This window comes from Schistocerca nitens, chromosome 2 (assembly GCF_023898315.1).
Source record: "Schistocerca nitens isolate TAMUIC-IGC-003100 chromosome 2, iqSchNite1.1, whole genome shotgun sequence".
Taxonomy (NCBI): domain Eukaryota; kingdom Metazoa; phylum Arthropoda; class Insecta; order Orthoptera; family Acrididae; genus Schistocerca; species Schistocerca nitens.
In genome coordinates, this window is record NC_064615.1 from 430,425,728 (window position 1) to 430,569,906 (window position 144,179).

General features: G+C 43.3%; 2 protein-coding genes and 1 non-coding gene across 3 annotated transcripts; 2 read left to right on the forward strand and 1 right to left on the reverse strand.

Annotated features, from left to right (window-relative positions):
• The first annotated feature begins 8,186 nt into the window (after positions 1-8,186).
• LOC126234432 (uncharacterized) lies at positions 8,187-67,504 on the forward strand. The gene is made up of 7 exons (XM_049943127.1): positions 8,187-8,293; positions 24,824-24,952; positions 27,444-27,480; positions 34,179-34,454; positions 36,450-36,656; positions 56,539-56,742; positions 67,158-67,504. The coding sequence occupies exons 1-7, from the start codon at positions 8,288-8,290 to the stop codon at positions 67,313-67,315; spliced, it is 1,017 nt and encodes a 338-aa protein (XP_049799084.1). The 5' UTR covers positions 8,187-8,287; the 3' UTR covers positions 67,316-67,504.
• Trnas-cga (transfer RNA serine (anticodon CGA)) lies at positions 33,678-33,752 on the reverse strand. The gene has a single exon. It is a non-coding gene; the product is annotated as a tRNA-Ser (tRNA).
• Positions 67,505-89,452: 21,948 nt separating the features above from the next.
• On the forward strand, positions 89,453-139,103 carry LOC126234433 (C-type mannose receptor 2-like). The gene is made up of 6 exons (XM_049943128.1): positions 89,453-89,526; positions 101,738-101,883; positions 107,294-107,324; positions 117,284-117,535; positions 124,326-124,715; positions 138,775-139,103. Exons 2-6 carry the CDS (start codon positions 101,746-101,748, stop codon positions 138,939-138,941), a joined length of 978 nt encoding a protein of 325 aa, XP_049799085.1. The 5' UTR covers positions 89,453-89,526; positions 101,738-101,745; the 3' UTR covers positions 138,942-139,103.
• The last annotated feature ends 5,076 nt before the right edge of the window (positions 139,104-144,179 follow it).

The following is a 144,179-nucleotide window of genomic DNA, read 5'->3' on the forward strand; positions in this document are numbered from 1 at the left end:
AGCAGTAACTTAGGTCGTACATATGTTTGTATTTCCTGTCACAATGCAGATACATTTGAGTGCACAAGGAAATGTAACAGTCTTTGACTATGTAAGATAAAGTTCACGTCACAGTTTGCATATCTAAGAACACTAACAACATCAAACTGAATCTTCCTGCATGTCTATCTGCTTGAGTATAAGTTGCCCGTTCAATTCAACTATAATCCTGTAAGATAATGTGCATATTGATAACGTATGCAGTAACTCTATGTGCAACAGCTACATTAACCGAATGTTATGTACAGAAGCTTGAGGTGGCTGTAGACTGGTTACACTGCACCAACACACTTACATTTCATAACTAAGAGGTGGAATACTGCCAGTACATGCTGCCAATCAGGAACGGGATAGACAATCATAGCGAAGTTGATACCTCCATTAGTTTCTTGCACGTGCGCTCAGTTATTAACTATAGACAGAAGAAGTGAACCACTCATTCGGTGATAACTATGAACACATAGGTAGCATTTCACATATACAATTGTGGCAGTGATGGTGCAGTTGCGAATGTAATCAATTATATAATACCCCAGTCATATGGGCGTTCAAGAAAGAGACGATAAATTTCCACATGTAGATGGACTGTACAACTTAGTGTGTAGACATCATTCCACGACAAGGTAAGATAATTATTTAAGCACAGAAGTTACCCAATGGCTGTTTAAATACGATACATTTGGTCAATATTTACACAAAACACAGAAAAAACTGGTGAAAGTTACGGTGTGAAAAAGTACATTGCGGCCTGAAAAATGTGGCTTTCGAAGTTTATAATTACCTCAGAACTAGTTCAGGAGGGATGTTTAAGAAAGCGACTATCGCATCCCGAACGTATTACTCGGATAAGATCAGCCAAGTGCACGACCTACAAAAGGCAAACTACGAAATTTGAACAGCATCATCATAAGTAAAATCTCAATAAACGCAAGAAACAGCCCTCCATAATTAAACATGAAAACCATTTGCCAACTCTATCGATGCGAAAAATCTAAAACTCAACATTATTATAATATCTTATACACAGACATGGAGAGATTCCACCAATACACAGTGACCTGCTTTGCTGGAATCTATGCGCGAGTTACATGCACCACACCTCCCACTTATTTTACTGAATCGCGTTTCTTTGGGAATCGCAGAGGTACTACCACACTGTGAAAACATAACTATAGTGCATCCCGTTCATGCTTGATTATATTAGAGAGTTCATTGTTTTGAGTGTAAATTCCTTTTCATACTTATTGACCTACATCTGTTCATACAGACGTTATTTATTTATGAATGCATTTCATTGTGCAAAACTTCTTTGTGAAAACTTTCCTGTCATGGAAATTTCTAAAATTCGATAATTGTAAATTAACTTTTAGAAGCAATGGCCAGTTAAGATTAAATCTAATCTGCGTTTAAGCGAAATAGGGAAACAAAAGAGAGCTGAGCAGCGAGTGGGACATTTAAATTGAAGCATGACAGAGTTCGCAGTTTTTGTGAATGCCAGTGAAGTGAAAGCGTGGAGGAGCAGTAATTTAGAATGAGTCCAAAACAAGGAGTATGATACAAAGTGAATGTACATGTACAAACTGAAGTAGCCTCTAAGAGAAACTGTAATAACGATGCAGAACTGTTTGATGACCACTACGTGGAGAATTCGGTTATTTTGTTGTGCACAAGGACAGTGATTGTATTAGAGGAAGGCAGACTACAGGAACAAGAACTGAGGACAAAAATATCCTAGTGAAGATTCATGATCAAAAAAGAAGAAAACTTCTCTCTTCCATACTTTAAACCCTGAAAACTAAGCCGAAATTCTACAACACAATCATCAGGCCAGTATCGCCTTATGGAGCGTGAACATGGAGCATGACCAAAAGAGATGAGCACCACCTCTCATTTTTCGAAAGAAAACTGTACTGAAACATCTTTGGGCCAACATTTGACCAAACAACACATAGGTGGGTTAGGCGAGAAAATGAAGAAATAGCTTAGCTACCCGACCAACACTCAGTAGTAATCGCCAAAGCCATACGTTTTCAATCGACAGACTAGGTTCTTGGAATGGATTCTGGTAGATTAGTCTGTTAGATTTATGACAAAAAGATCGAAGGCTCAAGCTAGCAGGAGATGACAGGATGATTATCAGCGAATGGAAGAAGGCGGAGCAAGACAGAAAGAAATAGAGGTTGAGAATGAGCAGAGCGGGATCGTCACGTCGCAAAGAATATGGTGAGTGAATGAAAAAAATAATACAAAATTATCTGAAAAAACAGTAATAGCGGATGGCAACTACAGGAAATTCGTGAAGGTCCATAGCTGATGGACATTGTAGCAAAACATGCGAATGGAAGAACTGAGAAAAGACACTTGACGTGAAGTTAGTAATCTTGTGGGAAAAGGAAGTAGAGAGTGAACGGACTTTAGCAATCATATCAATTGTATATGTGGCTGTTTATTACACTACATGAACATTAAAATTAAAATTGAATCAGAACGATGAGATAAATTGTGAGACCATAATAAGAGATTTTAAGTGAACTATCTTTCCAAATATACGTGCACATCCCCATGCAAATAAATAAATTCAGGCAGGTGTGCACTCTCCGTTACAACAACGTATTTTTTATGTGCCTGTGGGGTGCCATTTGCAGTACAATGCTATCAGGTACTCGGATGAGAGAGGAGCAGAGATCACGCATCATCTCACCGCACCAACTGGTAACGTCAACAAGGTAAGAACATACATTGCTGCTCACTGAATCAAAATAACGGAAAGTTTGCAGGTGAACTGAAAAATTCGTGGTACGGACACACTTTTCCGTTACTTATCACAGTGAGAATTACTATTTAAATTATCAAAAACTTAGAATTACCATAAATACATGCTGAGAGAAATACTTTAACGCAATAGAAAAATTGTAAAGAGTTTTAGCAAAGTAAGATATAGCAAGTCCAAGACGCTAACACATGTAGCATGATAGAACCAGGGCGTGGCTCTACGTTCTCCTTTTACTGGCGGGTTGGTCAGCGCCTTCTTGATGCCGTTTCGCGGCGTTGCATTGGTCGGTGTGCAGTCGATGCTTTAGGACTGCCCGAAAGGCACTCACCTGAAGTGAACGTTTTTTGTGTCATTTCTCGTGAACTAGTTTACGGCCCCTTCTTTTTTTTTTGCAGAAAACACAGTGCCTAGAATGAGCCATCACCTAATGCTGCAGAATTGGCTTTTACTACAACTTTAGGAGCACTCCGATGACTTCATTTTAGGCCAGAATGAAGCTTCACCACATTGGCACAAGAACCTTCGTCTGTTTCTCAGTGATAATCTGCCTCAACGCTGGATAGGGCGCACAGGACCGCGAGACACTGCCCTGCATTTTTGGTTTCCAAGATCGCCAGGCATGAGTCTATGCGATTTTTTCTTGCGGCAATATTTACAGAAAAGTCAATTCATCTCCCATTTACCTCGTGACACAGAAGGAGTGAAGAACAGAATAACAGCCGCCATAACTTCTGTAAAAGCAGATACTTTGTCTAAGGTTTATGACGAATTTAGCTGTCGACCAGATGTAGTTTGTGCTGCTACAGGTGGACACACAGAGTACTTATAATAGCATAGCTGAAACATTAAGGTTTTGTGTGCACTTTGCAATTTTTCACGTGGTTATCGTATGTTTTTATCAATAAATATGGAGTTCTGAAATCAGATCACTCTTTTGGAATCACCCTTTGGATCCCACGAGGCCCGTTAACAACACTAAACACGAAAACTACTAATTCACTCTGGCAGCCGTCACAGAGAATTACAACTCTAAATCAGTTTCGTACCCACCGCTGGTGTGTACCTGTACGATGTGACACTAGCATACGACCATGTCTTCTGAGTGCTTCACCTTTTTTTTTTTTTTGTCAGGCAGTGTATTTGACACGAAACAACCAAAAACAGTAAATTTTGGCAAAATTAACATCTAATAAAGAGAAGACACTTGATTGGTAGTATGAGGAAAAATGTATTAAGCATTGTCTCGAGTGATTCTGCATGACGCTTTTCTTTCTGTCCCGCAATTCGTGATTTCACTAAAGCATTTCCTGCACTTTCTTGCTTCAGTGTTCATTTGAACTACTGTTGACCTGCAGCTCCCACTGGAGGCTCTAAGATGAAAGGACACGCCTGTGGTATATTTCGAGGTACGTGGAAGGGTGTTATTCGTAAGAGTCAGCAATGTTGTAGGTTTTATAAAATATCTGGTTTTCTTTCAATGATCCCAATTTTTAAGTCAAAACGTTTCAGCTTACCTTTCATAGCAATTGCTCAGTTGTTTAAGTCGATTGGGTGGCTAACGTATAAGAATTTAATTGAAACTTAAGTTGCGGCTTCTGCAGTTATCTCTTTTGCTTACTCAACTGGGGCCTCCACGAGATCAACATAGTGTTGGCACTGTACGAAGTGCAATTGTACGTGTCCAGAGTACATTTAGGGCTCTCACAGTACGTAAGTCCGCAGCTCGTGGTCTCACGATCGGGTTCTCGCTTCCCGAGCACGGGGTCCCGGTTTCGATTCCCGGCGGGGTCAGGGATTTTCAGCTGCCTCGAAATGACTGGACGTATGTGTTGTCCTCATCATTTCATCATCATTCATGAAAGTGGGGAGTTTGGTTTGAGCAAAGGTTGGGAATTTGTACGAGCGCTGATAACCGCACATCCGAAGCACATCAGAGGATTAACCCGTTGACGGATTACGCTACAGAATTAGTAGTCCACAGAAAAGGAATACTTTTTATTGTAGTGTTGGCAGAAGAGCCAACACCGTGTTGCTAACGGATGCCGAAATGCACGCGTTTAAGCTCACGCAGGATGGCGAGAGGTCTGGAACAGGACAAGGTTTTTATAGTAGCAAAAATAGTACGTAGCTTCTGGAATACTTAACTTTCATCCATAATTGGTGAACATCGGTCGGACGGTACATGCATCACAATATAAATTGTATTACAATCAATAGTCACTGGTAATGGCGCCTTGCTAGGTCGTAGCAAATGACGTAGCTGAAGGCTATGCTAACTATCGTCTCGGCAATTGAGAGCGTATTTGTCAGTGAACCATCGCTAGCAAAGTCGGCTGTACAACTGGGTCGAGTGCTAGGAAGTCTCTCTAGACCTGCCGTGATGCTGCGCTCGGTCTGCAATCACTGACAGTGGCGACACGCGGGTCCGACGTGTACTAACGGACCGCGGCCGATTTAAAGGCTACCACCTAGCAAGTGTGGTGTCTGGCGGTGACACCACATTTATCTACAGGATCTTACTTCTAATAACCGTTTTCATACACATCGGAGTGCGATTCGTAAACTGCGACTATCTGTGATACAAAAGACAAATTGCAAAATTTACCTGCGTCTTTTGCGGAGTATCGCGCTAAAAGTGAAGGGTTTTAAATTTTCCCCAGTTTGTTCAACTCTCTCTTAATTCATCATTCGCCTTAGTTAGGTTTAAGTAGTTCTAAGTTCTAGGGGACTTATGACCACGGATGTTGAGTCCCATAGTGCTCAGAGCCATTTGAACCATTTTTTAAATTAATTTCAAACGAATCAGTAGCGCTGATGAGAAACTTTATAGATATTATTGGACAGTTTTATTATCGCTTTTCAGTGACTACAGAGTCATTAAACATACTTCAATTTCCGATTTTCATGAAGTGAGGGCGCTTTCTGACTTCGAAATCGAGCGCCACGTGTGATGGTTGCTCTTGGTACAGGGGCCCATTGAAGAGGATTGTGACGAAAGAGAAGAAGACGACAGATCCAAAGTCACTGCAGAGCTCAATGTCGCACTCGCGAACCCTGTCGGCACCAAAACACCACGAAGGGATGTCTGTAAGCATTGCGGGCTGGTTTGGAGTCCCAAAGCTAATCGTCAGTGATGCAAACGCATGTAACAGGAAAACGTGGTGACACGGCCATAGAACCTCGACTAAGGAGCAATGAAAGGGAGGCATTTGGTAGGAAGATACTCTTTTCAAACTGTTTCGAACTTCTGGCCTACTTTACCTTCAAAGAGCGGAACATGGTAGCGGTTAAGTGATGATCCGGACAGCCATATCGTGATATTCTATGGGCCCCATGAGCACCTGCAAGGTCGCATTACTGACAAGCATTATGTGACTATTTTGGATGATTTCAAAACATTTTGGAAAATAGGAGAAAGAGCAGTGTCAAGGGACCATAGGTCACGAAATCTGACTATTCACTTTGCGAACAACATATGAGAAAGCATCACAAAATCAAAACCATGAGAAGTTGTAGATTTGTAACAGAATAGCTACCAAAATAAATGTCCAGTAGTATCATGTAAGTTAGAAAATAGCCCACTAAAGATCTGCATCTACATCTACATGGATACTCTGCAAATCACATTCAAGTGCCTGGCAGAGGGTTCATCGTACCACCTTCATAATTCTCTATTATTCCAATCTCGTATAGCGCGTGTAAAGGATGAACACCTATATCTTTCTGTACGAGCTCTGATATCCCTTATTTTATCGTGGTGATCGTTCCACCCTATGTAGGTCGGTGTCAACAAAATATTTTCACATTCGGAAGAGGAGTTTGGTGATTGGAATTTCGCGAGAAGATTCCGTCGCAACGAAAAACGCCTTTCTTTTAATGATTTCCAGCCCAAATCCTGTATCAATGCCGGCCAGAGTGGCCGAGCGGTTCTGGGCGCTACAGTCTGGAACCGCGCGACCGCTACGGTCGCAGGTTCGAATCTTGCCTCGGGCATGGGTGTGTGTGATGTCCTTAGGATAGTTAGGTTTAAGTAGTTCTAAGTTTTAGGGGACTGATGACCTCAGAAGTTAAGTCCCATAGTGCTCAGAGCCATTTGAACCTGTATCAATTCTGTGACACTCTCTCCCATATTTCGCGATAATACAAAACGTGATGCATTTCTTTGAACTTTTTCGATGTACTCCGTCAGTCCTACCTCGTAAGGATCCCAAACCGCGCAGCAGTATTCTAAAAGAGTACGGACAAGCGTAGTGTAGGCAATCTCTTTAGTAGGTCTCTTACATTTTCTAAGTGTCCTTTCAGAGAAACGAAGTCTTTGGTTAGCCTTCCCCAGAACATTTTCTATGTGTTGCTTTCAATTTAAGTTGTTTGTAATTGTAATACCTAGGTATTTAGTTGAATTTACGGTTTTTAGCACAAAAAGTGCTGAAACATGTCTCGGTGAAATATAACAGAAGAAAGGTGTCTTCCATGAGGTGGAATTCCTCTTCCCATACGTATCGATATGCAGGGAAAAACTGGTGTAAGACATCTGAAAATCTCTCATCAATTCTCCATGGTGTCAAATTTTTTTACCTCTTACATACTGAGGAATAAAGATAGTAGATGATGATTTATCGCATGTAATGTCTCTCAAGATAATGTTCGGTCATTATTAATCAACGAAATACACTCTTATGTCGGAGTGACAGGTTCGTCTTCATGGCAGAAAGTTACTTTTAAGAGTTCATTTGTGTTCTGAACGATTAGTCGATTCTTTTGTGGTAGTGTAACATTTGTTTCTCAGTCGGTTCACGATTCTGGCACAGTGCTTGTCTTCCGTGAGAAATGTTGGCCACCAAATGACAGAAGACAATACTTCCATTGGAGTCGTGTGCCTTCCTCGGAAGACTGAACGGTCGAGCCACACATGCTCTGGACAGTAGCTCGTAATAGCTGTATAAGAGATGTATTTCCTTAACCGCATAATAAGAAATGTTGTGCCATACTTCGAAAGTACAACCCAGCGAGCTGGCGCAGTGGATACCACACTGGACTCACATTCGGGAGAATGACGGTTCAAACCCGTGTCCGGCCATTCAGATTTAACTTTTCCGAGATTTCCTTACATCGCTCCAGGAAAATGCCGGGATGGTTCCTTTGAAAGGACACGGCCGATTTCCTTCCCCATCCTTGACACAACCCGAGCTTGCGCTCCAGTGACCTCGATATCGATGAGACGTTAAACCCGATTTTCCTTCCTTCCTTCTTTCTTCCTTCCTTCGAAAGCACGCTGTCGGCCAGCTCTGGAACGACAGACACAGCCTGAGGAACTGGAGTCAGGTGGGGAGGGAAGTCACGTGGCCTCGCGGCTCGCTGCGGGCGCAGGATTGCGGCATCTCAGTGCACGTGCCGTCGCCACGGCCGGCTACGGAACAGCAAGGCCCGGCCTCGAAACCTCCAAACACAGCTGCCGTGGGTGCGCGTGCTGCCATCATGTCGGTGAGTAGCGGCGCATTCTTCAGCACTTACGTATAGCCGTATACTGCAACAGCTGTTCGTATCCTGCACACTCACTAGGCCACACGTAGCCGTTAACGGTAACACGTGGTGACTTTAGACTAAATAGGTACAGTGGTGACTAAGGAAAACGGATCGCACTGACAACGCTTTCAGGTCAGTTGTGCATATACTGCCGAGAGGTTTAGCGTGTACTCGTGAAATGTAGTGTAGCGTGGTGTTATCCATAACCATGAAAATCCCTGAAAGTCGATAACTGGGAAACTATCACCAAACTGGTCGCATGCACCTGAAAGAGATCTGATATTCAAAGCAGTACTATTTTTCTAGGAATAAAAGAGATCAGAATGGTTCAAAAAATGGTTCAAATGGCTCTGAGCACTATGGGTCTTAACATCTGAGGTCATCAGTCCCCTAGAACTTAGAACTACTTAAACCTCACTAACCTAAGGACAGCACACACATCCATGCCCGAGGCAGGATTCGAACCTGCCACCGTAGCGGTCGCGCGGTTCCAGACTGAAGCGCCTAGAACCGCTCGGCCACACCGGCCAGCCGATCAGAATGGAAAAGTAATCTTGTGGATGGCAAAAATGATTGGCAAGTCCGAAATAACAGTAAAACACATTCTGAAAAACTTTAACAAAGCGGAATTAACCGGCTCCTAGAAAAAAAGTAGTTGCTGCAGATGACTTCGATAAAGCACTTATCCGAAGAAAATGTTTGGAGTATTATCCGCAGAAGAAGGAACTTCCAGCGTTCAGAAAGATATTTATATTTAAAAACCAATGAGATAAATTTTTAGGGGCAGGGTATCATTTCGAAACATTTGAAAGATATGGGTTTACGTTCAGAATATGTCAAAATGACAAAACCATCCAAACTGAATTTTCCCAAATTGTTGGAAATATAATGAAAAGGAGCCAAATACGCCAGTGGTATTAACGGAAGAAACGTGGGTGAATACGCATTTTACCCTGAAAAAGTGCTGGCAGGATGAAGACGTTCATGATGTAATAACTATAGCAGGGCATGCCAAAGAACTACTGTCCACGTTGGAAAACCTATGGCTTTTATGGAGATATCAGAGTTAATTTACAATTCGATACCTAAATCCCTAAATTATCACGATGATAGCAATGGAGAGACTGATTCCTAACATCCTAGTTGTTAGTAGCCTACTGTTGTTCTTGATAATGCACCGTATCATTCTGTTCAAAGAAATCAAGCCCCGAATACTGCAACTTTCAAAAGCGTCATAACTGAATCCCTCATGCAGAGAAAACGCGTTTTTAACCAACTTTGATTCCAAAAGGAACAGTTGCGCGCAGCGACCGTAGATCAATTTAAGGAACGATAGGAACACAGCAGTCAGTCGCAATCTCATTGGTCTTTTATTACTCTTGCACATCCAGATTTGAGCTATAAATAGCCATCTTTATTGCTAAAATACAAGAAAATTACGGAACCATAACTGATTTACATATAACAATAAGTAAAATACCACATTATCCAACAGCGATGACGCATTCTAGTCAATATACCATTTGATTGAGATACCATCCTACAAAGTTGGAACAGAAATAACTAAAACAGTTTTTTAATATTAAAAATCGCCAAGTATATAAGCATATCCCCAGTATACGATGTATTTGGTGTAGAAAGTGTTTTATCATGTATTAGTGGTGATGGTGACTACCAAATCTTACGCTAAAATCATTCTATACGGAGTTAATCCATAACATTAGAAATAAGAAACTAGAAACTTTTTAGAATTCGTCTTGTTTAAGAATAGTTCCATACCAAGTCGAAATTCGTCAGAAGCTAAAATTAAGACTAATCGGTCAAATCATAGTACTTAAGTAGTAATTAAGCTACATAATTAGTACAAAAGAAACTCTTGGTCATCAGTCTTCTGACTGGTTTGATGCGGCCCGCCACGAAGTCCTCTCCTGTGCTGACATCTTCAGCTTAGAGTAGCACTTGCAACCTACGTCCTCATTTATTTGCTGCATGTATTCCAATCTCTGTCTACCAATACAGTTTTTGTCCTCTACAGCTCCCTCTAGTGCCATGCCTTAACAGATGTCCTACCATTCTGTCGCTTTTCCTTATTAGTGTTTTCCACATGTTCCTTTTCTCTCCGAGTCTGCGTAGAACCTCCTCATTCCTTACCCCATCAGTCCAACTAATTTTCAACATTCGTCTATAGCACCACATCTCAAACACTTTGATTCTCTTCTATTCCGGTTTTCCCACAGTCCATGTTACAAATTCAAATGGCTCAAATGGCTCAAAGCACTACGGGACTTTACTGCTGAGGTCATGAGTCCCCTAGAACTTAGAACTACTTAAACCTAACTAATCTAAGGACACCACACCCATCCATGCCCGAGGCAGGATTCGAACCTGCGACCGTAGCGGTCGCGTGGTTCCAGAGTGTAGCGCCTAGAACCGCACGGCCACACCGGCCTGCCCATGTTTCACTACCATACAATGTACTCCAGACGTACATTCTCAGAAATTTCTTTCTCAAGTTAAGGCCGATATTCGACATTAATAGACTTCTCTCGGCCAGGAATACCTTTTTGGCCATTGCTAGTCTGCTTTTGATGTCCTCCTTGCTCCATCCGTCATTGGTTATTTTACTGGCTAGTTAACAGAATTCCTTCCTTAACTTCATCTACTTCGTGACCATCAATCTTGATGTTAAATTTCTCGCTGTTCCCATTTCTACTACTTCTGATTACCTTCGTCTCTCGTCGATTTACTCTCATTCCATACTCTGTACATCATTGGACTATTCATTCCGATCAGCAGACCATGTAATTCTTCTTCACTTTCACTCAAGATACCAATGTCATCAGCACATCGTATCATTGATATCCTTTCAACGTGAATTTTATTCCACTCATGAACCTTTCTTTTAATTCCATCATCGCTTCCTCGATGTACAGATTGAACAGTAGTGGCGAAAGGCTACATACTTGTCTTACTCCCTTTTTAATACGAGCATTTCGTTCTTTGTCGTCCACTCCTATTATTCTTTCTTGGCAGTTGTACATGACCCGTCTCTCCCTATAACTTACCCCTACCTTTATCAGAATTCGGAACATCTTGCACCATTTTATATCGTCGAGCGCTTTTTCCAGGTCGACAAATCCTATGAACGTGTCTTCATTTTTCTTTAGTCTCGCTTCCATTATTAACCTCAACGTCAGAATTGTCCCTCTCGTGCCTTTACTTTTCCTAAAGCCAAACTGATCGTCATCTCGCGGATCCTCAGTTTCCGTTTCCATTCTTCCGTATATTATTCTTGTAAGCAACTTGGATGCATGAGCTGTTAAGCTTATTGTGCGATAATTCTTGCACTTGTCAGCTCTTACCGTCTTCGGAAATGTGTGGATGATGCTTTTCCAAAAGCCAGATGGTATGTCGCTAGACTCATACATTCTACACACCAACGTGAATAGTCGTTTTGTTGCCACTGCCCCAAATGAGTTTAGATATTCTGATGGAATGTTATCTATCCCTTCGGCCTTATTTAATCCTAAGTCCTCCAAAGCTCTTTTAAATTCTGATTCTAACATTGGTTCCCCTATCTCTTCTAAATCGACTCGTGTTTCTATCACATCTGACAAATCTTTCCCATAATAGAGGCTACCAATGTATTCTTACCACCTATCCGTTCTCTCCTCTGCATTTAACAGTAGAATTCTTGTTTCACTCTTAATGTTATCACCCTTTTAATGTCACCGGAAGTTGTATTGACTTTCCAGTATGCTGAGTCTGTCCTTCTGACAATAGTTTCTTTTTCGATGTATTCTATTTTTCCTGCAGCCATTTCGTCTTAGCTTCCCTGCACTTTCTACTTACTTCATTCCTCAGCGACTTGTAATTTTGTGTTCCTGAGTTTCCCGGAACATTTTTGTACTTCCTCCTTTCATCGATCAATTGAAGTATTTCTTCACTTATCCATGGTTTTTTCGAAGTTACCTTCTTTTAACCTATGTTTTTCTTTCCACCTTCTATGATTGCCCTGTTTAGAGGTGTCAATTCGTCTTCAACAGTACTGGCTACTGAGCTGTTTCTTATTGCTGTATCTATAGCCTTAGAGAACTTCAACCGTGTCTCGTCATTCCTTAGTACTTCCATATCCCACTTCTTTGCCTATTGATTCATCATGATTAATGTCTTAAACTTCAGCCTAATCTTCATCACTACTATATTGTGATCTGAGTCTACATCTGCTCCTGGGTACATCTTACAATCCAGTATCTAATTTCGGAATCTCTGTCTGACCATGATATAATATAACTGAAATCTTCGGGTATCGCCCAGCTTTTGCCAAGCATACCTCCTCCTCTTGTGATTCTTGAACAGTGTATTCGCTGTTACTAGCTGAAACTTGTTACAAAACTCAATTAGTCTTTCTCCTCTCTACAACGGCACTCCAGTCCCCCAAGACTATTAGATTTTCATCCCCCTCCAATATCCTCATACACTTCCTCTATTTCTTCATCTTCTGCTTGCGGCGTCGGCATGTATACCAGAATTATCGTTGTCGGTATTGGTTTGCTGTCGATTCTGGTAAGTACAACCCTGTCACTGAACCGTTCGCAGTAACGCAGTCTCTGCCCTACCTTCCTATTCATAACGAATCCTACACCTGTTATACCATTTTCTGCTGCTGTTGATATTACCCTACACTCATCTGACCAGAAATCCTCGTCTTCTTTCCACTTCACTTCACTGACCCCTACTATATCTAGATTGAGGCTTTGAATTTCCCTTTTCAGATTTTCTAGTTTCCCTACCACGTTAAAGCTTCTGACATTCCACGCCCCGACTCGTAGAACGTTATCCTTTCGTTGATTATTCAATCTTTTACTCATGGTAACCTCCCCTTTGGCAGTCCCCTCCCGGAGATCCGAATGGGGGACTGTTCCGGAATCTTTTGCCAATGGAGAGATCGTCATGATACTTCTTCAATTACAGGCCACATGTTCTGTGGATACACGTTACGTGTCTTTAACGCAGTGATTTACATTACCTTAGGCAATCCTCACGTCGTTGATAATTGCTGATTTTTCAACCTTTAGGGGCAGTTTCCCACCCCTAGGACAAGAGAGTGCCCTGAACCTCTGTCCGATCCTCCGCCATCTTTGACAAGGCCGTTGGCAGATGAAGGTGACTTCTTGTGCCGGAAGTCTTTGGCCACCAATGCTGATTATTAATCAAAATTTAAGCAAAAGCGAGACTCGAACCCGGGGTCAAAGACGTTTTGATTATTCATTAAAGACGTTACCCCTAGACCAAACGTTTATACAAACCGTTTTTATGAAGATCTGTTAACATCATTTAATAAACATATACAAACGTACTCCACTGACGTATATTTCTTGCGTAACGAATGATGGAGTTCCAAACGCGGTACGCTGCTTGCACAGAGCAGTATACCAAATTATCACTTAAGGCTAATTCACTTTTCATGGTGAAATCGGGAAAACACTGTATATTACCAACAAAATGGAAGATAAAGCGATCCACCGATAATAATAACTTATGTTCGCACACAGTATCACGCCTAGTGTTCTTATCTTGACGGCAAGTTAATTACCTCCTAGGGCGTAGCGTCTCCTACCTCAAAGCAGAAGACCATCGAAGAGCTAAAAAAAATAGAATATTTACACCAAAGCTTGCTCATTGTGCGGATGAAAATTAGATTACCTCAGTCGGCAGTGTATGTCCGTCTCCTCCAGAAGGTCCATGAATCTGCCCTCAGCTTTATGAAACAACATTACACCAGACCTCAGAGAAGAAGCGGTGTGTCGACTCTCAACCACCTGGGCACCAAAGCTGCATCTCTCATTTGCATCCCGCCTGTCCAAAGCTACATTCTCACCAAACTTGAACTCAAGTCTTCTACCTGTCTCTCCCACGTAACAGGTATCACATTCTGGACATTTCATCCTGTACACACCTGATTTGTGGTGCACATTTCTTTGATCAACACCATTAGCCAGAATATGCCCAAGGTTGTTTGTAGTTGAAAAGGAAACTTTTCTGTTTTTTCTTTGCTTTTCCTTTTTTTTTTAAACCGATGCTATTTTTGTGCTAAATGTGTCACAGTATGACAGGCAAATGTATTTGATATTTGTATCTTCATTTTCATTGTTACCTACATGTTCTTTCACATTCCGATATTTTACTTATGTAATGAAGGGGTGATGGAGGGGGGGGGCGAGATTCTAGCAGTGCTTTGAATGATGCCTAACTCTTTCTTATTCAGCTGGAGAAAAATACCTACTTTATTGTTATTGGCTACCATTCAAATCACCCAAACTAGCATAAGAATGCCTTTTTTATTTTTCTGTAAGCTCTCTTCGTAAGCTCCCACTGTAATCGTATGCAGGTGAACAAGAAATATTGTTGGCCACCATTTAACACATTGCCAGGCCAAACAACTGCCCCCACTCCCATTAAGTAGGAAAAATTTACAAAAAGTATCAGAATGTAAAGGAACTTTTAGGTAATAATAAAATGGTAGATAGATATAATTGATGCGTTTACTTGCCATATTATGACACCTTTCGCACAAAAACAGCATCGGTTTTCAAAAAATATAACAGAAAGTTTTCCTATTCAATTGCAGACAACCTTGAGCATTTTTGGCTAATAATGCTGATAAAAGGAATGTGCACTATGAGTTAGATGTGTGCAGGCTGGAATATCCAGACTGTGAAGCCTGTTACGTGGGACAGACAGAAGATTTGAGACCGGGTTTGATGAGCATGTAGCTTTGAGTAGACGGGATGTAGCTGAGAGATCCAACTTCACTATCCATCGGATTCAGAATGGTTACACTCTCCCTTCTCTGAAGTCGTGCGTCTGGCTATTGCATTGCACAGAACCGAGAAGTGCAGATTCATGGACATCCTGGAGAAGATGGAAATTTACTGCCGTCTGAGGTAACCTGGTGTTCACCTGCCCAGTGAGCAGACGTTAGTAAAGACCCGCCAGTTTTGGGAGCTCTTCGGCGGTCTCGTGCTTCAAGGCAAAAGAGCTCACGACACAGAAATGAACTAACATGGCGTGCCTTTAAAATGAGAACACTAGGCAATGTAGTATGTGGGAGCATAACATGTTGTTAATAGTCATCGTTTTGTCTTCCACTTTGTTGCTGCTGTTCCACATTATATCGGTTTAGCCATCGAACATGTGAAACACTATTCAACCGTTAGCCTTAAGTGCTAGATAAAAGGCAATTTGTTGTACTGGCCTTCGCAAGCGGCATCTGTTATGTAAGAAATTTACGTCAGTAGAGGACCTTTGAATGTTTTATTACGTTTTTGAAGTTAGCCTTGTTATGTTAATCTTAAGTATTTCTTTATGATGTTAATAGGTCTTCATGAAAACGATTCGTATTAAACTTCTTTTATTTGGTGGATCACTTAACCATTATGATACGAGCGACTGAAGCAGATTTTAGCTTTTGATGTATTTCGCGTTGGTATGGAACTATATTTTATGAGGTGCTTTAAACTACTATATTGGAATGAAATTGGGCGAGTTATTATTCTAACATAATGGGCTTACTTATATTACATGACGCACACTGAGACTGCTGTACCTGTTGTAAACAACACCTCAGTTGAAAATATTCTTCTCGGGTATGCAGCCGGATCATGACGTCTTCAAGACACAATATTTCTGCGGTCCAACTGGCCGCCATCATCAGGTGAGAGCGCTGGTGCACAATCTCGCCGGAGAGATTGTGCACCAGCGCTCTCACCTGATGATGGCGGCCAGTTGGACCGCAGAAATATTGTGTCTTGAAGACGTCATGATCCGGCTGCATACCCGAGAAGAATATTTTCAATTATTACGCCGGGAAAGCCTTCGTAGTCAACACCTCAGCTTCTTTCTACTCGTACGTAAGTAAACTTACATGGTGACGTGTACTGTAGCAACTTTGTTGGGTGGTAACTCACTCAAATGGTATGTTGACTAGAATGGGCCATTGCTTGTGGATAACGTGGCGTTTTACTTTTTGTTTTATGTAAATCAATTCTGGTGCTGTAATTTTCTTGTATTTCAGCACTGAAGACGTCTATTTGTGACTGAAATCTGGATATGCAAGAACAATAAGAAACCAATGGAACTGCGACTGATCGCTGTGTACCCTTCCTTCGTTGAAAATCGGTTATGAACCGAGTTTGGCAGGAAACGAGATTTTACAGGTTGTGTTTTATAATAACGCAAAGCTTATTTCCAAGGCAGGTAACATTTTAAAGCGTACGGGATGTACTGTTCTGAGACTCCCGCTATACCACTTAGATTTGAATGATACAGAGCTAATCTTGAATACAAGATATAAAACGAATTGAAAATGAATATTGTCGCAGAGGTAGTTTAATTGGAAACGAAATAGAGAGTATAATATTCAAGATTGGTCTAGAGACTGTAAATGAATATGCAGCACATGACGACGAGAGTGATATTGAAACAGACATGGTGGATGAAACTGGAGAAAATTCCAGTGAAACACATACTGCAGATGAGTAATTTGGCGTCGACGCCTAGTGTGACTGACCATCCACTTGGTAACTGTAATCACTGTGGGTAGAGTAGTTTTCATCTTATTATTGTAGCTTTATCGTCTTCCCTTCCCTCCAAAAACCCGGTTATGCGCGAACTCAAGATAAGCTGAACGAAGCGCGTTCACTCACACGAGCTATAATACTGTGGTCGACTAATAGCTTGGCATGCAGTTAACCACATCCATGTTGCTGACATCTGTCCGTAGGTTAATTTGATGAAGTTCTTCACACTTCTCTATACTCAATGTAATTACGGTAGCGAACGTGCATTTTAACACGCTAGTATAGCTAAGTCTTGGATTCCCTAGCTTATGATGTCCTGTTTACCGCCACATTTCAGACGCAGTTCTTTGCTTGTCTCTGCTATCGTCCACGTTTCACTACTACGTCCATACACTCCAGCCACGTATGTTCAGAAAAGACTTATTGACTCTTATTTGATATACTACTAACGATCCAAACAATGTTTCGCAATTGCTAAATATGTATGGCAAGTGGATATATGTCCTGATCTCCCTCCTCTTCTGTCCAGCTCCTCTTCCCCCTTCTCCTTGTCCATGTCCTTTTTCTTCCCCTCTCTCTGACTATTACCTCCTCTCCCCTCTTGATGTCCACCTCCCCCTCCTATTTCCCTCCACTTCCTCCTCCAGCCTCGGTCCATCTCTTCTTTGCCCCCCCCCCCTTCCTGTCCATCATTCTTTCCCTCTCTCTCTTATCTGGGGCCTTCTTCATTGTTGTTGCCAACGGATCCATGATTGGGAATTGAAGTCGCTTAAAATGAATGAAGAGACCTCTCTTACCGCTGGATCTGTGACGAGATTTCGCATAGTTTTAAAGTGCAAATGGGTAGTTTCGGACGATTCAAATGGCGTAATACTCTAATCATAAGCCGGTAAGACATAAAAACAACTTTCCTGTTTTCTTTTAAAAACGGCTGCGAGAAATAAAACAAAACAGCAGATAGTTTTACAGAGACACATCAACTTATGCAGGAAGGCTACTATGGTAGTGCCTAAGCCGTACTCGGTATTACGAATGGTTCGCACGGCTTAAATGTGGTCAGACGGAATTTAAAGATGATACTCGTTCAAGACGCCCTTCGACATCTAACGACGACGCTCAAGTCAAGAACGTCAACGAAACTGTGTGTGCCAATAGAAGACTGACTCTCCGAGAGATTGCAGAAGAATGCATCGTGTTACCGCCAAGTTTGTCCCACGGTTCATGAGTTGAGACTAGAGAGACCTTCGCCTCGCAAGGGCTTTTGGATGGCGCAAACGAGAACGAGATGTTCCTTAATGGAATTATAATTGGTGATGAGACGTGGGTCTATCGTTATGATGTTGAGACCAAGGTTCAGTCTTCACAATGGGTCGGGAATTTGACTTGCAATCTGAAATAAACTGTTCAATAACATTTCGAGATTTTTGGTAAATATCGTAGCCAACGACTTGTGTTTAAATAGTAGTATAGATGTTATTCTATTTCCCTTATTCAGACGGGCTTTTATTACTATTGTAAGTCATAATTTTCTGGATTTTACGTCTGCCACTGTCAGTTATCTTGCTGCCAAAAGTAGTCTAACGCGTATGTGACACTCGGTTACGAGACCAAGAAGGAGCACTAGCTAGTTGAAATAAGACAGTGAAAAATATCAGCGGGGCCCTCGCTCAAAAAACTTCATAGAATTCTACTTAACTAATTTGGAGGAGTGAAGGCTTGATAATTGATTTTAAATTTTCCTCGAAAAAAGTCTGTTTCTCATAGCACCACCTAGCTTTGTATTTCCAGGATGACAGGAAAGACACTAGTTGTACAAAGCATAAATGTATGTGCCTAATCTGGTGGCAGTTATGAATATTGTAGTTGGGCCTCTAATTTTCTTGTTTATTCTTACTTGTAGCTTGAAACTAAAATAGGCGTAATAAAGGATATCCGCGCAATGAACTACTAATAAGAGTGTTGTGTTATGGGGAACAATGGTTATTCTCTTTCTAGGTTTCTTTCATCCAGCTTTGTTTATTGCTTTATTGTTATCCCTTTAGAAGCAACTACGACTTCATCTTGAATAACATGATCGACGTGATTTACCACCGCAGGTATAGCGTGTTAACTAATCGCTGCAGCCTATAGCGTGGCATATAGTTAACCTTATAGTGTCCAATTTCCAGCGCCATGGAAGCATCGAGACTACCAATCGTAAAAATTCCAATCACGAGCCTAGCGAAGACTAAGTGTGCTCGTTTCCCTTCCCTTTCATAATCTCCTGTAGCCAGTTCTTTTGGTGTACACGCAGGGACAGGAAGCCACAACTTCCACTGTTGTGTAAGGATTTTGTGGTTACCTCCACACCACTTGGCGACTGGAACTTCCTTCCTGTCGTCTACGCGGAGACTGAAGAGGTTAGAAGTCAGACGACAAATTTTATAGTTTTTTCCATTATCGTTACCGTGATCGGCATTAACGAAATATCGATTTTGAGCGAGAAAGAGAGAAATAGATTCAAAATTTTTTTACGTTCCACAATATTTAACACCGTGGTGAGGAAGACTATACCGTTTGATTATATTCTTGCATGACTGATCCTTAAAGTCTGTCATAGATAAGAAACGCTGATATTGTAGGAAGCCGAAGTTTTAATGATTTCACAAGATGTGGATCTTGTTCGATAAGGCAAAACCAGTTGATATGGAGCAGGATATTTTCCAACGGTATACATCATATCCACTTACAACTCATCGGTGTCCGGTACCAAAGTCCATATGAAAGCCACACGATCATTTTCGTAAAATTCAAGTACACTCAAGAATTTGAAACACAACTTACTGCATTATAATATGTAGGTCACAGTGAGACTATAAAGCCAAGCCTGGTTTGACTACAGTTACTAATTTTAAGCAAACGTGAGGTCATAAACTCATTTGATGAGTACCCAATCAATAAAGAATGGGAACTGTGTAGGTATGTATTTGTGCTGAAGACCTTGTAACTATTATTCTGGGGAATAATAAATGTGTATTCAGATAATATTTCCCTTGGACACTGTTACTGTGAGTTACTGTCACGTCCAACTGCTTCACTTCATTGAGAACGGAAGTGTTAAATCCATCATGGTATTTATCCAAAAACCTTTTTCCCGTGAAGTTATGCCGTATGGTAGCACCGTAATGTTCTTTTGCGGTTTGTATACTAAAACCTGTGCATAAAGTGTCGGTTAAAAGTGAAGTAGGCGTTAATGTGTTAAACGTGGACATTTTGAGGCGTAAAGTACAAATTGTAAATGACCCCTTCGAGAAGACAGTATGATGAGGAACGAGAAACAATGTACAGGAACAAAAATTACTTACCGCTTATCTTCCAAAAGAAACAAACAGCGAACGACTGCTGCATGTGTGCACCGAATTTTAATGGGTGATATAAACATATTTGGCTTGTTGATCCTGTAACACATGGCCGAGAGAGATGAGAGAGATGATCCGAATTGTGGAAGTGGAGATTTGCGTTGTTGTGTACTATCTCGGGACTGTCAGTGTTGCAGTATGTAGTTCAGTATCGCGTTTGTCAGGTGACTGTATGTAGTATATTTACTAAAAGCCCCTCAAAACCAAAGCTAACGCAGACAACGGGTTATGATGAACAACACGACTAAATTACGATGTGGATTACGCTGGAAGTCCTCGAAACGCGATGTAGAAATTGGAATACAGTTTTGAGTGAAACTTGACGTAAACATTATTCCGTACTATAAACAGTAGCGGAAGTCCAATTAAGAGCTCAAAGTGGACGAAACAAGATTACATAATCCGTGTTCATAAAGTGTTGTCTTTCAGGTAGATGCTTCGTGTGGTAATGTGGGCTTTCCTCGTTAATTTTACTGATTGGATCTTAAGACGTTTTCTTCACACTATCAGTATCATGTGGAGTCCCAGCGAATACTCTGTCCTTCATCTTCATATACGAAGTGTTATGATTATGTATCGCATCCGCCTTTCCGGGAGAGAATCTACGCGGCAGTTGCATGCGTCTTGCATTATGTGTTTAGGCTGGTTTTTGTATGAAACTGGGGATGCAGAAAGAAATGGAATTCATGACTTCCAGCCGCGCAGGGCATTGTGATATCGCAGTGGCGAAACTTAAAAATTTAAGCCAGACCTGAATTGGAACCCGGACTCACCACTTCTCATGAGACTTGCCTCAACCGCTTCGGCCATTCGGTCACAGTCCATAACAGACAACAATTTCCAAATTATCGCACGCTGCAATGCGGCGTCCCACATCCATTAAGCCCCTGCTCGCAAGTTATTGATTCCCGTAGGAGTTCGGACAGTATTAATGCATCCACACCAAAACAAACGTCAAAGAGCCACCACGCATTTACAAAAATGGGTGATTCAATCGGACATGTCTGACTCAAAAATATACAAGGCTAGTGTTGGTAGACTTGGTGGTGTAACGTCAGTGCGAGCATTAGTCTGCCTTTCCGTTATGTCTTCTGTCTTGACGAACCTGGGATCCCAATTAGAGCAATGTTGGAAATTTCTTTCCCAGTTCACATCTTCATCGTTCACGTTTTTACAGAGTCAAAGACATCTGGAGTCGTGTCTTCGCACAACATGTTGCGCTACCCTTTGTCAAGATTTCAGGATACCGAAAAAAAATGGGACGTAAATATCACCTGAGAGCGGCATAAGCGGAGGACAAAATGGGAGACAGCACGAAGACCGCCATTTTCTCCACTTCCTGCCGATGTACATCTTTCAGACCTGCGTGATCCGCCTGCCAAAAGCTCCTTTGGGTTAGGGGAGTAGAAGTTCTAGGTCATCGTTGCCGATTAAAAACTTTTTGTGACGTTGCTTTCACTAGGCCGGTAATCGAAGTAATTGAATTCATGAAAGTGTGATTCATTTTCCTAAAGAACAAACTGCTTATGTAACATGTGCCTAGATGGGTGTCTAGCGTTGAGTATTAACGCAACGGGCCGACCGAAGTGGCCGAGCTGTTCTAGGCGCTACAGTATGGAGCCGCGCGACCGCTACGGTCGCAGGTTCGAATCCTCCGTCGAGCATGGATGTGTGTGTTGTCCTTAGGTTAGTTAGGTTTAAGAAGTTCTAAGTTCTAGGGGACTGATGACCACAGCAGTTAAGTCCCATAGAGTTCAGAGCCATTTGAACAATTAAGGCAAGGGCAGAAAGAGTTTTATTCGTAAAATTAACAATTTAAAAACCGAACTTGCAAGTCATTTTATTTATTTTTTCTCGAAAACGTTTCTGCACTGCATAGATATGCTGTTCAGCCACACCATTATGACCACCGACCTACTATCGGTATAAACCCGTCCAGGCGACAGGGTGTCGATAGCAGCGTCACTTGGCGAGGAATGACTGCTGCTCAGAAACACGCACGGTGCATATACACTCCTGGAAATGGAAAAAAGAACACATTGACACCGGTGTGTCAGACCCACCATACTTGCTCCGGACACTGCGAGAGGGCTGTACAAGCAATGATCACACGCACGGCACAGCGGACACACCAGGAACCGCGGTGTTGGCCGTCGAATGGCGCTACCTGCGCAGCATTTGTGCACTGCCGCCGTCAGTGTCAGCCAGTTTGCCGTGGCATACGGAGCTCCATCGCAGTCTTTAACACTGGTAGCATGCCGCGACAGCGTGGACGTGAACCGTATGTGCAGTTGACGGACTTTGAGCGAGGGCGTATAGTGGGTATGCGGGAGGCCGGGTGGACGTACCGCCGAATTGCTCAACACGTGGGGCGTGAGGTCTCCACAGTACATCGATGTTGTCGCCAGTGGTCGGCGGAAGGTGCACGTGCCCGTCGACCTGGGACCGGACCGCAGCGACGCACGGATGCACGCCAAGATCGTAGGATCCTACTCAGTGCCGTAGGGGACCGCACCGCCACTTCCCAGCAAATTAGGGACACTGTTGCTCCTGGGGTATCGGCGAGGACCATTCGCAACCGTCTCCATGAAGCTGGGCTACGGTCCCGCACACCGTTAGGCCGTCTTCCGCTCACACCCCAACATCGTGCAGCCCGCCTCCAGTGGTGTCGCGACAGGCGTGAATGGAGGGACGAATGGAGACGTGTCGTCTTCAGCGATGAGAGTCGCTTCTGCCTTGGTGCCAATGATGGTCGTATGCGTGTTTGGCGCCGTGCAGGTGAGCGCCACAATCAGGACTGCATACGACCGAGGCACACAGGGCCAACACCCGGCATCATGGTGTGGGGAGCGATCTCTTACACTGGCCGTACACCAATGGTGATCGTCGAGAGGACACTGAATAGTGCACGGTACATCCAAACCGTCATCGAACCCATCGTTCTACCATTCCTAGACCGGCAAGGGAACTTGCTGTTCCAACAGGACAATGCACGTCCGCATGTATCCCGTGCCACCCAACGTGCTCTAGAAGGTGTAAGTCAACTACCCTGGCCAGCAAGATCTCCGGATCTGTCCCCCATTGAGCATGTTTGGGACTGGATGAGGCGTCGTCTCACGCGGTCTGCACGTCCAGCACGAACGCTGGTCCAACTGAGGCGCCAGGTGGAAATGGCATGGCAAGCCGTTCCACAGGACTACATCCAGCATCTCTACGATCGTCTCCATGGGAGAATAGCAGCCTGCATTGCTGCGAAAGGTGGATATACACTGTACTAGTGCCGACATTGTGCATGCTCTGTTGCCTGTGTCTATGTGCCTGTGGTTCTGTCAGTGTGATCATGTGATGTATCTAACCCCAGGAATGTGTCAATAAAGTTTCCCCTTCCTGGGACAATGAATTCACGGTGTTCTTATTTCAATTTCCAGGAGTGTAGTATCAATGACCGTGGTGTCCGTGTTCAGAATGGGGAAGACGCGCGATCTGTCTGAGTTTGACTGACGGCAGACTTCGGTGGCCCGGAGGCCCAGCTCCAGCATTTCGGAAACAGCACACACTTGTCGGCAGTTCGACGAGTGCTGTGGTGAGCACATGAGACCTCAGCGTCGTAGGCTGGGTAGACTGGCAAAACAGGACAGGCGAAACTAACATCAGAATTTAATGCTGGGCAGAGTTCTAGTGTGTGCGAACAAACAGTGCACCGACCACTCCTGACAACGAGACTGCGCAGTCGACGGCCCTTACATTTGCCAATGTTAGCACCACCACATCGGAAACTACGACTGAAATGGGCACGTGACCATCGGCACAGGACGTTGGCGCAGTGGCATAGCTTTGCATAGTCTAACCAATCCCGATACTTTCTTCATCATGCCGATGGGAGGGCGCGAATCCGTCGACTTCCAGGGGAAAACCTGTTTGACATCCGTACTGTGGGACGGAGACAAACTGGCGGTGACTCCATTACGCTCTGGGGAACATTCACGCTGGCATCCGTGAGTCCATTTGATCTCGTGCAAGGAATCATTACGGCCAGGGCGTATGATACAGTGGTTAAGGACCACGTACACCCCTTCCTGACGATCATGTATCCCCCATCTCGCCAGATCTGAACCCCATCGCCCACATCTGGGATGTGATTGAACATGGCATCATAGCTGGTTGCCCCGCTCCCCGCAATTAACGGGAACTAGATGACTTGTGCATGCATATGTGGTGCAGCGACCTACCAAACCTCAACGCTTCCATGCCACGACGCGTCGCCGCTGTATACATCCAGAAGATTGACATGCCGGCTATTTGGTAGGTGGTCATAATGTTCTGGCTGACCATTGTATATAGGTAACTTATTTCCTGAACAATGCATATTTCAGAGTTGTATCAAAAACGTTTCCTCAGCAACAGTTGTCCAGAATATGGACGGTATTTATCTGAGGTCTAAGCTGCAATATCGCACCTCTTTCGTATTAGTTGTAAAGTATATACCTGTAAGCATATTTTGTCTGCAGGCGATCTGCTACGTACTATGGACTCTGTTCGTAGTGGCGCCCCTGGCTGATGCGGGCATCAGATGCGACTGCTCCATAAATGGTGTCACCTACAGCCTCGTAGGTATCAACTGTGCCAGACCTAACACGGTGAGTTTCGTTTCGTTTCTTTCAGTAACTGTAGTTGCTCTCACTATGTAGGGACAACAGAAAATGATACAATTTTTGTATGTTACTTCCAATTACAAACATCACTGGATAAAATAAATTCAGACTTGTCTATCAGCCGTATGAATAACAGTGATACAAATAATTTCATGGGGTTTCAATTTGAGCTTTCCGAAACCTAAAGGAGTAAAAAATAGAAATAATTGTTAAGTTCATAAATTCGTCAAACACGACTCACGCACCTCTCATTCTGGGAACATCCCCCAGGCTGTGGCTAAGCCATGTCTCCGCAATATTCCTTCTTTCAGGAGAGCTAGTTCTGCAAGGTTCGCAGGAGAGCTTCTGTAAAGGTTGGAAGGTAGGAGACGAGGTACTGGCTGAAGTAAAGCTGTGAGGATGGGGTGTGAGTCGTGCTTGGGTAGCTCAGTTGGTAGAGCACTTGCCCGCGAAAGGCAAAGGTCCCGAGTTGGTGTCTCGGTCCGGCACACAGTTTTAATCCGCCAGGAAGTTTCATATCAGCGCACACACCGCTGCAGAGTGAAAATCTCATTCTGGTTAAATTGCTTTGTTTCTCTGGCCTTCTTACTGCAAAACTGTTTTCTTAAGTTTAGATAGAATTATAAACATAATTAGCTTTTACGTAGCGTTTAAAAAGGCCGTTTTTCTTTCATTATGCTCATGAGAAAGTTTAAATTAACTTTGCTATCGAAATAGCCGACTAAGTCGATGCCGTAGGATAGCGAGAGACTAATCAAAATCTCGGACAGAGCGCATGCGCAGTAGCGTAGGTGACTTTCGTAGGCGAATTTGAGGGTGTTTCCTGGGCTTGACTGGCAACAAGTACCCTGTATAAAATTGTTCGCCTCCACAATTGTACATTGTTAACATTGACCGTTTACGCCCTGCGTATCACTAGGATCGGCTAGACGCCAACGGTGATGGAGTTTTTACTGCCATAAAGAAACAGTTAATGTGATTATCACATAATATGAATGCGAATAACCTCGGTAAAGATAAGCAGTAAAGATGAATCAAATCGGATGTTTTTATAGAATATCTGTCATAGGAGCCATGGTAGCTCTTTTATCAGCTATGGAATGGAATACTATCAAAACTATGGTTCGTTTGAGACTGTTTTGCATCTATTATTTGAAGTTAACTCGAACAGAGAGAGAACTGGCTCGTGAGGGAAACGCCCTAGATCTCCCACTAACTACGAGGGTAATCCCAAAAGTAAGGTCTCCTATTTTTTATAAGTACATAGACCTGTCTATTTCTACAATGGTTTACATCAGTTTACAGCTTGAACATTTAGCAATTTTTCGACATAATCACCGTTTCTGTCGATCGATTTTTGTAGACGTTGATTCAGTTTTTGTATGCCCGTGTCATACCAGCTTGCCGCCATGCTGTTCAGAACGTTATGAACCTCTTCCTTCACCTCGTCGTCGGAGCTGAATCGCTTTCCGGCCAAATGTTCTTTTAACGTAGGGAACAGGTGATAGTCACTGGGCGCCAAGTCAGGACTTTAGGGTGGGTGGGTGGTTATGTTCCACTGAAACTGTTGCAGGAAATTTGCCGAGCGATGTATGGGCGAATGCATGACAGATGTTTTCAAGCTCATACTGAGGCTGCGCACTGTCATTAATTCCGTGAACCACTAGCAAATGAACAATGAGAGGGGCTAATGATAAATAGCGCATGAAATACATTTTGTCATATTCCACAATGTGTGTTATGGAGTCAGTCATATTTTTGTGGGATTCGTAGCTTCCTTAGTTTGGAGACATCGACATTTTTTGATAATAACAGACTAAAACAACTATTGTTGCCTACTGCAGCTCGACGGTCTAGTAGCATGCATGATAAAAATCACAATAAAAATGTATTTGTAATCGTCACTACTGTAAGACGTCTTCTAGTGATGATATTATTCAAATTTATGTAAAGGGCAATGTAATTATTATAGCTTAAGAGGGTCCGGAGAGTACCAGTTCGTTTCTCTTCCAGTAGAGCATGGCCTTCGACACAGAAATTAAATCGATTTATCCCTAATATTTAAATTTAATCGGTATCTCTATCGATTAAATTTCTATATGACGGTCTTTCTAAACTGGTTGTTCAGTATCTGAAAACCTCTGGACCCTTCGTAGGTACGGTAACTGCACTGTTCTCCACAGAGGAAAGAAAAACCTGTTATAGCGGTAGGGTTTCTCAAACCAACCTGTAAGCTCGGTAGAGCTTCATTCTTTTCAGAGCGAAATATATAGACGTTCAGAGGTGATAATCTCAAACATTTACTGTATCTATTAGTTTATCATGAAAAAGAATGTGTTGTCGACAGTAAATTATTGGTGCTTCTTAGCTTATCAATTTCCCATTGTTGTAAGAGTTCCTTCAGTGCACTGTTCGTCTAGGGCAGGAAAATTGATGTTCCACAAGTCGACTAACCATGTGTGTTTCCTCTTTTCAGACCGAGAGTGTTAATAAAGCAGTGCAGTGTGAGAAAGGTAATTCATTACGTTGACTACTTCACTCTTTTCGGATATAGTATCCTCATGTAAACATTGTCCAGCGGGAATTTACAAATAATGGTGTTAATATGTAGACATGGCACTTGCAGTCGTTTAAAACGTACAGCGGATCCAAATACTAATGCTGCATGAAGCTATCATTCCACACTATTTTTCAGTTAGGAAAAGGAGAGAGAGAGAGATTCATATGATGCTCGCCTCAATACTTGCTTCTGGTTTAAAATAGACCGGAAAACCCAACAATGTCCTACTCAGTGCGGGCATGTTTTCATCAGTCTGTCGGAAGTGTATGTAATTAATGTCAGTAGCCTTGTTAACTGTCCGAGAGGAAGGGGCTGTGAGGTGACAGAACCCTGTCTCTCCTTCTCCGTTCTGCCTTTCATGCTCATCATAAGACTACAAATACAACTCAATGCGTTGCTAACCCACACTACGCAAGTATACAACTGATCCTTCAAAAAGGTTTATAACGATCCGGTCATCCTCTTCCCTGGTCCCAAGTATTGCGTTCTCTTGACGTGTGTTTTTACGAGAGTCTGATCTCGTCGGTGAATCAGAGTGACCTCGGTATCGGTTTGTCTGTCCTCCGTAACGTCCAAATTCGGACTCGCGAACCCAGCAACGATATCTACAGTTTGAAAGTAAACCCAAGCAACATTATTTACAGTTGATTCATTTTGAACTAGCAAATTTACCTGAATGAATTTTAATTTGGCTATCGAACTCTTCTGAAGCGTTTAGTAGACAAACTATTGGCTCGTCAGATTTAGCAACAAGGTATTCACTGCTCTTCACAGCGTACCTTGAATTATGGTTTTGATAATTACGTTTTCCACAAAACGTAGTGATTGCACTCACCACTGGTACAGAAACCTTGACTAAATTCATTGAGAAATTCCTCCTGAAATTAAACTCTACTATTAGGTACGTACTGTCGCACTCGTTAACGAGCGAAATTTGCCATTTAGACCAGTTCATTCAACTAGGAACAGTTATTTAAGCTATGTTTGAATAAAGTTAAAACTTGCTTCTAGGAAGCAGAATGAATTTGACAAGTTATTCATCGACTTCGTTTCTTTAATTCAAGTCTTTTCAAAAAACCTTTAAAGTTAATATTTGTCATTTCAGTAAAATTAATATATTCTTGAACCTTTAAAGAACTGTCTTCAGGAGCAAAGCGATAAATCAAAAATGTGTAACATTTATTCTCATTAAATTCACTACAATATTGCAACTGCAGATTTGAATGCAGGAAGTAGTTATTCAATTTTGCGTATAATTAAACATCACAAGCTTTGCATATAAATGCCAATTTATTGACTAAAGACACATTTTATCACAGTATGTGTTGAATTTACTCTGGTCCTCCTTTTGGAGGAATAAAATATAAATAGTCTGAAGCTTGCCTTGTTATGAACAGTGCAGTTGAGGATGTAATGCTACAAACACTTCTGCAAATTCTTCACGTCTCTAGTTAAAATGATATGATGATGGGGTCGTTATGACTGCCCTTAGTACGTCTGCTTGAAGCGAAGTGGTGCAATCGTTGCAACACTGTAAGTTAGCCTGTTAAGCTAATATTCATATTAGGGATTCGTAGCGCTTGTATTTTTTCCCTGTTTGAAGTTAAAATAATTGGCTATAGTTTCCGACTTTTATGCAAAACACTGTTTTTTTCTTGTTACCCACTTATGTTTCGGCATCTCTGCGTCGTTATCAACGGGTTTTGTTTATTGAAAGATTGAAAAGAATGAACATAGTTTGGGTTGTAACTGATCTAACAACATGAGGCTTATAGACAGCTGCCTATATAGGCCAGACAGTGGGTACAGTGGAGGAGCGTTGTACAGAACATCAACGTTGCACTCGCCTAATGCAACCCAGTAAGTATGCAGTTGCGGAACATTGTATTTCTAACGGACATTCAATGGAGTACGGCAAAACTTGATTTTGGCCACCGCAACAAGTTTTTGGGAGTCCATTATCTAAGAATCGGTTGAAATACGCATTGCGGTAAATCTAATGAACCGTGACAGTGGTTACCAATTGAATAACGCATGGAATCCCGTCTTCTTCTAAATTTGCTCGAGACGAAGACGCCAGAAGACTTAGATAGCTGCGGTCAGTGACAATACCGACGGCAGCTGAGTATTGCAGTTCCACCAGCGAAGGCGCTGTTTCTATGCTGTGTGACCCTTCTGTCTCCGCTACTGCAACGCATGCGCGGCAGTACTATCAGCGCACTATGCAAGACGGGGCGGAGAACGTCTTCGTCAGTCCTCGTTCGGTTCGCCTGAAGATGGCTGGCAGTTGTCTAGCCGAAATGTCGTGCAATGAAGTTTACGACGACTGTCTGCAAGCCCAAAATCTTTTTGTACAGCTGATAATTGTCTGAGACTACTTAACGCAGAAAAATTAATAAACGTATTCTTCCAATAATATGTGCATATGTTAGGTAGCAGAAATAGTAATGTTCTGCCGAGTGCACCAGAAACGCCCTCTCATTATCACTGCTGATAGGATACTGTCACTGCTCAGTCTCTCTGCAGTAAACTGTTTTCCACATCAACGCTGCAAGTTCACCTGTTACCCTATCTCAACACTGTCCTTCGTCTCTGTATTCTGCGCCTGTTCGCTTTAGCCTGGTCGTTATAATTAAATTTCTGCTGCTGACAGAGATCCAGTGTGGACCGTAATTATCGTACGACAGCGAAATTTATCAGATACTCTAAGGCGTTAAAGCGGAACCAATTTACGCTGGTACAAAGAAACTGGTTCCAAATTTAGCCACCAGGTGCGAATCTGGCGCGATCAATTCAAGAAAAACGTATAGAAATGTTTCCATATGTAGTAGATTAGAAACTGGACGTGGGCAGAAAAGATCAAACAAGTCAGGAAGGCATGATGTTGATTTTATCATTAACCGCCGCTTACAAAATTTATCCAATATGGAAACCTGTGAGGTCGACGAGAAGCTGCATCCTTAAAATGACGTGGTCAACAGTTGCTTACTGCAGTTACGGTGAATCTGGGAAATGTGTTCCTTCAGATCAGGTAGCAACCAAACATGTCCCTGGTAAACGAGTTCTTTTAGATATCTCCAGAGCCAAAAGTCACATGAATTCACATCAGCTGATATTGCATGCCATGGATCCGGGAAACTTATACAGATAACACGTTTGTGAAAGGTTGCATTAAGCAGATGTTTCACTGAGCGAGCTACATGAGGTGTTGCCCCTTCTCGCATGTAAACAGTGGTTTCCAGACAGATGCGCTCTTCCAAAGCAGAAGTCGCATGCTATACAAGGGTGGTCTCGATAACGTGCAGACATCTCGGTGTACCTGCAGATCCTCTAGATATACTGTCTACAAAGAAGAATGGACCGAGAATAATGATGCTTGTGAATCCACGCCAAACAGCCACATACGGCGAATGCAATGGCTCTTCGTGGAGAACACGCGGTTTCACACACAGAATTCGGCAGTTCTGTGTATTCACTGCACCCTGTAGTGTAAAATTTGCGTCGTCACTACGTAGAATATTGCCTGGACACATGTCATCAGTTTCGAACCGTGCTAGAAATGGAAAGGAAATCCAGAATGTTGCTGAGGATCATGATGTTTCACAGTTTCTGCCCGGCTGGATCTTGTATGAGTACCAGTGTAAAATAGATCGCAAAACGTTCAGTACTGTTGACCATGGGATAAACAATTATCGTGGCACTAGATGAGCACCAGCAATACCTGGGGCAAGTACTGCATAATCAGTAACAGCAACAGCAACCTCGTCAATAACTTCCAACAGGATTGGACGCCTTCCTCTTCCAGGAAGCTCACCCATGTTTTCAAAATCCATTATAAGTTTTCTTAAACCAATTAATAACATCCAGCCCCTCCTCAGACCTTTCAGTTGCGATACTCTCCCAATACAGCACTGTAATTGCTGTCGTTCACGTAAAACAGTTTCAATAACTGCGCACGGTCTGTCTTCTCGATAGCTATACTATTCACTAAATGGTTCTAATGGCTCTGAGCACTATGGGACTTAAATTCTGAGGTTATCAGTCCCCTAGAACTTAGAACTACTTAAACCTAACTAACCTAAGGACATCACACACATCCATGCCCGAGGCAGGATTCGAACCTGCGACCGTAGTGGTCGCACAGTTCCAGACTGCAGCGCCTAGAACCACTCTGTCACCCAGGCCGGCCTATTCACTAAAGTTATGGGTTATTAAATGACCACGAGGACGTCATGCCGCCTCACAAACAGTGTAAAGAGACAGATTTGCACTTGATGTCCGCAACTGGAACTACATTTTTTCACCACATATTAGTTCATAATTAACGCGTTAGCATATCTACCAAGTTTCGTTGCCATACGATAATTACAACCCACACTGGACTTTCATGATTAGCTGCACTTTAATTGTAACCACCAGGTAGAAAAAGTGTTCAACAGTCGGAATCAAGAAGGACGTAATCTTGACATTTCCTATGCCTAATGGCTACCTTCTTCTGTATGATTACGTACTTCTCGCAACAATTACTAAATAAGCAAGTCAGATCTGCACTACACATTACTTACATACACATTAATTTTGTTCCGTTACAAGTTCGTATACAGATGCTGGCACTTTAACAGGAACAAGTGTTTCTCTGTTAAAGAGGTTTAATCTCGCGTTTTTGTAAGCGTAAATTCATTCAGTCTGCAGCACAGTAGTTGCTCATTTGTTTTGTTTTGAAAGCAACGGCCCGTTCGTTTAGTAAGGCAGTGAGTCAGGCTCCAGCTTTTGTCTAATATACAACTACAGCGGGGCAAGTTAAGTGTATATCTTATTCTGTGTTTTCCTCATAGTATATTTACTAAATGTCTTGCGTGTTTCTCAATTTAAGAGGTTTAACCTCGCCTATTTGAAAGTGTAAATTCATTCAGTCATTATCGCACTATTTCCTCGCTGGACAGCTCGTTAACCCAAAAGCATCCATTGGTGACACATCTGGAGGGTAGCAAGTTGCATATCTAGGATTAACTGCTTTCACTTCTTCAGTTAGTATAGCTAGGATGTGTGCACGCTGTGTGCGTACGCAGGAGAAGCTGGCCGCAGTTCGCGAGCAGCTGAACGTGCGGTTAGCCAAAGTCAGTCACCTCCAGGCTGCTGCCTCGGAGTGTAGCAGTGGCGGAGAATCTGGCGCGGCGCATGGGACACCTCAGGTGATGCTTGCGTTGCCCGCTGGCTCTGCTTCAGAAGCACCTCCTAGTGTACCCGACGCGGTGGATCCTCCGTCACAGCAAGGTGGGTGGGGGATGGTAACACGATCGCGTCGCTCGAGGCCGAAGGCTAACGTGGAGACTGACCGCCTGGTTTTGCCCATTCACCTTATGAGGGAACAGGTGCCCGCTCTTTCAGCATGATGCGGGCAGGCAAGGGGAGGAGGGGGTTTGCTAGTTATTGGGAGCTTTAATGTTAGGCGCGTTGTGGAGCCACTCAAGCAGATAGCATTCAGGGTTGGAAAGAAAGACATTGTTCACTCAGTATGTCTGCCTGGGGGCCTCATCCGAGACGTGGAGGCGGCCTGGCCTGTGGCTATCGAGCGTGCAGGGTTCAATCGTCTGCGTATTGTGGCTCATGTCGGCACCAACGACCCCTGTCACATGGGTTCTGAGCCCATCCTCAGTTCACACAGGCGGCTGGCTGAGGTGGTGAGGACTGCTGGCCTCAGGCGGGGGGTGCAAGCAGAGCTCGCAATTTGCAGTATTGTTACCAGAGTTTATTCGGGGCCTTTTGGTTTGGCGCAGAGTTGAGGCTTCATCGATTCTGTAACGGTGTAGGCTGCAGATTTCTAGACCTGCGTTATCGTGTGGGTATTTGTAGGATTCCCAACGATATTTCAGGGGTGCACTATACAAAGAAAACAGCTATTCGGGCAGCAGAGAACTTGTGGAGTTCACATGAGGGTTTTTTAGGCTATGCAGTAGTTTGAAGGGTTCTGATCAACACTCGCCAGTCGATATGCACCAAGGGAAGTCAAACAGCGTTCGTAATAAAGACACTTCGACTATTATAACTTCATTAATAAACTTTCGAAGTATTCATAATAAAGAATGAGATTTTTTTCGCTCTGAAGCGGAGTGTGCGCTGATATGAAACTTCCTCGCAGATTAAAACTGTCTGCCGGACCGAGACTCGAACTCGGGACCTTTGCCTTTCGCGGGCAAGTGCTCTACCAACTGAGCTACCCAAGCACGACTCACGCCCCGTCCTCACAGCTGTACTTCTACCAGTACCTCGTCTCCTACCTTCCAAACTTTACAGAAGCTCTCCTGCGAACCTGGAACCTAATATACGTGTCCTAATTACTTACGTCTGCATGACCTGAATAATGAAACTAAAAGAAATGCCAGTCCAAAGCACTTTCCGTCCTCCAACCTTACTGCCATTACCCTTCAAATTTTGTCGAAATGAAGCTACACTGCGCTGCAGTGAATCCCCATTCCTATCATGTTTGCAAAATCTTTATTTATATGTGGTCGAAAATAAGTCGGTCGCACGACTCACTCAAAGGGCAATGGTACACTCTAGTTTTGTTGCGGTAACTGCTCTTTCATATTAAAAATGCCAGCCGCTCTTGTAGGTAATACAGCAAGTGACGAGGGCTCTGTCTGTCAACAGCGCGGTACGGCTCTGTGGAGGCCGGGTACGTCGTGAACCCCGGCGAGAAGACGAGCGGCTACAGGTCGCTGTACCGGCTGTACCGCACCAGCCGCCACTGGCTGGACGCCGCAGAGTCCTGCTGGAGGGACGGCGGCCACCTGGCCGTGCCGGGCAGCCAGGCTGAGCTGGCCTTCCTGGCGGACCAGCTGGGGCTGCACGGCGGCGGCCGCACCACCAGCGCCATGCTGGGGGTGCGCAGGGCTGCCGACGAGGAGCCCTTCCTCTCCGTCACAGGTCTGCACTACGTCCCAGAAACCAAGAAAAACACCGTACAAACAACAGCTTCACAAACTGTTACCGTTGAAACACACGGTTGTAGACTGCAGGTCGTACGAAATCTGGCAGGAGGAAAATTTCGTATTTCCCTGTTTCCCGGTCGATATCTTGAAGAAGGAACTTCAAGATATTTCGCCAGTAAGGTGTCGAGGGGGGTCGATGTTTCTGCGCCATACCAAGATATCATCATCACATACTCTCGTACAGTCCCGTAGTTCACTTTAGAAAAGCAACTCCCTCCATTGCTATACTTGAAACATTGCTATACTTGAAACTTGTATTGATGGTGAATCCTGAAATTATAGCTAAAAGGGAGACCAAATAACCCATTAGAGTAAATGAAACGGTGAATTTGCATTGATGGCGACACAGAGTAAAAGTAATCTGTCGCAGACAACTAATGAGAAACTCTCAATTGGAAACAGGATTTAAGCAGAAAATGATGCACAGTAAGAGACAAACAGATACAACAGGATGGTAATGGACAAACAGCCTTAGAAGTATTGAAATAAAAATAGTTTAACGGTATGAGGTGATGTGGAACTTTTACAGTAGTCAGGAGTCGCATTTCTCAATAACACAAATAAGCCTTTGACAGAACAATGATGTCTAAATCCCATGCAGCTTCAACACGATACCACAGTTCATCACAAGTAGTGACTGGCGTATTGTAACGAGCCAGTTGCTCGACCACCATTGACCAGACGTTTTCAATTGGTGAGAGATCTGGAGATGTGCTGGCCAGGGCAGCAGTCCAACATCTTCTGTATGCAGAAATGACCGTACAGGACCTGCAACATGCGGCCGTGCAGTGTCCTGCTGAAATGTAGGGTTTCGCAGGGATAGAATAAAGGGTAGAGCCACGGGTCGTAACACATCTGAAATTAACGTCCACTGTTCAAAGTGAGGTCAATGCGAACAAGAGGTGACCGAGATGTGTAACCAATGGCACCCCATACTATCACGCCGGGTGATATGCCAGTATGGCGATGGCGAATACACGCTTCCAATGTGCGTTCACCGCGATGTCGCCAAACACGGATGCGACCATCACGATGCTGTAAACAGAACCTGGATTCATCCGAAAAAATGACGTTTTGCCATTCGTGCACCCAGGTTCGTCGTTGAGTACACCATCGCAGGCGCTCCTGTCTGTGATGCAGCGCCAAGGGTAACCGCAGCCATGGTCTCTTAGCTGATAGTTCATGCTGCTGCAAACGTTGTCGAACTGTTCGTGCAGATGGTTGTTGTTTTGCAATCGTCCCCATCTGTTGACTCAGGGATCGAGACGTGGCTGCACGGTCCGTTACAGCCATGCGGATAAGATGCCTGTCATCTCGACTGCTAGTGATACGAAGCCGTTGGAATCCAGCACGGCGTTCCGTTTTACCCTCCTGAACCCACCGATTCCATATTCTGCTAACAGTCATTGGATCTCGACCAAGTGAGCAGCAATGTCGCGATACGATGAACTGCAATCACGATAGGCTACAATCCGACATTTATCAAAGTGGGAAACGTGATGGTGTGCATGTCTCCGCCTTACACGAGGCATCACAACAACGTTTCACGATGCAACGCCGGTCAACTGCTGTTTGTGTATGAGAAATCGGTTGGAAACGTTCCTCATGTCAGCACGTTGTAGGTGTCGCCACCGGCGCCAACCTTGTGTGAATGCTGTGGAAAGCTAATCATTTGCATATCACAGCATCTTCTTCCTGTCGGTTAAATTTCGCGTCTGTAGTACGTCATCTTCGTGGTGTAGCAATTTTAATGGCCAGTAGTGTATATACTGTGGGAGACGCTGAGCTGACACCAAATTTAGGGACAGATAAACTTTAAAGTTTGTCGCGTTACCAGTAATATGCTAGATGATGTAAGAGCTCAAAAATTATTTAGTCCATTTGTAAGGAGACTACGTTTCAACAGTTTGATAAATGTGTGTCCCGACAGGGGAAGATGTTGAAACGGTGTTGTCTGGGAACCGGCCGCCTGGGGCGCCACAGTCGGTGCCACGTCAGCAGTGTCTGGAGCTGCAGACCACGGGAGCAAAGGTGGCCGCTCTCCGGAGCCGCGACTGCGGGCAACCGGCCGCCTACTTCTGCGAGCGTCCCCTTAGCGCGCCCGTCAACTCCAAATACAGTTTCGTCGCCGGTCTCGGTAAGCAGTCGAGTCTTACTTCACTCTCACTATCTCCACTTCGTTTACTGCTAAACCTGTGTATCTTTATAGTACGGCTGATTTGTGCTTTGTTGATGTAGAATACCAGAAGTAATCAGAGAAGTGATTTTTGCAACAAGCATATGGTAAGACAAGTTGTAGAATAGGCATTACACGCTTGTCTTCATTTGGAGATAGCCACCACCACTCAACATAATCAACATGATGATGATGATGATGATGATGATGATAATCATCTTCATCATCATCATCATCGTCGTCAGTTTCTGCTACATCCATCGTATTTTATTATTACTATTACTATTGTTACGAACTGAAAAAGACCTTCTTCAGTGGGTCTTTCCTACTTTTGTTTTCTGAATCGGAAGAAGAAATGTAACCATCTCGAATGTACTGCATGTAACTTCTTCAAAGTACATTGTTGTAACCTGTCTTTTATTTGTTGTTTCAGGATGAAAAGACAAAAAAAAACGTTTTGAGTTTGTCCAATAGACGAACACGCTACATATCGTTCTTTCTGTGAGTAACAAGATTCTTTTAAATTCATTCTCCGAAAGTGAACTGTTTGGCCCTGTGATTTATTGATTGTGATACTGTACGAACACACTGTAACAGAAATTAGAGCCTTTTAGTGTTGAATAGTAAGCTAGCTCAAATGAGCCGAATTCTTGGTATGAATACTGACTTGCGTTTTTATTTTCCACTTCTATAGTGTTTTTTAGAAACTGATTTGCGACGTCATACCGGGAAAATTGAGCGAATTTAGGAATTATATTGAGAAAAGTACGCATTCTTCTAGGTTTAACATAGTTGTCTTCTCGTTGCTAAATCAGTTCATCCACAAATCGTCTGTTTAAACAGTTTGTATGTGGATACGTCTTATTGATGAGTTGTAGCTCTGTCTTTTCTACATCGCACAACTGATTGGTTAAGACTCCCCAATTAGGATCAACGCGGTGTACACCGTTTCCTAGCTGTATTCTACACTGAAGAGCCAAAGAAAATGGTGCACCTGCCTATTATCGTGTAAGCCGGCAGCGAGCACGCAGAAATGCCGCAACACGACGTGCCATGGACTCGACTAATGTCTGATCTAATGCTGGAAGGAATTGGCACCATAAATCTTGCACAGCTCTCCAAAAAATCCGTAAGAGTACAAAGGGGTGGAGATATCTTCCTAACATCATGTTACATGGCATCCCAGATATGCTCAATAATGTTCATGTCGTGGGAGTTTAGTAGCCAGCGGAAGTGTTGAAACTCAGGGGAGTGTTCCTGGAGACACTGTGTAGCAGTTCTGGGCATGTGGGGTGTCGCATTGTCTTGCTGGAATTGCTTAAGTCCGTCGGAATTCACAGTGAACATGAATGGGTGCAGGTGATCAGGCAGTACGCTTACGCACACGTCACCTGTCAGAGTTGTATCTAGACGTATCAGGGGCCCCCATATCACCCCAACTGCACAAGCCCCACACCATTACAGAGATTCCACCAGCTTGAACAGTCCCCTGCTGACATGCAGGGTCCATAGATTCATGAAGTTTTCTTCATACCCGTACAATCTGAAACGATACTCGTCCTAGCAGGTAACATGTTTACAGTCATCAGTAGTCCAATGTCGGTGTTGACGGCCCCCGGCGAGGCGCAATGCTTTATGTGGTGTAGTCATGAAGGGTACATGAGTGAGCCTTCGCCACCAAAAGCCCATATCAATGATGTTTCGTTGAATGGTACGCAAGCTGACGTTGATGCGCCAGCATTGAAATCTGAAGCAATTTGCTGAAGGGCTGCACTTCTGTCACTTTAAACGTTTTTCTTCAGTCGTCGTTGGTCCCGTTCTTGCTGGATCTTATCCAGGCCTTAGAGATGTAGGAGGTTTGATGTTTTACCGGATTCCTGATATTCGCGGAACACTCGTGAAATGGTCGTAAGCGAAAATCCTCACTTCATCACTACCTCGGAGATGCTGTATCCCATCGCTCGTTCGCTGACTGTAACTGCACATACAAACTCACTTATAACTTGATAACCTGCCATTGTAGCGACAGCAACCGATCTGACAACTGGCCCAGACACTTGTTGTCTTATATAGGCGTTGCCGAACGCAGTGCCGTATTCTGCTTGTTTTCACATCCCTGTATTTGGATACGCATGCCTATACCAGTTACTTTGGCGCTTCAGTGTGGTGGTGGTGGTGGTGGTGGTAGGTTCCTACGGGACTAAACTGCTGACGTCATCGGTCCGTAGGCTTACACACTCTTAATCTGACTTAAACTAACTTACGCTGGGGACAACACACACCAAGAGTAACCAGTACTCCAGCAGTGACAGCACCGCCCCTGCACGCGATGTCGTGCAGCAGCACTGCTCAGTCGCTGCCACAGTACTGGTTACTCTTCATATTTTGCTTTCCCTGTCAGTACATCGATGAGACGAATATCACACTGATTGTTGTATCGAATGAGCACGTAGAACCTCGCCTTTAAGTCGCTTTGTTTTTAGTAGGAAACAAACCGACGTATGAGGAAAGTGCGTATACTGTAAAATTCATCCTAAAGTTCAGGGAAGAAATACAACTTGTCATTACAGCCCAAGACCTACTGCTGACTAGACCCTACTCCAACGTCGTGAGTTGAATGTTGAACCTGTATCTGATGACGTGTTGCGACGTTATGCTGTTAATGCTGATTTATCCATCAGATGGTGTTATTGGAGAGCAGTAAACTATGTGCCGGCATCTTGTTCTGCCCTCTCATTTTGTTTCATCATCATCTAAGACAGTGTTCCCAATCTTCGTTAGACCGTTACCCCTGAGTGCAATCACACGTTAGTTCCCCCACTCCATCCCCCGCCATTTTTGCCCTCCCCCTCCACTATCATAAAATTACCGCGGACTGTGCTGTAGAATGAAAGACTGGTCTTCGAACACTTTTATTCTTAAACTGATTGTAAATCAATAATATTTTGTGTGCGTGTGCGTGCGTGCGTGTGTGTGTGTGTGTGTGTGTGTGTGTGTGTGTGTGTGTGTGTGTGTGTGTTACAGTGAATGATGAAGCACACGTACTACCACAACTCCTTTTGTCCACAACCTGTACTCGTACATGTATATTCCCGTATAGGGGAGGCAATTTACCTGCAAAGCTTCTATGGACAAGCATCAATATATATATTGAAGCGCGTGACTGCGTGTGAGATCGCTCTCTAAGTTTTTATCTATTTTTAGGTTTCAGATATATATTTTAACTGTTTTTGTGATAATATTTACTATATAAGTGACTTATTAGTGGTTTCTTCATTCACCTCTGCATTTCTTGTGTTGTGGCCTGATATTTGTGAGTGTTTCGTATCGAGCAACTTAACCTCTTACCCGTGTTTACATTCCGGGCTGACCAGTTGCAGCTGTAGCGGTGCATCGAAAGCTAAGTACTAATTAATTGTTTGTGTATAGTAGTTTATTTAGGAACTTTAGTAGTCTTCAACCGGTGTTCTTGGTGTTTTCCGGTGAAATAACTTCAGAAGAAATTTTTGCGAACTACTTTCAGTTTCGTTACTGTCATTAGACGTTTGATTTTCTTTCTGTGTTAGTATTTTGTTATATTCTCATTTGTTGTTGATTAATACTGTCAATAATAGTAGTTACTTCCCTTGTAGAGCAAGTTTGTGATTATTGTAGTCAGTTTTTAACATCTTCTTATTGTAGTAGCGGAACTTAGATAAAGTTGTTTTCTTGTTTCAATAATTGTAAAATTCTACCATGAGTGAGAAGTGTGGGCTTTGCCGTAGGTTCGTGAGCAGTGGATTGCGGTGTGAGACTTGTTCGAAGTATTTTCACTGGGGGGAATGCAGTGGGGAAGCCAGTGGGCATTCTGGTGAGATCCTCTCCTGGAACTGCAGGTTATGTAGCAAGAGTAAGTTGATAGTGGAGCAGGAGCGTAAGATCTGTGCCCTTCAGGTGCAGTTGAAAAACGCACAGGAGGAGCTAGATAGGATGAGGAGGGAGAAGGGGGTTGGGGAATGGGAGCTGGCTGTTGGCAAGAGATCTGCTAGGAGAAGGAGATTTTCAGATAGTTTTACTATTGGTGTTTGTAATAGATATGACCAACTGTCAGAGTCTAGTGGAGAGGAATCTCTAGTAGCTGTAGATGTAGGAAGTATGCAGCAGACCTCAGCAGTTACGGTGGCTAGGACAGTTGCAAAGTCTAAGAGAAAGAAGAAGGTTCTGCTGTTAGGTAGTTCTCATGGTAGAGGTGTAGGCCAGCAGTTGCAGGAAGTTTTGGGGAGTGAGTACCAGGTCACCAGCATTGTGAAGCCTAATGCAGGATTGGCTCAGGTGACTTTTAACATAGAGGGGTTATGTAGGGATTTTACTAAAGAGGATCAGGTAGTGATTGTGGGTGGGGCTGGTAATAGTATTGATAGGGATGGGGAGTATGACATAGATGGTGACCTGGAAAAGATAGCCACTCAGACTGGCAACACGAATGTGCATTTCGTGGAACTGTTTCAGCGTCACGATCGGCCTCATCTTAATACAGCCGTCAGGCGTAATAACATGAGACATGGGGGTGCGCTGATGACAGAAGGCATGAGTCACATTTCGGTGGTGTCGGTGGAGTCTATCGGCAGGACGGGTTTCACTAGACATGGCCTACACCTCAACAGGTATGGGAAGGGGAGGTTGGCAAAACTTATAGGTGACAGCATAGGTGGGGGTGGTGGGATCACTCATGGGAAAATTCCGGTAGTTGTGGGTGTTAGAGCTGTACCATTTTTAGATTGAAGTCAGCTGATAGGTATTCCTGCTTAAGGGAAGTCTCTCTAACAAAGAAACCACTTTCTACAAAGCTTGGGTATCCGATTAATGAGGGAATTAGTATATTTCATCAAAATATACAAGGTATTAGAGATAAAGTTAGTGAACTGCTTATAGATGTTGACTCTGAAATTATTGGTATATCTGAACACTTCTTAAATAAGGAGATAATTCAGAGGCTTCCTTTACCAGGATACAGGTTGGCTGGCAGCTTTTCTAGGAGCTCTTTGCGGTGTGGGGGAGTAGCCATGTATGTGAAAAACGGTATCCCATTTGATTCAATTGATGTTTCAAAGTACTGCACTGAAAAGGTGTTTGAATGTTGTGCAGGTGTGGTTAAATTTAGTGGAGCTAAGCTTCTTACTGTTGTTATTTATAGATCCCCAGACTCCGATTTCACAACATTTTTGCTAAAGCTAGAGGAGGTTCTTGGTTCACTTTATAGGAAATACAAAAAGTTAGTTATATGTGGTGACTTCAATATTAATTGTATAAGTGATTGTGCAAGGAAAAGGATGCTGGTAGACCTCCTTAATTCATATAATCTTATGCAAACCGTATTCTTTCCAACGAGAGTGCAAGGGAACAGTAGAACAACCATAGACAATATTTTTGTTCATTCCTCATTATTAGAAGGGCATTCTGTTAGCAAAAAGGTGAATGGCCTTTCAGATCATGATGCACAAATTTTAAGTCTAAAAGATTTTTGTGCTACAACACATGTTAAATATAGTTACCAACTTTTTAGGAAAGCTGATTCAGTTGCTGTACAGACTTTTGTAAACCTTATCAAGGAACAAGAGTGGCAAGATGTTTATAGTGCTGATACAGTAGACGATAAATATAATGCTTTCCTCAAGACTTTTCTCGTGCTCTTTGAAAGCTGCTTTCCGTTAGAACGTTCAAAACAGGGTACTAGCACAAACAGGCAGCCTGGGTGGCTGACTAAAGGGATAAGAATATCTTGTAGAACAAAGTGGCAATTATATCAAAACGTTAGAAACAGTCACAATCTAAATGCAGCAGCCCATTACAAACAGTATTGTAAGGTGCTTAAAAAAGTTATTAGGAAGGCAAAAAGTATGTGTTATGCAGATAGAATAGCTAAGTCTCAGGATAAAATTAAAACCATATGGTCAGTCGTAAAGGAAGTGGCTGGTCTGCAGAGACAGGTCGAGAATATAGAATCAGTGCGTAGTGGGGATGTCCGTGTTACTGATAAGTCGCATATATGTACAGTACTTAATAATCACTTTCTGAATATAGCAGGTGAACTAAATAGAAACCTAGTCCCAACAGGGAATCATATAGCGCTCTTAGAAAAAAGTGTTCCGAGACTGTTACCTGAAATGCTCCTCCATGATACTGACAAGAGGGAGATTGAGTTAATAATTAAATCACTAAAGACCAAGAACTCTCATGGATATGACGGGGTATCTAGCAGAATACTAAAGTATTGTTCCACGTATTTTAGCCCAGTACTTAGCCATATCTGTAACTTTTCCTTTGGGAGTGGTCGGTTTCCTGACCGATTAAAGTACTCTGTAGTGAAGCCACTTTATAAAAAGGGAGACAGGGATAATGTTGACAATTATAGACCTATTTCTATGCCATCGGTGTTTGCTAAAGTTATCGAGAAGGTTGTATATACAAGGTTACTGCAGCATTTAAATTCACATAATTTGCTGTCAAATGTACAGTTTGGTTTTAGAAATGGCTTAACAACTGAAAATGCTATAGTCTCTTTTCTCTGTGAGGTTTTGGACGGATTAAATAAAAGGTTGCGAACGTTAGGTGTTTTCTTTGATTTAACGAAGGCTTTTGACTGTGTTGACCACAAAATATTACTGCAGAAGTTGGAACATTATGGAGTAAGGGGAGTAGCTTACAATTGGTTCGCCTCCTACTTTAAGAACAGAAAGCAGAAGGTAATCCTCCGCAATATTGAGAGTGGTAATGATGTTCAGTCCCAATGGGGCACTGTTAAATGGGGCGTTCCCCAAGGGTCGGTGCTGGGGCCACTGCTGTTTCTTATTTATATAAATGATATGCCTTCTAGTATTACAGGTGATTCAAAAATATTTCTGTTTGCTGATGACACCACCTTGGTAATGAAGGATCTTGTGTGTAATATTGAAACATTATCAAATAATGTAGTTCATGATATAAGTTCGTGGCTTGTGGAAAATAATTTGATGCTAAATCACAGTAAGACTCAGTTTTTACAGTTTCTAACTCACAATTCAACAAGAACTGACATTTTAATCAGACAGAATGGGCATGTTATAAGCGAGATGGAACAGTTCAAGTTCCTAGGCGTATGGATAGATAGTAAGTTATTGTGGAAAGCCAATGTTCAGGATCTTGTTCAGAAACTAAATGCCGCTTTATTTACCATTAGAACAGTATCTGAAATAAGTGACATTTCAACACGAAAAGTAGTATACTTCGCATATTTTCATACGCTTATATCATATGGTATTATTTTTTGGGGTAATTCTTCTGATTCAAAAAGGGTATTTTTGGCTCAAAAACGGGCTGTTCGAGCTATGTATGGTGTAAGTTCGAAAACCTCTTGTCGACCCCTATTCAATAGTCTGGGAATTTTGACATTGCCTTCACAGTATGTATTTTCTTTAATGTCGTTTGTTGTTAGCAATATTAGCTTATTCCCAAGAGTTAGCAGCTTTCACTCAGTTAATACTAGGCAGAAATCAAATCTGCATGTGGAATGCACTTCCTTGACTCTTGTGCAGAAAGGAGTGCAGTATTCTGCTGCATCCATTTTCAATAAGCTACCACAAGAACTCAAAAACCTTAGCAGTAGCCCAAACACTTTTAAGTCTAAACTGAAGAGTTTCCTCATGGCTCACTCCTTCTATTCTGTCGAGGAGCTCCTGGAAGAGCTAAATAATTAAGCAAATTCCAGTGTTACATTCAGGATTATCTTTATTTAAACTAACGACTTGTCGCCTGAATATGTTTCTTATATTTCATTTCATTCTGTTTCTACAATCGTGTTATAATTTCATGTATTGACTCGTTCCATGACCATGGAGACTTCTCCTAAATGTGGTCCCACGGAACAATAAATAATATAATATATATATATATATATATATATATATATATATATATATATATATATACTCCTGGAAATGGAAAAAAGAACACATTGACACCGGTGTGTCAGACCCACCATACTTGCTCCGGACACTGCGAGAGGGCTGTACAAGCAATGATCACACGCACGGCACAGCGGACACACCAGGAACCGCGGTGTTGGCCGTCGAATGGCGCTAGCTGCGCAGCATTTGTGCACCGCCGCCGTCAGTGTCAGCCAGTTTGCCGTGGCATACGGAGCTCCATCGCAGTCTTTAACACTGGTAGCATGCCGCGACAGCGTGGACGTGAACCGTATGTGCAGTTGACGGACTTTGAGCGAGGGCGTATAGTGGGCATGCGGGAGGCCGGGTGGACGTACCGCCGAATTGCTCAACACGTGGGGCGTGAGGTCTCCACAGTACATCGATGTTGTCGCCAGTGGTCGGCGGAAGGTGCACGTGCCCGTCGACCTGGGACCGGACCGCAGCGACGCACGGATGCACGCCAAGACCGTAGGATCCTACGCAGTGCCGTAGGGGACCACACCGCCACTTCCCAGCAAATTAGGGACACTGTTGCTCCTGGGGTATCGGCGAGGACCATTCGCAACCGTCTCCATGAAGCTGGGCTACGGTCCCGCACACCGTTAGGCCGTCTTCCGCTCACGCCCCAACATCGTGCAGCCCGCCTCCAGTGGTGTCGCGACAGGCGTGAATGGAGGGACGAATGGAGACGTGTCGTCTTCAGCGATGAGAGTCGCTTCTGCCTTGGTGCCAATGATGGTCGTATGCGTGTTTGGCGCCGTGCAGGTGAGCGCCACAATCAGGACTGCATACGACCGAGGCACACAGGGCCAACACCCGGCATCATGGTGTGGGGAGTGATCTCCTACACTGGCCGTACACCACTGGTGAACGTCGAGGGGACACTGAATAGTGCACGGTACATCCAAACCGTCATCGAACCCATCGTTCTACCATTCCTAGACCGGCAAGGGAACTTGCTGTTCCAACAGGACAATGCACGTCCGCATGTATCCCGTGCCACCCAACGTGCTCTAGAAGGTGTAAGTCAACTACGCTGGCCAGCAAGATCTCCGGATCTGTCCCACATTGAGCATGTTTGGGACTGGATGAAGCGTCGTCTCACGCGGTCTGCACGTCCAGCACGAACGCTGGTCCAACTGAGGCGCCAGGTGGAAATGGCATGGCAAGACGTTCCACAGGACTACATCCAGCATCTCTACGATCGTCTCCATGGGAGAATAGCAGCCTGCATTGCTGCGAAAGGTGGATATACACTGTACTAGTGCCGACATTGTGCATGCTCTGTTGCCTGTGTCTATGTGCCTGTGGTTCTGTCAGTGTGATCATGTGATGTATCTGACCCCAGGAATGTGTCAATAAAGTTTCCCCTTCCTGGGACAATGAATTCACGGTGTTCTTATTTCAATTTCCAGGAGTATATATATACACACACATATATATATATATATATATATATATATATATATATATATATATATATATATATATATAGATGCTTGTCCATAGAAGCTTTGCAGGTAAATTGCTTCCCCTATAAGGGAATCTATATATACATATATATATGGTGTTACAAAAAGGTACGGCCAATCTTTCAGGAAACATTCCTCACACACAAAGAAAGAAAATATGTTATGTGGACTTGTGTCCGGAAACGCTTACTTTCCATGTTAGAGCTCATTTTATTACTTCTCTTCAAATCACATTAATCATGGAATGGAAACACACAGCAACAGAACGTACCAGCGTGACTTCAAACACTTGGTTACAGGAAATGTTCAAAATGTCCTCTGTTAGCGAGGATACAAGCATCCACCCTCCGTCGCATGGAATCCCTGATGCGCTGACGCAGTCCTGGAGAATGGCGTATTGTATCACAGCCGTCTACAATACGAGCACGAAGAGTCTCTACATTTGGTACCGGGGTTGTTAGACAAGAGCTTTCCAATGCCCCCATAAATGAAAGTCAAGAGGGTTGAGGTCAGGAGGGCGTGGAGGCCATAGAATTGGTCCGCGTCTACCAATCCATCGCTCACCGAATCTGTTGTTGAGAAGCGCACGAACACTTCGACTGAAATGTGCAGGAGCTCCATCGTGCATGAACCACATGTTGTGTCGTACTTGTAAAGGCACATGTTCTAGCAGCACAGGTAGAATATCCCGTATGAAATCATGATAACGTGCTCCATTGAGCGTAGGTGGAAGAAACTAATATGAGCTCTAACATGGAAATTAAGCGTTTCCGGACACATGTCCACATAACATCTTTTCTTTATTTGTGTGTGAGGAATGTTTCCTGAAAGTTTGGCCGTACCTTTTTGTAACACGCTGTATATAAAATATCTCCCATGTACGGATGTAGATGACAGGTTGTGGACTCGTGGTTGACGACATACGGGGAAGTTAGTGTCTACCTGTGAGTCGTGCTCGGATAGCGAAATGGTAAGGTGACCACTCGCATAAAATGGGAAAATCCGGGTCTGAGTCCTGGTCCTGTTCAAATTTTCTGTTCATTCTGTTATGCAGCAGATGCTAGTCCATGTTCTCAACTAATAATACGTTTCATGTTTGTCATTTATTTGCTGCCGTGCACCACGGTTGCCTCAGCACCGGTTTTGAGTAATTGCCACTTGGCGACGCAGCGTATACTTCAACCACGCCGGCATGTGAATAGTTTACACACTTAACCGTTTTGAAAATACTTCCATCCTTGGCCCGAAAGCCAATGATTATTCCCTTCTGAACGTGAGATAAATCGCTCCGTTTTGACTTCACTCTTTTCCACGCCAGATACGCTTTATGTACCCTCCACTGCTAGTGCTACTGAACTAACCATTTTGTACTATAAATCCGTTCCAAACTGTAGAATAAGTAATAAATAAAAATAAAATAGTTTTAAACTATGTCGTAAAAGATATGTAGACGAATTAATCTGAGAGACACAGACAAATGTGTACTTTTCCAGCTGATGTAATTAAGTTTTCGGATACATATGACAATATGCAGGACATGCCTATTCTCGTAGAAGTCCTTGCTCTAACTGGTCGTCGAACTACCAACTCGTTTTAAATTTTATGTAACACTTCATACAACTTACAGGTCAGTACATTACACTAGTATAGCAAAGCTGACGGTGTTTGCATGACCACGGATGGACCACAACGCAGATTATATAGAAAAAGCTGACTGCGCAAGACTAACTTACACAATACACTTTTCAACACTGAATTACTACTTGAAGTGATTTTGCTGAAGTAAATTTCATTTTTAGAGAGTTTTGTCACAACATAGTTCGATGATCTGCATAAATATACTCAAAAGTTTCCTGGGTAATTTATTTTTCAAATTAGAAAACTGCCGATCATGGTGATGAAATTTGTTTCTATAAATGAAACAACTGGGAGCAGACAATAACTTCAAATTTATTAGCAACGTCAGGGAAAGGCTTAACGGAATACTGGCTCACAAAAGTACATATCTCTTTTGAGTACACGTGTGCTCCTAGTGACGACATGCGTCCTACGCAGGAGATTGGGTGGCGTGTGCCGGCGGTTCGCAGGTATCTGTTCGGACACGCGAGTGATGAGCGTGTGCTGGTCACCTGAGATCTCGCAACCCCCCACCCCATGGACCAACACAGCGCTGCGTAGCCACGCAGCTAGCGACCTCATTGAGGTCGGTTGGCCCACTCCCCTCCCCACCCCCCCTCCCACTCTCACTGGCAGATCCTACTGAATCCATTGTGAATCACAAAAAATACCAGTTCCACGTGTAGCTTTAACTTTCATGTTTTGCCAACTCTCCTTACAAAATAAAAGAAACAATTTGTTTATAACATTTCGTACGGCTAAAGCACAAATATTATCTCAGCGAATTTAAATTTATTAAATGAGAACAAGGAAAAGAATTATCAGTCGATGTAGTTTGATTCAGTGATATAACTAGAGTGACATGTGGTCCAGCTGGCACCTTACTTCTTACCAGTTATTTTTCTTTTTTAGCAGTCTTAGGAGAGCCATCCATGAGAAAATCATGCCATCTGGTCAACAAGATGTATGAGACAGGCGAAGTAGCCTCAGACTGCAAGAAGAATGTAATCATTACACTTTCAAAGAAAGTAGGTGCTTGTACGTGTGAATATTACAAAACTTTCTGTTTAATAAGCCGTGCTTGCAAAATACTAACACGAATTCTTTACAAAAGAATAGAAAACTGGGAGAAGCCGACTTAGGAGAAGATCAGTTTGAATTCGAGAGAAACTTAGAAACACGCCCGAGGCATCTCAGACGATAGGTTAAGGAAGGGCAAACCTACTTTTTCACCATTCGTAGACTTAGAGAATGTTTTGATAATGTTAACCGGTATACACTCTTTGAAATTCTGAAGGTAATAGGCAGGGAACAAAGGCCTATTTACAACCTGTACAGAAACCAGACAGCAATTATAAGGAGTCGAGGGGCATGAAAGGACGCTGTGGTTGAGAAGGGACTGAGATAGGGTTTTGTCCCATCCCCAATGTTATTCAATCCGTACTTTGAGCAAGCAGTAAAGGACACTAAAGAAAAGTTTGGCGATGACATTGTACTTCTGTCAGAAACAGCAAAGGACGTAGAGGAGCAGCTCAGCGGGGTGGATAGTGTCTTCAAACGAGGATTTTTTTATTTTTTTATTTTTTGCGTCATCAGTCTTCTGACTGATATGATGCGGCCCGCCACGAATTCCTCTCCTATGCCAACCTCTTCATCACAGATGTGTGATGTCCTTAGGTTAGTTAGGTTTAAGTAGTTCTAAGTTCTAGGGGACTTATGACCTAAGATGTTGAGTCCCATAGTGCTCAGAGCCATTTGAACCATTTTTTTGTGTTCCAGACGTACATTCTCAGAAGTTTCTTCCTCATATTAGGGCCTATTTTTGATAATAATAGATTTCTCTTGGCCAGTAACGCCGATTTTGCCAGTGCTAGTCTGCTTTTGATGTCCTCCTTGCTCCATTCGCCACTCGTTATTTTGCTGCCTAGAGAGTAGAATTCCAACCAGTACTTAAAATCTGTCGTCGTTCTCATTTTTGCTATTTCTGATTACTTTCGTCTTTCTTCGATTTAGTGTAGAGGATGTAAGATCAATAACAATAAAACCAAAATAAGGATAATTGAATGCAGTGAAATTTAATTCTATGGTGTTGAGAGAATTAGATTAGGAAACGAGACACTTAAAGAAGTAGATGAGTTTTGCTATTTGGGTAGTAAAATAACTGATGATGCCCGAAGAAGGGAGGATATAAAATGTTGACACGCAATGTCAAGAAAAGCGTTTCTAAAGAAGAGAAATTTGTTAACACTGAATATGGATTTAAGTGTTAGGAATTTGCACAGGATTGAATAGCATCTAGAACTGCAATAACCGCGTCTTCAACTGAAGACCGCAACAACAGTAATATGTTTATAATCATATTGAGATCAATATGAAGTAACAGAGACACAATGCAATAATTGTTTCTGCACAATTAAATTCAGTACGCAGAACATCACATAATCCAATGCTACATTACTCCCTGGAAAAATATGTAACGTGAATCCTCTTTCATTGTTTCCTTGTCGATCAATCCAAGACAAAAAGAACTTGAAATACAGTCTTTTCACTTTTGCTGCTTTCGCTGACTTCGCAAAACAAGAACGTATCCGTCAAGTAGACGAAAACAGCAATCAGCCCTCTCTCTGTCAGGGACAGGTACGTCTTATAGAAATGATTTTTAACGTAGTCTATTCCGAATCTCCTCATATACATCCGTCCCTTCCCGTTTTAGTCCCCTCCAGTACTTTTTCTTCTTCTCCTTCCTTTCCTTTCTTTTTCTTATTGTTCTCTTCCTTTGTCGCTCTCACTCTGCACTTTTCTTTTGCAATTGGTCATTTATTTCGCCTGCAACACGAATGCTACATCAGGGATGTAGCATTCAGGAAACGCGCCCCCAACTGCCGTAGTATAGTTACGCCGCTGGTTAATGTAGCTCCTGTGGGGTGTTGCAGACAGAGTACCGAATCTCAGAGACCCCAACCATGATAACACGGATTCACTCTGCTCTTGTAGTCATCTCATACAGAAAGAAAGTTGATCTTATATATTCGTATATAATGGAACTCACAAGTTAACGGTCGGACGCAGCGTATTCAGTGCACGGTTCAGTGTGTTTCCAGAACTAAATTTACCTGAGTTTGCACCCTTGGAGCGTACAATCTATATAAATTGACTGAACTATTTAATCGTCATCATACCGATATTATGATAAGGGTGGCTCTTACTATATCTCCAGTTTTAACCTTGAAAATCACAATCTCTTCTGTAATTATACGTACAGTTCACGTTCCATATGGACGGCGGTTGCTCAGATTCCACGCATTTTGTTTGTCGTTACACTTTCCAAGCCTAGCGGCAGTAAGGCTGGCTGAAGCTGCGTCACACGTCACTAAATGAGAGCTGCATAAGTCGTAATCGCACAACTGTGGAAAGGCGAAAGAAACTTCATGTTACAACTGTTCACTGACAATGTGTCAGAGGCATAAAACACGGAGTTGAACATAAAACCTAGAATACATCTGGAGATTTGGTATTAACAAATATTCAATCAAAAGTGGTAATAAGTCTTTTTCGCTTTAGAAGCAATAATTCCCTCTGAAAGGATGAGGAAAATCAAAGCTCCATACGAGTGCAGTCACTCAGTTGCTTCTAGCATTTATAAGTAGTAAATTGTGTACTAAATGAAGCAAAGAAGCTGTCTATCTCTTAGGGAATAAATGAGAAAATGTGGTTTCGTAAGATGATAGTTTTAAAGTTTGTCCACCAAATGACTGACTGATGCTCTTCTCCTTAACTCCGTAGAAAACAACTTATAGGTTCATAGTATGATTGTGTGAGAGATTTGCTGTTATATTTTGTTTTAGAGCACCTTGCAAGCACAATGATAGCACTAGATTTTGCAGAATTATTATGAATTGTATTTCGTCATCTCTCTTTATTTAATTGAACTTTAGTCCGTGTAGCACCCGAAAGTGGAGAAATGACAGTGCTGCCATTTAGGAATATGTGATTAGAGCTCAAGTAAACCAAAAGCTTTTAAGAGAATCAAACGTCAACATGCATATCTGGAGAAAACTGACGAAAACGGTTGGAGTACAGAACTATTGCCGGAACACACAGAACTCCTTCTCACACCCAGACAATGAATGTTATAGTATGTATATGTAAGTATCCAAGAGAAACGCTTTTATTTTCCATACAGCTTACTCGCATTTTGTACGGTTATATTTTCCCAAACAAGGGTACAGTGCATATATAGTATTACAAGCTCAGACGTAAATGAGCATTTCCAGATTGTAGAGGATACCTTACATTTTTTATTAATATTTTCTACTTTACTTTATAGTCAGTGCCGGAAAATATGTACATTGACTTATTTTGCCGGCCGGAGTGGCCAAGCGGTTCTAGGCGCTACAGTCTGGAACCTCGCGACCGCTACGGTCGCAGTTTCGAATCCTGCCTCGGGCATGGATGTGTGTGATGTCCTTAGGTTAGTTAGGTTTAAGTAGTTCTAAGTTCTAGGGGACTGATGACCTCAGAAGTTAAGTCCCATAGTGCGCTCAGAGCCATTTGAAACATTTTTTTGACTTATTTTCAGTTCTTTGATTCTCCAAAAGCCATGAATTGATTTTGCAATGCGCTAAATATTGCTGATAATATTCATTGTTATTTCCATTCTAGAAAAGACAAAAATCCCTAGCGCGTAATTGCAACTGCCGGAAGTTCGCATTTTAAATAATAAGCTTAGATTGAGGAAAAGAAAACAGGGACACTGCTTAAACCGTACTGCCATTAAATATATGTATTTCAACTATCTTAATATTATGTCTTTATATATACGAAATTTTTTAGAAAAGTGTCAGATAATCCTAATGGAAGTGTCACTGGTGGAAACTACAAGAAGTGTCGTATGTCTACGTGTACCGAAAAACTCACTGAAATGTAGCCAATTTTATTCGTGTTCAGAACGGTCAGTTTTCCATGGTGTATCTTTCCTTCTTGCTGCTCGATCTTCGTTCGTTTTAAGGGGATGGAATCTTAGTTCACCTTATTACATGAATGAATAAGAATATTTACTTAACTAGCGACTGTTCTTTGGAACAGGAGATCGTCGAATATTTATAACTGTCATTGACTACGAAAGTATCACTTGATGCACACGATCACAAACTGTTCTCTTGAAGTATAATGTTCGTCTTTAACTAAAGTAGCCTACATGTTCATCTGAAAATTCACAATCACTGTCCCTTCACTATATTGTTGACTACTGGAGCAGAGGCTACGAACTTCGGGGTAAACTCTTGCTTGCTCGACTCTATACTGATCTTAGCGCGAGGGCACTGTTGCGCTGAGGGGAAAGGTGCGTGCTCTTCAGGAGCGTCTTCCACACGTCGTTCCGGACTGCAGCCAGCACCTGCTAATGTGACTTTGATGAGGCACGACGATCTCTGGATGATACAGCAGGTTGTTCAAGCCGCTTCCAGACATAGGACCATGCGCAAGAAGGACAAGGACCTAGCATCGTCCCCATGCCCGATATGGAAAGGTGAGTGTTGTGATGCGTCGGTGATGAACATGGCATAAGTGTGCAAGTAATTGATTTTGCTGACGGTATATACCATGTCCTTATGCAATCAGTTCTCGTCGAGGGGCTACTTTATCCATATCCATTACAGCACATGCCGGCTCTGAGGACAGATTACCGTTCTTCCAATGCATTCTAAGACGAAGTGCTGAAGAATCACAGTCCATAGCTCGAATTTTATTTACGGATAAGGCGAGAAAAATGAAGTCTCACTGTAGCTACGAGTGGACAAATGAAAACCCACAAGAGGTCTCGGGAACAAGGTACATGTTTGAAACTTCCTGACAGATTAAAACTGTGTGCCGGACCACGACTCGAACTCAGGAGGTCCCGACTTCGAGTCTCGGTCCGACACACAGTTTTAACCCGTCAGGAAGTTTCATACCAGCGCACACTGCGCTGCAGAGTGAGACTCTCATTCTTAGGATACATGTTTGATTATCAATGTGAGGGTTGACCTGTGGGTGACACACGCATATGGCCGCACACTTCACCAATTTCAGCTCGATAGATTATCCACGCTTGACAAACTGTAATGGGTTGTTCAATTAGATCCAGTAGCATGGCGTCTCTGTTCATCTGGCCTCACACCCTTACATTTATGGTTACGCAGACATTTATACGAACTGCTGCGCTCTACACCAATCGACATCGTCCACACGTTATTCGAACATGTGCCCCTTGCCACGTTACTATCTCCGAGAGGTGCCACGTGTGTGCACAAGATTGCGTGGTTCTTTTAGAACGAGAGCTCAAGGATGTATAAGAGTGTGGGATAGTCACGTATAAATATTAACAGACGGACTGCAGTCAGAAAACAAAGTGACATATGTCCAAACTAATGTTTATGGGACTTTGTTTCTAGTTTCAAGCAGTATTATCTCGAGTAAGAACTTGGCACTGTTTGTAGAAAACCAGTGTAATGTGGACTTGCACACTGTTCTGATATTCTCTTTGAGGAGTGCCTTTCCAACCTACAAAGTGTAAACTGTATCTTACACGTGTCTCATAATATAGACTTATTTTATCAGTAACAAATGAGTAGTTTTAGAATAGGCAAACTCCGAAAATATATAACGTGTGTTGCTGGACTACTGACATCTCTTAGATGCTGTGAGGTCATAAATCTTCTACGCGATACGAAAAAAAATATTTTTGCTTGATATATACACTACTGGCTATTAAAATTGCTACACCACGAAGATGACGTGCTACAAATGCGAAATTTAACCGACAGGAAGAAGATGCTCTGATATACAAATGATTAGCATTGCAGAGCATTCACACAAGGTTGGCGGCGGTGGCGACAGCTACAACGTGCTGGCATGAGGAATGTTTCCAACCGATTTTCTTATACACAAACAGCAGTTGACCGGCGTTGCCTGGTGAAACGTTGTTGTGATGCCTCGTGTAAGGAGGAGAAATGCGTACCATCAAGTTTCAGAATTTGATAAGGGTCGGATTGTAACCTATCGCGATTGCGGTTTATCGTATCGCGACATTGCTGCTCGCGTTGGTCGAGATCCAATGACAGTTAGCAGAATATGGAATCAGTGGGTTCAGGAGAGTAATACGGAACGCCGTGCTGGATCCCAACGGCCTCGTATCACTATCAATCGAGATGACAGGCATCTTATCCGCATGGCTGTAACGGGTCATGCAGCCACCTCTCGATCTCTGAGTCAACAGATGGGGACGTTTGCACGACAACAACCATCTGCACGAACACTTCGACGATGTTTGCAGCAGCATGGACTATCAGCTGGGAGACCATGGCTGCGGTAACCCCTGACGCTGCATCACAGACAGGATCGCCTGCGATGGTGTACTCAAACGTCGAACCTGGGTGCACGAATGGCAAACCGTCATTTTTTCGGATGAATCCAGGTTCTGTTTACAGTATTACAGTGGTCATCGCGGTGAACGCACATTGGAAGCGTGTATTCGTCATCGCCATACTGGCGTATCACCCGGCATGATGATATGGGATGCCATTGGTTACACGTCTCGGTCATCTCTTGTTGGCATTGACGGCACTTTGAGCAGTGTACATTACATTTCAGATGTGTTGCCACTCGTGGCTCTACCCTTCATTCGATCCCTGCGAAACCCTACATTTCAGCAGGATAATGCACTACCGCATATTTCAGGTCCTGTACGGGCCTTTCTGGATACAGAAAATGTTCGACTGCTGCCCTCGCCATTACATTCTCCAGATCTCTCACCAATTGAAAACGTCTGGTCAATGGTGGCCGAGCAACTGGCTCGTCATAATTCGCCAGTCATTACTCTTGATGAACTGTGGTATCGTGTTCAAGTTGCATGTGCAGCTGTACCTGTATACGCCATCCAAGCTCTGCTTGACTCAATGCCCAGGCGTATCAAGGCCGTTATTACTGCCAGATGTGGTTGTTCTGGGTACTTATATCTCTGGATCTATGCAGTCAAATTGCGTGAAAATGTAATCGCATGTCACTTCTAGTATAATATATTTGTCCAATGAATACCCGTTTATCATCTGCACTTCTTCTTGGTGTAGCAATTTTAATGGCCAGTAGTGTAGCTTCCTGTACTCGCTTCCACATCCGATGTCGCTAATGCAGATCTGTGCGATGGCGTTCGACTTAGAGGTAAACCTGTTCGAATCCAGGTGGTGGATGAAATCTTAATTGCCAGTATTCGGCCAACCGGCGTAACAGAGACAGTGGCCTAAAGTTTCTCATCACCTGTCTTGGCGCGAATGTCTTGCATTAAATTCCAAATCTCTACACAATGTCTCCTGAAGTGAGGGCATGTGACACTGTTGATGGTGATAAGCCATCAGATAGGGAGGTTAAGCTCGGCGGCCAACTTCGTACTTATCAAGGGGAGTGGGCTATGCGCCATCACCAGGTTTCACCACCTTCCATTTACCCACAACAACACAAACTCAACACTACACTGTACAGATATTCATCGCAGTGACTCACACGACTCAGTACCCACTTGACGTTTCATAAGAGGCCGGAGGAAGACAACGGCAAATCACATCCACTAGGACCTTACCATGAGCGGTGGTGCAGGATTCCTGCATTTGCTCCCCCGACACTCATTCCCTGTTTGAGGGACTAATTACATAAACAGTTTCTTACAGCCATTTGAACTGTACAGAAAGGACGCCTTAGGCCTTTTTCTTTCTGGAGGAAACGCAAAAAAATAGTCACCAACTCGACATTGGCGGCTTGCATACGCATGTGTGTTTTCAGGTTTCTACATGCCGCTGGCACAGCTCCTGCCGTACTCCGGAGCGGAGCAGCAGTGCCAGGCGACGGGGGGCCACCTCGTGGTGCCCGACACGCAGCAGGAGGCAGACGCGCTGGTGCAAGCCTTCGACATGTACCCACAGGTGGAGCAGATCTACGTCGGCATCGATGACCGCCGACAAGCTGGTGTCTTCGAAACTGTACATGGTGAGTAGAACAAATACTTGGTTGACAAATTACGCAATAAAGGTAGCCACGTTATTTTAGTGATAGACTATAATTACACTAATGGCGATTAAAATTGCTACACCAAGAGGATGACGTGCTACAGACGAGAAATATAACCAACAGGAAGAAGATTCTGTGATATGCAAATGATTAGCTTTTCAGAGCATTCACACAAGGTTGGCGCCGGTGGCGACACGTACAACGTGCTGACATGAGGAAAGTTTCCAACCGATTTCTCATTCACAAACAGGAGTTGACCGGCGTTGCCTGGTAAAACGTTGTTGTGATGCCTCATGTAAGGAGGAGAAATGCGTACCATCCCGTTTGCGACTTTGATAATGGTCGGATTGTAGCCTATAGCGTTTGCGGTTTATCGTATCGCGACATTGCTGCTCGCGTTGGTCGAAATCCAATGACTGTTAGCAGAATATGGAATCGGTGGGTTCAGGAGAGTAATACGGAACGCCGTGCTGGATCCCAACGGCCTGGTATCACTAGCAATCGAGATGACAGGCATCTTATCCGCATGGCTGTAACGGGTCGTGCAGCCACCTCTCGATCTCTGAGTCAACAGATGGGGACGTTTGCAAGACAACAACCATCTGCACGAACACTTCGACGATGTTTGCAGCAGCATGGACTATCAGCTCGGAGACCATGGCTGCGGTTACCCTTGACGCTGCATCGCAGACAGGAGCGCCTGCGATGATGTACTCAACGACGAACCTGGGTGCACAAATGGCAAAACGTAATTTTTTCGGATGTATCCAGGTTCTGTTTACAGTATGATGATGGTCGCGTCCGTGTTTGGCGACATCGCGGTGAACGCACATTGGAAGCGGGTATTCGTCATCGCCATACTGACGTATCACCCGGCATGGTGGTATGGGGTGCCATTGGTTACACGTCTCGGTCACCTCTTGTTGGCATTGACAGCACTTTGAACAGTGGACGTTACATTTCAGTTGTGTTACGACCCGTGGCTCTACCCTTCATTCGATCCCTGCGAAACCCTACATTTCAGCAGGATAATGCACGACTGCATGTTGCAGGTCCTGTACTGGCCTTTCTGGATACAGAAAATATTCGACTGCTGCCCTGACCAGCACATTCTCCAGATCTCTCACCAATTGAAAACGACTGGTCAGTGGTGACCGAGCAATTGGCTCGTCACAATACGCCAGTCACTACTCTTGATGAACTGTGGTATCGTGTTGAAGCTTCATGGGGAGCTGTACCTGTACATGCCATCCACGCTCTGTTTAACTCAATGCACAGGCGTATCAAGGCCGTTATTATGGCTAGAGGTGGTTGTTCTGGGTACTGATTTCTCAGAATCTATGCAGTCAAATTGCGTGAAAATGTAATCGCATGTCATTTCTAGTATAATATATTTGTCCAATGAATACCCGTTTATCATCTGCATTTCTTCTTGGTGTAGCAGTTTTGAAGTGTATGATACAGCTTGTGGATAAAAACAACTTCGCTTACTATTCATTGGAGGCGATGTGTTCGCCGACCACGAGTGTTAAGCCGTGTGTAGGTCTTCTCCAGAAACAAATACAGCGCTCCTTCCTTTGCTCTCATGTTCACCTGTCAAGTCACCCATCAAAGACGTCTCTGAATTGGTGAGACCGTAAAGAGTTCATCACTGTCCACCTGCAACGACTGTTAATATTTTGTGCATTCACATTCAAACTGTATAGAGGAACACTTCCCAGGAACAAGGCCAGTCTCTCTTTATTTTCCTGTTAACGGAAGTCTCTGGTCATCAGTCTACTGACTGGTTTGATGCGGCCCGCCACGAATTCCTTTCCTGTGCTAACCTCTTCATCTCAGAGTAGCACTTGCAACCTACGTCCACAATTATTTGCTTGACGTATTCCAATCTCTGTCTTCCTCTACAGTTTTTGACCTCTACAGCTCCCTCTAGTGCCATGGAAGTCATTCCCTCATGTCTTAGCAGATGACCTATCATCCTGTCCCTTCTCCTTATCAGTGTTTTCCACATATTCCTTTTCTCTCCGATTCTGCGTAGAACCTCCTCATTCCTTACCTTATCGGTCCACCTAATTTTCAACATTCGTCTATAGCACCACATCTCAAATGCTTCGATTCTCTTCTGTTCCGGTTTTCCCACAGTCCATGTTTCACTACCATACAATGCTGTACTCCAGACGTACATCCTCAGAAATTTCTTCCTCAAATTAAGGCAGGTATTTGATATTAGTAGAATTCTCTTGGCCAGAAATGCCTTTTTTGCCATAGCGAGTCTGCTTTTGATGTCCTCCTTGCTACGTCCGTCATTGGTTATTTTACTGCCTAGGTAGCAGAATTCCTTAACTTCATTGACTTCGTGACCATCAATCCTGATGTTAAGTTTCTCGCTGTTCTCATTTCTACTACTTCTAATTACCTTCGTCTTTCTCCGATTTACTCTCAAACCATACTGTGTACTGTACACAGTCTACATACTGTAGACTGTTCATTCCGTTTAGCAGATCATTTAATTCTTCTTCACTTTCACTCAGGATAGCAATGTCATCAGCGAATCGTATCATTGATATCCTTTCACCTCGTATTTTAATTCCACTCCTGAACCTTTCTTTTATTTCCATCATTGCTTCCTCGATGTACAGATTGAAGAGTAGGGGCGAAAGGCTACAGCCTTGTCTTACACCCTTCTTAATACGAGCACTTCGTTCTTGATCGTCCACTCTTATTATTATTCCCTCTTGGTTGTTGTACATATTGTATATGACCCGTCTCTCCCTATAGCTTACCCCTACTTTTTTCAGAATCTCGAACAGCTTGCACCATTTTATATTGTCGAACGCTTTTTCCAGGTCGACAAATCCTATGAAAGTGTCTTGATTTTTCTTTAGCCTTGCTTCCATTATTAGCCGTAACGTCAGAATTGCCTCTCTCGTCCCTTTACTTTTCCTAAAGCCAAACTGATCGTCACCTAGCGCATTCTCAATTTTCCTTTCCATTCTTCTGTATATTATTCTTGTAAGCAGCTTCGATGCATGAGCTGTTAAGCCGATTGTGCGATAATTCTCGCACTTGTCAGCTCTTGCCGTCTTCGGAATTGTGTGGATGATGCTTTTCCGAAAGTGAGATGGTATATCGCCAGACTCATATATTCTACACACCAACGTGAATAGTCGGTTTGTTGCCACTTCCCCCAATAATTTTAGAAATTCTGATGGAATGTTATCTATCCCTTCTGCCTTATTTGACCGTAAGTCCTCCAAAGCTCTTTTAAATTCCGATTCTAATACTGCATCCCCTATCTCTTCTAAATCGACTCCTGTTTCTTCTTCCATCACATCAGACAAATTCTTCACCCTCATAGAGGCTTTCAATGTATTCTTTCCACCTATCTGCTCTGTCCTCTGCATTTAACAGTGGAATTCCCGTTGCACTCTTAATGTTACCACCGTTGCTATTAATGTCACCAAATGTTGTTTTGACTTTCCTGCATGCTGAGTCTGTCCTTCCGACAACCATATCTTTTTCGATGTCTTCACATTTTTCCTGCAGCCATTTCGTCTTAGCTTCCCTGCACATCCTATTTGTTTCATTCCTCAGCGACTTGTATTTCTGTATTCCTGATTTTCCCGGAACATGTTTGTACTTCCTCCTTTCATCAATCAACTGAAGTATTTCTTCTGTTACCCATGGTTTCTTCGCAGCTACCTTCTTTGTACCTATGTTTTCCTTCCCAACTTCTGTGATGGCCCTTTTTAGAGATGTCCATTCCTCTTCAACTGTACTGCCTACTGCGCTATTCCTTATTGCTGTATCTATAGCGATCTATCTATAACGATAGTTCAGGTATACATGCCGACGTCGAAAGCTGAAGATGAATAGATGGAGCAAGTGTATGAGGATATTGAAAGAGTAATGCCGTATGTAAAGGGGGATTAAAATCTAATAGTCATGGGCGACTGGAATGCAGTTGTAGGGGAAGGAGTAGAAGAAAAGTTACAGGAGAATATGGGCTTGGGACAAGGAACGAAAGAGGAGAAAGGCTAATTGAGTTCTGTAACAAGTTTAAGCTAGTAGTAGCGAATACCCTGTTCAAGAATCACAAGAGGAGGAGATATACTCGGAAAAGGCCGGGAGATACGGGAACATTTCAATTAGATTACATCATGGTCAGACAGAGATTCCGAAATCAGATACTGGATTGTAAGGCGTACCCAGGAGCAGATATAGACTCAGATCACAATATAGTAGTGATGAAGAGTAGGCTCAAGTTCAAGACATTAATCAGGAAGAATCAATACGCAAAGAAGTGGGATACGGAAGTACTAAGGAATAACGAGCTACGTTTGAAGTTCTCTAACGCTATAGATATTCAGCTATGGAATGCTAATGATATACGTATTGTTGTGTGCCTAATCTGTGGCATCTATCTCGCTATAGTCATAGGTATCGTCCTTTCAGATTTTCACAAACGTTCATGTGTATGAATTGTACCTGTCTCAGAAGTTGGCCATTACTGAGCTAACACATTATTTCCCTCGTACTTCAATATTTTCACAAATAAAATGCACAGCTCATATAAGCAAGTGTTACACCCTGTAAGCAGGTGTCTGGGTTGAGCTGTAGCCTGTCATCACGGAGAAAGTTTTAGAGCAGTTGTTTCCAATCTGGCAATAATTACCTCTTGAGCGGTAAAATGAAATTTTCTGTGTCAGTCATGAATTTTCAGAACATCATTACTATTATCACAATTTTGTAAGACTCTACTACTGATTATATAAGTTATCAATAAATACTTTTTCTCAGTCATTACTATTAATGTAATAGAGGTTACAGATACTTCACATAGTCCATCCACTAGACATATGTTATGCTTTGACCCGTGCACCGCTGATGATAAAAGTGAGACATTCTCGTGTACATAACAAATGGTAAATATCTCAAGAAAACGTTTTCTCTAAGTTGTAGACAGTACCTGCAGTAGCAAATAAATTGCTTAATTACTCGCTTCGAAACAGGCAAGTAAATTAATTACAGCACGACACAGCAGGAAGTACATACGCGCTATTATAGTGCTTTACACGGTATTATTATTATTATATTAGTATTAGTGGCTGTGGTCAGACGTAAAGCATTAACGGCTTGTAGTCTTCCAATTTCTGCCAGTTGAGAGGTAGGGAGTGCAGCAATCGAGTGATTTACGAACGGTAGGTATAGTGCACCCATTTTAATTTGGTTGATTTTAAAGGGGGGTGCAGTGTGCAGTTCAAGCAAGGGCCACAACAGAGAGGAGTAGTGCAGGGGAAGTATGTTTTGTAATAAGTGTCTACTCTCACTGTGGATAGTTATCAGAAACACAGACGCACACAGACACACACACACAAACACACCCACACCCACACACACACACACACACACACACACACACACACACAGAGAGAGAGAGAGAGAGAGAGAGAGAGAGAGAGAGAGAGAGAGAGAGAGAGTGAGAGAGAGAGAAATTAAATATCATTTATCTTTCATCGTTATAAAAATAAAAGTGTTCCAAAAAAAGTCTTTCATTCTACGATTTTGTTAGCTACTGGAGTTAGTGATAATGTGGGAGAGGGGGGCGGGGGGAACAACGGACAGACGGTGGGGAGGCGGGGAGGAAGAGCGCGGGTACTAGCTAAATGCCCGATTGCACTTAGGAGCAATGGTCTAAGAAAGGTTGGGAGGGACTGGTTCAGAGGACTGAGCTGTGGATTACACTGAGCAGTGCGCTAGAGATGAACACCGTGAGGGAAATCATAGTGTCTTGTCCTCCTGACAGAGCAAAAACCATCCAGCTTAAAAATTTTGAACGAGGGCGAATTTTCGATCACTATCGATTGCTCCTATCTAGAATGATTTTGCGGAATTGAGCTGAAAGGAATTTGACAAGTCGTATTCTGCCTTGTGGAGCACAGATCCGTTCTGAGATACAGAAGGTATAAAAATCCCTTGTGTTGCTTGACCAATATCTATTACTGTTGGGAAGGAGATTGGGGCAGAGAAGTCGTTCAAATCCAGTTTATTTCCAAGTTATGAGGCGAATTCAAAACTGAATCCAGCAATTAAATCGATTTATCGCTCTGTACATTGTCCTGGCCAAGAGAAGATTTTTCTCTCATCAGTCTGGTGTGACGCGTTCCGCCACCCCGCCATGAATTCCTCACCTGTGCCAAACTCTTCAACTCAGAGTAGCACTTGCAACCTATGTCCTCAATTATTTGCTGACTGTATTCCGATCTCTGTCTACCTCTACAGTTTTTACCCTCTACAGCTCCCTCTAGTACCATGAAAGTTATTCTCTGATGTCTTAACAGACGTCTTACCACCCTGTCTTCTTCTTGTCAGTGTTTTCCATACATTCCTTCTCTAGCCGATCCTACAGAGAAACCCCTTATTCCTTACGTTACCAGTCAACCTAATTTTCAACATTCATCTGTAGCACCACATCCCACATTCTTCTATTCTTTTCTTTTCGGGTTTCCCCATTGTTCAATGCCGTGTTACAGGCGTACTTCTCAGAAATTTCTACCTCTTATTAAGATCTATGTGCCAAACTATCAGGCTTCCCTTGCCCAGAAATGCCCTTTTAGGTAGGGATAGTCTCCTTTGTATGCCCTCCTTGCTCCGTCCACGATAAGATATTTTTCTGCCTCGGTAGCATAATTCCTTCCACTACTTCGTGATCACCAATCCTGATGTTAAGATTCCGCTGTTCCCATTTCTGCTACTTCTCATTACTTTCGCTTTCTTCGATTTCCTCTACTCCATATTCTATAGACTGTTCACTCCATTAAGTAGATCCTGTAATTCTTCTTCACTTTCACTGAGGATAGCAATGTCATCAACGAATCTTATCACTGATATCTCTTGACCTTGATTTTTAATTCCACGCTTATCTGCTGTACATACTGTATTTACCCATCTTTCCCTCTAGCTTACCATTATTTTTCTCTGAATCGCTTTTCCCAGGTCGACAAATCTTCCGAACATATCTTAATTTTCCCGTTGTCTTCCTTCCATTATCAGATCTGCCCCTCTGGTGTCTTTACCCTTCCTAAATCCTAACTGATTGTTATCTAACACATTTTCAATTTTCTTTTCCAGTCTTCTTTTTCACTGAACTTTTTTTTTCCTCCTCCTTTCATCGATAAGGTGAAGCATTTTTTGTACTACTCATGGTTTCTTCGCTGTTACCTACTTTGTACGTATGTTTTTTTTCACGGCTCCTGCAAATGCCCTTTTTGAAGATGCCCATTCCTCTTCAGCTGAACTGTAAACTGAACTATTAATTGTTGCAGTATGTATAGCCACAGAGAACTTCAAGCGTTCTCTTCATTCCTTAGCATTTCCGTAACCAGTTGTTTGCGCATTGATTCATCCTGACTAGTCTCTTAAACTCCGACCTGCTCTTCATCACTACTAATTTGTGGTCTGAGTCTACATCCGCTCCTGGGTACATCTTGCAATCCAGTATCTGCTTTTGGAATCTCTGCGAGACCATGTTGTAATCTAATAATCTGAGGAAGAAACTTCTGAGAATTTACGTTTAGAGCACAGCGTTATATGGTACTGAAACATGGACTGTGGGAAAATCAGAGAAATGAGAAGCATCTGAGGTGTGATGTTACGGTAGAATGGTGAAAAATCAGTTGGACTAATGAGGTAAGGAATGAGGATGTTCTGCGCTGAATATAAAGGGAAAGGCACAAATAGAAAACACTGACAAGAAGAAGGGAGATGATGATATGACACCTGTTAAAACATCAGGGAATATTTTCCATGGTACAAGAGGGAACTGTAGAGGGTAAACTGTAGAAGGCGACAGAGATTGGAATACATCCAGCAAATAATTGAGGGCACAGACTGGAACAGCATAAAAACCGCTCGATCTGCCTGTGGATTCTGCAAGCTGTCGTACAGTGTGTGGCGGAGGGTACGTTTTTAACCATATTACTTTGCCTGCCCCCTTTCACTCTTTCACTGTCGGAAGGTGTGAGGGAAAAGAACTATCCGAACCCTTTGTCGGAAGCTCTAGTACCTTGTTTTAACGTTATAGGCATCAGGCGAAACGTCTCTAGGATTACGTAATATCTTACTTGACGCGATTGGAAACGTGAGATCTCTGCACAATGTACACCTTCTTTCGGCGCGTATCACTGCACCTTTTTTTTTTTGACATTTCTGTGGCTGTCTCACGCTAATCAAGCGAACTCATGACGAAGCATGCAGATTTTCTTACAATCTTCTCTATATCTTCCATTAATCCAGTTTGGTAAGGGTCGCAGACAACTGTACAGTACTTAGGAACAGTTGAAACGATGGTTATTCACGGTTTCTTTTTAATGTACGAGCTACATTTCCATAGAATTCTTGCTCTGAACGTAATTCTGACCGTCATCTGTACGTCTAGAATCATTTGATTGCCCGACCATAAACATTTCCTAAAATCGTGACGGCTGTTAACTGATACTAGTGACGTAAATAAGTAATTTGAAAGCCTTGCAGGGCATGCAACAGCTCCTAAATGTTATTCATAAGCCTGTCCAACATGCCGAATGTTGAAAAACCGTCATCCGGAAAATAGCAACGTAAATGGCTGTCATTTAAAGACTTCAGTTTTTCGTCATTAGTGCCTCATGCTCGTTAAACAGGATTTAAGATACATGTGCACTTAAACCATGCCATTGATGTGTTGTTGATAATTACTATTTAGCATGTGAAACCCAGTTCCACATTCACTACGAAAAATGTGCTCCTCATTCACAGTTAGAAGACAATTGCACATCCAATAGGAGGACGTCCTATATGAAATCACTGCCGCCAATGTATTCAGCATCCATCTTATAACAAATGCCACAATGTTTTCCAGAAGAATTCGTAAGACAGACAAATGTCCAAACTAATCTGTGAGTCATGTATGTAATCATGAGAATGTCCTTTGAAGCCGTAGGTAATTGTAGCGCCCTGGGGCTAGGATGCTATGGTGGTGTATCAAGGGCAGGCCGAGGTCGACAGTTGACAGCCAAAGGACGTGGATCAGTGCAAACCGAAAGATAAATGACTGAGTGACACTCTAAAGTGTTATTAAAACACAAAGACAGCGATGACAAAAATCTGGCAACCTCCGCTGCATTAGCATACAGCCATGCATGTGCCAAGTGAGGCTACGCACAGCTTCAGGGGGATGACGGCCAGGGCTTTGATGGTGCCTTCTTAGACTACACATCGAGAGATCGTCTATCAGTGCCACTCAGTGTACGTGAAATCAAGCAGACAAGGCTGTGGCAAAGACCGGCAGCAACAGGAGCAGTGGTTCAGCAGCAGCATTGACACACCCCCATGGTGGAAGATGACGATTTGGTTCCAGGCCCTGTTAATTAAGCCTCTAGATGGCCTTCAAGGTGGTGGTAGCCACACCTCCCCATTAATCCATATGTTTTTCTTTGGTAGCCAGCGTTGCAGCTCACAGTGTCTAAAGTAAGTCCCTCCACACAAGACGTGCCACATCACAGAAAATCAAAGCTGACTACACGAGCAGAGGATTGACTGGTTCAGGTCATCCCTCCTGGCTGGACGGCTGCAAACTGTGTAAAACTCCACCCAAACTGAAGTAGTATTTATATACGATGGGGTCTTGGGCTCTGCTACCGAAAGGTGCTAAGGACATCATTTGCCCTGCTTTTCTTGTTAGGCTAGGAGCTCAAAAGCGAGCTGTGTTTGCCCTTCTGGAGTGGTAGCAGGTGTATTATGCAGAGTCAGTACGTTGAACAGTTGTTGCATCCAACCCAGGTTTTCTTGTGACACCTTGCAGTCAACATTGTGATATATTCCTGTCTGGGCGATGTCACTGCTACATAGGTAGCTTAAGTGCCCAGCTCCTTCAGTGTGACACAACAGTTTCTCTGTTTGCTACTGCACCATCACGAGTCCTCTCTCGCTGAAATTCAATTTGGCTATTGACCCAGTTTTCACTGCCTCTTGCGCCGCCTGGGAAGGTCTTTAAAATTTTTCTGGCTGCTCCAAGTATACTGTTCTGTCACCTAATGACAGGGTGAGCAAAAGCATGCTTGAAATGTTACTGTTACAATAATTATTCTAGTTCCTACATATGAACTGGATTCTGCTGGACTGCACGTGAGTTCATTCATAAATGCAAGACAACACCTGGCCTGGAGCATGTTTCTAGACCACATTTCGGGTTCATTTATGAATGACGCATCGATTACACTAACTGTTATGGCAAATATGGAACTAGTGATCGAAGCGTCTTATCGTTCCACATCGTGGACGTAACACCTCAGCCGTGAATCTAAGCTTTTCAAAATCAGAATTTACAACTGAACCTCACAGGCTCCGTGTTTTTTCAGGTGGCCTGCTGGAGTGGCTGGACTTCCAGAACTGGGCGCCAGGTGCACTGGAGACTCGCAGCGCCGACATCCACTGCTTGACCTTCACGGCCAGCGGCAACTACCAACTAGTGCACTGCGACACGCCACTGCCCACCATCTGCGAGTGGAAACTCTGATAACGCCTTTGAAACACGACCCTCGCCTATGAGGTTTCCTGGTTCTATGATCGTGGCAGCCTCTAAAGACATTCTTGCACAGCATCAATACAGCTGTGTGATAACTTGTCAATAGCATGTAAACCAGTGTTCACAGCATCCAAATTACCTTCACCATCCTTACGAATATACAAGCAATTATTTGGTCTATAGTTGTTATAAACAATAGGAATGAATCAAAAGAGACATTCTCTTTGAGATTTTCTCTTCATTCAGGCGATGGGGCAGTAAGGGATGGGTAATAAGATTCAAGAAAACAAAGAAACATTGCGAGAACAGGAAATGGTCGGTAACGAATGTACACAGACATTACGGAAAATTTCTGAATAAAACTGAGTCGAGTCAACAGACAGTTTTGATAGGCACAGTTAATGCAAAATGAAAATGACAAATGGAAGATGCAAGGAAAACAGTAGTTGAATTACGCTTCAAAACTAGGTATCACATATTGGCACTTTGCGGTCTGCCAAGCCAGATGACCAAGGGAAAACGCTATACCAAAATCAACTACTGGAGTACGTTACTGGTAATTATTTGTGTAGAACCATATTTTAAAATAAGAAAAAAGTCAACCTTAGGAAAACCGGAAAAGTAGAAACGTGAATATTTGAAATTTTATGTTGAAGAGGGGTTAAAAATTACATCGAAAAAACGGAAGGGACGAAATGTAAAAGAAAACACAGTTGGACCCAAAGGACACTGAAAAATCCTAATGGTGTGGGAAGAGTCAGTGGAACACTTAGTAAGAACATAGGAAATTTCGAGTAGGTAAAGTGATAAAAGACAACATTTCACAGAGATGATAATTTAAAAAGGGACTTCGATTAACTGCCTGCTGTGTAACTACGATACAGTGATTCTGGATGATTTTAAGTTTTTTTATCTTCTACTATGTCGATGCCGAAAGACTAATTTTGTCTCAGTGTCACTACACTGCCGACTGGTTGCATAACCTTTCCTCCTGATGGACCTGTTGATAATGCAACAAACGTTCTGTACTGACCTTTTCCCCAAAGATAAAGTCTACTTCAGGCGATACATTACCTTTAAGCAAGCCGAACTTGGAATGGAACTGCTCTGTCGGAATACTGCAAAACCAACACTGAAGAGCCAAAGAAAATGTTACACCTGCATAATATCGTGTAGGGTACCCGAAGCACGCAGAAGTGCCGAAACACATCGTGGCATGGCCTCGACTACCGTCTAAAGTAGCGCTGGAGGGAACTGACACCATGAATCCTGCATGCGTAAGAGCACGAGGGTGTGGAGATTTCTTCTGAACAGCACGTTGCAAAGCATCCTAGATATGCTCAATAATGTTCATACCTTGTGAATTTGGTGGACAGCTATAGCGTTTAAACATAGAATAGTGTTGTTGGAGCCAATCTATAGCAATTATGGACGTATGGGGTGTCGCACTGTCCTACTGGAATTTACCAACTCCGCTGGAATTCACAATGGATATGAATACGCACGTGTCACCTTTGACGGTCTTATCTAGACGTACCATGGGTCCCATATCACAAACTGCACACGTCCTGCGCCATTACAGAGCCTCCACCACTTTTAACGGTCCCCTACTGACATGAAAGGTCCATGGATTCACGAGGTTGTCTCCATACCCGTACACGTCCATCCTCTCGATACAATCTGAAACGAACCTTGTCCCACCAGGCAATATTTTTCCAGTCTTCAACAGTTCAATGTCGATGTTAACGGAACCAGGCGAGGTGTAAGGCTTTGTGTCGTGCTGTCATGAAGAGTACACGAGAGGGCCTTCGGCTCCAAAGCCCATATCGACGATGTTTCTTTGAATGGTTCGCACGCTGACACTTGTTGATGGTTAAACGTTGAAATCTGCAGCAATTTGTGGAACGGTTGTACTTCTGTCTCGTTGAACGACTCTCTTCAGTCGTCGTTGGTCCCGTTCTTCGAGGATCCTTCCCCGGCAGCAGTGATGTCGGACATTTGATGTTTTACCCGATTCCTGATATTCACGGTACGCGGTACATTCCTGATATTCACGGTTCACGGTACACACTTAATCACCACTTCATCGCTATATTGGAGAGGTTGGCCCCATCGCTCGTGCACCGGCTAAAACTCCACGTTGAATCTCACTTAAATCTTGATAACCTGCCATTGTGCCGCATTAACCGATCTAACAACTGCGCCAGACACTTGTTGTCTTATGTAGGCGTTGCCGACCGCAGCGCCGTATTCCGCATGTTTACATATATCTGTATTTGAATACGCATACCTATACCAATTTCTTTGGCACTTCACTTCAGTGTACATCGTCTGCATGTGAGCATTCAGTGTCGCAGAAAAACACAGATTTATCAATCGCGGACTATCGTATCTACATTTCTAAAATTATATCGTCGTAATAAATATACTTCTGTGGAAATATGACATTTGTACTCTATATTATTTATTTACATAGTTCTTTTCTAGGTTCGCCAAGACTGGTTAAGGCACGTAGATTGCGAGTAGTACAACATACAGATTTATCAAAGGACTAGAAAAAGCACTGCTTTCTCCACTGTCATGAGAGATTTCCTCTGTTGTTGCAAAACACTTAACTATAATTTCGATCGATTATTAGGTTATTTTTAGGAGCGTCCTAGGTAAATACTGATGTGTTCATATTCCTCTTCTGTCGAAAATCAACAGCAGTTTAAATACGTATTTATTCCCGTGACTATTTTCGAATAAAAATGATTCAGCAAATGATGCATTGATTGAGGAAGGATAAGTCAAACTTAAAATGGCCTAATGGAAAAAGGTCACAAACTCAACATTTCACACAAGCAAGTGAATAAAATGTAAGTTTTAGGATCAGTAAAAGAAGAAACAAGTTTCTGAGGAGGTTGTAACGTCTCGATAGGCTGACGTAGGAACAGGGCCCATTTTCTGTGATCATTAACTGTCTTACCTTTTGTAATTTCCACGATCTGATATTGTAGACGCCCGTTGAAATTTTTTGTATGTCTATGTAAGACTCACCACTGAAACACCCTCTTGAAATTACTTCAGTTTTACAACAGTTTTTCCAAGACAGTACAAAACGAATCACTTGAATGTATGCCTAAATTACATACAAAAAATTATATCAGAAGAATCTGTAAAACTCGCTGATGAATTTAATAATTACATAATGATGTTTGGACTTCATATCGTACAGATTTTTTGATGTCATCAAGTCATAAATTACGTAATGGTAACAATCGTAATTACTAGTATCTGTAAGATCGTTAGTATTCTGGTACTGGCTCATAAAACATGATATAAATTTGTTTACAGTTTCAATGAAAGCCAAGTGATTTCCAAAGCACGTAAAACGTATGAACGCGTAGGTGCAAATACGCCGATCTGATGACAATTGTAACAACTGTTACCACATTTTTGTACGGATAACAAGGTAAACTTTTTTATTGTTGTAGAAGTTAGTACTTACCTTCCTACATTTATGAAGTTCAATCCGTAGAAAACTTTACACTTTTGAATCGAGATTTGAAATGCCCGCCGTCAAACAACTGACTACACATCATGAGTTACGACTACAGACTTGCGATTTGCGATTAGCATTTTTCACGCGAATAGTCTCGCTCTTCCACTGGAATCTCTCACCTCGTACAAACCAGAGTGTTTCTTCGTTATTGGATCCATTATGGAATGGACATAAAACGCTAAATTCGGATAAGAATGTCCGCTATGGCAAGAAAGTACACGCAACACGTTTTCAGTACAAGAAGCGAGATTTATGTGTTCTCCACCACTACATACATATTTCATCAACTTCAATTTAGTGTGGCCAATGTAACACTTTTATCCCATCAGCATATACTACAATTTCTTTCTACAAAAGCGTGTACAACAGAAGCTTGAACGATGGGAATGAACTGATAAGACCAAGTTTCGACTGTATAAAATTTGGTCGTTGAAAGAATGCTGGACAAAACGCATAAGTCCAAAATTTCTTACAGTTCTATTTCCAATTCTAGCCTTCCGGCTCACACTTCACAGAGAAGTGTTGAACTATGTGGAACTTAATTCTGTAGTTGCCAGTGTTATGCGTGCGAATCGATAACTTACATACAAATGTTGGAAATTTTGGTAGAATTAATTAGTTCAAGCACTGCCACAATAAATGAAGCATATGACTATGCTTTATCTTTTAATTCTTCATCTCCTCATGTAGCCTTTATTTCATTTACTCATTCATATTTTGAATATACATTATAAGAGATGCAGAATCGTGACAGTAATCCCTGCAGAGTTCTGAGATATAGACATGTAACTTCGTTTCAAAATGAAGCAAAGTTACAAACAACCTAACTGAGAGTAGCTAAAGCCATAGAAGTTCTCGATATCATTGTGATTCATAAGACAGTACTTGCAACTCACACAGCGTCTAGGTGTGTCACTATTCCAGAAAACCACGTTTCATAAAGTTGATACTACATTAGTGTGTTAAACTGAAGGACAAGATTAACTTTCACACGGCGTGTTATTGCCAAGTAACATTGTTCGATGAGATTTTCACCATATATCGGGAGAACTATTACAATTGCGGGACCCCCTCTTCAAGGGTCTTCACTTGGTTGATCTGTCCAGTACAGTTATGGCAGCAGATCAATTCTCAGGAGCCAGAGGTGATTAATAAAGATACGCTACGAAATTTAAGGAAAAGGCCGTCTTTTAAGGGACTCTGAGCACTGTATCCTGAATGGGTCTAACTCAACTTCCTAATATAATTAACAAATGGCATATTAAATATGTCGGTGGGAATTATCCTGTTGCAAAGTAGCCTCTGGAATGCTGTTCATGAATGACAGTGCGTCAGTTCGAATCACCAGATTGGTGTACAAATCGAAGACCACTCAAGCCCTACGATTTGCGAGGCGGTGATCTGACAGTAAGGTCATAAACATCTTCACATTGAGAAACACTAAAAACGCAGCTTCGTCAGCAGGTATAATTCTGCGATCCAGTGTCTGAGCAAGCAAATCGGCTGAAATACCGACAGGAACTGGTACCTTATATAGTGGCCATGGAATGAATGGGAGGTACCTTATATAGTGGTCGTCGAATGAATGAGAGGCATGCAATATGTCCTCCGTCTTGGGAGACGTATTGCATGCGCTTCTGAGAGTCTGGTGTCGAATCATACAGAAATCAGTTTATCCGCTACCAAGGACCGTGGTTTGGATCGCATCCTTAACCTTTCCATTTGACTCTGCTTCAACTATAATTACACCCCTACGCCCGCAGTCCGCTGTCCGTAGTGTAGCCTGTGAGCACTATCTCAAAGATCACGCAAGAGAAAGTAATAAAACTCTGGCGTCCTCCAAAATTCCCGCTATCAGTAAAGAATCATATCAACGTTCAAATGATCTCTCAACCGCGAATACGGACTACCAACAGCTGTACAATGGAATGATGGCAATGTGTTTATCGTCGGGAATTTGCTGCTCTATGTGCACAAATGATGGACGCCACATTTATTTACACCGACGGCTCGAAAACATCGTTAGGTGTAGGGAGTGCCTATATTGTTGGCGACACCCCAAATCAATTTCGGCTTCCCGACCAGTGTTCGGTTTATACTGCGGAGCTTTACGCTGTTCTACAGGCTGTCCACTACATCCGCCGCCATCAGCGGATTCAGTACGTTATCTGCTCAGATTCTCTCAGCTCTCTCCTCAGTCTCCAAGCTCTTTACCCTGTGCACCCTCTGGTCCACCGGATTCAGGACTGTCTGCGCTTGCTCCACCTGGGAGGCGTCTCGGTGGCGTTCCTCTGGCTCCCGGGACACGTTGGTATCTGTGGAAATGAGGCGGCCGATATTGCAGCCAAGGCTGCAGTCTCACTTCCTCGGCCAGCTATTCAATCGCTTCCCTTCGCCGATCTACGGAGCGTTCTCTGTCGACGTGTTGTCCATTTATGGCACACGCATTGGTCGACACTTACCCATAATAAATTGAGGGACATGAAAGCTCTTCCTTGTGCTTGGACCTCTTCCTCCCGACCACGTCGTCAGGAGGAGGTAATTTTAACTAGACTCCGGATAGGGCACTGTCTTTTTAGCCATCGACATCTTTTAAGCGGCGATCGTCCCCCACTCTGTCCCCACTGCTCTCAGCTGTGGACGGTAAGGCACCTTTTAATTGAGTGCCCCTATTTTAATCCGTTACGCTCCCGTCTACAGCTATCGCCTGATATATCGTCGATTTTAGCAGATGACACGCGCTCCGCCGACCGCGTTCTGAAGTTTATTAGTGCCAGTGAAATGACGTCAGTCATTTGAAGCTTTTTTTGGGGACAACCAACCCCTTTCTGTAGTGAATTTTTAAGCCTCCCTTCTGCTTTTAGTTTCTTCAATTTTATGACTTTCGTTTCCATTGCTGCTGGTTTCCATTTTCGGTTTTATAGTGTTTCCTAAGTCACGGACCGTGCGCTAATGACCATAGAAGTTTTGCGCCCCAAAACCAAAACAAAAAAAAAAAATGAAAATTCGTGCCGGGTCGGAACCAAACCCGGATTTTCCGCTTACTGCGAGCGTGCTTTACTATTTGGCTATCCCTGCACGACTCATCGCCAGACTCAAACTTCCACCACATGTCGCCAACCATAAGTCCACGACCTGTACTCTTACATACAATATATATATATATATATATATATATATATATATATATATATATATATATATATATATATAGGGTGGTCCGTTGATAGTGACCCGGACAAGTATCTCACAAAATAAGCATCAAACGCAAAAACTACATGGAACGAAACTCGCATAGCTTGAAGGGGCAAACCAGATGGCGCTGTGGTTGACCCATCAGATGGCGCTGCTTTAGGTTCAAATGGTTCAAATGGCTCTGAGCTCTATGGGACTCAACTGCTGTGGTCATCAGTCCCCTATAACTTAGAACTACTTAAACCTAACTAACCTAAGGACATCACACACATCCATGCCCGAGGCAGGATTCGAACCTGCGACCGCAGCAGCCACACGTCTGCTTTAGGTCAAACGGATATCAACTGCGTTTTTTTTTAAATAGGAACCCGCATTTTTATTACATATTCGCGTAGTACGTAAAGAGATATGAATGTTTTAGCTGGACCACTTTTTTCGCTTTGTGATAGATGGCGCTCTAATAGTCACAATCGTATAAGTACGTGGTATCACGTAGCATTCCGCCAGTGCCGACGATATTTGCTTCGTGATACATTACCCGTGTTAAAATGGACTGTTTACCAATTGCGGAAAAGGTCGATATCGTGTTGATGTATGGCTATTGTGATCAAAATGCCCAACGGGCGTGCGCTATGTATGCCGGTCGGTATCCTGGACGACATCATCCATGTGTCCGGATCGTTAGCCTGATATTTACGTTATTTAAGGAAACAGGAAGTGTTCGGCCACATGTAAAACGTCAACCACGACCTGCAATAAATGATGATGCCCAAGTAGGTGTTTTAGCTGCTGTCGCGGCTAATCCGCACATCAGCAGCAGACAAACTGCGCGAGAATCGGGAATTTCAAAAACATCGGTGTTGCGAATGCTGCATCAACAACGATTGCACCCGTAATATATTTCTATGCACCAGGAATTGCATGGCGACGAATTTGAACGTCGTGTACAGTTCTGCCACTGGGCACAAGACAAATTCCGGGACGTTGCCAGATTTTTTTGCACGCGTTCTATTTAGCGACGAAGCGTCATTCACCAACAGCGGTAACGTAAAGCGGCATAATATGCACTTATTGGGCCACGGAAAATCCACGAAGGCAGCGACAAGTGGAACGTCAGCGACCTTGGCGGGATAATGTATGGTGCGGCATTATTGGAGGAAGGATAATTGGCCCCCATTTTAGCGATGGCAATCTAAATGCTGCAATGTATGCTGATTTCCTACGTAATGTTCTACCGATGTTACTACATGATGCTTCACTGCATGACAGAATGTCGATGTACTTCCAACATGATGGATGTCTGGCACATAGCTAGCGTGCGGTTGAAGCGGTATTGAATAGCATATTTCATGACAGGTGGATTGGTCGTCGAAGCTCCATACCATGGCCCGCACGTTCACCGGATCTGACGTCCCTGGATTTCTTTCTATGGGGAAAGTCGAATGATTTTTGCTATCGTGATCCACCGACAACGCCTGACAACATGCGTCAGCGTGTTGTCAGTGCATGCACGAACATTACGGAAGGCGAACTACTTGCTGTTGAGAGGAATGTCGTTACACGTATTGCCAAATGCATTGAGGATGACGGACATCATTTTGAGCATTTTTTGCATTAATGTGGTACTTATAGGCAATCACGCTGTAACGGCATGCGTTCTCAGAAATGATGAGTTCACAAACGTACATTTATCACATTGGAACAACCGAAATAAAATGTTCAAACGTACCTACATTCTGTATTTTAATTTAAAAAAACCTACCTCTTACCAAATGTTCGTCTCAAATTGTGAGCCATATGTTTGTGACTATTACAGCGCCATCCATCACAAAGCGAATAAAGTGGTCCAACTAAAACATTTATATTTCTTTACGTACTACACGAATATGTAATAAAAATGGGTGTTCCTATTTAAAAAAACGCAGTTGATATCGGTTCGACCTATGACAGCACCATCTAGCGGACCAGCCACAGCGCCATCTGGTTTCCCTCTTCAAGCTAGACAAGTTTCGTTCTTTGTAGTTCTTTCGTTTGACGCTTATTTCGTGAGATATTTGGCCCTGTCACTATGAATGGACCACTCTGTATATTCCCGTACGTGTCAGAGGTTGTATTTGAAAGTCACTTGCCTGTTATCGGCAGATAAATACGATACTGCAATGCCTATGTTATTCCGATTACGGTGCAAAGTTCCTTTGGACATGCCAGTTTGGGTGTAGCCGCGAGTCGTGCACGGATAAGGCGACCACTCGCGACAAGCGGGAAGTCCGGTTTCGTGTCCCGGACCGGCATAAATTTTTACTGTCGTCATTCCATTCTATAGCTGTTGGTAGCTCTTATTCGCAAATTCCGAATTCATTTGATGTGTTTCGTAACGGCTGCGATAGCCGCAGTGCCTGTTCCTTTGGACATGCATGCATGTCCAAACGAACTTCGCATCGTAATGGCGGCCGGAGTGGCCGAGCGGTTCTAGGCGCTACAGTATGGAACCGCGAAATCACTACGGTCGCAGGTTCAAATCCTGCCTCGGGCATTGATGTGTGTGACGTCCTTAGGTTAGTTAGGTTTAAGTAGTTCTACATTCTAGGGGACTGATGACCTCATAAGTCAAGTCCCTTAGTGCTCAGAGCCATTTGAACGATTTTTTGCATCGTAATCTGAATAACATAGGCGCTGCAATATCGTACGTATCAACGTTTTGTTGGAGACTGGGCTTTCCCAGTTGAAACCATCATCCAAAATGGAGGCGTATCGTGCAGATGAACGGAGACTCCGATTCCACACTTCCAGGATCAACTCATCTAGTGAGGGATCCTCAAAGTGTAGATTTCACAAGAATCGGATATTTACGGACCCAAACGTCTAGCAGTATCCAGGAACGAACTAAATCTTGCAATTCTTGACACATATTAAAATTGGGAGACTGATCCACAGAAAGCAACACTCAATTAAAATACTCACTCTGCGGACTTCTTATAAGAAGTAAACCACTTCTTCCTTACAAAACCGGGAACGGTCCGAACGGAGTCGGCAGCCGGACGAAGCATCAAGATCAGAGGAAGAAAAGAACACCAAATTCCTCGACCATTATCAAGAACTTCAACGTCGTCAACGGGAAAGCCGTTCCTACAAAAACAAGGCCGGCCACCCGAAACATTCGGTAGCCACATCAAACATAGTAAAGAAACAAGAGACATAAAACAAGTGAAATGAGCTTCTTGTAAAAATGCGACATCCACGTAGGCAAATAGTCATAGGTAAACTGGCACAACGAAGTGAGCCGCAGTTCCGATTCCAACCAAATAGAAGAAGAATGGAATGTATATGCCCACATACTTTAACAAAAAGAAACAAAATTCGAGCTGCCGTCCTACTGAATTATCTCACCATGTATGTCGAGGTCCATTACTATGTCTGTTGAGGAATCCAAGGTTGGGGAGGGGGGCCTCTCACCCCCGCCCCAGAAATATCTGTGCTCTTACTTTTTACGCGTCGCAGCGGTCTCAGATGTATGCGTTGCTTACAGGGACAGGTTGGCAGTAGAGTATCTGCAGTCGGAGACTGTGCGCGCGGGCTCTTCTTCCCGTGGTGGCACATTGGAGTGTGAATGTATAGTGCGAGAGAACTTACTGTCCTCCCCTTGTTTCCACTCACAGTAACTAGACGGAACAAGTTGTCTGGTATAATTGTTTATTACATTAAACTTTACAACTTGCACAGGCAGCGCGCCAACTGCGGCTCCTGGCTTAGCTCGAAGACATACACGCCCGTCCGCTACGGGGTCTCGCAGCTACCTACTCGGCCGTTACAACGGCTAATCCTACCTGTGCGCAGAAAGGACCTGGGAGGTCCACTTCCGCACATAGGTTGCAAATTCTTCCGACAGGGAGCAGACTATACTGGACAGTCTGACCTGCCCAGTTTGAAGCTGCCACTAGATGGCAGTTGGAGTGAGTAGCAGAGTCCAAACAGAGACGTAGGCGGCTTTTGAACGTTATCCTAAGTAGGTGACAAAAAAGGAGCCTCAGCTGCCTTAATTGCTGAATGAGTTCAGATCGATGGACAAGAGAGGTGTCAATCAATACATCATCTGGGTCGACAGATAGTGCTTCCTCGTTATCAATCGCCTCCACTTGAGTAACAACAGCAGGCTTTTCCGACCATCCTAAATGGGTAACATCATGAGAATCTGAGGAGCACCTCAGATAGCTGCAGCTGAATCACTTATACACATGAAGGTCCATCGATTCCTCACCCCTGGCTGGTTCCAGAGAGGTTACCTCAACTGCAGCAGGAATTCAAGGTGAAACATTAGAGATCTCAGCAGCTGTTTCGCACCACCGACCCCATCACGAGTGGAGGTCTTAGTATTACAAGACACATAAGCTGACAAATTTATTTCAGGGAAGGGTTGGTGAGAGGGCGCATCCGACTCTTCGTCATCCTGCTAACGACAGAAGTCTCTTATGTTACACCGCGGACACTGTCGTCTTGGGAACAACAATTTCATGGACATGCTGCGAGGGAAATGGGGGAAATTTAGGAGCAGTAAGAGGGTGGAGGTTACACTCAACAACCGAGCTAGGTTAATAGTTGACTCCTTTTGTCTGACGAACTGGTTTCAGGCTCTGTCTCAGGCTGATACTAATCTTCAGCCGGACATGGCTGCTTGTCCTGTTCCAGAGGTTGCCCCTTAGTCTGCAAGATCCGGGCGGTCGCAGAGGGTGGGCTTACTGGTAGTTGAGAGCTCCAACGTCAGGCGCGTAATGGGGCCCCTTAGGTATATGGCAGCAAGAGAGGGGAAGAAAACCAATGTGCACTCCGTGTGCATACCGGGGGGAGTCATTCCAGATGTGGAAAGGGTCCTTCTGGATGCCATGAAGGGTACAGGATGCACCCATCTGCAGGTGGTCGCTCATGTCGGCACCAATGATGTGTGTCGCTATGGATCGGAGGAAATCCTCTCTGGCTTCCGGCTTGGATTTGGTGAAGACTGGCAGTCTCGCTAGCGGGATGAAAGCAGAGCTCACCATCTGCAGCATCGTCGACAGGACTGACTGCGGACCTTTGGCACAGAGCCGAGTGGAGGGTCTGAATCAGAGGCTGAGACGGTTCTGCGACCGTGTGGGCTGCAGATGCCTCGACTTGCGCCATAAGGTGGTGGGGTTTCGGGTTCCGCTGGGTAGGTCAGGAGTCCACTACACGCAGCAAGCGGCTGCACGGGTAGCAGGGGTTGTGTGGCGTGGACTGGGCGGTTTTTTAGGTTAGATGGCCTCGGGCAAGTACAGAAAGGGCAACAGCCTCAAAGGGTGCGGGGCAAAGTGAGGACATGCGGGGACCAAGCAGCAATCGGTATTGTAATTGTAAACTATCGAAGCTGCATTGGTAAAGTACCGTAATTTCAAGCGCTGATAGAAAGCACCGAAGCTGAAATCGTTATAGGTACAGAAAGCTGGCTGAAGCCAGAGATAAATTCTGCCGAAATTTTTACAAAGGCACAGACGGTGTTTAGAAAGGATAGATTGCATGCAACCGGTGGTGGCGTGTTTGTCGCTGTTAGTAGTAGTTTATCCTGTAGTGAAGTAGAAGTGGATAGTTCCTGTGAATTATTGTGGGTGGAGGTTACACTCAACAACCGAGCTAGTTTAATAATTGGCTCATTTTACCGACCTCCCGACTCAGCAGCATTAGTGGCAGAACAACTGAGAGAAAATTTGGAATACATTTCACATAAATTTTCTCAGCATGTTATAGTCTTAGGTGGAGATTTCAATTTACCAGATATAGACTGCGACACTCAGATGTGTAGGACGGGTGGTAGGGACAGAGCATCGAGTGACATTATACTGAGTGCACTATCCGAAAATTACCTCGAGCAATTAAACAGAGAACCGACTCGTGGAGATAACATCTTGGACCTACTGATAACAAACAGACCCGAACTTTTCGACTCTGTAAGTGCAGAACAGGGAATGAGTGATCATAAGGCCGTTGCAGCATCCCTGAATATGGATGTTAATAGGAATATAAAAAAAGGGAGGAAGGTTTATCTGTTTAGCAAGAGTAATAGAAGGCAGATTTCAGGCTACGTAACAGATCAAAACGAAAATTTCTGTTCCGACACTGACAATGTTGAGTGTTTATGGAAAAAGTTCAAGGCAATCGTAAAATGCATTTTAGACAGGTACGTGCCGAGTAAAACTGTGAGGGACGGGAAAAACCCACCGTGGTTCAACAACAAAGTTAGGAAACTACTGCGAAAGCAAAGAGAGCTTCACTCCAAGTGTAAACGCAGCCAAAACCTCTCAGACAAACAGAAGCTAAACGATGTCAAAGTTAGCGCAAGGAGGGCTATGCGTGAAGCGTTCAGTGAATTCGAAAGCAAAATTCTATGTACCGAATTGACAGAAAATCCTAGGAAGTTCTGGTCTTACGTTAAATCAGTAAGTGGCTCGAAACAGCATATCTAGACACTCCGGGATGATGATGGCATTGAAACAGAGGATGACACGCGTAAAGCTGAAATACTAAACACCTTTTTCCAAAGCTGTTTCACACAGGACGATAGCACTGCACTTCCTTCTCTAAATCCTCGCACAAACGAAAAAATGGCTGACATCGAAATAAGTGTCCAAGGATTAGAAAAGCAACTGGAATCACTCAACAGAGGAAAGTCCACTGGACCTGACGGGATACCAATTCGATTCTACACAGAGTACGCGAAAGAACTTGCCCCCCTTCTAACAGCCGTGTACCGCAAGTCTATAGAGGAACGGAAGGTTCCAAATGATCGGAAAAGAGCACAGGTAGTCCCAGTCTTCAAGAAGGGTCGTCGAGCAGATGCGCAAAACGATAGACCTATATCTCTGACGTCGATCTGTTCTAGAATTTTAGAACATGTTTTTTGCTCGCGTATCATGTCGTTTTTGAAAACCCAGAATCTACAGGAATCAACATGGATTCCGGAAACAGCGATCGTGTGAGACCCAACTCGCTTTATTTGTTCATGAGACCAAGAAAATATTAGATACAGGCTCCAAGGTAGATGCTATTTTCCTTGACTTTCGGAAGGCGTTCGATTCAGTTCTGCAGTGTCGCCTGATAAAGTAAGAGCCTACGGAATATCATACCAGCTGTGTGGCTGGATTGAAGAGTTTTCAGCAAACAGAACACAGCATGTTGTTATCAATGGAGAGACGTCTACAGACGTTAAAGTAACCTCTGGCGTGCCACAGGGGAGTGTTATGGGACCATTGCTTTTCACAACATACATAAATGACCTAGTAGATAGTGTCGGAAGTTGCATGCGGCTTTTCGCGGATGATGCTGTAGTATACAGAGAAGTTGCAGCATTAGAAAATTGTAGCGAAATGCAGGAAGATCTGCAGCGGATAGGCACTTGGTGTAGGGAGTGGCAACTGACCCGTAACATAGACAAATGTAATGTATTGCGAATACATAGAAAGAAGGATCCTTTATTGTATGATTATATGATAGCGGAACAAACACTGGTAGCAGTTACTTCTGTAAAATATCTGGGAGTATGCGTGCGGAACGATTTGAAGTGGAATGATCATATACAATTAATTGTTGGTAAGGCGGATACCAGGTTGAGATTCATTGGGAGAGTGCTTAGAAAATGTAGTCCATCAACAAAGGAGGTGGCTTACAAAACACTCGTTCGACCTATACTTGAGTATTGCTCATCGGTGTGGGATCCGTACCAGATCGGGTTGACGGAGGAGATAGAGAAGATCCAAAGAAGAGCGGCGCGGTTCGTCACAGGGTTATTTGGTAACCGTGATTGCGTTACGGAGATGTTTAGCAAACTCAAGTGGCAGACTCTGCAAGAGAGGCGCTCTGTATATCGGTGTAGCTTGCTCGCCAGTTTTCGAGAGGGTGCGTTTCTGGATGAGGTATCGAATATATTGCTTCCCCCCACTTATACCTCCCGAGGAGATCACGAATGTAAAATTAGAATGATTCGAGCGCGTACGGAGGCTTTCAGACAGTCGTTCTTCCCGCTTACCATACGCGGCTGGAACAGAAAAGGGAGGTAATGACAGTGGCACGTAAAGTGCCCTCCGCCACACACCGTTGGGTGGCTTGCGGAGTATAAATGTAGATGTAGATGTAGATGTGAGTCCCTCTGTTGTTCCATTTTACGCGGGGAAGGCGAGGCACGAATTTCGTCGTGAATTTTCGAACGCTGCTCAAAGCAGGACTGCAATACAAATACCCGCCGCGGGCAATCTGATCTAAGATGGCCACTTTCATTATATAGAAAGCACGTCCCCATTTGGTCGCTATACGTTACACGAATGCGGTAACCACAGACCTATTGATGGGAAGGAATGTTGCGTTTCACTACCATCTCCGCTGAAGGGATACCGCTAAAACATTGCGCCCGATATTGGGTGGACCAGCGTTCGTCTCATATAACCCTCACATTACCACAAGGGACAAAAATCTGCTTAACAAATCAGTCGTCATCCTGCGGCAGGAGACTGAACACTTGCACGTTTATGTAATCCAGTTTCGAAGCACCAGGAAGTACCATACTTATGGAACCATCCTGATACTTAAGTGGAAGTTGAGAACCATAACGCGAAAGCAACCTATCCACTTGTAAAGGATGCAAGAACGTAACGAAATAGACACATTAATCAGTGTTAAAATAGACAGTATGAACCTGATCAGACGTTACAAGAATGGTATTAACGAGTCAGTCATGAATCTTCAAAGATCCTGAACCTGGTAACTGTGCCTGTCGGCGCTAGAAAATGCTGTTCAATGAAAAGACTGGCCCTCGGGTAATTCAAAACATCATTCACGATTAAAAGGAGCAACATCTTTATTACACACTCAGACATAAAAAGGATTGACAATAAACATTTCGGACCCTAAAACGTTAAAAATTTTCTTTTCACTTTACTATCCAAAGAAATAGTGAGGGGACTCAAATTTTAGCAGCTTCAAATTACACGAGAAACCTTTTGCCTGTCCCAGTAAACAACAGATGGCCTCAAATTTACAACAACTCGAAATTACATAAAACAATAACCCAAAGAGAAGCCGCAGTAAAATAAGTTACTAGCACTAAAAAATCAAAATATTTAGTAGCGTTTTCGGGTTGTTTTGGGCTTCTTTATAGATTGTCATTTTTTATTTTTGGTTAATTGTCGCTACCTGAGTTTACATATTTTTTGGAGATAGTGAGTGTGGGTATGGAAACTAAAAAATGGAGTAGCAAGCGGAGGAATTGGAACATTTCAGACTAATTATTCTGTTTGAGTTCAGGAGAGGGATGACAGCAGCGGAGGCAGCCCGGAATATTCACGCCGTGTATGGGTTCAAATGATTCAAATGGCTCTTAACTGCTGAGGTTATCAGTCCCCTAGAACTTAGAACTGCTTAAACCTAACTAACCTAAGGACATCGCGCACATCCATGCCCGAGGCAGGATTCGAACCTGCGACCGTAGCGGTCGCGCGGCTGCAGATTGTAGCGCCTAGAACCGCTCGGTCACACCGGCCTGCCGTGTATGGGGATAACGCCGTAGGACACAGCGCGGCAAGATAATGGTTTTCCGTTTTAAAGAGGATCGTTTTGACGGAAGTGACTCTCCATGTTTAGGAAGATGGTCGGGTTTGAAGATCGTTTAGTCCACAATGATCCACTTCAGTGTGCTCGAACTGTGAACATTCGACCATCGTGCGACATTAACATGCACTGGAGGAGATTCAAAAATCGGGTGTACAGGAACCGCTTGCTCTAAGCCAAAATCACAAAAATCAGCGAGTGGCGGTATGTGCATCTTTGCTTGCTCGTCATCAATTGGTTCGTGAACAACACCGACCATTCCTATCTATTATCGTTACTGATGACCTGAAATGCTAACAATGAGGCCAAACAAAGCAGCAGCTCCCAGTACAAAGACCTGTGCGTTTCCTAAAAAGATAATGTTATACATCTGGTGGAACAACGCCGATGTGGTGACAACGATTTGGAGTCACGAAGTGTAAGAATCACTTCTGACTTTTACTGTCACCATCTGAGACATCTTGCAGAAGCAGTCCAAGAAGAACGACCAGGAAGACTGTGTGAACTGATGCTGCTCCACGAAAACGCCCGCCCGCTTTCTGCTAGACTAATAAACAACTCTATACAGCAGACACGTAGGAAAGTCATTCCGTGCGCACTTTTTTCACCTCCCTCTGAAGTTCACCTTTTCTGCTCTTTATCGAAGAACCTTTAAGGAACCTTCTTTCTGGATAAGATTGAGCTCCAAATATGGCTCTACGAGTCCTTCACCTCAAAACCAAGTGATTTCTACAGTCGCGGAATCGAAAGGTTACCCCATCGTTACCAGACTGTTGTAAATAGTTAAGGAGAATATACATGGTGGAGCAAATTACAGTGTCCTGGAGAACAGAGTTCCAGAGTACAAAGAAACATAGTAACCTGACTATAGCAGATGTTGAAAGTGACCGCCGTTCATCTCTTGGCACTTTTGGGCCCTGGTCAGCAAGCTGCTGAAGTCGGATCTAGGGTGGACTTCTGCATTTGCTGCAATATCATGCGAAATATTCTATTGCAGTTCTTGAAGTCTATAAGGTTTACTGCATATACCTTAGAACTGAGGGATACCCACACAAAGTAACCAACCGCACACTGACAGGTCAGGTGACCTGGTTGGCCGGCTAGGACCGCGACCAGACTGACCTCTGCTAACAACTATGTCAGGCGTGAAGACTAAGCGTGCTCCAAGGCTCGCCGACAGTAGGAGCATTTGCCCCATCCTGTTGGAAGTAATTTTGGAATTTCCCCTCCACCGTTAATGTTGCCACAAGTATTTTGGAAATGTTGTCAATGTGATGCCCCGAAGTCAGCTTCTGATGAAAGAAGATGGGACCAATAATGCAGCCTGCAAACACTGCGCAGCAAACCCCAACCCTCTGATCATGCAATGGTGTTTGGTGGAAGTTATGACGATTCTTCGCTGCCAAGAACCTGTGATTCCGCGAGCTCACATAACCACTCCGGTGAAACAAGGCTTCATCAGACAAAGAACAGATCACTGTTCAACTCATTCATTGTTATCTCAGTGAACAGGCACTCACAAAACCGGAGGCGCTGAGGAACATATGCTGGTCTTAACAACACACACTCACTCACCAGGGGAGCATATGCAGGTGGGGTATTCGTCTGCATGATCCACGTGATAAGTCAGCCTCTTGCGAGAGATGTGTTGATTTGGTATGGATCTGAAGCATTTTCTGATGAACTGCAGCCACATTTTCTGGTGTGCCGGGTCGTTTCGGAATGTTTTCTTGCTTGTTCAAAACAGATTCTGTTCAAAAATGGTTCAAATGGCTCTGAGTTCTATGGGACTTAACATCTTAGGTCATCAGTCCCCTAGAACTTAGAATTACTTAAACCTAACTAACCTAAGAACATCACACACATCCATGCCCGAGGCAGGATTCGAACCTGTGACCGTAGCGGTAGCGCGGCTCCAGACTGAAGCGCCTAGAACCGCTCGGCCACTTCGGCCGGCACACATTCTGTCTGACGCCTTATTTGGACTAAGCGTTGCATGGCACTCCTTGCTAACATTATGACAGTATTAAACTTCTGAGCAAACAATTGACACACGAATTCCACGACTTAGTTGTCAAGTAATTTTCTTTAACGAACACCCGCTGCTCCACTGTCAGTACCATCGTTCCCCATTTGCACTGCTCCACTCAGACTGAAACAGCTCGCCTACATTCTCAACCGGTGTGGATTACGTGGCGGGCGTAAAGGTGGTTTGCTCGTCACGGGGTGTGGTTAGATCCATAAATTAACGCCCAATCGTATCCACTCCTCCCGTGGCCTTTTATTGCCCCACCCGTATTATTGATGACTCAAGTCTCTGTTATGTACATTAAACGTATGGAAAAACACTACGAACTTATGCACCATTCCAGTACTAATCCATGGATAAGAGCAGCCTTTAAGATTCAAAAAATGAAAGGACCACTGATACAGTCGTAAAATTAATATAGTTTTAAAATTAGGAAAGCAGGTAACTCTTTCATTGGTCTTGAGAACAGTCAAAAAATACTAATCTGCAGGATACACACAGCCCATGGAGCTTGAAATCATGGCTGACACTTCTAATAGAATATACTGCCTGTGCCCAAACATCAAGGTGCTGGTCTAAACTGACATATATCACTGAATGTCGGTCGTGAATGCAAAACAAAATACGAGTACAATGCAGAGATATGTGAAAACACAGCAAGAATGCAACCTTTAGTTAGTCTTTAAATAGCAAATGTATGTCCTCCCGCACCTGTAGTACAGATAAAAATCAGTTAATACAACATATGTATTCTGTAACAGACTCGATACGAAATAGCAAGCAGAATGGGTATGTGTCAAGGAAATCAATTAAAGAAAGCTGATTTAAAATTTACTCCTTAATTTTAATCACTGCTGTGACAAGAGTTCATCACAACCTTCATGGCCGGCCGGAGTGGCCATGCGGTTCTAGGCGCTACAGTCGGGAACCGAGCGGCCGTTACGGTCGCAGGTTCGAATCCTGCCTCGGGCATGGATGTGTGTGATGTCCTTAGGTTAGTTAGGTTTAATTAATTCTAAGTTCCAGGCGACTGATGACATCAGAAGTTAAGTCGCATAGTGCTCGGAGCCATTTGAGCAAACCTTCATGGCTGAATTAAGAGAAAATTTATGAATACGGTTGGTATGAGTACAAGCTGTAACTTGCATGAGTTGTTACTAACACTTATCAGCAGATAAATAAGTAACATTAGTGCACTTGAAAAGCTTGTTGCCTTAGCGACAGAATAAACCAATGACAGCGGTTCCAAATAGTAGGTAATTGCACAGCCTGTGCGGGCTTGCTACTGCTAGTCAGAAGGTAGGTATTCGAAACAAGCATGTATAAAAATATCTGCTCTACGGACTAACATTAGCCTTCAGAAAAGCTCAAATATCGAAATTAAAATAAGTGACATTTAAGTGAACCAAGTCACATAGAGGCGTGCTACTTTTAGTACCAAAATTGTTTACAGTTTTCAACCTGTTTCCTTCACTCAATACAAGGGCCGGTACAAACAAACGCAGGGCCAAACCGTCAGACGACGTAATCGGACCGCGCCGCAGCACGCGTCTCTTAGGGACGCCCGAAGGTAAACAACTAAAATACATTAAAGGTTTAGTATCAGAAAGAAAGGAAAATGTTAGTACACAGTATACTCAATATCACAGCAACAGCTTCGTTCTTATGAAGATCAAGTTTACGCCAGCTCATTCACATAAACATTATATATAATGACTTTCCAGCTAACCAAGAAATAAACCATTGACCAAAGCAAAGGTGGAACCGAACCATCTTCCACGACATGGCGACACTCAAGAAGGCGCTATGGGAGGGCCACCAGGAGCCCGGAAAAGTCACACTGCAGCCAACCAAATCCTAAATCCAACGGCCAGCTGCCCGGAGAAGCACTCCGCGTCTCTATCCACTTGCGGTCCACTTTCTCACTAGCCGCCAGTACTCTCCACAAACCTCCCGCCGTCGGCGCGTGCCACGTAGCCTCTTCGAACAGCCGGAGAGCGCGACTCATATCGAAAACAGAATCTATAGCAGCTGGCGCGTCTCACAGATCTGGGCTGCACGAAAGGCGTGGATTTCTTAAAACTGAAACTTCTCTACCTTTTCTCGGGACACTCTTGGAATCCATGGCAGCCCCGCCATCGGCAGACAGACAACAATTGTCGGTACGAACCAAACGACAATGTGACACACACGGAGGTACAAACAGCCCTTAGGTAGAGCTCTCTATGTGCACGCGACGCTGTGGTGAAGCGGAAAACACGTTAACTTCTCCCTCGGCACACGGAGCCGAACTTATGAACGGCTTCGGCTATCCACACACGCTGCCCGAACTGACCCAAACCTCCGTACATCACACTGTGTACATGATATGGATTCCTTGTCATTCACCCTGGACTATGAAATAAGTCTGTACGTAACGTCTTCTTGAATACATAACCGGGAAATCCTTGTCTCAATGCCAGTTTTGCATAAATGTTCGTATGTCACTAACGGATAGTACATCTACATCCAATAGGCCTGATATCAAAGAATTCATAATCAACAAATTAATTTCGAATGTTTATGTTTGTAATGGAAAGACAGGGAGAGCATTCGTACTTACTTACCGCCTATTGAGTGTGGTTTCTTTTAACGGAGTGGACATTCCGCAACGCACCATTCCATTCTTCTTTCTGCTCTGGGCGAAGTGGTGCGGCATGTATAGTTCACACGGTTGCGTCAGAGAACTATGAGCTAGGAGGATGAAAAAAATTGTTCAAATGGTTCTGAGCACTATGGGACTTAACTTCTGAGGTCCTCAGTCCCCTAGAATTTAGAGTTACTGAAACCCAACTAACCTAAGAACATCACACACATCCATGCTCGAGGCAGGATTCGAACCTGCGACCGTAGCGGTCGCGCGGTTCCAGACTGTAGCGCCTAGAACCGCTCGGCCTAGGAGGATGAACAACTGTTTCCTGTTGCGCAAGTGGTACTGTATTTGATGTTGGCTATTTTGTTTATAAAAATGGTATTGAGTTAAACATCAACCTGAATGGTATTTCAAGAGCAGTGAATTGGTGACACTGACTGTTTTGGGTTAAAGCAAGAGTCTAGATCGCAGTAATATTGTATTAACGACCAGTATCGATTTCGTGTAGAAGTCTTTTCCAGAAAACGAGCTGTTGCTGGCGGATCCTCAAATGCTCACGTGGCGACACTATAGTAGAGCAGTTTACGATCGTGTAGCCACGTCAGTATTTTCGAGAAGGCGCCAGCAGCAGCTAAACGTTTCTCATTTTTATGGAAAAGACTTTTACACGAAATCGAAAGCAGTCATTAATAAAATATTGTTGCAATCATGTTGTCAAAATTTATGAGCTGATTTATTTTCCTATTTTTATTTTTTTTTTAAGAGCGGTGGGAACCTTGACCTTAGAAGCCCTTGGCCGTAACAACTGCGTTGACAGAGCAGGCGTCAGCGGCCGTTAAGAGGCTCCCTGGGGACAGAGGAAACATGGTAGCTGTCTCGGGTATTTATGTGAGCTATAGCTGTAGCTATAATTCTCCAGCTGGAGACGCTGCATCTGACTTGCATGTGGATAGGATTTGCAAACATCAGGGAAAGTTTGTCTTTTCTTAACTGCCGTACCAAGACTAACCTGTTGCAAGAAAATATTTCGATAGACGCTAGCATTTCCTTGTCGGTAGCGGAAGGTGTCCAAATACAGGATGAGATAAACTCAGCACTGTCGAAATAGCGAGGTAACGACAACGTGTCATAACGGGTAGGCACTGGGAATTGGAGACCAGACGGAGGTAGCAAGCGACGGCCGCGTTCCGCATTAGCACGTGAGTACAGACGCTGCCGTTGGCTTTAGCAGAGGAAATGTGCTATGGAGCTTCATGGTGTACAATTAATCAAACGTTATCTTCTTAGAATGTCTAGTGCTTCAGTATGTACGGACTTCAGAACAATCTTGGCTGTTTTGATTAAATCATGTGTGGATAACCGTACAGACTATATATACGATACTAATAAGGGGAGGCCGCCAATTGTGAAATTCAGATTCGATTCATACTGCGCATAATAAAAGCTCATGGCCAGAGGTGTAATGTGGCAAAGCACCAAGATGCACTTCTCAGCCGTTGTCCAGAAAATCGACAGTTAAAAGAAACAGTTCCCGTGAAATACTCTCTACGATTAATAATGTTCTACAGCGTCGTGGCGCAGCGGTAAGCGCTCGGGTTCGTAATCCGGAGGTCGCCGGATCAAATCTCGCGCCATGCAATTTTTTTATTAGTTTTTTGTAAAATATATATATATATATATATATATATATATATATATATATATATAAGCTATTAATGGATTTCTTATGCATGTTGGTGAAGGCGGATCGCTCTCCAATTGTACCGCCTCCATTTTTCCGTTTGTTTAACAGGGTGTACCAAAGCTCTCCCGTCCGCACTGATTTTCGACGATGTTATAAGTTGCGCTAGGGAGCGCATCTACCTTCTTTCGAAGTTAGCAGGCAACTACGCTATTATGCGGCTGCTCGTTTCGGCCCATTCAACATCTGTCCTTCAAGTGTAACGAGCGAGTAACGGAGTTTATATTTCATACCTGCCACAGCAAATTTGTGTTCGTGGGGTCTCTGTTCTAATTCGAATGTTTGACTTACGCTATACGTATTCGTTTCGGAATATCGTTTCTACGTCTTCCGTTAACTATACGTGGTTAACATTATGAATACAATTAATAACATTTGTGAAATACAACTTTGTTTGCGGAAAACGTAATGATGTTCGAAGTCGCCAGTTTTTCCACGAGAAACGACTTTCAACAACTTATTGTATGCATAATTGTTGCAACTGATTGCCGGGAATTATATATATATACCAGTGGCGCTGGTCACGTGCCAACTTCAGTCGTAGATGCCGATGCTGATCTGCTGACATTGGCACATGCATGGGTCGTCGGTTGCGGAGGCCCGTCGATAGGAGTGTCCGGTGTACTGTGTGTTCAGACATTCTTGTAGTCTGCCGGGCATTAAAGTCTGATGTTAGTTCCAACACAGTTCGTCGCCTGTCCTGTTTTACCAGTCTGACCAGCCTACGATGTCCGGCAACTGCCCTAACGAGGGATTGTCGCGCAAACGCACGAAGTCTGGGCGTGGTTTCACCTTGGTTTCGCTACGCGTTGAAGACACACATCACAGTGCTCCTCGAACTCCGGATAAGTCGTGCAGTTTCCGAAAAGCTCGTGCCGAGCGGCCATCACAATCTGCCCTCGGTCATACTCAGACAGATCGCGCGCTTCCCCATTCTACACACGAACACCAAGCTCAGTGATACTGCACGTTCTGTACGTGTGTCTGGCTAGCAGTCACTCCTTGTCAGTTTCCGCTGCTATCGCCTGGATGCGTTTATATTTACAGTAGGTGGTCATAATGTTGTGGGTGATTAGCGGCCGGCTGGTGTGGCCGTGCGGTTCTAGGCGCTTCTGAAGCCGCGTGACCGCTACGGTCGCAGGTTTGAATCCTGCCGCGGGCATGGATGTGTGTGATGTCCTTAGGTTAGTTAGGTTTAAGTAGTTCTAAGTTCTAGGGGACTGATGACCATAGATGTTAAGTCCCATAGTGCTCAGAGCCATTTCAACCAAGTTCTAGGGGACTGATGACCACAGATGTTAAGTCCCATAGTGGTCAGAGCCATTTGAACCACTTTTTTGGTGACTAGCGTATATCGCGTGAATTACGATATTGTCAGTGGTGTGCGGGTTGATCGTTGTTATAGTTCTAAAATTAGTAGCAGGGTGTAAGTCTCAAATATTTGGAGAAGTGCTGTTCAAATGCTGTACATCTCAAAACTGTAATTTATTGGACGTTATAGTAAAACACTGTAATACGAATGCTGTAATGAAATTACTGTCGTATGAAGACATTTTACACATTTTTCCATCATTATTATTAAATTCTTACATACCTTGGGACATTTAAATGGGGTGACGTAATTTATATTTCAAAGTTTGGGGAGAGGGAGGGAGGCATTAACAAACGGCGCTTCCTGAACACGAACTGTGAATTCGCCCATGAATTCTTCCTACATGATACTGATGTAAGTCTCAGATGTAGGGATTCCGAAGTGTAGCGACTAGAAATCGATGCTGAATATCTTACCGATGAATCCATCACTGCGGCATAGACACACGGGTCATCCATCCAACACCAAAACTGCTGTTCGTCGTCTTTCTGAGAATCTAGCTCGAGTCCACTAAACTGAAGGGTTAGATTTCAATGAATGATTCTTAGTCGCGCTAGACTAGGAAAGAACAATACGATGTCCTACCAACAAAACTGAACCGGTGTCATTGATGTTCAGCGGATCCATACGAGCTTTCTGTTTCGGACACCACGCATATTTGTCAGCGATGCAACCACTCACGTTAATTTTCAATTAATTACCAACAACTAGAGACGACTTAATAATGTTTTTCATCTCCAGCTGGCATTCCAAGCAAGCACCTGATGAAGCTCCACTCTATATATTTTCATTTGTCTCTTCTTTGAACTCACGGGTAGTGAGTTCAAGAGTCGTACATTCATGGCTAGCTGTATGTATGCTCTGCTGGAAAAAATTCCCAGATTCTCCACTCATGTTTCTCGTAAATATGAGCTTCTTCACGAGTTGCTTTTTTTCACAACTGCCCTGGATGTGTCGATACCACCTTCTTGGGAGAGAATGTCTACGTCACATTAAATCTCCTACAGCATGCACACTGTACTGAGTCAACACTACGGTCTTCGCTAACTGCATAACGGGAAACGTTGTCGGCTGTGTTCCCTTTTCGCGAACAGTCACGCAACTGAGTGGAGGCCTCTTTGAGCGACAGGTTATTGTCCGTGTGGAACAAAACAGAAGGCGCCCAGAACACTTGTCGGGTAGGACACTCTGAAAGAAAGGCGTTGTGTGTGAATAGTTAGTTTTAAAAAGTCCTGGAGCATTAGTGCCAAAACGAGTGAACGAGTGTATTACATTCTGGGAGACACTGCTCTCCTATTACCTGCGGTGGTAGAGTAAGTGAAATTTGGTCTCATACTAAGGGATGTTTTGCTGTCAGTCTTTCTTCCAGCATACAAGGGTATAAGAACAGTTTTCGATCACTGTGAACGCTACGTGACTCACCTGCGGTGGCTTGTGGAGTGCCGTTGTATTTAGTTCGTCAACGAGTTGACCTATGCAGTAATCGACACACTACATAAAATCTTCTTCGTACTACTCTCATATATATGTTAGAGATGACATATTACGTAGAATTAATGGAGCCTACTTGTTTGTAAGGTAGTGAGTGGATCTATGTAAGTCATTCTTAAATACGAACTACGTTCTTAATTCTTACCTCAGCTTGCACTCACGTGTTTTTATGTCCTGATTTCGCTGCGAAACAATGAACACGTTACTTTTTCCGGTTTGTGAAGGTCACTTAGAGGTACAGTTAATGTGGTTCAGTAATATCATGAAGTTCATTGTTCAGCACAAAGAACGAACTGACATTTTCCTTCACCAAAGATAAGTTCTAGGCGACTGATGACCTCAGAAGTTAAGTCGCATAGTGCTCAGAGCCATTTGAACCACTTTTGTCCGCCTTATGTGATTGCTCTAACTAAATCTTTCCTCTTCATCTGAACTGCCTACTGTGGTGATCACTGTCGCGACATGTGTATCCTGGTAGAACTTCCAACGCTTCTCGCCATTCTTCAGGATCTTACTGTCTTACATTTCCGCAGATACACTACTGGCCATTAAAATTGCTGCACCAAGAATAAATACAGAAGATAAACGGGTATTCATTGGACAGATATATTACACTAGAACTGACGTGTGATTACAATTTCACGCAATTTGGGTGCATAGATCCTGAGAAATCAGTACCCAGACAACCACCTCTGGCCGTGATAACAGCCTTGATACGCCTGGGCATTGAGTCAAACAGAGCTTGGATGGCGTGTACAGGTACAGCTGTCAATGCAGCTTCAACACGATAACACAGTTCATCAAGAGCAGTGACTGGCGTATTGTGACGAGCCAGTTGCTCGGCCACCATTGACCAGACGTTTTCGATTGGTGAGAGACATGGAGAATGTGCTGGTCAGGGCAGCAGTCGAACATTTTCTATATCCAGAAAGGCCCACACAGGACTTGCAACATGCGGTCGTGCATTATCCCGCTGAAATGTAGGGTTTCGCAGGAATCGAATGAAGGGTAGAGCCACTGGTCGTAACATATCTGAAATGTAGCGTCCAGTGTTCAAAGTGCCGTCAATGCGAACAAGAGGTGACCGAAACGTGTAACCAATGGCACCCCTTACCATCACGTCGGGTGATACGCCAGTAAGGTGATGACGAATACACACTTTCAATGTGCGTTCACCGCGATGTCGCCAAACACGGATGCGACCATCATGATGCTGTAAACAGAACCTGGATTCATCCGAAAAAATGACGGTTTGCCATTCGCGTACCCAGGTTCGTCGTTGAGTACACCATCGCAGACGCTGCTGCCTGTGATGATGCGTCAAGGGTAACCGCAGCCATGGTCTCCGAGCTGATAGACCATGCTGCTGGAAACGTCGTCGAACTGTTCGTGCAGATGGTTGTTGTCTTGCAAACGACCCCATCTGTTGACTCAGGGATCGAGACGTGGCTGCACGATCCGTTACAGCCATGCGGATAAGATGCCCGTCATCTCGACTGCTAGTGACACGAGGCCGTTGGGATCCAGCACGGCGTTCCGTATTACCGTCCTGAACCCACCTATTCCATATTCTACTAACAGTCATTGGATTTCGACCAACCCGAGCAGCAATGTCGCGATACGATAAACCGCAATCGCGATAGGCTACAATCCGACCTTTATCAAAGTCGGAAACGTGATGGTACGCATTTCTCCTCCTTACACGAGGCATCACAACAACGTTTCACCAGGCAACGCCGGTCAACTGCTGTTTGTGTACGAGAAATCGGTTGGAAACTTTCCTGACGTCAGCACGTTGTAGGTGTCGCCACCGGCGCCAACCTTGTGTGAATGCTCTGAAAAGCTAATCATTTGTAAATAACAGCATCTTATTCCTGTCGGTTAAATTTCGCGTCTGTAGCACGTCATCTTCGTGGTGTATGAAGTTTAATGGCCAGTAGTGTAGATTCTTTCGAACGGATTTGTTAAACTTCAACCCATTGTTCATTATCACTGAATTGTGAACAGAGGCTGTATGTCTCCCAGAGACACTTTACAACCAGTACCTTATTTGGGGATGTCTGTAGGACCAAAATGTAAACTATCTGTGATCGTCACGTACTCAGGCCTTTCCTAAGTACATCTCCGTCTCTTGTGTTTCTTGAACACTATTTTCTCTATTACAAGCTGAAATTCATTGCTGCATTCAATGATTCTTTCTCCTCTTTCATTTACCAGTTCAATTTCCTTCTACATTCTCTCTGTCTCTTGCTGTTCTTCATTTAATGTTGGGATGTATATCTGAACTCACGTTGTCGACGTTGGTTTTCTGCCTCCAGTTCTGTGAATGGCTGTTCACTCTACTATAACTCAACGTTCACAGTAACACACTCTCAGCCCTATATTTCTACTCATAATCAGTCTTACCCCCGTTACACCTCTTTCTGCTGCTTCACTGACCCACAATATATCGAGACTGAACCTTAGCATTTCCGTTTTCAGTGTTTCTACCTTACCTATCACGTTCAAACTTTCGACAATCCTTTCTGCCGTTGGTTATTCATTTCTTTTCGCGTGGTCCCTTCACCTGGGTGATCCGAAATGGTGACTAATCCGGAACCTTTTGCCAATGGAGAGATCATCATGACAGTTTTTTAATTGCAGGCCACATGTCCTCTAGACATACATAATGTGTCTTTAATGCACTGGTTCCCATTTCCTTCTGTATCCTCATATCGCTGATCACGGCTTATTTTTCGAACCTTTAGTGGCAGGAGAAGAGATTCCCCTGAAGTTCCATCCGTTCCTCCGCTCTCTTTGACAAGGCCATTGGCAGGACGAGAGCGAGGCCTTCTACTGGAAGTCTTCGGCTGTCATAACTGATTATTTTAATTCAAAATGTAAGCAGTGTCGGGTTTCGAACCTGCGACCAAAGAAATTTTCATTGCTAGTCAAATGCACTGAAAATGGACTTGTATGACCAGATTCTCAAACTGTAATCTTCAATGTTTTTATTTCCTTTTTTCTCCTGTTTTATGTTTTGTTAGTTTTCATTCTTGATATTAAATCTCTTAAAAATAAAAAAAAATTAAAAATATGTCTCTTCTTCTGAACATTATGTTCTGTTTGGTCCAGTAGTACAAGGATGAAGTCTTTCGCCCCTACTGTTCAATCTATGCATCGAAGAAGGAATTATGGAAATAAAAGATAGGTCCAAGAGTGGCATTAAAAGTCAGGATGAAGGAATATCAGCGATAAAATTGACTCATGACATTGCTATCTTCAGTGAAAATAAGGAACGGCAGGTTCCGCTGAATGGGATCAACATTCCAGAGAGTACATCGAGAGTAAATCAAAGGAGAACGAAAGAATACAGAAGCAGCAGAAATGAGAACATTGAGAAACTTAACTTGGTAATCAAGAAGTAGATGAAGGAATTCTGCCACCAGAGCAGCAATATAACCCAGGACGGAGGGAACAAGGAGGACGTCAAAAGTGGAACCGTATTGGGAAAAAAGTGCGTTCCTACCCAAGAACAGTCTACTAATATCAAACATAGGCTTTAATTTGAAGAAATTTCTGGGAACGTACGTTTCGAGCACAGCATTGTATGGTAGTGAGACATGGACTTTGGGAAAACAGGAACAGAAGAGAATTAAAGCATGCGAGATGTGGTGCTATAGACGAATGTTCAAATTTAGGTGACTGATAAGGTATGTAGTGAGGATGTTCTCTGGAGAATCGGCGAGGTAAAGGATACGAGAGGAATATATAGAAAAAAGGGGCAAGAAGGAGGGACAGTTAAGACATCACGGATTAGCTTCTGTAGTATTAGAGGGGGCTGTAGAGGGTAAAGACTCTAGAGGAAGACCGAGCCTGGAATACATCCAACAAATATTTGAGGACGTGTGGTGCAAGTTCTGCTTTCAGTTTGGCACTGGAGAGGTAGTCGTGGCGAGCTGCATCAAACCAATCAGAAGACGGATAACTCAAAAAAATGAATAAGTAAAAAAAAATAAAAAGAACATCCTAGTAGCGTCGTTGGTTTTCATTTAATTCAAACTTTATTCCTCCTCAATGAAAACCCAGAGAGATGACTGAAAACAGTTGGTGCCGCTGAACGTATTGTCTGCCACATCTCTGTCGCACTATCCTGTGTTTTACATAAGACTGAAAGGCCAGCATGCCGGGAGTAGCTTTTCTTTCGGGAAGTGAGTACAATGAGCCAGCACCGGGTATACGAGCAGTATTTGGCTCCCGGGAACATGTGCCAGTCCGGTTGAAAAATAACATTACAGACTGCTACGGTCACAGGTTCGAATCCTGCCTCGGGCATGGATGTGTGTGATGTCCTTAGGTTAGCTAGGTTTAGGTAGTTCTAAGTTCTAGGGGACTGATGACCACAGATGTTAAGTCCCATAGTGCTCAGAACCATTTGAACCTTTTTGAATAACATTACAAATGGTTCAAATGGCTCTGAGCACTATGGGACTTAACATCTGAGGTCATCAGTCCCCTAGAACTTACAACTACCTAAACCTAACTAACCTAAGGACATCAAACACATCCATACCCGAGGCAGGATTCGAACCGGCGACCGTAGCAATCGCGTGGTTCCGGACTAAAGCGCCTAGAACAGCTCGGCTAAATAACATGTCACTCTAAGGTGTTAGGAGTGGTTCTGGTAATTAAAGCCTATTTCTTCCTTGTCCACGGCCAAATTCATCACAAAAAATGAATCTATGTGCAAGGGTATCCTGTAACTGACGCTTACTGCAGAGAGGATTTTTGTGTGAGATTGATGCTATGCAATTTCTCTCTCGTTCGAATCTTCCCATAGATTACGAGACATTCATCCAAGCGGATTTGACAGTCGGCAGTAAGTTTTAATGAAGTTCTCCCAGTTTGCCAGTAAGTCCTGTAAAGTGGGTGCGCCAACGAGTGCTGACATTCTTGTTGGTATAAGAAAGATGTGGAATGATGAGGGAGGCATTCCTTCACCATGTAAATTGCTACAATGCATATCTAGTACACTGCGCAACAGAATTAAAGTAGCCAAATAAATATGAAATCTTAAATACAGCTAGAGGATTTTCATTTTAAATAAAAAATGAATTAAAGGATCACTTTTTCGAAACCCCTTACTTGTCTACCAGTCCAACGCAAGAGTTTACAGTTTGGCTCAAATGTGCCTACAACCATTGTCTGTAATAGCACAAAGGCGTGGCGACATCACCGTTTGACTCGACGACCCTTACAACAAGAAGGTGCCCTGAAATTCATGTGAATGTCATATGGGCACCAAATTTCATCAAGACCACTGTGAACGTGTCACACTATGGGAAGGTCGTCACATCCTCTCTTACCCACATTTCACCCGTGTTGATGGCTTTGCGACGGATATCAGAACAGCGGCGACCAGCTGGGGCGTGAATTCCGACACATTTCGCAATCTAAAACGAAAATTCGAAGCACAATGAGCGCCAGTAAAACTTTCTTGGCAATATTTGACACAGTTGGCACCCTTATACAGGGCTATTACAAATGATTGAAGCGATTTCATAAATTCACTGTAGCTCCATTCATTGACATATGGTCACGACACACTACAGATACGTAGAAAAACTCATAAAGTTTTGTTCGGCTGAAGCCGCACTTCAGGTTTCTGCCGCCAGAGCGCTCGAGAGCGCAGTGAGACCAAATGGCGAGAGGAGCCGAGAAAGCGTATGTCGTGCTTGAAATGCACTCACATCAGTCAGTCATAACAGTGCAACGACACTTCAGGACGAAGTTCAACAAAGATCCACCAACTGCTAACTCCATTCGGCGATGGTATGCGCAGTTTAAAGCTTCTGGATGCCTCTGTAAGGGGAAATCAACGGGTCGGCCTGCAGTGAGCGAAGAAACGGTTGAACGCGTGCGGGCAAGTTTCACGCGTAGCCCGCGGAAGTCGACGAATAAAGCAATCAGGGAGCTATTTTCATCTTTCAACAGCATGGTGCTCTACCGCACGTCCATCATGATGTTCGGCATTTCTTAAACAGGAGATTGGAAAACCGATGGATCGGTCGTGGTGGAGATCGTGATCAGCAATTCGTGTCATGGCCTCCACGCTCTCCCGACTTAACCCCGTGCGATTTCTTTCTGTGGGGTTATGTGAAAGATTCAGTGTTTAAACCTCCTCTACCAAGAAACGTGCCAGAACTGCGAGCTCGCATCAACGATGCTTTCGAACTCATTGATGGGGACATGCTGTGCCGAGTGTGGGAGGAACTCGATTATCGGCTTGATGTCTGCCGAATCACTAAAGGGGCACATATCGAACATTTGTGAATGCCTAAAAAAACTTTTTGAGTTTTTGTATGTGTGTGGAAAGCATTGTGAAAATATCTCAAATAATAAAGTAATTGTAGAGCTGTGAAGTCGCTTCAATCATTTGTAATAACCCTGTACTATTTAACCATTCTCTATGGACACTGACAACCTTTGATGCAGCTGATACCCTTGGACAACTGAACCCTTCGCTATGGACATTGTAGGGGTGCATCCCAACTGAACGTGACCGCGTCCCTTTGGAACGCAGCAGGACTGCAGCTATTGCTCTCACGTACAGATTAGAAAGAAGGGACCATTCAAAAAAATCCATTTGACAAAATTTCAACGTGATCCGAAGCAGCAGTGGGTTCTTATGCTTTTTCAGTGCTCCTGTTTTATGCACTCCTGTGGCGTGATCACGGAGCTGTATTGAATTGACAAAGATGAGAATGAAATGGCACAGGATCTCTCTAAGAGATGGCACCTGGCTACATTTACTGAGGATTTTAAAAATGCACCATTACAGAGAAAAGTGCACAGTAGCCCAAAGTGCCTGCATTTAGACAAACCGATTGAGACACCTCCAGGGCTTGTCGCCTGGTGGCAGGCGTCTAGGGATAGTTTTCAAGTTTCCTCTATGAAGGCACGATTGGAAAATACTCAGTAAATATGGACAGGTGCCACCTAGTATTTTGCCGAACTGGGAAGTCTTTGACGGACCCTTCGCCATTTTATTCAAGCATGTGTCAAGCTCCGGACCCTTCGCCATTTTATTCAAGCATGTGTCAAGCTCACGCCTCTCCACGATAACGTCACAGGAGAGTGTGAAACAGAAACACTGAAAAAGCATTAGGACTGTTTACTGTTTTGCGTCACGTTCAATTTTCTTCCAGTGGTACTGAACAGTCCCTAATGGTTCAATCCTCTACCCCAAAGCTTAATGGGGTCGCACTGCACTCGAGAGGGGTGACATCATGTTCAGAATGATTCGAGCCCCGTGATATCCGTTGAGAAGGAATGAGTCGTCCAGAAGGTGTCAACAGTGGAAATAGCTGTCAAGAACGTCAACCTTTAGATCATCGCACCGCTATTCGGTTCTGAGCCGCGGTGTGTCTGAAATATTTTCCTCGAACACTCGTGAGAAAACCGCGTGAGCGTCGCAGCTCTGACCTCCATCGCATATTCGTTAAAAGAAAGGTCGATATTTGTGTGTAAGAGGGGCTGTGACGATCTTTCTATTATGTAAGGCGTTCACGGTGGTGTTGGGCAGAAGTGTGTTGAAATTTGGTGCTAATTTGACATCATTAACACAATTTACATGTCACATAAACTTCTGTCCTTTTCTCCACACGTATCGACACCTTGCCTTGTGACCCGTCATCGAGCCTGAGGATGACGTTGCATGCTGCCACACTTTTTTACCATTGGAGAGGAAGGTAGTAGGCTCCCCTGAACCAAATATAAACTTAGGCGTTGGAACAGGACACAATTACAAGGTTTCGTAGGAATGATCCTTTAATTCTGTTGCGTAGTGTACGAATAGATAATAAGAAACTGTAAGCAACCCTGGCTTTAATAACGTTGAAATCCACTAGAGGACTGCGCAGACCCAAACCGTCTCCGGAAACGGCGGTGACTGTGGTTAGGAAGGGTGAATTTGAAGACTTTATATGACCAAATTGTCCGAGCAGCGGCTGCCGGAAATCTGTCTCTGTGTTGACTGGAATGGGGTGAACTGATATGACATGGTGGAGCATAGATAAAGCTTAGGTGCTAATTAAATGGGCCATCTGCAATCTGTCAAAATACTATAGTTCGTGCTAGCGCAAGATTATCCGAAACGAGTGGTTTTTGTGAAACTTATTCTTGGTGTTCGCTGATATGTAGGCCTATATCGCCAATTGATTACGGAGCCTTAGGGCTGGCGTGTATGACACAATGATATCACATCCCATCCCCTCAGCCATACCACAAAGCACAAAAACTAAGCAGAAAGGCAGGATTACTATTTCTTCCTATCTGTAACACAGACGCGACATCACAAGTCACCATATCGACCGCAACACACCGAACATTAGAGCACCTACACATGTAGCAGGAAAACAAAGGAAATAACCTAACGAACTAGAAATACGATTTGAAATCTGCCATTCACCATAAGAAACTGTGCAATTAGACCACGTGAGGACACAGATACGAGAGACACTACAAAAGTATCGGAGAGATCGCTATCAACACTGCCGTTACATAACCTGTTCTAAATCAAAGACGTCACTAGCCAAATGAGCGAACTAAGTTAAGAATGCTAGTGGAAAGAGCATCGGAGAAAAGACCCAAGACAGCGTGTGATATTGATACGTGGTTGTCTGCTGAGACATGAGAGCTGACTTGCGGATAGCATGACACCCTTCCTATTTGGACGTTGCAATACCAGAATGAACATTTTGTGTACGTCACCGTCTCCTCCCGCCAATTCTAAAAGAAAGAACTCAAGCTTGATGTGTCCTTTTAGCGACTGAGATGCGGCTGCTACCCGCGTGGACTATACTGGCGGTGTCGGTCACTCGACGCGCCCTGGCCTCTGTCGACATGTCGTGCGACTGCCGTATGTGGCACCTCATGGACACCTCAGTGAGCCTGCACTGCACCAGAGGAAGGGTACGTACCTGCACTCGGCGCACTTACAAGATTTTAATTTGTTTGGAGATACGAAGCGATGTTCCCTCATTGTAAGTAATGTTTTGTCAGAGCACTGTATAAAAATTTGAAGTTAAGTGGTTCAGAACTTTTCGAGATTTTTGCTAACACCGTTTACCCTTTCTCTATACTGTACCTGTGTGTATAACGACAAGTCGTTGCTTAACGTTTCTACCAATAATTTGGAAAAGTTTTTAGTAATTAGCCTACCTTTTGATTTTTAAACAATACTCTAATAACCATTCAGACTGAGATAGATAGAAAGCGGGAAGGTTGTTGGCAATAATCTCGGAAAGTTCTTAACCGCTTTATTTCAAATATTTACGGTGTTCTCTAATAGAAATTGCAACGGACAAAGGCAACGTTTTTAAATACACGTGGGATGTGAACACACGTATAAAATCAATACACTACATAAAGACAAGTCGTTGTAGAAGGTTGTTATCAAAAATCTAGAAAAGCCCTTGATCGATTCACTTAAAATTTTTATGTGGTACTAGAATAAACTTCCAGATGGACATAGTCTACATTATACGAGGGTTGCCCAGAATGTAATACACCGCATTTTTTTCTCAGCCGATAACAATGCTACGAATGCGAAACGTTACGTACGTACGTATTATTTGGAGTCTCCTAAGTGAGCGTGCCAAGTTCCCGTCACTTCCAACTGATAGCCTAGCTGCAAGACAGTTTCAAAATGGCGTCTGTAGGTGACATTTTACAAGCAACTGCCGTCATTGAATTTCTCACTGCAGAGGAAGAAACTGTTGGGAATGCTCACAAGCGCTTGTGCAAAGTCTATGGAACATCTGCTGTCGACAGAAGTTCAGTTAGTCGCTGGACATGCAGGGTTAGGTCATCAGAAGGCGGTTCGGCGCAACTCCACGATTTGTAGCAGTCGTCGAGACCATCCACGGCTGTCGCACCTGGCATGTCGCAGCGAGCTGATGTCATTAGCGACAACAGACACTTTACGACTCGGCAGTTGGCGCAGCATCTGTCCTCCAACACCATTGCTAGGACTGGTATCGACAGGGCATACACGCCCTTGTTTCGCGCTGGAGGAAGGCCATAGAACGGGATGGAGCTTACGTGGAAAAATACGTGTGTAAATAAAACACCAGTCTTTCGTGTGTGTAATTTTCATTATGTTCTACGCAGAATGGTTGAAAAAAAATTGCGGTGCATTACTTTCTGGGAAACGTAGAAACCTCGAAAAATTCTTGACCGATTTATATCTAATTTTTACACGTTATTCAAATAACAGTCGGACGGACGCAGGCCACATGTAATTTTAATATTGTATAAATATACGTTGTTAGCAAAAATCAATTTAGGCACTTACATCAATTTTTTACATGATACTCTAATAAAGATTCAGATAGACATAGCTGTATATATTTTTAAAAAATAATGTACAGATTTTCTGCTATGACAGCGGGAAAAAGGATTCTGTGCTGTGCTATGACGTGGACATGTAAGATTTTGTTTTCTTCCTCGCAATCACTTTTAACTACGGTAGCACGGCTTTTAAACTATTAGACGGTTTTTTCTTCTACATGTGTTCTTCCTCCCTACATAAAATTTACAGAAAGTGTTTGCACAACTATGAGAAGTTTTGCTTTCTTCCTCGCACCCGGTTTTAACAGAAAATACCAAAGTTATGTTTATGACTTATCGGCTTATGATTAGAATGTTACTACGGAGTCTGACTCAATCCAAAACTTTGTAATTCTACCCGTTTGCTAATTAAAACTATGTATAATACTGTCACTCAAGCTACTACCTTCACAGATCCAGCAGAAGGAGAGGTCTCTCATACCCTGTATGCCAGTTCCAACCGATTTACCAATTCACTCCTGTACTCAAAAGGGGGGGGGGGGGGGCGGGGGGGAAGGAGATGGACAAAGAGACGAGCGATACAGAGATATAGGGAAGGTGAAGGAGGAGATGGACAGACAGACGGTGCAGGAGGAGACAGAGAGAGGGGAAGAGGTGATGGACAACGAGAGGGAAGTATGGGGAGTATAGATAGTGAGAAGGGGAGGCGGAGGCGGACAGAGAGAAAGTGGAGAAGGAGATTAGAACATATATCCAGATCACGCACATATTTCGCAACTGCGAAGCATTGCCGGGTTCGCTAGTATATTAGTATGGACGAGTCATGCGTATCTGAAGTATGGTGGAAATTACTCCAGACATTCCTGAACTACGGTGTCATCCCTCTTCCCCCTCCCTCCCCCCTCGCCTCGAATCCCCTGTGGACGGTACGTGGTTCTTACAGTTATTCTTTCCATACAGTGAATGGTATGTGTATCAATTTTGGTTGAAAACGATCCATTGATTTAGGATATGTGGAACACAAATATACACAGATGTATTTTATAGTATATATAAATTCAGATTCTGATAGTGTTACTCTTACACACACTGTGCAGTTGCTCCGAAATACTAATCATCTGCATGTCGAAGTTTGCAAATTTAAAGTTTATTCCATGTAGTCTTGTTGATTTTACCATTTTCATGCTCATCACTGTATATCGTGGAGTACACACAATGCTTTTATTCCACTGACAATTAGCAGTATATTCCGCTACCAGAACAGCGCTTACCGTTCGGTATTGTAACACTACACCTAGATTGTGGCAGTGAGTGAACTAACATACATGCATTACACAGCGGATTAAAGCATGTAATTCATTATCACACTTTTTTTCTAGTGTGACAATATCGGCGAATATCCCGATATTGTTTTCTATGTATACAGAATAAAACTAGTTGAGTTTTTAATGTGTGGCTCAAATTTATAAACTCCTTATATTAAATGAAACAACAAGTCCACTGTTACCAGTCACCGTTTTATTTATTTCCACGACGCGTTTCGAAGGTTTCAACTTCCACCATCGGGTGGATTTATATTAGTTACTAGTACATTTGTGTGTGTGTTGTGTTACGACTTTTTCTTTTTTTTTTTTTTTTGGAGGAACTTGTGGCACTGCCTAGTGGAGAAACAGGACAATATTACAGAATATGGTTTAGGATTACTTTTGACAAAAAATTAAACTTATATCTAATGGTAAACATTAACTAAGTAAACTAGAGTACCTCCAGTGGCCACAGGTTCCTTTTGCTGTCGTAACACATCACACGTATACTGCCACATTTGTAAACAAATATGGCGTCTGGAATCAGCTGGGTGCAAGGTCCGTATAGCAGAAGAGAAGACATAATCGCAAAGTGCAAAGAATATACACTCCTGGAAATTGAAATAAGAACACCGTGAATTCATTGTCCCAGGAAGGGGAAACTTTATTGACACATTACTGGGGTCAGATACATCACATGATCACACTGACAGAACCACAGGCACATAGACACAGGCAACAGAGCATGCACAATGTCGGCACTAGTACAGTGTATATCCACCTTTCGCAGCAATGCAGGCTGCTATTCTCCCATGGAGACGATCGTAGAGATGCTGGATGTAGTCCTGTGGAACGGCTTGCCATGCCATTTCCACCTGGCGCCTCAGTGGAACCAGCGTTCGTGCTGGACGTGCAGACCGCGTGAGACGACGCTTCATCCAGTCCCAAACATGCTCAATGGGGGACAGATCCGGAGATCTTGCTGGCCAGGGTAGTTGACTTACACCTTATAGAGCACGTTGGGTGGCACGGGATACATGCGGACGTGCATTGTCCTGTTGGAACAGCAAGTTCCCTTGCCGGTTTAGGAATGGTAGAACGATGGGTTCGATGACGGTTTGGATGTACCGTGCACTATTCAGTGTCCTCTCGACGATCACCAGTGGTGTACGGCCAGTGTAGGAGATCGCTCCCCACACCATGATGCCGGGTGTTGGCCCTGTGTGCCTCGGTCGTATGCAGTCCTGATTGTGGCGCTCACCTGCACGGCGCCAAACACGCATACGACCATCATTGGCACCAAGGCAGAAGCGACTCTCATCGCTGAAGACGACACGTCTCCATTCGTCCCTCCATTCACGCCTGTCGCGACACCACTGGAGGCGGGCTGCACGATGTTGGGGCGTGAGCGGAAGACGGCCTAACGGTGTGCGGGACCGTAGCCCAGCTTCATGGAGACGGTTGCGAATGGTCCTCGCCGATACCCCAGGAGCAACAGTGTCCCTAATTTGCTGGGAAGTGGCGGTGCGGTCCCCTACGGCACTGCGTAGGATCCTACGGTCTTGGCGTGCATCCGTGCGTCGCTGCGGTCGGGTCCCAGGTCGACGGGCACGTGCACCTTCCGCCGACCACTGGCGACAACATCGATGTACTGTGGAGACCTCACGCCCCACGTGTTGAGCAATTCGGCGGTACGTCCACCCGGCCTCCCGCATGCCCACTATACGCCCTCGCTCAAAGTCCGTCAACTGCACATACGGTTCACGTCCACGCTGTCGCGGCATGCTACCAGTGTTAAAGACTGCGATGGAGCTCCGTATGCCACGGCAAACTGGCTGACACTGACGGCGGCGGTGCACAAATGCTGCGCAGCTAGCGCCATTCGACGGCCAACACAGCGGGTCCTGGTGTGTCCGCTGTGCCGTGCGTGTGATCATTGCTTGTACAGCCCTCTCGCAGTGTCCGGAGCAAGTATGGTGGGTCTGACACACCGGTGTCAATGTGTTCTTTTTTCCATTTCCAGGAGTGTACATCGTAACAACATTATTACAGAATAATTGTTTAAAGCATTTGTAGGTGTTTGCTTTGAGGTGTCGAATATATGTGTGTGTACTTCAGGTGGTATATAAATCCAACTTTGACAAGTTAAAACAGCTAAACATTCGTACTAGTTTATACAATCAGGTGAAATGTTAAAATGGCTTAAACTTCATACTTGTTAATAACAGTTAGGTGAAATGTTGCAGACTTGAATTACAATGATCATATTGGCTACAGCAGTAAAATCATACATACATGACACTCTTTGATTGGGATTAATAAACAGATGTGAGGGGCTGGAGGCAGAAGGAGAGGAAGAGAGAGAGAAAGTGTGTGTGTGTGAGAGAGAGAGAGATATAGAGAGGAAAGAGTGATTATATGAGAGCAAACATTTACATAGCAAGTGGTCTTAAGATTACATGTTGCGTATATTAGCTGCCTAAAGGTTGGGGTAATACATTGGTTAATGCTATAAATATGCAGATAGATATACATTTGTGCCATAAAACGGTGACTGGTAACAGTGAACTTGTTGTTTCATTTAATGTCAGTAACAGTCACGGTAAAGCCTAACCTAAAAAAATGTTCGCATTTAAACTCCTTATAATTACTTACTGTGACTATGTAAACAAATTTGCAGTAAAATGAAGCAAGTTACAAATCACGGTACTTTTGTAATTTTTCAGAATGGGGCCTCTGTGGTTTCCTGCCAAAAAGGTTAGTGCATTTTGAAATCAATAAGTAAGTTATATTTAGTAGAGATGGACAACTGTGGCCATGATAAACCAGACTCAATGTCGATATCTTAGGTGCCTTGAAATATTTCTTAGTAACCACTTTCTGTATTATTCAAATAAGCTCTCAACTGTCGCAAACAAACACATGTTGGCATTACTGAATGTGATTCAGTAGGTCCATATTTTCCCATATTTACAGCCTGCACTACCAGTCACTTAATACAATTATAAATGAAACTTTTTGTGTTTAGGAACATAACTAACAAATACCAATCTTGTTACTGAAGCATACTGAAAAGAGTTTCAGTCACCGAGTGAGACGTCTTTATCAACAAAGGTGTGTAATACGTAAACGGGAAAGATATCAGCCTCCTATAATACCGTGCGAACATGGACGGAAATCCGGACGGACGGAAGTGGCGGTGCGGTCCCCTACGGCACTGCGTAGGATCCTACGGTCTTGGCGTGCATCCGTGCGTCGCTGCGGTCGGGTCCCAGGTCGACGGGCACGTGCACCTTCCGCCGACCACTGGCGACAACATCGATGTACTGTGGAGACCTCACGCCCCACGTGTTGAGCAATTCGGCGGTACGTCCACCCGGCCTCCCGCATGCCCACTATACGCCCTCGCTCAAAGTCCGTCAACTGCACATACGGTTCACGTCCACGCTGTCGCGGCATGCTACCAGTGTTAAAGACTGCGATGGAGCTCCGTATGCCACGGCAAACTGGCTGACACTGACGGCGGCGGTGCACAAATGCTGCGCAGCTAGCGCCATTCGACGGCCAACACAGCGGGTCTTCTGCTAGTAATGATAAGCATCACATGGCACAGAAAATGACGCCCAGAATTGACTAGTGCCCTCGCCAAGCCAAGGTAGTAATTAAATCCTGAATTTTAAATTTATCTCTGAGGGCAAATGAACAAGTCTGCGTACGAAAATTTGTAGTCTCGTTTATAATGATGCTATAAGTGTGTCTTCAATGCTGACAGTGCCTCATATCAAGCGTTGGTACACGAATGCCTTTGAGCGCTACAGTGCTCCACAGTTTATGACTGCTTGTGAAGAGCGTTAGAACGCCTGTCCAGAAAAAAAATTTATGACTACATTCTGGTAAAACGTCAAATTCGAAAGCCTGTGTTCTGTCGTCGGTAATCACTCTCGCATTATTTTCCATTTGAAACTTTTGGGGAGTGCCCTTTGCATATATGAATATAATGGTCTTCTGCTAGTAATGATAAGCATCACATGGCACAGAAAATGACGCCCAGAATTGATTAGTGCCCTCGCAGGCTGTCGAGTGATATCTCGATGCCCCGGTAATCGTCATCCGTGGAGGATCTTCATCTGCAGCTACCTCACCGACATAAATGGTCAACTCGTTCTGTTTTCCTAGTTTTAGCAGCCAGGCGACCGATTGGAACCTTTTTCCACAAAGAAGAATGACTGAACTGTACTTGAAAGCGACCTCGACGTTGGTGTGTCGATGGGCTTAGTTTGGCAGGTGGGCTATACTCGTGGAATACCCTTCTTTTTATCTTTTCAGTAGCGTACGAATTCCTAGTGTGCCCATAATTGAAACGTACCAGTGTTTTTTCCTTCTTTCTAGAGTCATTAGTCTTCTGACTAGTTTAATGCGACCCACCACGAATTCCTCTCCACTGCCCATCTCTTCGTCTCAGAGCAGAACTTTCACCCTACTACAATTATTTGCTGGAAGTATTTCAGTCTCTGTCTTCCTCTACAGTTCTTACCCTCTACAGCTCGCTATAGTACCATTGAAGTGACGTCTTAACAGGTGTCATATCATCCTGTCATTGCTTCTTGCAGTGTTTTACATACATCCCTCTTCTCGCTGATTCTCCGGTGGACCTGCTCATTTCTTATGTTATTCTCCCACATTCCATGAATGACTACAATGCTGTGTTCCAAACATACATTCACATAAATTTCTACCTCAAATTAAAGCTTATGTTTGACATTAGCAGATTTCTCTTGGCCAGAAATGCCCTTTTTGCTAGTGCTCGTCTGCTTTTTAGGTCCTCCTTGCTCCGTCCGTCATAGGTTATTTTGTTGCCCAGGCAACAGAATTACTTAACTTCGTCTGCTTCGTGATCACCAATCCCGATGTTGTTTCTCGCTGTTCTAGTTTCTGCTACTTCTCATTACTTTCGTCTTTCTTCGATTCACTCTCAATCCATATTGTGTACTCATTAGACTGTTGATTCCATTCAGCACATCCTGTAATTCTAGTTCACTTTCACTGAGGCTAGCAATGTCACAAGCGAACCTTATCATTGATGTCATTTTACCTTCGATTTTAATACCACTCTTGAAAATTTCTTTTATTGCCATCATTGCTTCTTCGATAGATTGAACAGTAGGGGCGAAAGACTACATCCCTTACACCCTTTTTAATCCGAGCAGTTCGTTTTGGTCTTCCACTTTATTGTTCCACCTTGGCTCTTGTACATGTTTATATTACCCGCCTTTCCTGCAACTTACCCGCGTTTTTCTCAGAATTTAGAACATTTTGTGCCATTTGACACTGACGAACGCTTTCTATAGGTCGACAAATCGTATAAACGAGTCTTAATTTTTCTTTTAGTCGAGCTTCCAATACCAGTCGCGTCAGAACTGTCTGTCTGTTGCCCTTTCCTTTTCTAAAGCCAAACTGTTCGCCATATAGGGGATCATCAGCTTTCTTTTCCATACTTATGTATATTATTCTTGTTAGCAACTTTATGAGTGAGCTGTTAAGCTGGTTGTCGCACTTACCAACTACTACAGTCTTCAGAACTGTGTGGATGATGTTTTTCCAAGCATCAGATGGTATATCGCCAGACTCATACACTCTACACACCTACATGAGTAGTTGCTTTGTTGCCAATTTCATCAACAATTTTAGATATTTTGATGGAATGTTACTATTCCGTTTGTCTTATTTTAAATTAATTCTTTCAAAACTATTTTAAATTCTGATCCTAATACTGTATCCCCTGTCTCTTCTATATTGGCTTCTGTTTCTTCTTCTAACACGTCATGAGACAAGTCTCCCCCTAATACAGGCCTCCATTGTACTATTTCCACCTATATGCTGTGTGTGTCCCCAGCATTCAACAGTGGAACTCCCATTGCACTCTTATTATTATCACTGTAGCTTTTTATTTCACAGAAGGTTGTTTTGACCTTCCTATATGCTTAGTCAGTTCTTCCGACAAACGATTTCTTCACATTTTTCATGCAGCCATTTCGGTTTAGCTTCCTTGCACTTCCTATTTATTTCATTCCTGAGTGAGCTGTATTTCTCTATTCCTGAATTTTCCTGAACATTCTTGCACCTCATTCTTTCATCGATCAGCTGAAGTATTTCTTCTGTTACCCATGGTTTCTTCGCAGCTACCTTCTTTGTAACTATGTTTTTATTTCCAACTCCTGTGATGGCCCTTTTTAGAGATGTCCATTCCTCTTCAACTGAACTGACTACTGAGCTGTTCATTATCGCAATAGCTATGCCCGTAGAGAATTTCGAGGATATTTCTTATATTCTTATTACTTCCAAATGGTTCAAATGGCTCTGAGCACTATGGGACTTAACTTCTGAGCTCATCAGTCCCCTAGAACTTAGAACTACTTAAACCTAACTAATCTAAGGACATCACACACATCCATGCCCGAGATAGGATTCGAACCTGCGACCGTAGCGGTCGCGCGGTTCCAGACTGTAGGGCCTAGAACCGCTCGTATTACTTCCATATCACTCTCTTTGTGCGCTGATTCTTCCTGACTAGTTTCTTAAACTTCAGCCTAGTCTTTATCACAACTAAGTTGTGGACTGAATCTATATCTGCTCCCGGTTTCGCCTTACATTCCAGTACCTGATTTCGGAATCTCTGACTGATCATGATGTAACGTGACTAAATCGTCCCGTACATTCCGGCCTTTACCAAGTATACCTCCCCCTCTTGTGATTCTTGAACAGAGTATTCGCTATTACTAGCTGAAATTTATTGCAGAACTCAATTATTCTCTCTCTTCTCTCATTCCTAGTACCTCCCCCTCTTGTGATTCTTGAACAGAGTATTCGCTATTACTAGCTGAAATTTATTGCAGAACTCAATTATTTTATCTCTTCTCTCACTCCTAGTACCAAGCTATTCCTTCTATACCTTCCCGTACAACAGCATTCCAGTGCCCCATAAATCTTAAATTTTCTTCCTTTACATACTGAAATACCAGTTCATTATCTTCATATGATTCTACTATCTCTTCATCTTCAGTTTGCGACGTCGGCATGTATACCTGAACTATTGTTGTCTTACTTTCCTGCATAATAATCCAACATGTTAGAGAGTAGGTTCTACCTCCACCTGTGTGAAGCTTGAATGTTTTCACAGCTGCATCAAAAGTCTGACCTTACCGACTTCATACACCTAACGTTGGTTTGTCTCGCAGAAATTTGTGCCTTAGCAAATAAATAGTTTGCAAATGGGATGGAGTGGCACAGGTTCGAGCGTCAATCTATAGTAAATCATTAGAGTTCTTATCGGATGAGGTGAAACAGGAATATGTTAATAGAGTGGAATAGTGGCACTCAAGGTGCCAAAAACAATAAAAGTAAAGTTATTAAAAGATTGATAGGGTTTAAAAATAGTTACATTTATTATCTGCATATAATGCATAAATTACAGATTCAAATATGTCAAGGTCGATCTGGCTGACCACGGACATAGGCAGTTGAGCACATATGGGCGGTAACTGTTTTGTATTACCAAATGATGGAATGGACTTTGTACGAAGCCGTATGCAGCTGTTGTGGTGTGTGCGTGACTTGTCGATATGCAAGCAGTGTGGCGTGGTGTCACACGACTATTGACAGACAGTTGGCAGCTCCTGTCTACTCGTCTTCGTCCACACATCTCCGTCTCCGTGTGCCCATAGCTTCACAAGTGACAGACAGACCAGCTTAATCCACGTCCTGTCCACTGTCTTGTCTTTAATCATACTTCAGGTAAAACTGCTCCCCAGGGGTTAGCATGGGGCTACTGCCCTGGCCACAGTGGTCTCTTGCAGTATTCTGATGATCAAGCGACGTCTTTTATCTGCAGTAATTAGTCTGAAGAGACGGCATCCGAGTCAAACTGGGAAATTTAGATCAGGTAACGAGAACATAGTAAAAATTGTTCAACATTATGAGCAAAGACAGAAAGGAAAACCATCCGAAATGGAGTGGAAGCTATGGATGTTATAAAATGAAATTGAACATCGGAACGAATACATGAATCAGATTCAAAATTTGAAAACCAAGTAGAAAACTGACAAACTTTCAGAATCCGCAGTCACATTGCTGTGTACGAATCACCTAGTATAACTTAAACTACGGAAAAAATTACTGCGAAATGTATAATAGAAATCCCCTTCAAATGTCCGTGCTCGAGTCTTGTGTTATTCTTTCCGTTTTCTTGTCATTTAGATCACAGAATTTATTCTTGTCACTTTTGGGTTGTTAGCCAAATCTCATGGTGAATGATCGACGCTGGAAAATTACAGCCTGCTCGTCTTTGTTGCAGGGTACTGAACGTTCTTATCTCAGTTCGACAAGATTCTGGATCGCGATAGGTGCAGATCATCTGAACTCAGGCGTCATAGTCTCCCTTGTGTGGTACATTAACAATGTGTTCCACATTTCCTCTTTTCACATATTTATATATATGTATATATACCGGGTGCTCATAAGTACACTGACAATTTTCCGAGTGCTGCAGTGTGGGCTGTACACATCGCAACATCGCAACATCTGCCTAACACATGTCATGTAGACTTTTTATCATATACTAGATAGACATAACGCCAAGGCATTATGCCTTGCATTCTACTCGCATGGTGTTACACACCTGAAGTGGAGAACAATCGACATAAAAATAAAATTAATTCCAAATGGAATCAGAAAAAAGTTAAGAAAGTGTGTTTTTTATGTCCTCCTGCACATTCTGGACCTTATCAGGGTGGTTCTTGAGGCAAGAAAATATTTCTAATTTCTCATAGAGACAGACGTTCTTTACTTCATTAACATTATGATATATAGTCATATGATAATTAATATTTTCAACAAAATGCCGAATTTTTTATAATGTACCCAGATTGCAATTGTCTTATTTCGGTTCCTGTGCTTTTAGAAGTTAGTTCTCAATTTTCTTCTTGCGTGGACTACAGGGGTTGTACAAAATACGGAAAAAATGCAAGAAATGCATGTTTGGACATAACTGCAGATGGCAGCCACCGTTGTAGTTTGCACTGCTGTTTTGATCGCGAACGGCACCCGTTGCTAGTGTCATTCGTGGACAGAGCGGTGTTGTGTGAAGTTGTGAGTGTATTACGTCTCAGATAACTGAATTCTAACGTGATGAAACAACTGTTGCTCGAATGGTGGGTGCTTCCATAACCAAGGTAACCGAAACGTTCAGTGTTTCAAGAGGTACAGCATCGAAGATTTATACCACACATAGAAAAAGCGGATAATCACCGTCCACTAAGATAATTAAGCTGTAAAAGTGATTGCACAACTGAATGTCGCCCTCCAAAATTCTGTCAGCGCAAAAACAACGCGAAGAGAGATCCAACACAGGGAACTGCAGAGCGAGCTGGAATTCCAGAACCACTCATCTGTGATTGAAACACCCGTAACAGCAAAACTTAGTGCCGAGGCCATAAGACCTGGACGATGGAGCAACACAGAAATGACATTTGGCTGTATAGGTCTTGTTTCACAAGATTTCCACCTTCTAACAGAGTTGTTCTCTGGGCCCCGGTATTGTTGCTTTGTAATGTCGCATTTTGCTTGATCAGGCCCATCCCATGCTACAATCGTTGTTCCCCAATGGCGATACTGTGTTCCCAGACGACAGGGCCCCCGTCCACACAGCTCGCATCGTCCAGAATTGGATTTCTGAGCATGAAGATGAATTTCACATTTCCCCGGACCGCTACCATCACCAGATCTCAGTATTATTGAACCTTCGGAGAGTAGGATGTGTGATCGCTATCCAGTTATATCACCGTTACCTAAACTTGCCGCTATTTTGCAGGAAGAAAAGTATAAACGGGACAGGAAAATGAAAACTGCACACCCGCCACAACAGGACCACGCATTGTTTCCATTCAGAAGTATTTACCCCACGTGTAGAGACATTTATCCCACTGGAAGAAGAGACGATCAGTTTCTGTTTCGTAGAACGCGGTCGCCCGCTGGCGAATCCACAACAGCACCTACTCTTGCATTTCCGCATCCGTCTGAAACCGATGTCCTCGCATGTCTTTCTTCAGGTCGCCAAAGATATGGAGGTGAAGGATAAGGACTGCACACAGGATGTTGCATTGTTTTCTAGTGAAATCGCTGAAGCCTAGCCGATTGGCATTGTGGGGGTGGGCGTTTTGAGTTTGTGGCGCGTGGCAGTTTCTGCAAATTCATAGCGCTGCGCATTTATTGATTTTTCAAGTTCGAGGAACTCGACGAGCAGAAGGCTCCTACAGTCAAAGAAAGAAGTTATCATGACTTTTCCGTTACTTCTTTGAACAGCTTTGGATTTCTTTGGCAGGGGACATATGGGATGTTTCCATTTTTTGCTTTGCCGTTTGCTCTCCTGCTGTCGGAATGCTGCCGGATGGATCATCCTGTTGCACGATAACATCCACTCCAACATAGCAGATCGGTTGAAGGATACGCTTCTGCGAATTGGTTAGGGAACGCTGCAACATCTCCCGTAGAGTACGGATGTTTCAGCGAGTGATTTTCGCATCTTAGCCGACTTGAAGAAAGATATTTGTAGACGTTGGTTTCAGCCGGAAAAGGAAGTGTAACTGTGTGTGGTTCTGATCCGTCAGCAGCATCCCGCTTCCTACGAAACCAGAATTGATCGTCTCGTCTCCCAGTGAGCTAAATGTCATAAAGAGTGTATGACTACTTTTGAATGGACTCATTCTGTGGTCCCGTTGTGGCGGCTGTTCGGTTTTCATTTGTCCGACCATCCTAATATTCCCTTGAAAATGATGCAGGACCTGCATTCATCCATTTGCAGACAAACGGAACCTCTTTTGAATGTCAACTCTTTTCTTACACCGTATTAGGCATGGTAATGTATTGTGTTACTGATGTTTCCACATTTATGTCCATTCCTTGTATACAGAAGTGTTAAAAAATTGGCAAAAGTAATCTCGTATACATCTTGTCGGTCATATATTGTTTTATTTTTAAATAGTATACTGTAAATTCTTACCCAGAGGACTGTAAGATTTGAATTCAATTGAAACATTACTTGTTTTAAAAGAAGGTGGTTCAATCTATATGATGTTCTGAGCAGACATCGGATGGTAGTATATTTGGATCTCTTCTTTACAGTAATAAAACATAGAGTGTTTTCGTGCTTACAAGTATCTTCTATGACTTTAATTATGCCGGCCGCTGGTGGCCGAGCGGTTCTGGGGCTACAGTCTGGAACCGCGCGACCGCTACGGTCGCAGGTTCGAATCCTGCCTCGGGCATGGATGTGTGTGTTGTCCTTAGGTTAGTTAGGTTTAAGTAGTTCTAAGTTCTAGGGGACTTATGACCTCAGCAGTTGAGTCCCATAGTGCTCAGAGCCATTTGAACCATTTTGAACTTTAATTATCTTAGTGCTCACTTGTTTTCTGACTTAGGGCCATACCGATTATTATGAACAATATGTCTCAGGATTTTCGGTTCATTGTGATGTCTTCAGATGACTTCGATGGTCCAAGTAGTCTGTGAATCACTGACTGGAAGGACACAAATTAGTATTTCTCTGAATGACAAGATTTATAATATTTGTTTACGTCTGTTGTTGTTGGCTCCCCGAAAATATGCAAATAATAATTACAACCTGACATGGATATCCACCATTCTTCATCATTTTCAATAGTAAATTTCACGTAGGGATGTTGTTTATTTAACATGCGGCGCAATACTTAAACCTCTTCTCGATTTCCGTCAAATGTGTAGCGTCGATCAAAATTGTATCATATGCATGTATAATATATTTCCCTTCAATTTCTGACTCATTGTTTAGTTACTAATTTTTGGTTGATCCGTAAAGATATTGGCCAGTTCACTAGCAAGACAATATCACAAAACTAATCCATTTTATTGTTTGCAAAATGAAGTGTTGCATGTGAAGTAATTTTGAGAAAACATAAATGACAGTAATTCATTCAGTTGAGTGACTTCTAGCATCCTTAGTTCTCAATGGTGTAAAAGGACTTACTTTAGTTTCTCAATGGGTTCCAGAACAGGAACATTTACGTACAGATAGTTTCATCTAAGTAGCAGAGCCTAAGATTGTCAGGGATATGGCCCTCTTTTATCTCTGCAGTGAATTCATTTGCATTCTTAAACACATGGTTGATACTGGATACATCCTGCGATACTTACTGTAATACTTCGCTGCTGGGCGGTGAGGACACGAAAGCGAACTATGAGAACTTCAGATTCATTTATTTTACGATGATTCTTGGTCCTCAGAACGAAAGCCATGGACGGCAGGTAATATGATTTACCCATATCTCTATTGTAGACTTCTGCAATGTGAAATGTCCGTAGAGCGATGACGTCCAGGCTGTTAAAACTTTCTAGCCCTGGAACTGTCAACTTAAGGTCCACGGACGAGTGCTACGGTTACCCAGCCGTTACCATGCTGCAAGGTATCACTGTTGCTAGTAACAAAGTTCAGAACTCCACCACACAACACTGATGTTAATAGCAATATTGTCTACTGCTTCTTCTCCTATAATATCGTGGCATCTTCAGTACCAATAATCAATTATGTGAGCTGTGCAGTACGACTATCATTTACCGGTGTCTTACACCACAATGATGCGTATCGGATCTAGGGTGAAATGCATCGACATTGAACTGTGATGTTCCAGCTGAGGTGCTGGACACTCCGCGGGGCTACCACTACGTACCAGGCTACGCACTCATCAGACTGTCCCGCATATTCATGACGTGGCCGGCGGCCAAGAAGACCTGCGAGGACGAGGGAGCACAGCTGGCAATACCGCCAGACCAGTATGCCTTCGATGGGCTGAGGCGCATCTTCTCCACTGTGCAGGGGATATGGTACGCCAACATTGGAGTCACAGATCAAGTCAGCGAGGGTGTATTCCTGGATATACATGGTAAAGTCGCCTACAGTGTTTTGGCTTCTGCAATGTTCCAGTTCAATAATTAGGCATGCTGTTTAAAATCCTGTAGGTCACAGTCATTGTTTACCTTTGTGTACACTTATCTTTCCTTGCATCTCCGAGCGGGGACTACTCAAGAGGACGTCGTTATCAGGAGAAAGAAAACTGGCGTTCTACGGATCGGAGCGTGGAATATCAGATCCCTTAATCGGGGAGGTAGGTTAGAAAATTTAAAAAGGGAAATGGATAGGTTAAAGTTAGATATAGTGGGAATTAGTGAAGTTCGGTGGCAGGAGGAACAAGACTTTTGGTCAGGTGAATACAGGGTTATAAACAGAAAATCAAATAGGGGTAATGCAGGAGTAGGTTTAATAATGAATAAAAAAATAGGAGTGCGTGTTAGCTACTACAAACAGCATAGTGAACGCATTATTGTGGCCAAGATCGACATAAAGCCCATGCCTACTACAGTAGTACAAGTTTATATGCCAACTAGCTCTGCAGAGGATGAATAAATAGATGAAATGTATGACGAGATAAAAGAAATTATTCAGGTAGTGAAGGGAGACGAAAATTTAATAGTCATGGGTGACTGGAATTCGTCAGTAGGAAAAGGGAGAGAAGGAAACATAGTAGGTGAATATGGATTGGGGGGAAGAAATGAAAGAGGAAGCCGCCTTGTAGAATTTTGCACAGAGCATAACTTAATCATAGCTAACACTTGGTTCAAGAATCATAAAAGAAAGTTGTATACCTGGAAGAATCCTGGAGATACTAATAAGTATCAGATAGATTATATAATGGTAAGAAAGAGATTTAGGAACCAGGTTTTAAATTGTAAGACATTTCCAGAGGCAGATGTGGATTCTGACCACAATCTGTTGGTTATGAACTGCAGATTGAAACTGAAGTAACTGCAAAAAGGTGGGAACTTAAGGAGATGGGACCTGGATAAACTGAAAGAACCAGAGGTTGTAGAGAGTTTCAGGGAGAGCATAAGGGAACAATTGACAGGAATGGGGGAAAGAAATACAGTAGAAGAAGAATGGGTAGCTCTGAGGGATGAAGTAGTGAAGGCAGCAGACGATCAAGTAGGTAAAAAGACGAGGGCTAATAGAAATCCTTGGGTAACAGAAGAAATATTGAATTTAATTGATGAAAGGAGAAAATATAAAAATGCAGTAAATGAAGCAGGCAAAAAGGAATACAAACGTCTCAAAAATGAGATCGACAGGAAGTGCAAAATGGCTAAGCAGGGATGGTTAGAGGACAAATGTAAGGATGTAGAGGCTTATCTCACTAGGGGTAAGATAGATACTGCCTACAGGAAAATTAAAGAGACCTTTGGAGATAAGAGAACCACTTGTATGAACATCAAGAGCTCAGATGGAAACCCAGTTCTAAGCAAAGAAGGGAAAGCAGAAAGGTGGAAGGAGTATATAGAGGGTCTATACAAGGGCGATGTACTTGAGGACAGTATTATGGAAATGGAAGAGGATGTAGATGAAGATGAAATGAGAGATAAGATACTGCGTGAAGAGTTTGACGGAGCACTGAAAGACCTGAGTCGAAACAAGGCCCCGGGAGTAGACAACATTCCATTAGAACTACTGACGACCTTGGGAGAGCCAGTCATGACAAAACTCTACCATCTGGTGAGCAAGATGTATGAGACAGGCGAAATACCCACAGACTTCAAGAAGAATATAATAATTCCAATCCCAAAGAAAGCAGGTGTTGACAGATGTGAAAATTACCGAACTATCAGTTTAATAAGTCACAGCTGCAAAATACTAACGCGAATTCTTTACAGACGAATGGAAAAACTGGTAGAAGTGGACCTCGGGGAAGATCAGTTTGGATTCCGTAGAAATGTTGGAACACGTGAGGCAATACTAACCTTACGACGTATCTTAGAAGAAAGATTAAGAAAAGGCAAACCTACGTTTCTAGCATTTGTAGACTTAGAGAAAGCTTTTGACAACGTTAACTGGAATACTCTCTTTCAGATTCTGTAGATGGTAGGGGTAAAATACAGGGAGCGAAAGGCTATTTACAATTTGTACAGAAACCAGATGGCAGTTATAAGAGTCGAGGGGCATGAAAGGGAAGCAGTGATTGGAAAAGGAGTGAGACAGGGTTGTAGCCTCTCCCCTATGTTATTCAGTCTGTGTATTGTGCAAGCAGTAAAGGAAGCAAAAGAAAAATTCGGAGTAGGTATTAAAATTCATGGAGAAGATGTAAAAACTTTGAGGTTCGCCGATGACATTGTAATTCTGTCAGAGGCAGCAAAGGACTTGGAAGAGCAGTTGAACGGAATGGACAGTGTCTTGAAAGAAGGATATAAGATGAACATCAACAAAAGCAAAACGAGGTTAATGGAATGTAGTCAAATTAAATCGGGTGATGCTGAGGGAATTAGATTAGGAAATGAGACACTGAAAGTAGTAAAGGAGTTTTGCTATTTAGGGAGTAAAATAACTAGTGATGGTCGAAGTAGAGAGGATATAAAATGTAGACTGGCAATGGCAAGGAAAGCGTTTCTGAAGAAGAGAAATTTGTTAACATCGAGTATAGACTTAAGTGTCAGGAAGTCGTTTCTGAAAGTATTTGTATGGAGTGTAGCCATGTATGGAAGTGAAACATGGACGATAAATAGTTTGGACAAGAAGAGAATAGAAGCTTTCGAAATGTGGTGCAACAGAAGAATGCTGAAGATTAGTTGGGTAGATCACATAACTAATGAGGAGGTGTTGAATAGGATTGGGGAGAAGAGAAGTCTGGGGCACAACTTGACTAGAAGAAGGGATCGGTTGGTAGGACATGTTTTGAGGCATCAAGGAATCACAAATTTAGCATTGGAGGGCAGCGTGGAGGGTAAAAATTGTAGAGGGAGACCAAGAGATGAATACACTAAGCAGATTCAGAAGGGTGTAGGTTGCAATAGGTACTGGGAGATGAAGAAGCTTGCACATGATAGAGTAGCATGGAGAGCTGCATCAAACCAGTCTCAGGACTGAAGACCACAACAACAACAACATCTTTCCTTGAATGGTTTTAAGTTTGCTTTTGTTTTACTTTGAATGAGAGGAGATACATTTTCATGCAATAAGATCTCTTCACATTTAGGTAAGATAAAACGATGCATAAAATGTGCTATATTCCATGGAATACCTGGAGAAATGTCTATAGGATGCCTGAAGATCCCATCAGATTGCCGTACACTTTTTCACTCGTATATGTAACATATTTCGTTGCTAATGAGAAACGTATCAAATATTCTTAGTCAGCTTTTACTTATACTACTGAAATAATAATTCCCACATAACTGAGAACAGACGAGATCGTGCAGTGGTAGCGACACTGGACTTATAATCGCGAGGAGTGCTGTTAAAACCTTCGTACGACCACCCAGATTTAGTTTTCACCGTGACGTTTCGATGAGTTTGATACTCACCAACATGTGGTCTAGTGTTGAGATTTTGCGAATGCTTCTATATTTATGTGCAAAGGGGAGGCACTATCTCCATCTTGCTGTATGTGGTAGGGTTTTCCAGATTCTGGGTCTAATAAACAGCATTCTAAGTGATACTACGCTCAGTCAGTACCGTGAAGATACTTGGAAAATGCAACGTGAAAGCCATCTTCTGATCACTAGTGAAGACAGAAGTATTTTTTCTCGGCCAAGGATATACTGAACCTTTACGTACCAGTCAAATATAGGCAACCCCTTTGAACTAGTCCACTGTTGCAGCCGACAAATCCGGGGCTATATCCCGAAAGTTTACGAGCCGCGTCATAAGTGTGATGGCTTGGGACACACAAAGAAATCAGCAGCGGCCGAGCACAAACTAAGTTAAGCACATACGTCTGATTTTGAGAACAGTAAACTGATGTAATGAACCAGCGCCTATTGAAAAAGGATAATAAAGGAATGTAGAAAATAAGGATCCATGCGAAACTTGTCACTGGGGACGAAGGTTAGCAACTAAGTTCGGTATGGAATTTCACGTTACATTTACACGCCGAGAGAACGGCATGCGAGGCACGGCCATACAGAGAATGGAGCACAAACTCCCACACGTGCTAGTCACACAAAACAATGTTGTCCATAGCCTGGTCAAAGGGGCAGCAACCCAACTACTATAAATGTGATAGTAAATGTACCATCTCAACATGATGCTGAGAACTCCAGTAACGGGCGACAGGAGGCGCCAGTAAACGGTCACATGGACACGGCTGTTGATGTCAGCGTGTGTTTAAAACAGACCACTCTCAAAGAGACTGACGTTCCACATCATACTATGCTCTGCTACAGTTCTCTCGCCGACGCTGCGCTGGCTTTTAACGTCGACTTGCCGGCTGGAGTGGCCGAGCGGTTCTAGGCGCTTCAGTCTGGACCCACGCGACCGCTACGGTCGCATGTTCGAATCCTGCCTCGGGCATGGATGTGTGTGATGTCCTTAGGTTAGTTAGGTTTAAGTAGTTCTATGTTCTAGGGGACTGATGACCTCAGAACTTCAGCCTCACAGTGCTCAGAGCCATTTGAACCATTTTTAACGTGGACTTCTCTTTCGGTGCACCCAGGATGGCCTGCGTTGTATGACAATAACATGGCACATACTGCAATTTTCGAACTGACCGTGTTATTTGTACAGCAATAGAAACTGTGCAGGTGTAATAAACATGACGCCCATGAGAACGTCGTGGTTACTGCCACCATTTTGGAAAACCAAGAACTTTTCGCCAAGGAAATGACCGACATTCGAGCGTTTGCTCTATCTGTGTCGAACTTTGCTCACACATCATTTTATTAAGGAATAATAAATATTGGACATGACAAAATATATTAAATGTGTTTGGTGTGACACACATCCAAGGACTAACACAGCTCAAGATATCTTCTGTTCTTGTAGATCCAGAAACTTGACAACTATACATAATCTAACGGCTCAAGAACACTAAAGCCGCTCAGTTTCTCTTCCATTTTGTAATTAAATGATACCATCTACCAGAAAACAGTGGTATATATATATATATATATATATATATATATATATATATATATATATATATATATATATATGTGTGTGTGTGTGTGTGTGTGTGTGTGTGTGTGTATGTGTGTGTGTTACAAAAAGGTACGGCCAAACTTTCAGGAAACATTCCTCACACACAAATAAAGAAAAGATGTTATATGAACATGTGTCCAGGAACGCTTAATTTCCATGTTAGAGCTCATTTTAGTTTCATTCCAACGTGATCAAATTGTAAATTTTCACAATCAACATGTGTGGGCTGACGAGAATCCGCACGCAATTGTGCAATCAAATCATCAACACAGATTTTCTGTAACCGTTTGGGCAGGCATTGTTGGTGATGTCTTGACTGGACCCCATGTTCTTCCACCTACGCTCAATGGAGCACGTTATCATGATTTCATACGGGATACTCTACCTGTGCTGCTAGAACATGTGCCTTTACAAGTACGACACAACATGTGGTTCATGCACGATGGAGCTCCTGCACATTTCAGTCGAAGTGTTCGTACGCTTCTCAACGACCGATTCGGTGACCGATGGATTGGTAGAGGCGGACCAATTCCATGGCCTCCACGCTCTCCTGACCTCAACCCTCTTGACTTTCATTTATGGAGGCATTTGAAACCTCTTGTCTACGCAACCGCGGTACCAAATGTAGAGACTCTTCGTGCTCGTATTGTGGACGGCTGTGATACAACAAGCCATTCTCCAGGGCTGCATCAGCGCATCAGGGATTCCATGCGACGAAGGGTGGATGCATGTATCCTCGCTAACGGAGGACATTTTGAACATTTCCTGTAAGACAGTGTTTGAAGTCACGGTGACGCGTTCTGTTGCTGTGTGTTTCCATTCCATGATTAATGTGATTTGAAGAGAAGTAATAAAATGAGCTCTAACATGGAAAGTAAGCGTTTCCGGACACATGTCCACATAACATATTTTCTTTCTTTGTGTGTGAAGAATGTTTCCTGAAAGTTTGGCCGTACCTTCTTGTAACACCATATATATATATATATTGCCACAGGCCGAAATTGGCGAGTAATGTACAGTGACATTACTGGCCAATTTCGGCCTATGGCCTTTTTAGATGTGTTGCATTGGTGATGTGCGCGACGTATTTAAAAATCTATTTCATACTACGTGGGAACAGATACCTGTTAACTGTAATCGCCAAGTGCTAGCGACGAAAGGAAGTTCACGCCAGTCCATGTGTCGAGGTGAGTCAGCAGTCTGGTACAGCCGCAAGCCGGTTCATTAGCAGCAGGCCGCTCGCTGCCTGTGATTAGTCTGGAGGCTGCCGCCTTGGGCACCTATAACCGGCCCAGCGCCTGTCAACTGCGGCCAAACTGCTGGAGCCACGCCCAAGGTGGCGAACTGCAGAAATCTTATCACAGCCAGCTTGTCCACCCACCCTAGCGATCACTACTCCAGGCCGCTACAACTGTCAGGATTTGTAGTTCTTCTACAGCCGCTTTTCAAATTCAGTGAGACCGCTGATAAATGTCTAGCATTTTTATCATAGTAGTTTTATTTCCACTCTAAACAATCTCAAGAAAACACAAGTAAAGTGCAGATCTACTTTAGCATACGTCAGCTTTCCTAATGTTATTTTGCTGCTCCACTGCGCCCAAGATCATTTGTCTGGTTCTTTTGTAATAGATGCCGCACGACTTCTACTGCGATCTATGTTTACGATGGCTAACCTAAAGCTGTTTCTTAATGAAACTCCTGTACTACTCCAGGTCGACCGGTGTCGTATCTTCCATGGCAGCCTAATCAGCCCGACAATTATGGAGATAAGGAGGACTGTGTCGACTTCAATATTGTCGGTTTATCGAACGACGTGAATTGCGAGAATCCAGCGCCATTCTTCTGCGAGCGCAGGCTTTCGGTGGGCATACCACCTACCTATGTCTGGCTGGACGACGCAAGCCGCTTCTACAAGGTGCACACGGAGAAAAGACTGTATGCAGAGGCAGCCAAGGTGTGCCGTTCCGAGAACGCTACGCTCGCTGTCATTGACACGTGGCGCCGTGGTGAAGCTCTACTGAGCCTCCTCGAGCCGAAATACGAGTTCTACCTAACTGGCTTCACGGATGAGGCTGTTGAAGGTGACTTCGTTACTGAAACAGGTTCGTATATTATGTACTTCTTGAGTGATTCCATCGGCTACTCGAAACATCTCATCCAAAGTAGCGTAGTATTGCAGCTGTATCGGAGCTATATCGGAGGTGTAAGCGTAGATATTGTTATATGTAGTACCTTAATAGGTACGCTTAGCACTGTGTTCTCTACGTCGAACAGTCTTCAAATACAAACTTTTAGGACCTGAGGTTTCCTGCACAATGTTTTCTACAGTCATAATCCACTACTAAGTGGGCAATACCTGTCGGTATAGACAAACCGTTTTGCGTCCACGCATCCACACTTCAACACCCGATATGCTGCCCAAGGGAAAATAAGTGTTCATGATTTGCTCTTGTACTTAGAGGTACTTACGAACCTAAAGAAAATACTTTTATTGGTTATAATTATTAATCTGTAAATGACGTAAATACTGATGTGAAGTTGTTCAGTACACGTTCCTCAGTCATCAATATCTGCACTTATATCCGTTACACCCCACATATAACGTGTTCTGATTGATCCTTGACGTCTACACTCCAAAATGCAGCACAGAAAACCAGTAAAGTTTGTTATCATTTCTAGTGCTGGAACTATATTCTCTGAGATTCAAGAATTACATAAAAAATAAAAAGTTCTTAAATTATTATTGGGTTCTCCACCTTTAGATTACCGCACTTACTTACAGAGAATTTTACACAGACGCTTTTCAGTTATATTTACAAAGCATCTTCTGTGGTCATATTGCAAATATGGAACATATTTGAACATATTCAGTTGTTTTAGATTAAAAACAGTATTTCATTTATAAACCTGGCGTGCAGTTTACTTACACATATTCTTCAAACCACTGCATCTTCCTTCTTTGTTACCGGAGGTTGACCTCGGAAGAAACTTCGTATATATGTGTAATGAACCACTGATTTATAGAATATGTGAACAAGAGGCAGAAACACTGAAAGAAAATTGCACGTGCTCTCTATAAAAAAATACGGTTTTTAATCTAAACCAAAAAAATTTGCTAACATACGTATCCATATATTCAGAATGACCAAAGAAGGTACTTTTTTGCAAATAAAAGTGAAACGCGTTTATTTAATTGCTGTAAGCGTAAGACAGAGACACCAGTAACAATTTTTTTAACAGCAGCTGCGGAAGATGGCTATGGAAAGAAAAATAACTAGGACTTCATTTAGCTCAAAACAACGTTTTACTGTACTCTTATGCATCAGTCAGATATTTAATAATAATACCCTCTAGACTGAACTTAAATGGAAGGAATCTGTTCTATAGTTAAAAAGAAAAAACCAAAAAATTTGTGACCACAGATCATTGCATAGCCCACAATGCAACATTTTACAGAACTTTTGGACTTTTGGACTAAGCATATCACTGATTATTGTCATGCCAGAATACTGGTGATGTTTGGTTTGTGGGGCGCTCAAATGCGCGGTTATCAGCGCCCGTACAAATTCCAAATCTTTACACAGTCTACACTCGTCACTTTCACGAATGATGATGAAATGATGAGAAGAACACAAATACCCAGACCCCGATGGAGAAAATCCACGACGCGGCCAGGAATCTGACCTGCGACCCCGTGATCCAGGGGCTGCAATGCTAGCCGCCAGACCGCGAGCTGCGGACATTTTATAATACCAACGTAGTTGGTGGCTAAATTAATGGAAATTCATGTATTCCATGCAGCCATTCAAGTTTAACATTAGTTCTTAACAGTAACAACGAGGCGAGAGGAACAATCATTACAATTGGACTCACGAATGATGGCGGTCGAGTTTAGGCTTGTTCTGTGTCCTACGTCACGCATTCTCCGACAGCCAGTGAGCACTCAGTATTGTTGCGAGCTCTCTGCAGGGAATGCCGTAGCTAAGGCTAATATTAAACGTGTTCGTAGCGAGTTGCTTAGTGAATTTCTATTTCATATGTAAGATAACGAGAGACATAATTTGCAGGAAACACGCTCTCTTCAAGTTCAAAGCACCGACTTGCGCGTACGCAACTCTCGCTTGGAATCGGCAACAATGCAATTCACGTCCGTGCCTCGTGACATGCGCGAATCGCCATCTTTTGTGGATCGGAGTACAGTGGTAGCCTGAATCATCTGTACTGAAAAGTATAGGCTGTTAACTTGACAACATGTTCCAAACCGCACTTCAAATTAAGCTCCCAAACACAATAAAAGCGAAGTAGCTCAATCAGTTTGGAGAAATAACTCCTATTTTATGGAATTAAAAACACGATTTTCCCTCTTTTCTTTTTCCTGTTTCAGCATAGCAATAGTAGTTGAGATTCTTAGCTATCTATAGCAGTCCCGCCGTGAGAATCAAACTAAGCAAGGTGCCTCCGAATCTACCGGGTGATCAAAAACTCAGTATAAATTTGAAAACTGAATAAATCACGGAATAATGTAGATAGAGCGGTACAAATTGACACAGATGCTTGGAATGACATGGGGTTTTATGAGAACCAAAAAAAGACAAAAGTTCAAAAAAAGTCCAACAAATGGCGCTTCACCTGATCCGAATAGCAATAATTAGCGTAACAAAGTAAGACAAAGCAAAGATGACAATCTTTACAGGGAATGCTCAATATGTCCAGCATCATTCCTCAACAACAGCTGTAGTCGAGGAACAATGTTGTGAACAGCACTGTAAAGCATGTCCGGAGTTATGGTGAGGCATTGGCGTCGGATATTGTCTTTCAGCATCCCTAGAGATGTCGGTCGATCACGATACACTTGCGACTTCAGGTAACCCCAATGCCAATAATCGCACGGACTCGGGTCTGGGGACCTGGGACGCCAAGCATGACGAAAGTGGCGGCTGAGCACACGATCATCACCAAACGACGCGCGCAAGAGATCTTTCACGCGTCTAGGAATATGGGGTGGAGCGCCATCCTGCATAAACATCGTACGTTCCAGCAGGTGTGTATAACAGCCAGGCTGTGGATGATGCGATTCTGTAACATATTGGCGTACCTCTCACCCGTCACGGTAGCAGTTACAAAACCAGAATCATGCATTTCCGCGAAGAAAAAAGGCCCGATAGCGGTAGATGTGGTAAATCCAACCCATACCGTGACTTTCTCATCGTGCAATGGAGTTTCCACAACAGTTCTCGGATTTTCGGTAGCCCAAATTCTGCAGTTGTGGGCACTGACTGACCCTCAGAGCGTGAAATGAACTTCGTCGGTCCACAACACGTTACTCAACCAGTCGTCATCTTCCGCCATCTTTTGAAACGCCCACACCGCAGATGTCCTCCGCTTCACTAAATCGCCAGGTAACAGTTCATGATGCCGATGGATTTTGTACGGATCGCATCGGGGGGTACGCCTCAGTGCCAACCAAACAGTAGTGTATGGAATGCCGGTGCGACGTGCGACTGCACGAGCGCTGACTTCCCCGTGCATAGACGAACCCGTTACAGTCTCCATTTCTTCCTGAACTGTCTCAGCAGCATTACGCCTTGTGCTCGGTCGGCCACTACGGGGTCTATCGTCTAAACAACCCGTGGCTTCGAACTTCGAAATCATTCTTGCCGTAGCTGCATTTGTCAACGGACCTTTACCCGTTCGAATCCCCTTCCTATGGCGATAGGATCGTAACGCTGAACTAGCACATTCCCCATTGTGATAATACAGCTTCACTAAAAGCGCCTTTTCAGGTAACGTCAAAATGCTGCGACTGCTGGCGCATCTGATTGTCTCTCTCATTACAGCTCCTTTTACACACGATTGTCATGCGCAGTCACTGACATTTTGCTGTCCAGCGCCCAGTTGTCGGACATTTTATGAACTTTTTTTGTTCTAATAAAACCCCATGTCATTCCAAGCATGTGCATCAATTTTTAATTCTCTATCTACATTATTCCGTGGTTTATTAAGATTTCAAATTTACACTTACTTTTTGATCACCCGGTATGCTTTGGCACGCAACTGCAGAGTGGACAACGTGGGACAGACCATTAACCAAAGTTATCAGTAGGTACTTAACTGTGGAATCTCTCAGAGTCTAACGGGGCCAGTTGGAAGCAAGGAGCTGGTAAATGGTCAGGGCGGTGTGTCGATTTCCAGAAGCCGTGGGAACTTGAGCACGCCACGTGTGTACGAGAGTACACCATGTGATGTAAAGCGGAACTGACTACTAGATATCACGAGGGGCGCAACCGCCAGTATAAAAGGAGGCGGGAGTACTATCTTGGCAGTAGAGAAGCAGTAACAGGTAGCTGGAGGCAGCTCATTGACTTCGAACGTGAACTAGTCAGTAGATTACACCTGAGTAACAGTCTCATCAGTGGAATTTCAGCCCCTCTGAAGCTGCCTAAGTGGACCGTTGGTGATGCAACTGTACAGCGGAAACGCGAACGAACAACCAAAGCTAAACCAATACCAGGAAGACCTCATGTAGTGACTGGTAAGGACCACAGAGCAATTAAAGTGGGTGGCTGCAAAAAATCACGTGAAATCACTCGCAAGTTTCAAAGTGCGAGCAGCAGTGCGCAGAGAGTTAAAGGGAATGTGGTACAGCGGTCGAGCATCTCCTTAAGCCACCCAATCCTGTAGACAGTGGTACGAGACTCTTGAAGTGACGCCACTGGAAAATGGAGACTGGAAAGAAATGATTTGGAGCGATGAAACACGCTGTACCTCTTGGCACTCCGACGGAAAGGTTTGGAATTGACAAATACCTGGAGAACTTCACCCGCCATCTTGTATAGTGACATTACAGAACTACAGAGGAGGCGGCGGTATGTGGATGTTTACAGCGCTTAAGAAAGCGTTAAATGTGGAAAGATATAAAGACATTTTACTGTATTGTGTACAGTATAGGAACAAATCGGTGACTATGGTTTTTTTGTCAGAATGAGAATGCGTATGTGAGGACAATAACACTGTTGAATTGGACTGCTCTGGCCAGAGACCCAACCTGAAACAATGGAACGCCTGTCGGATGTGTAGGAAGGTCGACGACGTTGCAGCCTCCGGCATCGAACATGACTACCTACTCTTGTTTTGGCTTTTGACGGGTAATGGCCTGCCACTCCTTCCGAGACGTTCAGACACAACATTAAAACTGTCTCCAGCAGAGTCGAACCCGCCATAAAGGCGAATGATAGACACACCTCAGATTAAGGTCCACTATCAAGGGTCCAGATACTTTTGATCATGTAGTTTATATGCAAAGTCTGAGAATCCTGTAGGACCTGGTTACATTCTCTGTGGGTAACTCAACGTGTCATCTGAATGTTTCAATGGGATTTGCGTTTCTTTTATACACTGCCCAGTCACATTAATGTTGCAACCTGTGAGAAGTCTGATTAACCACGTTTTGTAGAGGGGGCCTCTGCGATATGTGCAGGAAGAGATTCCATGAGGTGCTGGCAGGAATGTGGAACCATGCCCACTCAAGTGACGTGCACAACTGCGCTAAGTTTCTCGGCTGAGGATTCATGGCACGTACAGCGCTATCAATGTGGTCCCACAGCTTCTCGATTAGGTTTAAATCCGTGGAGTTTGATGCCAGGGGAGCACGGCATACTGTGACGCATGATACGCTGCAATTGTGCTGCTGATAAATATGGTGCCGAGGAAAAGTAAACTGCTTTTAGTTGTGGACATGGTCCCCAAGAATGGGTGCATACTTGTGTTGGTCCATTGTGCCTTCTGGAATACCGAGATAACCAGGAAATGCCACGAAAACACAACACGCCCTACTCGCCAGCGGCCATGTGTCCGATGGAGCATAAAACGTGATTCATCTGAAAAGGCCACCTATCGCCTCTTAGTGGACGTTCAGTGGCAGTGTTAGCGTGCAAATTCGAGCCTTCGTCGGCGATGAACAACAGACATAGCCCCTTGGTTCGAGTGGGCGGTCAGTTGCTCAAGACTTTGGTGTCTATTCGGCCCTAGACATCCCTGTCATCTATGGGCCGTGGTGCTCCACAGTGTCCCCAGCGCTGGTTTTCGATATCGCCATTTACCCATACGCGGTATACTCCGATCACGGCGGCACTTGGGTATTAATACTTCACGGGAAGCATTTCAGGAAATAATTTACGTTTTCAAGTGTGTTTTTCTCTGTGTACAATGCCATTTTCCTGATTTTTTTGAAGTGTTATGATCTTCATCCTTCTGTTGTCTTTACTGCAATGTATGAAAACTCGCAGATTGTAGGTGATTGCCGATCTTTATATTTAGTTACGGTGAAATTTTGTAGAGCTTTTACTTACAATTTTCTTGGGTCCATTTGTGCAGAGATTGACACATATTAAACACCACGCACAATTATCTGTGTGCAATGTACATCTAAATAGCAAACTTACGTAACAAACAGAAAGATATTTTTTTCTGTAATCAACAGAGATAATGCTATAGGTCTTCTACAGAGTATGATATACTTTTGTACAGTATGTATTTATTTATAATCTACATACACCTAGTGTCAATGATTACTCAGCAACACACAGTTAAGTGCCTGACATTTGGTTCATCGAACCACCATCAAGCTTTTTCTCTACCGTTCCGCTGTCAAACAGCGCATGGGACAAACGAACGCACAAATCTTTCCATGCGAGCTCCGATATCTGTTATTTTATTATAATGATCATGTCTCCCTATGAAGGTAGGCGCCAAAAAACTATTTTCACACTTCGAGGGGATAAATAGTGACTGAAACTTCATGAGAAGATCCTGCCGCAATGAAAGCCTCTGTTTTAGAGATTGCCGCCCCATTTTGCCTATCATATCCTCGGCGCTCTCTGTTTATTTCGCTGTAATATGGAACGAGCAGCTGCTCTTTGACCTTTTTCGATGTCCTCCGTCAATCCTAACTTATGAGGATTGCACAATGCACAGCAGTACTCCAGAAGAGGGCGACAACCGTAGCGTAAGCAGTCTTGTTAGTAGACTTGTTGCATTTTCGAAGTGTTCTGCAAATAAATCGCAATATTTTGTTTGCTTTCCTCATAATACTATCTAATTTAACGTATTCGTAAGTGCAATGCCTAAGTATTTAGTTGAATTTTCAGCCTTTAGATCTGTGTGATTATTCTGTAACGAAAATTTAGTGGATTCCTTTTGGTAGGCCGCGCGGTTTCAGGCGCAATGTCGCGGACTGCGCGGCCCCTCCCCCGCGAGGTTCGAGTCCTCCCTCGGGCATGGGTGTATGTGTTGTTCTTAGCGTAAGTTAGTTTAAGTAGAGTGTAAGACTATGGACCGATGACCTCAGCAGTTTGGTCCCTTAGGAATTCACTCATTTGAAACTTTTGTTTTCCTTTTAGTACTCATGTACTGTTCCCAGTGGAGGATATGAATCATGGGCTCAGACGGTTCTGCGACCGTGTAGGCTGCACATTCTTTGACTTGCGTGGTGGGCTTTAGTTTCCCTTCGGTCAGGCGGCCACTACACACAGGATTCGGCTACATGTATAGTGGTGGCAGTGTGGGGGGGGGGGGGGGGTCTTGGGCAGTTTCTTAGGTTGGAGGTTCTCGGGAAACTACAGAAAGGGCGTCAGTTTAAAAGAGTGCAGAGCAGACACAGGAAGGTAGACCTAGCAACAATCAGTACTGTAGCTGAAAACTACCATTGTTCTTTTGCAAAATAACCAGAGCTGCAAACGCTTACAGTCTGTCCTGTCGACGATGCTACGGATGGTGAGCTCCGCCTTCGTCTCGCATGCAAGACTTTACCATTTCAACTAACCACCCGTATCGAGAGAGAACCTCGTCCGCTCCAAAACTCCAAATTATGCTCTTTATTTAGTCAATGGAGTAATCTGATATTTTGGTCTACCTTTTCAAATGGTGTTGTATTTTGTGCATGTGTGTCGCTATTGCGGACTTTTGTCTGTTGTGTGTGTAGTCTCTAATGCACTCTGTAGACCAGTTGTTGACATCAGACCGTGATAAAATACACTGACGGAAGAAAAGTGGCAGCACCAAGAATGAGTTATGAGACATAAAGTTGGTAGGAGTGTATTTACATCTCAAATTTTCTGCCAGTCTTTTCAAAGTGGCCGTATTCACACCACTGTGAGGAAGCAAATCGGGTACCCTTTAAGTACACGCCTTAACAGTTGTGAGTGTTAGTTACCTACGAGATTGGACGTGCAGAGTTGATGTTAGCCAAAATGCCTTTGAGGCGACAAAGAAGCCCTTATCAACACCTTACTGAGTTTGAACGAGGTCATGTCATAGGACTACGAGCAGCTGTATGTTCCTTCTGCGGTATTGCAAAAAGACTTGGCAGCAACGCGGTTACATTCCTACCACTGTACATGTCTGCTGGCATCGGTTTTCACAAAAACATACGGTCGCAAGAAGAGCGGGCTCAGGACGGCCAACTGGCACTACCGAGAGGGAAGACCATCATGTTGGGCGTATGGATCTGGAGCATCGTACTGCATCTGCAGCAGCAATTTGAGCAGCAGTTGGCAGCACAGTGACTCAAAGCTATGTTACAAATCGTTTACTTCGAAGATAGTCCAAAGACAGACACCCTGTAACGTGCATTCCACGGACGCCAAACCATCGCCGTTTGCGACTTGAGTGGTGTCAAAGGAGAGCACATTGGAGGCCAGGGTGGAGGTCTGTTATGTTTTCTGAAGAAAGTTGGTTCTGTATCGGTGCCAGTGATGATCGTGTATTGATTACAAAAACAGGCCAGTTTAGGGTCTGCAACCAACACACTGTGTGCAAAACACAGTGGACTTACACTTGGAATTATGATCTGGGATGTGGTTTTGTACGACAGCTGAAACAATCTTGTGGTTCTCGCACCCACTTGACTGCAAAATTGTATTTGACCTGTTGTGTTGCCCTTCATGAACAGCATTCCTGGGGATGTTTTCCAATAGGATAACGCTCGTCCAGATACAACTGTTGTAACACAACACGCTTTACAACCGGTCGACATGTTATCGTGGTCTACTTGACACCAGATACATCCCCAGTCGAGCAGATATGGGACATCATCGAACGGCAAATCCAGCGTCATTCACAAACAACAATAACCATCCCGGTACTGACCGACAAAGAGCCACAGACATGGAGCTCCAGCCGCAAACTGACATCCGTCGTCTGTACAATACAATGCATGCGCATTTGCATGCTTGCATTCAACTTTCTGGTGGTAACATCGGTTATTAATGTATCAGCATTTCACATTTGCAATGGCCTATCTCGCGCTTACATTAACCTCTGATCTTGTAACATTAACCATTAAAATATGTTACCTGAAAAAATGTAACACCGAAATTTCATTACACTACATTAATAATTTTTTGGTGTTGCGACTTTTTACCATCAGTGTATAAATAAAAGTAAATCATTACTTCTAGCACAAAGGTTATTTTTCACAAACAAACCCATTGTTTCCATTCCAGAGACATTTCAGAGACAATCGCTCCATCAAAATTCAATATTACTGAAGGGATAACTGTTTTAAAGTTTAAAGAAATAGAGAAATTTTTGAAAGACAGTAATTTGAAAAGAGTTTTTCTTTTCTAATTCACAACGAATATTTAACGCAGGTGAAAATTCATTTTTGCTTTCTTCTAAGGTTGCATCTTTCTCGCAAAGAGATGTGTATAAAATTTGGACTGTGTGAAAATAATGACGGTCAATGTTGCAGGCACATCCTTCACCCTTTAATCATTTTTAAATATTACAGACTCCCAAATAACTCAATAAATCTTCTACTGAACGAATGGTGAGCAGGTAAATCTTGGTCTGAATGAATTCACTGCAGACCTGTCGATACCATGGCTAACATATAAACAGGTCCTCCTACCAATTTTTTATGGACTTGTCTCTCATCTCACTTTGAAAGTTTCTCAATGGTGAAGTGTGCCGTCTAGTGAGCTCAGCACATATTACAAAGACAATAGATGTTTCAGCCACTCACTTACTTAAAACGGCTTGAAGGAAGGCAGTTCACAGTTACAAACGGGAAATGAACGTTACTGCCAATCGTAAACAAAATTTTGCAACTGCGAAAGACTTTGAAAAACGATTTGAAAGACTGTGTAGATGATGGTTTTAATGTTTGTGGCCTTTGTCTATTCGCGTATCAGGAAATTCGTATGGCAAAATTTGCGACTCTGAACGCAGAAGGAATTGAGAACCATCTCAAATATTTACCACGTTGCTTCTCATCTCAGGCTCGTCGAACGTATTATAGGTGAAAAGAAAGTTGCTCGTGTCATGAAATGTATGGGGAAAGCTACAGGGTGCAAAGAACCAGAAAGTGAGATGTCCCCATTCAGAATCCATGAAAAAATTAGGGGCATTACTGAAAAGTTAGAAATAAGTTGTAATATTTTTCAATTCAATAAACTTTACCAACAGCCGTATACTTTAAGATCTTGTATTTTATTTCAAAAGCAACCAGTTTCGGCAATTCGTTTTGCCATCTTCAAGCACCATACGCTTTTTTCGAATCAACAAGCTTATCGTATAGCTCCATAAAACTGGATATCGTGAATCCCAATCATGTGCAACTGATTCATACGAAAGCATGACAGACTATGAATCAGCTTCCACAATGATTGGGATTCACCTGTAATCAGTGCAGTATAATAAAAGTGAAACAAATGAGCACTTGGTATTCCGAATGGTTTCCGAGATAGAGCCTTTTAATGTACATTTCTATTTATTTTCTGTGTTATTCATTGTCATTGTTTACAATGTACCACAGTAATATAGATGAAGTTGAGACGCACATTTTGATGCAGTACGCTTGTTGTCGATCAAGTCGGGAAACTATCTCAAACTGGCCACCAAAAAGTACCTAAGCTACAGCGCACGAGCGTCGCACGAGATTTTCAATATTCTCGTGATCTCTCCGCGCAAACTGTTAGTCCTAGACAAAAACAAACAGGACCTTCCTTGTAGCAAATTTAATTTAGTTTAATTGTGTACCGAGACACGTTTTCGTTGGAGTGTGTGGTTATCGAGTTATTAAAGAAAAACGTACAAAAGTGATATTAAACGTGTTCTATCTTGGAAACCATTCGCAGTAGAGCAGATGTCCATATCAAGTTTGTTGTTCAGAATCACTAATACTATCACGTCTCAAAGACTGTACATTTCCTCCTGACTCACTCTTTATGAGTGAGTGTGTATGTCTGTATAAGTTGCCAATTGATGGTGGGCATGAACACTTGTAATCGGCGCAGTATAGTTACGTTACGATGACACACAACAATTTTACATTTGACATGCCGATGTACGGTGATCTTCATGGTCGTGGGAAGTGTATACTCAATGTGAAGCTACTTGAAACGCTGATGGTGAACATGTTGTAAAAAATTTATAGCCTAAGATCAGATGATGATAGCATAGCTTTGTCGAAATCGGTCACCCAATAAAATGCCTTTTGAGAGATCATGGCTTGGGGAGTTTCCTTCAGTTCGCATACATTGCTGATCACCCTTAAACTGGCCATATACAAGTACACAGATAGTCGGCCAGTAGCCCACAGATATACCACTTCAGTCGATTCAAGTAAACAACTAGGATTAGAGAAGCTGAATTTCTTTGCCGAGATCGCTAATAATAATCGTTATTCTCGTTAAGCGGTTTCGGTAATCAGTGTTACCATCTTCAGATGTTGAAGTAGTAGTAAAGGTATATTTTTTCATGAATTGGAAGGTATGTATCAGATTCGAGAACTGATGCGTAGAGAATTGACGCATGGGTCCGATGATTTCGTTGTTTGGTCCCCCCCACAAATCAAGCAACCAAGTGATGCATCGGCATGTTAAAACTAAAACAACTTTTTACACAGTTAAAAGTGAAACAAATGAGCCTTTGGTCACAATTTTATGTCTTATTAACTAGGTTTCAGCACTTCATCAGAAGTTATACATTTAAAGTGGTCTATAACATAATTACAAATTTATGGGGAAAAGACTTTCTCTGTCTTGTATTGTTGGTCAGTATTTCCACTTTTTATATATAAAAATTTTTTTGCCCATAAATTTGTAATTATGTCATTGACCACTTTAACTGTCTAAATTCTGATGAAGGCACTCTTAGAAGTGTTAAAACCTGGTTAATAAGACTAAACAATTGTGACCAAGGGCTCATTTGTCTCAATTTTAATTTATAAACGGTCACTGAACCAAGCAGCCATGCTCAAAAAAACTTTACATAGTTATTCACCACATACATTTGTCTTATGCCATTCACACCAGAGCACATCAATGGAGTCACGGCGCCGCTAGTTCCAATGATGTGCTCTGTTGTGAGTGGCACAAGACACGAGAAAATGTATGTGCTAAATAGCTGTGTATACAGTTGTTTCAGTTTTCACATGACTTTATATATATTAAAAAATATGTTCTACTTATTTGCTAAAACGTGTTTGTATGCAGAAACGTGCGTCTGTTATGCTTTTGACGGTGGATGAATGCACGCGTATGTTCTAATGGCAAAAAGTTGTTTCTTATGTGATATAATTTGAATTTAATAATTTTCAGTTTTTTTACGTTAGTTGCAATGTGAACCCTTGCTTTCTGCCAAATTTAATGAATCTTCGTCAACGGGAAGTGCCAATAGGTTTTGTTGAGTAAGTTAGCGAGTATCAAAATATGTGACATAAGTGGACGAATCTTCTGATTGCGATGACTTACAATCGTAAATATTTAACACCGCCAAGGGAACATATAACTTAGTAAGCGAAATAAATTTGAATTTGATACGCCACACTGTTTACGCGAAAAAGGGGTCTTAGCAGACGGACAGACCAGCATACAGAGAGATAAAAAATGACAAAACAATATACAATTACAAATCAAAAAGTGTCGGATTTCTTTCCTTTATCTCTACTGTGAAACACTACTTCTTGCTAAATTTTGTGATTTCAGGTCAACGGGACGTATCGTATAGATTTTGTGGAGTGGGTTTGCGAGTTTCGATATATGAGATATAAATGGCCGAATATTTTGACTGAACCGACTTTGATAATTAAACGTTTTACACCACTAAGCTATCAAAGACTTCGATAAGTGACATAACTTTGAACTTGATACGCCAGTCTGTTCAAGAGAGAAACGGGCCATAATAGGCGAACGGACAAACAGACAGATGGATGAAAAATGACAAAAAATATTTTTTCGTGTTGTATAATTGGAAGCTAACAATTTTTGGAATTTTTCCTTTATTTGCACTGTGAAATCCTACTTCTTGCCAAATTTGATAATTCTAGGTCAACGGGAATCCCCCCTACAGGTTTTAATGAGTGAGTTTTAGAGTATCAAAGTATCTGACATAAATGGCTGTATTTTTTATTGCATTGCCTTAGAAGCTTACAATTTTTACACTGCCACGATACCATATATCTTACTATGTAACAAATTTGAAGTTGATACATCCACCCGTTCCTGAGACAAAAGGCTCTTAACAATAGGACAGGCAGACAAGCAGGCACACAGATGGGCAACAAAGTGATCGTGTACGGGTCCCGTTTTTACAGATTGAGGCACGGAACCCTAAAGAGTCCCGATGCTACCCATACTTCAGGTAAAGCTACTGTAAATCGGTGTACTGTTTGCTACTCAGAACTGTTAAATTCCTTGTAACTACTAAAAACTATTTTTCCATACTTCTTTTACTATTATGACCTCTCTGATGTTTCACGTACTTTCATTCTAATATGTTAAATAATTTTCTCAACCTTCTCTGTTACAGGTTTTGTGTCTGCTGATGCCTCTCTCTCTCTTCTTCCCTTATTGTGTGTGTGTGTGTGTGTGTTTGTGTGTGTGTGTGTGTGCCTGCGTGCTTTTGTGTTTGTGTGTGTGTGTGTGTGTGTGTGTGTGCCTGCGTGCTTTTGTGTTTGTGTGTGTGTGTGTGTGTGTGTGCGTGTGCGTGTTTGCGCGTGCGTTTGTATGTGTGTGTAGCCTGGGTGTGACAACTAACAGAGAAAATATTCATGATATGTCAGATGAGCTCTACATCCTTCGCAGGGTACTTGTAATACAGTTATGTTTGTGTAGTAACCGAACACATTCCTTGCCTCAGTCAGCCGTTTTCTTTTGACAGGCAGGCACCTAAGAGACATGGAGTACCGAGTGTGGAATCCTGGCGAGCCAAACAACTACGACGGTGGGAACCCCGAAAACTGCCTGGCTGTGTCCGGCAGGGGCTTCTACAAGGACGTGCGCTGCGACCTGGAACTGCCTTTCATCTGCGAGATAGCGCCCAAGTAATCAGCTGTGGTTCCCGGAAAACGGTGTCTGAGGGGGCAGCTCTCTATCCTTACCGCATATCAAAAATAAGGCAATGGAAAGTATGGACTGGCCTAGATCTCAGTATACCAATGAAGCCGAATGAAAGACTGAACACTTTTGTACAGCCGTAATGTGAATAAATGTTTCTCAGTAGGGCGCAGCCACTCTCAGTTTATTCTTAACTACTTTACGAATTCGTCGTATCATTTAGTTTTAGCTCCTCTAGTAGTGTGCTTTGGTACTGCCGTGAGCAAAGTAATCGTTCCTTTGGAAGCTCATACACACTATACAGTCATTATGCGCTGCTCCCGTCACTAACAGCTCTGCCGCAGTCGCTAGTAGCTCTGAGTGGACCGGGTGTATTCGAGGCTGGGAGGTAATCGTTTCTTTGGTGCCGGTTAATTGAGGGAAACTGTCGGAAGAATCAGCGATGATCAACCGCATAAGGATGGAAAAGACACCGGAAACCACTGCATTAAATAAAACTGTTGAGTATTCACAAGACGTGGGGCCTGTAACTGAAATAAAAATTTACCAGGTGCGAGCAGGACTCGCCCACTGAGGGTTCCATACATTCTTAATCTTGTGTATGGGCAGTTCATACATACTGAAAACCGACGATCTCGACGATTTTTGCCTTTTGTAGACAATGGTACTGGCAAGATATCAGTCCCAAGTACCCGAGGCTTTCGATAATGTTTGAATTTAACTGTTGCCAAATTTCATGATACGACATCAAGGGAAATACCCTAAGGCTTTAATGAGCGAGTATCAGCATATGTGACATAAATGGCCGTGTCTTTCCACTGCACTGACCTACACGCTAACGTTTGTCATACCCCCAAGGGCTGTGAACCTTAGTATGTGATATAGCTTTCAACTTTATATGTCTGCCATACCTGAAAAATGGTGTCGTAACACACAGTGGGACAGAAAGACACTCTGGTAACAAATGAAAACAATTTTTTTTCGTATGATATAGTTACAAATTAGCCAAGTTCGGATTTTTCCCTTTTGGTTATATTGTGAAACTATGCTTCTTGGAAAATTTCATGATTCTATGTCAGCGGGAATTAACCTGCACGTTTTGATGGTTCAAATGGCTCTGAACACTATGGGACTTAACATATGAGGTCATCAGTCACCTAGAACTACTTAAACCTAACTAACCTAAGGACATCACACACATCCATGCCCGAGGCAGGATTCGAACCTGCGACCGTAGCGGACTCGCGGCTCCAGACTGTAGCGCCTAGAACCGCACGGCCACTCCGGCCGGCTAATCGCCAGTAGTGTATGTTACGTAAATGGCCGTATCGATTGCACTGAGTTAGAAGCTAGATCTTTTTACATCAAAAACGGAACATAGACTTTAATATGTGAGATAAATTTGAGCTTGATACATCAAACCGTTCCTGAGCATGAGGGTTTCGAAGAGTCGGACAGACAGACTGACAGACAGACAGAGGGCGGGCAACAGAGCGATCCGGTAAGGATTCCGTTTTTATCGAACCAGTGAAGTGAAATGGTGGGAAGATAGAAGAGACTTCTGGTCAGACGAGCATGGGGTAATAAAAACAGTAGCAGCAAATGGAGTAACGGCAACAGGATTCGACATGAGTAGGATGTTTTGAGGACAGTGAGTCACTGTCAGCATTTCAGTGAGCGGATTATTTTCATCAGAATGGAAAGAAAACCAGTCTCAACAGCAACATTTCTGGTATACAAGCCTATACAAGAATTTAGTAGTGGTGAAGAATAGAGTGAAGTTTAAGAGAACAGTACAGAAGAATCAGTGCCGAATGAAATGTGACAATGAAGTACTAAAGAATGATGTGATGACTTAACGTTCTGTATGTCACCGAAGTTGGACAAATATAGATTCAAGGAAGATAGCAGCAAAGAAAAACAGGATATTAGAAGAAATGCTTGATCGACGAAAGAAAAAAGGACGAATATATTCAGGAAAAGACAGGAATACAGTAATATAAGCTACTTAAACCGAACGTTGTCTGTTATACGAGGGTTGTCCAGAAAGTAGGTTCCGATCGGTCGCTAAATGGAAACCACAGTGAAAAACAGAAACATTTTATTTGCAAGAGTTAGGTACACTTTCCAGATACTTCTCTACATAGTCGCCGCTCTGACTTAGACAAAATCTGAAACTTTTTAGTTCCTATGGTACCTACCACTCAACATTACCCCTCTGCATACGTATTTGTATGCGATCTCCCTTAGATGGGTCTTTGGCCCCCTCCACCGTTTAAGATTGTCCACCTCTACTAACTCCACTTCTCCATCTTCCATGCTGCTGATTTCCACCCCTTCCTCTATTCCTCAGTGACTGGTACATTGCCTCTACACATGTCCCGTACGGCCACAATTATAACATTTTATACCCGCTATAAACACCATTTGTCTACAAAGCACCATTGCCACATCCATTTCGTCACATTGGATTGCTATCTGAATGGCGCAATACAAATCTTTCGGAGTCCCTTCACACACTTTCCTCGCCATGTGCGCCGGTAACCCCCTCAAAAATACATCAAGTGCCCTTTGCTCGGCCTCCTGCAATAGAACACCATTCGCGTCATCGCTCTGGCCTAACTCGTAAGTATACTCGTTAATTTCTCTTATTCTGTCCGCAAATTTCTCTACCGTTTCCCCCTGTCTCTTGGTCATTGTACTCAACCTCTCCCTGAAGTACCGAGCGCTATTCTGTTTCTTGTAAAAGCCCCTCCTTCAACTGCTTAAACTGTCCTTCCTTCCGTAAGGCCTGAGAACACCTTACGTACGTCTTCGCCTCAACCGTTATTCTAATCTTGGCTACGTGTAACAACTGTTCATCAGACCAATCATCACAGCTGAAATTTCCAAGTCCTCCACAAACGAGCGCACATCCTCAGATTCCTTGCCACAAAACTGAATAATCAAACTTGCAGCAGCTAGATCAATCTCCTGCTGCGGCACCCTACGCAACAACGACAGATCAGATGCGGTTACCTGTTCACTCATGGATGTTAATTCACTTCTCAACTGTGTATTGTCCACTGTCAATTGTGTTACCTTTTCCATCAAAATCCATACTGCTTCTTGTTCCGACACACCTTGCGTCCCTCACTCTGCCATTGTATTGCTTTCATTTCCAGTTAGTCCCATTTCAGCCTATAAAATCCCACAGAAACAAAATATTTAACTGCAAAAATAAACTGACTTCCTACAGCTCAGTATCTCATCTTATGTTTTATGCGATGATGTAATAGGACAAGATAAATAAAACATCATACTCAACTGAATACAGAAGTAATTAAATGCGACGGAAAAAATCTTACTGCTCCAAACACACTAACACTTACTCTGACAACGCAAAGAAAGGAAACGTCCAACACTCCAAAAGAAAAATTGGTCAACACTCACCACATTTTTGTTGCTGTAATGATGGCGGTGGGCTCGAATGTTGTACTGTACAGACGATGCCCGCCATTCTGACACCAATTATAGCTGTCACTGCCAAATGTAGAGGTTGGCGTGCGGTGGAGGAATGTTGGACGTGGATGGAAAGTGTCAGGATGCGCCGTATTAAAACTCGGCTGTGATCTTCAAGTATTTTATTATTCCCAGCTGCAGTGCGGCATTCCCCCTGCATGTGTCACAGGGTCCCGCGATGCCGAGGATGCCACTTCACTGTCTGCAAAACAGCTTGGCACGGAAGGCTACCTCAGCACTCCATGCAACGTACTGTGGCATGCTGGCCGTGTACAGCCACGATGTTTTGACGATGTCAGGATGCGCCGGTAGCCGACTCAGTGGCCTTCATCCCCGTTGCCTCAGCGCCGCTCTGCTGGGAACCCCAGGGCAGCTCGCTGCGTGCTTCTTCAACGTTGTGGTTAAGATCATGGGCAACAACAAGCGCCTCTGAGGGTCGAACCAGCGACCCACCGTGGACTGGCACGCTGGCGCCCCATCTGCTGTTGCTTGTAGCCCGTGGTGTGACACGCCCCGCCGTCCAGGAGAGCTGCCACACTTGAATCCACCCCCGTTAGAAAACCGGCACCTATTTATATGCAGCTGTGCGCCTCTGTTTTGCTAACGTGCCATTCCGATTCATGTACCCATAACACCTAGGTTGGGTCAGTGGGCCCTTTGGCCTGTAACTTGCGCCATGCAAACCTCTGCGTTTACTCTTTTCAGAAGGTTCTATGGCCCTGTGGCCTCCATTCTACTTCGCAACCGCTGGTAAGCGGAACTTACTGTCAACAGGTCCGCGCCTGACTAACTTGTGCGCTCAGAAATATTGCATCAAATCTAACTTCCCTATCTTAAACGGTGGTGCCGCTACAGTGGCGATACACCTTTTCAAGCCTGTGAACATTTGACTCAACTCAAATAGTTAGAATTTTTTCTTATTTCTAAATTGTTACTGAGCCGTGTGGCTCGATCAGCGATATTCCTGTCGCCAGTATGGGTCATCTGTCCAGTGGTGTGTGCAGAGCACACGGTGGCGTCACCTACCAGGCCGATCAGGGAGCGAAGGGGAAGCTCTAGCAAGTAGCGAGGATTTTGCTTTGGGACGCCTAGCAGTAATGTCGTTTGCCAAGTCTGGTAGACACTACATGTGCCGTGCGAGGCAGCAGGAAGAGCACATCTAAAAGAGGAGCTGTATGTGATGTGATGATTAATATTTACTAGGGCCTGCAGTGCTGATACCTTTTGTTTGTAGATTGATACTATCAGAGTTAACCGCCATTGAAAACAGTTTGGCTGGTTCTTGTCTAAGTGCCGCTCGTTATTGTATTTATATCACACAACGGAGTTAAACTGGCCAATTGCTATAGATATACATGGATAAAATTTTCCTGAATATATTTTCCTGCGAATTGCTATAACATTACTGTTATGTTTCTATCTGAAGTGATAGTGTGTCAGAGACACGTGTCTAATCTTAAACGAATAGTTTCATAAATTCTTAGAAGTTACTATGAGGCCAGTTGTTATTGTGTGTTTAAATAGTTTGAAACTAATCCTCGTTAAATTTTACTAAATTGTTCTTGAGGTTGAGCATAGTTTTTGAGTAAATAAATTTTAATTCATTTCACTAAATGTGTAATAGGCCATAAGTGCCGTGGTTTACGAATGTTTAAATTCTGAAGTTACTTTCTCTCGCCTAAATGGTAATTTTAAAAATACGTTGATGATCTTGTTTGTTATTGTCTT

Coding starts and splice junctions, on each gene's coding strand:
- LOC126234433 (XM_049943128.1), top strand. CDS start 101,746: ATGCGGCTGCTACCCGCGTGGACTATACTGGCGGTGTCGGTCACTCGA. Junction 101,884..107,293: donor TGCACTGCACCAGAGGAAGG/GTACGTACCTGC, acceptor GTAATTTTTCAG/AATGGGGCCTCTGTGGTTTC. Junction 117,536..124,325: donor TGTATTCCTGGATATACATG/GTAAAGTCGCCT, acceptor GTACTACTCCAG/GTCGACCGGTGTCGTATCTT.
- LOC126234432 (XM_049943127.1), top strand. Junction 24,953..27,443: donor ACTGTGCCAGACCTAACACG/GTGAGTTTCGTT, acceptor TCCTCTTTTCAG/ACCGAGAGTGTTAATAAAGC. Junction 36,657..56,538: donor CAGTTTCGTCGCCGGTCTCG/GTAAGCAGTCGA, acceptor GTGTGTTTTCAG/GTTTCTACATGCCGCTGGCA.